Raw genomic sequence first — 126466 nt, 5'->3', positions numbered from 1 at the left:
CTAGATTCCTATTTCTTCAGATAAATGCTGGGATTCTCAGTACTGTAACAACTATGGAAGGCACTGATAAAGCCTTGCAGTGACTAAATAAAATTGGCTGTTTTGTATTAGCAGATCAGTATATATATCTAGCAATGCATGCAAGTTTCACTTTCCTATAAGCCTTACTACTGTACAACTTTCCTCCGAGATCTAAGACTATTGTCCTCTGCATTCTTGGGGTTAAATCAGTGAGACTTTACCACATTATAATGAAAACTAAGGTTAAAGCTACAATTCTATGCACATTTACCAGGAAATAAATCCTACTGAACTCAATGCGACTTTTGAGCAGACGGGTCTAGACCCATGCTGTATTATTATTATTATTATTATTATCATCATCATTATTGCTATTATCATTTATATACCACCCTATTCCTGAAGGTTTCAGGGCAGTTCACAGAAAAGATCACAACCCCCCCCCCCCCGAAAAGAGCCACATTTTTAAAGGGCATAGGATGTCAAACAGATCGACCAAAGGCCTGCTTAAAAAGGAACGTTTTTGCCTGGCGCCTAAAGGTGTCCAATGAAGGCGCCAGGTGAACTTTCCTGGGGAGAGCATCCCACAGATGGGGAGCCACTGCAAAAAAGGCCCGTTAAAATGTGAGAAATGGGACTCACAGCATTCTCCTGATCTACATTCCTAAACTGGTTTGGGCATTCACGACTCAAAGCTCAAGATGGATTCACTTTCCTAGGCATATCATTATGGGTATCCTGTGAAGAGAGTACTTGAATACTGTAGCCAGAATAGCACCCTTTGGATATTATAAGAATTCTCATCATCTCATTGAAAGAGATGGGTTTGCTTAGTGGGGAGAAAGGATGTTTAAAAGAGAAACGTCAAATTCCACATACTAATATTACTATGGAAGGAACATCAGCATGCTGAAGGGTTTTGTACCTTGGCTGTCCTTTGAAAGATGGGCCCTGGGAGGCAGGAAGGGGAGGAAGGCAATGCAAGATATCACCCTCTCCAGAGGGCATGCTTAATGCTCCCATGGCCAGTTATCATGTGCCTAAAAAGAATACCCTTTTCCAAGACGTGACATGTTAGTTTTCCTTTTCCTAAATTGTAAGCAGCATCCACAGTTACTTCCCTTCACTGTTACAAAACAGTGGGTGGAGTCATAACGATGCCGAGAAGGGCTGGCCGAAGCCTTTAAATTATTCCCAATCTTAATCTTTTAATTGTTCCCTAAGACTGTCATGGAGCATTACCAGCACAGAATGCAGAGGCTGATGAGCAAGTCTTCTTACCTCTCCATCCACTTTCTCTCTCACTCCCTGAATGATCAAACCAAAGGAGCTCGCTATGCCTCTAGAGCCCTAATGACCAAGGAGCCAGCAGAGGGAGGTGTCACAATGAAGGGCGTGTCACAAGGAACTCTGCAACCTAGCAACCACCAGCACTCAACTGACACTGCTCTCAACTGACACTACTAAGTTTCCTTATATAGCTTTTAATCCACGTTCAGCTTTTTACAAATATATAAAATGAAATTTATTGCTTTATAGTCTAGATTCTGTTGTTCCTGCACCTACTGAGCATTAGCTATCTAATCTACCTCTCTGCCTCTTTGGTCCTATACAGTGGTACCTTGGGTTAAGAACTTAATTCATTCTGGAGGTCCCTTCTTAACCTGAAACTGTTCTTAACCTGAAGCACCCCTTTAGCTAATGGGGCCTCCCGCTGCCACTGCACCACTGCTGTACAATTTCTGTTCTCATCCTGAAGCAAAGTTTTTAACCTGAGGTAATATTTCTGGGTTAGCAGAGTCTGTAACCTGAAGCGTATGTAACCCGAGGTACCACTGTATTGCTGAACAGTGGAAAACCAGAAATCACCCCTTTTGTATTTATTCATTTTATTGCCCTCCTTCACCAGCAGGTCCTAGGGCAAGTTACAACCATCCAAAATTATTATTGTTGCTATTAATTAAATATGTATACTGTCCTATACCCAGAGATTTCAGGGCAGTTCACAGGATAAGATCATAATATAAAAATACAAAATACATAATAAAAACAAAAACAGCCCAATAACACCCTCCAAAACAAAGGGCATTGGATGTCAACAGGGAGAGTCTTGAAAATACAACTCTGGTGTCAAAGACCAGGTAACAGACCCCCCAAGTACCCCCATTTCCCAGGGACCGTCCCAGATCTACAGAAGCTGTCCCAGTTTCTGATGTGATCCTGGAATGTCCTGCTTTTCCTCAGGACCTCCCTATTTTAAAGGTTCCCTAAGACTGTCATGGAGCATTATCAGCACAGAATGCAGATGCTGATCAGAAAGTCTACTTACATCTCCATCCACTTTCTCTCTCACTCACTGAATGATCAAACCAAAGGAGATCGCTATGCCTCTAGAGCCCCAGTGACCAAGGAGCCAGCAGAGGGAGGTGTCACAATGAAGGGCGTGTCACAAGGACCCCCGCAACCTAGCAACCACCAGCACTGAACTGACACAACTCTCAACTGAGACTACTAAGTTTGCTTAAAAGGTAAAGGTACCCCTGCCCGTACGGGCCAGTCTTGACAGACTCTAGGATTGTGCGCTCATCTCACCGGGAGCCAGCGCTGTCCGCAGACACTTCCAGGTCACGTGGCCACCATGACGAAGCTGCTCCGGCGAACCGGCACCAGAGCAGCAAACAGAACGCCGTTTACCTTCCCGCTAGAAAGCGGTACCTATTTATCTACTTGCACTTTGACATGCTTTCGAACTGCTAGGTGGGCAGGAGCTGGGACCGAACGACGGGAGCGCACCCCGCCGCGGGGATTCGAACCGCCGACCATGCGATCGGCAAGTCCTAGGCGCTGAGGTTTTACCCACAGCGCCACCCGCGTCCCTAAGTTTGCTTATATGGCTTTTAATCCATGTTTAGCCCCAACACATTTTAAAAGGGCATTGGATGTCAATCAGATCAACGGAAGGGCCTGGTTAAAAAGGAACCTCTTTCCCTGGCGCCTAAAGGTGTATAATGAAGGCGTCAGGCAAACTTCACTGGGGAGAGTATCCCACAGATGGGGACCCACTTCAGAGAAGGCCTGTTCTCATGTTGCCACCCTCTGGACCTCTCAAGGAGGAGGCACACAAAGAAGGACCACAGAAGATGATTTCAGGGTCTGGGTAGGTTCATATGGAGATAGGTGGTCCTTGAGGTATTGCGGTCCTGAGCTATTTAAGGCTGTATAGTGTCCTCGATCTGTTAGGAGTTGGTATGAAACTGCCTGTAGCTAGGAAAATGTCTACTGTGCTTAAACAAGTGAAACATGAAAGTTTGCGAAAACCTGAACTGTTGTAGATGTTACCTTTGATGTGCTGAAAGGCAACTTAGTTTAATATCCAGGTGCTAGACGGCTTTTCGCATTCCTTAGCAAATGATAAATATGTGGTAGCTATACTGCAGAAAATGTTTGTATGTTACAAAATCCATCATAAAAGGGATGTCTTTCCAGAAGAACCTTCCTTGGAAGGGGAAAAGAAGCAGAAATGTGGAGTATTTAAAAGTGCCACTAGACTTTAGGGGTTTTTGGGGGGCTGTACATAACTACTTTCTGGAAACTCCTTCCCAAACCTTGTTTCCCCAAGCAAGACTCTAGAATTAAATTCTTATCAAATCTAGATGACCTTTCTTTTTAACAGAAAGATTTATGGGTTTTTATATACATATATAGTGAATCAACACTCTCTTTGACACAAAGGGAGGCTGTGTTTAGAAACTAGCATAGAAAGCTGCACTGCACATTGAGACAGTGTTAGAAATAAGACGTGTTTTCCTTCCTGAAGGGCAAAGTGCTAAATCTACCACTGAGTTTTATTATTTCACCAGTAGCACTTAGCCTATAACAGATCTAGTAATATTGCTAACTGCGGCTTCCTTTCATCTGCTGATGTAAAATGGCAGAGCTTCGACACCTCCTTAGACATGAAAAGATTTTTACCTTGACTCGTGATAACAGCTCCCATTAATCTTTCTCACTGTGAGCTGTCTGCATTTTATCCTAAAAGTGCTAATGCTAAAGTTTTCAGAGAAGGCTTGGAGATAGGAAAGAGGAGCCGGTCAGAAAATTCTTTCTAAAAAGATTTAAAATTCTCTTTCAGTCAATAAATGTGGTTTTCATTTTCTGCTTCAGCAAAATGCAATCAACTCTTTCAAAAAAACCCAAGATTAATTATTGTTTCTTGGAGGTACGCAAGACAGCCTCCTGGTTACAGTAGCTTCCCTATTTATTTATGTTTTTGTAGGGGGAAATGTTTGTAAGATAGCTAATTAGTTGCTGATGGACCTTCTCTTCACGTTTGCCTCTGGGTGACAACATAGAGCTAAAGAAGAATACAATAGAATTGGTAAAGGTAAAGGACCCCTGGATGGTTAAGTCCAGTCAAAGGCGACTGTGGAGTTGCAGCACTCATCTCGCTTTCAGGGCAAGGGAGCCAGTGTTTGTCCACAGACAGCTTTTTGGGTCATGTGGCCAGCATGACTAAACTGCTTCTGGTGCAATGGAACACCGTGATGGAAAACAGAGTGCATAGAAACGTTGTTTACCTTCCCACCTCAGATATACTGTACCTATTTATCTACTTGCACTGGCATGCTTTCGTACTGCTAGGTTGGCAGGAGCTGGGACAGGGCAACGGGAGCTCAATCCGTCTCGCAGATTCGAACCGCCAACCTTCTGATCAGCACCACCCGCACCTCCTTACTCTGTCCCAGCTCCTGCCAACCTGGCAGTTCAAAAGCACACCAGTGCTTACACAGCCCACTGCTCCATGGATGGAAGGAATGCATGAGGGCCCACCAGCCCCACCAGTGGACTTCCCATTGGGTTTGATGCATAGGTAGAGCTGCTCCATATGAAGAGGAAGTCTGGTTGGGTCAGGTTCCTCCTTGCCTGGAGGAGATTGGCTGTAGGGCAGGGGGCTGATGGTCTATAGCTCCACTAGTAGTGCTTTGTCCACAGGAAGTCCCAAATTGAATCCCTCTCAGGAGAGCTAGGAAGGGTTCCTGCCTGAAACTCTGGAAAGATGGTACCATTGTTGGCAATGGATTGCATCTCCAGGGCTGAAGTCATCCAGCTATGTTAGCAGCAGCCAAGTGACCTCCCTAGGTAGTGTGTATGGAAGTCCTGGACTGCCCAGGCGGCCTCGCTGATGTGGTCCTGAGGAAAGGAAAGCAATATCTTTGGCAACAGTTGGGCTGCAGGAGTTGCCACAAGGATGCCTACAAGAGTCCACTCTGGATTTGTGTAGGGTTTACTCCTTTTTCTCTCCCAAATATACCCCACAAAGCGGCCGAGGTTTAGGATCAGAGTTTCCCTTCTGCTAGATGGGCTACTTTCCCAGGTGGACGAGCCCCATCTGCCCCTTCCTTCCCTCTACAACACAGGCAGAAACTGCCTTCTTGACCGCTGGACACACTACACTGCTCCCTCGGGTTACAAACACCTCAGGTTACTTTGGGTTACAGACTCCGCTAACCTGGAAGTATCATAGAATAGAATCATAGAATCATAGAGTTGGAAGAGACCACAAGGGCCATCGAGTCCAACCCCCTGCCAAGCAGGAAACACCATCAGAGCACTCCTGACATATGGTTGTCAAGCCTCTGCTTAAAGACCTCCAAAGTAGGAGACTCCACCACACTCCTTGGCAGCAAATTCCACTGTCGAACAGCTCTTACTGTCAGGAAGTTCTTCCTAATGTTTAGGTGGTACCTCGGGTAGTAGTACCTCGGGTAGTAGTACCTCGGGTAGTAGTACCTCGGGTTGTAGTACTTCGGGTTAAGAACTTTACCTCAGGATGAGAACAGAAATCATGTGGTGGCAGCGGGAGGCCCCATTAGCTAAGGTTAAGAACGGTTTCAGGTTAAGAACAGACCTCCGGAACGAATTACGTTCGTAACCAGAGGTACCACAGTATTGGTTTCGTCCACTAACTCTGACTCCATATAAGGCAGATTTTTAAGTTCCCAGGAATAGGAATTGAATAACGGCCTTTCCCACACAGGTGGCAGAGAAACATTTCCATGGCAGGGATGTTGGCACAACATTATAATCCCCCATGCGTTCTTTCAACACATGGGAGGGCTGCCAAATATTTCCTGGTAAAATCGACATATAATGTTAAGCTGATAGAAATATAGCAGAAACACTTTCCAGCTACCTATGAAATGCAAGTTATCACACACAGAAAGTTATATACATCAGGAGCAGCTAAAAATGCCAGATCAAAAATCTTCATGATGAGTCGATGCCTTTGGAGAAATATGGAATATGTCAAAGTATAAGAGACATATTTTCTTTGCTGCTTTATTTGCAGTGGTGGTTTCCCCTCAAGCCCCAGTCTCTCTTCAGCAACTTCACCATGAATGGATAGGTCACTTGACAAATTTAGGGAGAGATAATTCGGAATGATAGACTTTCATGCCATTGTCCAACTCAACTGGGGAGATAACAAATCTGAATAGGCGATAAATATGTTGTCTTTGGCCTTTTCTTTTCCATCAGTTCAACCTAATTGGAGCCTTTGACACTAAGGTGTCAATGCAGGAATTGCTCCTTCAACTTTGTGGCAGGTGATTTGCATTTCAGAGTTTGACACATTTATAGTCTTTGATCTTTTAACCACCATCCTGCATCCCTGTTTGGGTTTTTGTTTTTTAAAAAACAACAGGTGAAGTGATCAGCTCTTCTTAGGACCAACAAGGAAAACCTAGATCAACCTTCCATATCCAGATCCATATTTACCTGGAAATGTCATTCTTTGCTCAACAACACTTAATTATGTGAAGAGGATTGTAGGCTTTATACTACAACTGTATACTCGGAAGAAAGTCTCTGTATGTTAATGTTGCTTAAAGGTAAAGGGACCCCTGACCATTAGGTCCAGTTGTGGCCGACTCTGGGGTTGCGATGCTCATCTTGCTTTATAGGCCAAGGGAGCCGGCGTACAGCTTCCGGATCATGTGGCCAGCATGACGAACCGGATCATGTGGCCATCATGTGGCGAACCAGAACAGTGCACGGAAACACCGTTTACCTTCCTGCCAGAGCGGTGCCTATTTATCTACTTGCACTTTGACGTGCTTTGGAACTGTTAGGTGGGCAGGAGCTGGGACTGAGCAACAGGAGCTCACCCCGTCACGGGGATTCGAACTGTCGACCTTCTGATCGGCAAGCCCTAGGCTCTGTGGTTTAACCCACAGTGCCACCCTCATCCCATTAATGTTGCTTACTCTCAGGTAATAAGGCTGCAAGCTTAATCTTATTTATATCAAACAAAGCAGCTGATTAGTAGTGATGCCAATCATGCTTTTCCAAACCTGGTTGGACTACAACTCCATCATCCCTGACTATAAGCCATTCTGGTTGGGAGTAATGGGAGTTGTAGTCCAAAATTTTTGGACTGGCCCAGAAAACAAAACCACACGTTCTAACATTATGGTACTGTAGATATCTTTATTTTAAATAAAGTTCACAAAGGTTTAATACAACAACAAGGTACAAACCAAAGGTGTACACTGGTTCCTGTTGATTTTAACCCTCCAAGGGATTTAAAAAAAATATTTCCGAAAGATAGGTCCCATATGATTCACTTAGATTGCACAATTTGTTCTGCAATGTGTACAATGAGGCACAATTTATTTTGGTTTTCCTAAGCATGAGAAGGAGCTGTACAGGGCACAATACACTAGAACTGCTGTAGCTCAACATGGATGAGAGCATGAGGAAAAGGGGGCTATTGTCCTTCCTGCTGTAGTTCTCTGTTCTCCATACAGGACATTCAGAATGTCCTCTGGGTGACGGCTTTTGGGTAGTGCAGAGATTTGCAGGAGAAAGAGAAAGTTCCTGTCATTAGTCTGGTCATCTGGACAGGGACACAGGTGGAGCTGTGGTCTAAACCACTAAGCCTCTTGGGCTTCCCAATTGGAAAGTCAACAGTTTGAATCTGTGCTATGGGGTGAGCTCTCATTGCTCTGTCCTAGCTCCTGCCAACCTAGCAGTCTGAAAGCACATCAGTGCAAATAGATAAATAGGTACCTCTGCAGTGGGAAGGTAAACAGCATTTCCATGCGCTCTGGTTTCCATTACTGTGTTCCGTTGTACCAGAAGCGGTTTAGTCATGCTGGCCACATGACCCGGAAAGCTGTCTCTGGACAAACGCCAGCTCCCTCAGCCTGGAAGCAAGATGAGCGCCGCAACCCCATAGTCGCCTTTGACTGGACTCAACTGTCCAGTGGTCCTTTACCATCTGGGTTGTCCTGGGCTCTTGGCTTTGCTGATGTGGTCCAAAGGAAAACAGAGCAATACGTTTTGGACCAGCTGGACTGCAGGAGTTGCCAGAAGGAGGCATGCAAGATGCTATCTGACCGTCTTAGGGACTCCACTCCAGATTTCCATAGGGTTTGCTCCTTCTCCTGAAGCTATCCTGCAAGGCAGTGGAGGTTTACAGTCAGAGCTTTCCTTCTCCTAGACGGGCTACCTTTCCAGGTTGATGAGCCCCATCTGCCCCTCAAAAGAGGAAGACTGTAAAGTGTATTGGACCCCAACATCAAACTGCTGGTAATTTTATCCAGCCAGCCTTCTGGCTTCTGAGATCTCAGCCTGCATTGCCCACACATTTTCAAACATATCTTCAAAACCGTTCTAGACTAGAAACTGTTTCCCCCATAAATTAAGAGTAAGATTATCCAATATCTTCAGAACTGTGTCCTGGCACACAGTCCTGACAACCATGTTAGGTGCATAGAAAGTTGCCTTATGCCAGGGGTCAGCAAACTTTTTCAGCAGGGGGCCAGTCCACTGTCCCTCAGACCTTGTGGGGGGCCGGGCTATATTTTTTTTAATAAAATGAACAAATTCCCATGCTCCACAAATAACCCAGAGACGCATTTTAAACAAAAGTACACATTCCACTCATGTAAAAACACCAGGCAGGCCCCACAAATACCCCAGAGATGCATTTTAAATAAAAGGACACATTCTACTCATGTAAAAACACACTGATTCCTAGACCATCCACTGGCCGGATTTAGAAGGCGATTGGGCCGGATCCGGCCCCCGGGCCTTAGTTTGCCTACCCATGCCTTATGCTGAGTCTGCACAATGATCCTTCCAGATCAATACAGTGTTGTCTTCATGTACTGTCCGTGGTCCTGAAGGGTTTCAGACAGAGGTCTCTCCCACAACTCCACTAGAAGATTGCAAGGATCAAACATGGGGGCCTTTGGCATTCAAAGCAGAAAGACCTGTGGTCCTACTGCATCAATTTCTGGCCTATGTAGTCACACAGCACCCAAAGCTCCTTCACTTTTTAGCAGAAGTCCCTTCCAGTTCTGCCTCCAGGACATTACCACCACTAATTTTGATCTCCGGAAGACTGATGCATCTGTCTGTGTGGTTTCACTTCTAACCTTTTAGTGAATAAGAGAGCTATGATTGCCTGCCATGGTCTGATAAATATGTGCGGCAGAGGCTGGCAGATCAAGTCAAAGAAATTAGAGTTGAGCCAAGCTGTTTTTCATCTGCGTCTTCCCCCACAGCTGCCAATACTGGCATTAGTGAATTGCATTTCGCGGTGAATCTAGTTCCAGGTATATTAACAACAGAGCTGCCGATTTAAATGCAACTGCCTCGGGGTTCTCTACGAAGTGAGCAATTCGTGTGCAACCTCTAGGCATGAGACCAAAACTCAGGTATCAACCCAGATTTTGGCAGTATATTCAGACTCCTGCCTGACAAATGGAACCAGGATTACAGGAATCACAACAGCCTCTAGCATGGCAGATGGGTCAAGGATGTCACTGTTGTTGTTTTATGCATTTGAAGCTCCCATCTGATTTCAAAACCAATGCAGACATTGTAGGTTCTGCGTGTGGAAATCTCTCTTGCCACTCACTATTCTCTTCTATGAACTGACCTTGGAAATCCATCACCACAGAATCTTCTGAGAAGGATTCTGACAATGTTTTGACTGGGGCTATGCAGATGATACCCAGCTCTACCTCTCTTTTAAATCAGAACCAGTGAAGGCGGTGAAGGTCCTGTGTGAGTGTCTGGAGGCGGTTGGAGGATGGATGGCGGCTAACAGATTGAGGTTGAATCCTGACAAGACAGAAGTACTGTTTTGGGGGGACAGGAGGCGGGCAGGTGTGGAGGATTCCCTGGTCCTGAATGGGGTAACTGTGCCCCTGAATGACCAGGTGTGCAGTCTGGGAGTCATTTTGGACTCACAGCTGTCCATGGAGGCACAGGTCAAATCTGTATCCAGGGCAGCTTTTATCAGCTCCATCTGGTACGTAGGCTGAGACCCTATCTGCCTGCAGACTGTCTCGCCAGAGTGGTGCATGCTCTGGTTATCTCCCGCTTGGACTATTGCAATGCGCTCTACGTGGGGCTACCTTTGAAGGTGACCCGGAAACTACAACTAATCCAGAATGCGGCAGCTAGACTGGTGACTGGGAGCGGCCGCCGAGACCATATAACACCGGTCTTGAAAGACCTACATTGGCTCCCAGTATGTTTCCGAGCACAATTCAAAGTGTTGGTGCTGACCTTTAAAGCCCTAAATGGCCTCGGTCCAGTATATCTGAAGGAGCGTCTCCACGCCCATCGTTCAGCCCGGACACTGAGGTCCAGCTCCGAGGGCCTTCTGGCGGTTCCCTCACTGCGAGAGGCCAAGTTACAGGGAACCAGGCAGAGGGCCTTCTCGGTAGTGGCGCCCGCCCTGTGGAACACCCTCCCATCAGATGTCAAAGCGATAAACAACTACCTGACATTCAGAAGACATCTGAAGGCAGCCCTGTTCAGGGAAGTTTTTAATATGTGACATTTTAGTGTATTTTTCATCTTTGTTGGAAGCCGCCCAGAGTGGCTGGGGAAACCCAGCCAGATGGGCGGGGTACAAATAATAAATTATTATTATTATTATTATTATTATTATTATTATTATTATTATTAAATAATTTTAGCAGATCAATCTCTGGCTTATGAATGAACCAAGTTTGCATTTCTAACACCACAGATGCCCCTGTTGGAATGACAGTATATCATAAGGCAGCGTCATTTTAGGGGGCTGGGAGGGGGAGGAAATGTCCTAGATCATGCTTGGAAAATCCATTTTTAAAATAATTATCAGATCTGTTTTGGAAGGCTGATTCTTTCATTTTAAAAAGTTACGGATGGATTTGGGAAAGCTGCTTCTCTACAAAGCCCGAACGACTTGTCATGTAGCTTCCTCATCTGACAAGATTGCAGAAAGGAAAACAAATGGGAGACGATTGTTATTCTGAGCATACGCTTTATAAAACTGAAATGTCAGGGTAAAAAACTTTGATGGCAATAGGAGAGTACGTTTTGGAACACAAATTCCTCATTTATATGGCGGTAGCCGCCAGAGGCTGTGGGGAGAGTGGAGCTTGCATTTTGTTTGTTTTTTGGACACACTCATCAGCATAAAATAGTGGCCTTTTTTGCATTAGGGAGAACTGTGGAACACAGCAATATCGTATGCAAAGGCATCAGTCTATGCCTAAAAGACGAGAAGGAAGATCAGATTCCTACTCGTACTGCAACTTCCCACTATATTGTATATCAAGCACATTCAGCAGGGAAAACTTGCATGTATGGGGGCGTTTCTCATTAATCCAAGGGAAGCTTTGGCCCTCCAGATGTTGCTGAATGACCCCTCCCATTAGCTCCAGAAAACATGGCTGACAGCCAGGGATGATGAGAGTTGTAGTTCAGCAACATCGTTCAGCCCGGACACTGAGGTCTCCACCCCATCGTTCAGCCCGGACACTGAGATCCAGCACCGAGGGCCTTCTGGTGGTTCCCTCATTGCGAGAAGTGAGGTTACAGGGAACCAGGCAGAGGGCCTTCTCGGTAGTGACACCCGCCCTGTAGAACACCCTCCCTTCACATGTGAAGGAAATAAGCGGCTATCTTCTTTTTAAAAGACATCTGAAGGCAGCCCTGTTTAGGGAAGTTTTTAATATTTAATGCGGTATTGTTTTTAACACTTGATTGGAAGCTGCCCAGAGTGGCTGGGGAAACTCAGCCAGATGGGCGGGGTATAAATAATAAATTATTATTATTATTATTATTATTATTATTATTATTATTATTATTATTATTATTATCTGGAGGAACCAAAGCTCCCCCACACCGGCGATAATTCCTGCAAATTGCAGAGTGGATTTCAAGAACTGGCTCCCATGGGCATTCAAATCCTTTCTCACCATTTGGTCAAAAGGTAAACTGACTCCACTATAATGGAGCTGCATTTTAATGATATTTTATGCATTCATATCCATTCCCTTAAGGATTTGTTGTTACTTTTAATATTTAGATATCAATATCTGAGCCGCTGTCAACAAATTCCCTGCCCTTGCCCTATGGTTAATACATTGTATGTTATCTCATCCAGTCTCCCTAATGATGGCTTTCTTGGTTGTATTATGAATGTATTTTCCATAATATTACCAATTTCCTTAATCAGTCTAAAATGCCTGTTTTAGTTGTAATAAGAAAATTGGCTTTAATTTGCAGTTGTGTAAACCCTGTGGTCTAAACCACAGAGCCCAGGGCTTGCCGATCAGAAGGTCGGTGGTTCGAATCCCCACGATGGGGTGAGCTCCTGTTGCTCAGTCCCTGCTCCTGCCAACCTAGCAGTTCGGAAGCACGTCAAAGTGCAAGTAGATAAATAGGTACCATTCCGGCAGGAAGGTAAATGGTGTTTCCGTGCGCTGCTCTGGTTCACCAGAAGCGGCTTAGTCATGCTGGCTACATGACCCGGAAGCTGTACGCCGGCTCCCTTGGCCAATAAAGCGAGATGAGCGCTGCAACCCCAGAGTCGGCCATGACTGGACCTAATGGTCAGGGGTTCTTTTACCTTTACCTTTAAACCCTCTGCAAAGACCTTAATACAAACTAAGAATTGCTGTAGAATAATTATTATTAAATAAAAGCTGGAATGAAAAGCATGGACATTTGAGGTGACAAGGAGTGATATGAATCTTCTAGCTGGGGTGTTAGATCTCTGATGACACAGACATGCCAGTTAACAACTAAATGTTGCCATTACAAAATGGTAATGTGAACTAGATCTAAGCTGATCTGTATTGAGGTACCGGCATGGCCTTTAATTCCTATAACATTATCCTATTTACATTTGTGCAAAAATTGAAATGATAACTTACTTATCAAAAGACACCTATGCGTACCATTCATACCAAATAAAATTTCAGACTATTCATCAGCTCACTTTAGCAAGTATTCCAGTTATGTAAAGGCAAGTGAGGAGACAGGATTGCTAAATTTGAAACCCTATACAATACATACTGAACTCTGTGGGGCTTACTTCTGAGTGTGTGTTTCAAAGATCGGGGGAAACTGAAGCTATTTTGTGAAGCAATGAAAGCTGGTGATTAAGTGTTTATACTGAATTTACCGTAGGTCTTTAAATCAGAGACGCAATGTATCGTCTTTGGATTTCTTTGTTGAAATTGTGCTTGAAAAAAGTGTACATTTTGACAGGAAGGAAACCTCACTCTTCTCTGCTCAAATAATAACAAGCTTGCACTCTGTACTATTTCTGATCCTTTCCGTTTAAAACGAGAAGCAGACATTAAAGAAGACCAACCACACAGAGTCATCTCCTTTCAACTTCTGTTAACAGGGGCATTAAAAAGACCCTCCTCAATATCAGCTGGAAAATGCCAAGTCATAAAAGTTGTACTTAAAAGGTGAGTAGGTGTAAATTTGGCACATGAGACTGTTTTCATCTAGGAAGCCAGTTGATTAGAGGCCAGTTGTCTTAATGAATTGGGAAGTTGCTGTCACATCTCAGTCAGTTGAGATTGCCACTTCTGGGGGGATCAAATGTTCACATGGGAGGTTCTCAGATATGGCATATTGGCCCTGATCTTGCTAGTGTGTGGCCAGAGGACACCGCCTTTGTGAGACACCAGTGAGGTCAAGAAACCCAACCTGCATGATTCTGGGGCTGCTTCACACATGACCCTGAGACATTCATCGGTCCAAGGCAGAGGGTTTCAACCTTTTTGAGTCCACGGCTCCCTTGACCGGCTGAAGATTGAATGTTGCTTGGCTTGAAATTGCTGAATAAATTGTTGGAGTCATAAAAAAAACCAAAAACCTATCACTCAGGCAGGAAATCTTCTTGTTTTTTTATGGTGTCACCAAACGGCCTACGATATGAGCTCCATGGCTCGAAAACCTTTAACATTATGAGATTACTGAGTGACCGAAAAGGTCTTTCCCCTTCCTGCCCCAATTTTTATGAGGTGGAAGAAAATTTAGAGACCCCCAAATATGAATTCTACCTAGATATTATATATTTAAAACCCCTTTAGCCACAGGAAAACGGAATGAGTCTGTTTCTTGGTTCTTTCCTAACACCGACAGTGAAAAGAGAATGTTATGTTTTTATCGTGTGATAGTGACTTCAGTGGTGAGCTGTACAAAGGGCAAGAGTGATCCAAGTGGCATAATTTACAATGGCAAGTATTAGATCATTTTTCACAAGCACTTTTCTTTTCTTTTTCTTTTATATTTTACAAAGTAATAACCATAAATAAATAAGAATAAAAATGTGCGCCCCGCCACTGAGACCATTCCATTATAACTATCCAACCTCCCAAATTTTCAACACCTCTTGCAATGGTTTGACCACTTTCCGTTCTAACAGTACAAATTCTACAAACAACCTCCCTATTTCCTCAAAATAATTTATCCTGCGTATTCCCCATCTTACCTTAATGGCACATGTTAATTTATCATTAATAGCTATATCCCACACCTCTTTATACCATTCTTTCATTTTACAGTGTTACCTCGGGTTAAGAACTTAATTCGTTCCGGAGGTCCGTTCTTAACCTGAAACTGTTCTTAACCTGAAGCACCACTTTAGTTAATGGACTAAATTGCCGTGCCACCGCCGCGCAATTTCTGTTCTCATCCTGAAGCAAAGTTCTTAACCCAAGGTACTATTTCTGAGTTAGTGGAGTCTGTAACCTGAAGCACTTGTAACCTGAAGTGTCTGTAACCTGAGGTACCACTGTATATTCTGCTTGCCCCTTCCACTTCTTAGCTATAATAACTCGTGCAGCTGTCAATAAATTTGTGAGCAAGTGCTTTGTAGCCTGTGAACCTTCCACACCATCGTAAATTGATAATAATGCTACCTCTGGACTTTCAATGAGTTTCAACCCAGTGGTTTCTGTTACCTCCTTAAAAACCCTTTGCCAAAAAAAATGTACATGTTTACACCTCCACCACATATGAACATAATTGCCTGTTTCCTGGTATCCCCTCCAACATAACACCAAATATTCCTTGTTTATTTGATTTAATCTGACTGGTGTTAAATACTACCCCCAAATTAATTTATAATAATTTACTTCTTGGGAAGTATGAAACTGCCTCATACCAGGTTAGACTATTTGTGTCTCTAACCATCAGTGAAGGCGGGCCATTAGGGTGAATAGACAATGAACCACCAACCTCAGCTTGCCCTCAGCCAGCACCTAGTGCCATGCATTCACAGCAGAAAAAAAGGTATCAAGACAATTCCTCCGTGTGAGGTATTTTTTTTGGGGGGGGGGGGACGTTACAGGCTTCCACATTCTTCTGCTGGTTTTTCTATGTACATTTTGCTTCGTGTTCCACTAGGAAAGCCAAATGAGGCCTACAATTTCAGGAACGCTTTGTCTCTGCGTTCCTATAAAACGGCAATCAAAGTTTAATAACCACAACCCCAAATGCTCAGATTTTAATTAGTCCATCTATTTTGGCTTATAGCTTGCTATCACAATTCGAGAGGAGTTCTGAGAAGCCTGTGCCATTGAAATTAACTCTTGCCCTGCACTGCCTGCAGTCCAAGGGATACATGACCTCCAACATTTCTCCATTGAAAGTAGGAACATCTTATTCCATAATAATAAATAATAATAATTTTATTATTTACACCCACCGCCCCCCATCTTACTGGGTTGCCCCAGCAACTCTGGGTGGGGTGGCTTCCAAAATATTATTAAAAGCATAATAAAATATTAGATATTAAAAAGAAAACTTCTCTATACAGGGCTGCCTTCAGATGCCTTCTATTTTTTAAATAGAGATACCCTCCAAGTATCTCTATTTTACAGGGACAGTCCCAGATTTAGAGAAGCCGACCTTGTTTCTGATTTGATCCGAGAATGTCCCGCTTTTCCTTAGGACATCCCTATTTTCACTGGAGAACTATTGGAGGGTATGGAGTTATCCGACTCCCGAGCTGTCTGAAGGCAGCCCTGTATAGGGAAGGGTTTTTTTTTTTTAATGTTTTATTACATCTTAATGTATGCTGGAAGCTGCCCAGAGTGGCTGGGGCAACCCAGTCAGAAGGGTGGAGTATGAACAGTAAAATTATTATGGAACAGAGTGTCTCTGTTTTCGTTGTAGAAATGTTGGAGGGTATGTACTGGTACCTGCTCAGTATGAGAAGGGCAACACAGTCCCCCTCCCCAATCTCTCTCACTGCCAACAAAAACCAAGAAACGAATAGAAATAGAAACTACTTGCGTGACACTGACACACAAACCCTATACATACACTATGTAGAAGAATGAAAGTTAGCCACCATCCCCTTCTCTCCCCACACCTCTCGCCTCCCCAACTTTATACTGTCTATAATGTCTGCGTCTCATGCCGAATATGAAACGAATAGAAATAGAAGCTACTTGCGTGACACTGACACACAAACCCTATACATACACTATGTAGAAGAATGAAAGTTAGCCACCATCCCCTTCTCTCCCCACACCTCTCGCCTCCCCAACTTTATACTGTCTATAATGTCTGCGTCTCATGCCGAATATGAAACGAATAGAAATAGAAGCTACTTGCGTGACACTGACACACAAACCCTATACATACACTATGTAGAAGAATGAAAGTTAGCCACCATCCCCTTCTCTCCCCACACCTCTCGCCTCCCCAACTTTATACTGTCTATAATGTCTGCGTCTCATGCCGAATATGAAACGAATAGAAATAGAAACTACTTGCGTGACACTGACACACAAACCCTATACATACACTATGTAGAAGAATGAAAGTTAGCCACCATCCTCTTCTCTCCCCCCAGCTCTCGCCTCCCCAACTTTATATTGTCTATAATGTCTGCGTCTCATGCCGAATATGAACGATCTGTAGAAAGAAATCTATGAACTGAAAGCAGAGACGCTGTACAGACCTTTGTAACCCAAGAGAATATTTAATAATAACAATTTTTAAAAAATAATAGTGTTTTTTTAAAAAAGAGCAACATGGAGAGGAAAGACCACATGAAAATTATTATTGTTGTTGTTGTTGTTGTTGTTGGTAGTGATGGTGTTGATGATTATGATGATAACTCCGGCATTTCAGCTTGAGAGCTGCTTTTTGGTAAATGCCAGCAAAGGAAGGCTGCTTTCATAATCAGCTCGCTGAGTTCTGGCTGACCCCTTCCCTTACTTTTGAGGACTTTAGGTGGAACTGCTGCCTGGCTATGACACTAGGGAGGAGCAAGGATGAACACATTACTTTCCCCCAGAGAACCCAGGAATTGTGGTTGACCTCAGCATTCTGGGGATTCTTGGGTGCATGCTTTTAATGCATGGTGTGTATGGAGACAGCGTAATTTTTGTTCCTGTACAAGGTTTCATTTTGACAGCCTCTCAGGGCCCTAAAGCAGGGTAGAAGTATTCTAAATAAATGAATAATCTAAAATCCTTGCAGCAATTCCGGTAGGTAAGTTATTATTCTCATGCCCGCATTGCAGATGAGGGAGCTGTAAAAAAAAAAAAAAAAAGGTTAATGGAAGGCCTGAGTGAGCTCAGAGCAAAGACACAATTCCAACCAGAGACTTCCCAACCTGTAGTACAGAACTATGCACGTCTACTCAGAAGTAAGCTCCATTGAGTTCAGTGGCACTTACTCCCAGGTAAAAAGGATAGCGGCTGTAATCTCCTAAACCCTTATGCTACATCCGCTAGAAAGAGTCAGCCAAGCTCTGTCTAAATAATGTGACACTACTGTTCCTGCTAAAAGTAGATAATGGGATTGATTGAAATGGCTTCAGAAAGAATTCCATTATTTTACCAAGCCATCCAGACCAATATGAGAAAATTATTCCAAGTAGAACATCTGTACTATTCTGTGGTGGTGGGTAGGCAAAAGGCAATATTGCCTCTAAAAGCTAATATATTTGCATATTACGATATTGTTTTGTGCAAGGAGCTGTAAGCGCTGTATGGGGGTTATAATAATTTGGAAGGCTTCTGATGCTTTTTTTGGTGTGTGCTTTTAAAAGGAATGTTTATCATAATGGACGTTTAGAATGTTTAGATCTACAAAGAAGACAATGCGAACGTTAAAAATCTGAAATACATTTCTCCATCCCTCCATTTTGCTATATTTGGGGAGTAAAATGTAGGAAATCAATTCTGCGTTTGTGGGGTGTGTGTGTGTGAGTGTGTGTGTGTGTGTGTGTGTGTGTGTGTGTGTGACATAGTGGAACACATTTTATTGGAAGCAATTCCACGAGGAATAATTTATATATAGCATAGCATAATCTCCAACATTTCTCCAATGAAAATAGAGACATCCCATTCCACACTGGGCATCTTCCAACATATATAAAAACATAATAAAACAGTTTTAAAAAACCTTCCCTATACAGGACTGCCTTCAGATGGCTCAGGGGTCAGATGACTCCATGCCCTCCAACATTTCTCCAGTGAAAATAGGGACAGCCTAAGGAAAATGAAAGACGCGGGTGGCGCTGTGATCTAAACCACAGAGCCTAGGGCTTGCCGATCAGAAGGTCGGCGGTTCGAATCCCCGCGATGGGGTGAGCTCCAGTTGCTTGGTCCCTGCTCCTGCCAACCTAGCAGTTCGAAAGCACGTCAAAGTGCAAGTAGATAAATAGGAACTGCTCCGGTGGGAAGGTAAATGGCGTTTCTGTGCGCTGCCCTGGTTCGCCAGAAGCGGCGTAGCGATGCTGGCCACATGACCCAGAAGCTGTATGCCAGCTCCCTCGGCCATTAAAGCGAGATGAGCGCCGTAACCCCAGAGTCGTTCGCGACTGGACTTAACTGTCAGGGGTCCTTTACCCTTACCTTTTTAGCCCTACAAAATAAATTCCTAACACTGATTTATTCTTCATGAAGCACCATAGTCACTTTTAAAATATATATACTATTTTGTTAAAGTCCGCAACTGGACTTAACGGTCAGGGGTCCCTTTACCTTTACCTTTAAGGAAAAATGGGACGTTCTGGGATCAAATCAGAAACTGGGATGGCTTCTTTAAACCAGGAAATAGGAGCACTGGAAGGGTCTGTAATAGGAGTTTGTTGTTGTCGTGTCCATGTCAGCCAAATTACCACTTTAAATCCAATCCAGTCAAATAAAATTGAAACCTAGGTGTTGATCCTGCAGCCCTGTTTTCTATATTTCCTTTCCCACTGCCAGTTATTCCACAGGACACTGTTAAATGTAGATAAGAAGGCCTGATTGGTTTTGCTACAAGATGATAATCTCTCCCTCTCAACCACCACCACTTTTCTTTCTCACTATGGCCTGTTAGCTTAAATGGGTTTTAGCCAAAGGTTGATAATTATCATAGAGAGGAAAGTAACACCGCCAGGAGTTCATTTTCCATTTTGGCACTTGCCTTCCTTTGAATCCTCCCCACACCTTGGCCCCCTCCCCGTTTCCCATTTTGTCACTTCTTACGCCACCCCTCCCTCTATCATAAAAGGGTCTCCGCAGACAGGGGAGGCCCTGCTTGCAGCTTTGACAGGAAGTCATTCCTGCTTTTCCCCTTGCCACAAATCGGGCCAGGCTTTGGTGAGCATGGAAGGGAGCGCGGAGTCAGAGAACTCCTCCTACATCTCCTCATGGGACTGGAAGACTGGGCCTCTGGAGCTCAGCCAGAGCTCCTCTCCTCAGAGCATCTCTCCATCCCCTTCCTTCGAATCCTATGCATCCTCGCCTTGTTCCCTTGTGATGGAGATGCCCTGTGCCAGCAGCAGCGACAGCAGCAACAGGAGCTATAACCTGATGGACTTTCCTCCTGTCTATCTCCCAGGCCCTGGCCAGGGCAAAACCCTCTCCAAGGGCTCCAAAGTCAGGATGTCCGTTCAGCGCCGGAGAAAGGCCAGCGAAAGGGAGAAGCTGAGGATGAGGACCTTGGCCGAAGCGCTGCACACTCTTCGCAACTACCTGCCTCCCGTCTACAGCCAAAGGGGTCAGCCTCTGACCAAGATACAGACGCTGAAATATACCATCAAGTACATCAGCGAGCTCACAGACCTGCTGAACAGCGTCAAGCAAGTATAGAGAGGCCTGGGAGACACTGGGAAGGTTTCCTCACTGAGAAGGCAGGAGTCTTTTTCTTTCTTTCTTTAAGGAGTAACTTTCCATCGGGCAAGCGTGGACCTGTTCAGAAGCTGCTCTGCAAACAAGCTGATCTAAAGGGAGCTGCCCACAGTTGCGTGTTTGTATCGGACGCGGCGAAGGAGGACCAGATCTCAGTCAGGAACAATGGTGACAGTTGTGGTTTTGAAAGGATCATGATTCCACTGAACAATTTTTTTCAATTAATTATAGCTAACCAAATTTCTTCTGCTTAGGTATGCTTTTGAGTTGGTGATCTGTGGACTTCTTTCATATATTTTTTTTCTTTTTAAACCCTGTATGTTTGCTATCATGTCTCTTTGCAGTTTGTAGGCACTTTATATTAGCAGCAGGATAAATATGTGTATGATTATTTGGAGAAATGCTTCTTCGCTTATTTTCTACAGTAGCTTTGGTGGAGGAAAGGAAACAACAACTTTGAAATAAAAAGCTGCTTCCATATGGGTTTATTATATCCCTGAAAATGATTAGAGTTGGAATTCTAACCCGAGATTGTTTTTAGTTTTTACTATTTAGAAAATATTTTCCCCCTACTGTCAAATATTCCCAGGATGTTTATATTTCCAACACAGAGTACATTGCTATGGTTCATTTCAATCTAAAAGCATCTGCGCTTCTGCAAATGTAGAACTGCTGTCTATTGGACAGAGCTCAAAGCAAATGTATGGCAACCTGGAACAAAGGAAAGATGATTAGTCTATTGCATGGGTAGGCAAACTAAGGCCCGGGGGCCGGATCTGGCCCAATCGCCTTATAAATCCAGTCCGGGAATCAGCATGTCGTTACATGAGTAGAATGTGTCCTTTTATTTAAAATGCATCTCTGGGTTATTTGTGGAGCCTACCTGGTTTTTTTTACATGAGTAGAATGTGTGCTTTTATTTAAAATGCATCTCTGAGTTATTTGTGGGGCATAGGAATTCGTTATTCCCCTCCAAAAAATATAGTCCGGCCCCCCACAAGGTCTGAGGGACAGTGGACGGCCCGCTTCTGAAAAAGTTTGCTGACCCCTGGTCTATTGGTATCTAAACGAAAATAACTGATGCAGGAAGCATGTGTCCTCAGGGCGCATAAAGTAAGCTTAGTTCCAAGCAATGTACAAATTTCCTGGCAAGCAGTTCATGTCCTTTACAGTTGAGATGTGTGAGCTGTTAAAACAGGACAGGGCCCCTGTCTCAAAAGGGCTCCTGTGCAGACAGCATTGCGCAATCCATGTCTAGACCATCACATGTGGTGTGTGTGTGTGTGTGTGTGTGTGTGAATGTACACGTGTCCCCAGTGTGTGTTTATGCAGTGATATACATGTACACTCAGCAGCTGGCTCATGTGATTACCTGCACACTGCTTCCATGCTATTCCTGCATTTAGGCTGCAATCCTGCACACACTTGCCTGGATTCACAGGGTTGCCATATTTCAAAAGGTTGTTGAGCTTTTCTGGTGCAAAGTTCTTGCAAAATCCACACACACACCCCTGAATTTTTTAAAAACCATTTTTTAGGAAATCATTACTTATGATTTGGGTTGCCACATACCCAGGTTTCCCCAGGCATTTTTACTGATTTTTGGAAATTCCACCCGGACGCTACTTCTGACGGAAAAATACCAGATATATCCAGGAATTTTCCAATGTATGGCAGCCCTAGCCTGGAAGCCAGTCCCATTGAATTCAATGGGGTTGGCTTCTGAGTAGACTGGGCTGAGCTTAAAAGTCCTTTGTTGAGTAGCAACTGCATTGCATTTGAAGGAGAACTCACATACCTGGGTGACCAGGAACTCTTTAGTATTATAGTAGGATTTTAACTGCTGAGTGATAAAATATCCCCGACTGGGACAGCTGCACATTCCGGCATTTCAGGGGGTTGGACTAGATGATCCTCAGGACCCTTTCCAATTCTACAATCCCTTGGTGATCTGCTTGCACCATTAACAGCTTGTTGGACCAGTGATCTGTTCTTTGCAGATCACTCAATCTGCAGCTGGGAAGTAATGCCTTTTTGGGACCAACCAAGGGGTGGGGCAAGCTTTGTGTTCTCCTGAATTCTTGGATCAAGCAAGATGTTACACAAAGCAGGGCAACTAAATCTGCCTGTGTCTTTTTTTAAGTTGCTTCTTTCCTTTCTTGTTTTTTCGCCTCCTTCCCCCATCCTGTTTTGTGTAACACCTTGCCTGAAGAAACAGTCTGGGAAACTCGGAACCTTATCGCACTTTTGTGGTGGAATCTACACACATAAAAACCGTTCTGAAAATGTTTTTTTTAATTATTATTTTAAAAAGCGTTTTTAAAAATACACTGAATTTTCCATAAGACTCACCATCACCATCTATGTATCTGAAGAAGTGTGCATGCACACGAAAGCTCATACCAAGAACTAACTTAGTTGGTCTTTAAGGTGCTACTGGAAGGAATTTTTTTATTTTGACTATGGCAGACCAACACGGCTACCTATCTGTAACATCACCATCTAGTGTATCATACTTAAAACTCACTTGAAATGTTTTATTTGCAGCATTATAACTGAGTCCTCTGACATTTCCATGAGGGTATTGCCCAGCTGTGAGTTTTGACTTCCCAACTCCTTAGGGGTTAGTACAGCTACATTTGGTTTTATATAATCTTCTCTGGCTGCAATCCAGATTGTTTAGATGCCTGCCACTGCTGTGCTTTCCACTGACATCAAGGAGCTAGGGATCTCAGGACTGCATCCATAACAATCTTGTGATTGCTACCCAGAGTCCAGCTCAGGAAGGCAGGAGCCCAGTGCAGAGGTTCTCCAAAGTGCATGGCTTCCCTTTCCTTGCATGGGTTCCAATATAACAAATGTGAAGTGTCCCATCTTCCTCGGTGCTCTGTATTGTGATGGCTAGCATATGAGACACAGCTCTGTCACACAGTCAGTCATTCCACAGACCCAACCACAGAATCAGAATCAGAAGAATGTTTATTTTCATCAGCCACTAGCCATAGCAATAAAATAAAACACAACGTACAGTGGTACCTCGGGTTACATACGCTTCAGGTTACAGACTCCACTAACCCAGAAATAGTACCTCGGGTTAAGAACTTTGCTTCAGGATGAGAACAGAAATCGTGCTCTGGCGGCAGGGCGGCAGCGGGAGGCCCCATTAGCTAAAGTGGTGCTTCAAGTTAAGAACAGTTTCAGGTTAAGAATGGACCTCCGGAACGAATTAAGTACTTAACCTGAGGTACCACTGTACTGAAGATAGAGGCAAAAAATTAACTATACAAAATACATTTTGGAGGTTTACATCAATAATCAAATAATAGATCTTATTCTAATTGCCCCTGCTAATTTTTTTGCAGTTTTGGCTGTCACCTGATTATCTTGATCTGCTAGAATAAAGGACACAGTAGCAAATGGTTGAGCGACCTGGTCTGGATAGTAGCAGAGGGGTAATAACCTCACTCCTCAAATCATTATAAAGAGAGCAAGCCAAAAACACACGAGCTACTGATTCAATACTGCCATCTCCACATGGACATAAGCATTTTTCCAGCAGGATTTTTTGAAATCGACCCTCAAATACAACCAAAGACAGTATATTTAAGACCCAACCATACTGGGGTGAGAGGAAGGATTTATCAAGCAGGTCCATTTTGTGTTGTGGTAAAGTGCTTTTGGGGTAGCTCGCTTGGTAAAAGGTAAAGGGACCCCTGACCATTAGGTCCAGTCGTGGCCAACTCTGGGGTTGCGGCGCTCATCTCGCTTTATTGGCCAGGGAGCCAGCGTACAGCTTCCGGGTCATGTGGCCAGCATGACTAAGCCGCTTCTGGTGAACCAGAGCAGTGCACGGAAACGCCGTTTACCTTCCCGCCAGAGCCGTACCTATTTATCTACTTGTGCTTTGACGTGCTTTTGAACTGCTAGGTGGGCAGGAGCAGGGACCGAGCAACGGGAGCTCACCCCGTAGAGGGGATTCGAACCGCCGACCTTCTGATCGGCAAGTCCTAGGCTCTGTGGTTTAACCCACAGCGCCACCCGCGCCCTAGCTCACTTGGTAGGGCACTCTTAATCTGAGAGTGATGGGTTCGAGCCCCACATCAGGCAAACGATTCCTTCATTGCAGGGGGTTGAGCTAGATGACCCTCGCGGTCCCTTCCCACTCTCCAATTTTATGATTCTCTGGTTCTATGAAGGCTGGAATTCAAGACATCCCTACTTAGAATAAAGGCCCGTTTATTTCAGGAGCCCTTACTCCTAGGTAAGTGGGGTTATGATTGCAGTCTAATTCTTCAGTTGTACAAAGAGAATCAAAATTTAAGGGAAATTTACATACCTGCGAATAAATCTCCACCCAAGCATACTTTGAAATACTGGGATGTTCCTTTCTTATTTATTTTATTTATTGGTTTTGTTAAATAATTTCAGTTGCAAGCAATCTTTACATGTAGTAAGAACAGAAAAATGCAGGATGGCATTCAACGGGATTTTAAACAGAGTGGAGCCACTGAAATTAATGAGCACGATTAAGTCAGGTCCGTGGATTTCGATGCACCTACTCTGAGTAAAATTGAGTTGAATACCACCCACTGTCCTTTGAAATAAAGTGTGCTGTAACGTTTTAGTATCCATCCATCACTTCAAATTATAGCAGTGCTCAACACATCCCCCCCAAAGTGTAGTCAGAGCCTAGGAGGTCTCTCTAGCCTTTGACAATGTTGTTGTAAATTGCTCTTTTTATTTTCTCCCTAACCACCCACTATCACCCTGCAAGGAGCCTAGAAACCTCTGCATGCAAGTCTTAAGTTCCTGTTAACTTTAAGTTAATCAATGTCAAAGGCTGCATCAGGCTGCAAAGCGCAAAAGAAAACATTTGCATTGTCAATTTTGCTTGAAATTGATTTCGCCCGACCCTGTTCTGCCCTCTGAGAGCAGAACATGGGAAGGGGAACGAGAAGGATCTGTATAATGCTGCAATGCAGATACGAAGAGAAGGATGCCAGGAGTTCACCTTTCCTTTTGCCTGGGACATGGCACACAGGGACAGGTACACAGAATAGCTTTGAAATGCACACCGCACAGTGTGAAAGATAGGTTGGGAATGGTGCTAATGAAGACACAGTCTTGGATTGTCTGGTTTGCAAATAATAGCATGACTTAAAAAATCGGATCACTTGTTCCTCCACCATCAAGCCTTTTGTAAAAACATGTCAGTATATGGGCACAGAAATGCAATTGTCCCTTATTGTCTCAGCTCTAGAAATATTTACATGGAAGGAGCGTCTTTTAAATGGCATGGAGGTACGTTGAAAGCATGTGGCTCTTCCTTAGGTTATCAGCAACTGCTGTACAAAGAAATAACCCCCTCTTCCCAAACACTGTTAATAATGCACAACCTTTTTACACTTTAATGTTGGCTATATCTTAGAAATATCGCTTTTGGCGCTGATAACTAATGTGAATTTAGAATCCATACTAACAACAAACTCTATGTTCTGAGCGCCTAGTCTTATGAAGCCAAAACAGCACTATCCACAAGGGGGGCAGGAATGCGGGTGGTGCTGTGGTCTGAACCACTGAGCCTCTTGGGCTTGCCGATCAGAAGGTCAGCAGTTCAAATCCCTGCGACAGGGGAGCTCTGTCCCAGCTCCTGCCAACCTAGCAGTTCAAAAGCACACCAGTGCAAGTAGATAAATAGGTACCGCTGCAGTGGGAAGGTAAACGGCATTTCCATGGGCTCCGGTTTCCATCACAGTGTCCCGTTGCACCAGAAGCGGTTTAGTCATGCTGGCCAAATGACCCAGAAAGCTGTCTGCTCCCTTGGCCTGAAAGCGGAGATGAGCGCCTCACTCCATAGTCAAGTTTGACTGGACTTAACCTTCCAGGGATCCTTTACCTTTATTTTTTTACCTGCCCACAAGGGGGCAATGCTATCTGTCAGCAGGCTAGGGGAAAGGCAAAGTACAGGAAATCATTAGGGTCTTGGACACACCATCTGTTTGTTCAAAGCACATCTGAACCACATGACTTTCCCCCAAAGAATCCTGGGAATGGCAGTTGGTTAAGGGTGCTGGGAATTGTAGCTCTGTGGGAGGTGAACTACAGTTCCCATGATTCTTTGGGGGAAGGTATATGCTTTGGATGCATGCCATGGAGATGACCTAGTCCTAGGGGGAGAAAAGTGTGGGAATGTTGTGGATAGTAGGGGAGGATATATGGATTAAATACAGTGGTACCTTGGGTTACATACGCTTCAGGTTACATATGCTTCAGGTTACAGCCTCCACTCACCCAGAAATAGTACCTCGGGTTAAGAACTTTGCTTCAGGAGGAGAACAGAAATCGTGCTCCGGCGGCATGGCGGCAGCAGGAGGCCCCATTAGCTAAAGTGGTCCTTCAGGTTAAGAGCAGTTTCAGGTTAAGAACGGACCTCCGGAACGAATTAAGTACTTAACCCGAGGTTCCACTGTATTATCTTTCCTCACTCATGCTAGAGTGTCAGTAGCAGAGTACATACCCCAATATATTGCAGGAAGCTAGTTGGTAGACTCAACTGAATCTCTTTAAACAATCCAGTCTGGCTTGTCCAGATTGGATTATTCCTGGTAAATCCCCTTTGTTCCCTCTTAAAAAGAATGAAGACACAACAGTCTTTTCTTAAAAGTAATAAGAAGTTTACTTACATTCAGTTCACAGTAGGATCCTGAAGGCAGGCTTTAGCTTGTAGTTACAGATACAGAGAAAGGTGTGGAATCATCCTTTTGTGAGGGATGAGCCCATGTGCTGCTGACGGAGAGCCAGCACACAGCAAATGCATCAGTATTAGAAGAGAGCAGCAAAAGAAAAGAAGAGCAAGGGAAGAGGACTGTGTGACTGGCCCTTTTGCAAGGGTCTCACAGGGTCACACCCATCTACCTGGTCACATGCAGGAGGAGGATGCTCCAGACCAGGTGTGACAGGAAGTCCTGCTGGCTGGAGTAACATCCCCCTGTGTGTTCGGGTTCCGAAAGGTTCGGCAATGGAGATGTTCAAGAACCGAGGTACCACTGTATTTATTTGCAAATTTCCTTTAACCGCTTGCCAACGTCAAGACTTTCCTCAGGAGAAACCTTAACCAAAAACACACACAGAAAAACAAACAAACAAAAAACCCAAACAAATCCAAAATTAACTATATCGGTTGCTTTTGTAATCGGCGGTTGTTGTTTTGTTGTGCCTCGTTTGACATAATGTGAGGAGAATCAGGTGCTTTTACATTACTGGACATGCTGGGTTGCATTTCCAAGGACGCCCACCAGAGAGAGCACAAAATCTCTTGAAATTAGTGCGTCTAGCGCTGCTATAGAGAGGAATCTCCCGTTGTTTGCTTTTATACGAATCCCCTTCCCTACTAAGCCAAGCATCCCAGACAGAGCTTGCTTTAGCTTCTGCTTTAGCAATGCATCTCTCATTTTCTCTCTGGGTTGAACTTCCTCCCGCTCCCCCCCCCCCCGGTTCTTGGGACACCCCTCCAGACTATCACTGTCTCAGAAGTGATGCCAGCTGAATAATACATGAAAATAATTAATAATTCTCTTCAGACGGTTTACATTTAATTATTGAATAGTTCAACAGATCCATATCGACGATTGCATCCGAGGCATTTATTTATTGATGACTGCGCCGTCCGTTTGGAATGTAATGAATTGTTTTAATTTCCACATCCTTCTTCCGAGTCCCAGGGGTCGGTTGGGCGTGGGTGGCTGTGGTCCTGTACAGAGCTCATCTCGTGGGCTTAGTCTGAATGGGAAACTTAAGGCGCATCCACATTGCAGTTAAGCTCCGGTTCATGCGCAGAGGGCACCTTCGTGAACCAGAGTTGAGCAAGCTCAGGTGAAGGGAAACAAAACGGGCAACGCATGCCAGGGGAAGACATGCCCAGCCCCTCTCTGGTGTGGACAGTAAAATGCAAATGGGAGTTGGAGACAGCAGAGAGAAAAACAACCTTGCAGCATTTCAAGCCCGTAATATGTACATAGCCGATTTGGACGCTATGTGGTCTAAACCGCTGGGGTCTAAACCACTGAGCCTCTTGGGGTCGCCGATCAGAAGGTCGGTGGTTCGAATTCCCACAACGGAGTGAGCTCTCGTTGCTCTGTCCCAACACCTGCCAACCTAGCAGTTCGAAAGCATGCCAGTGCATGGGTAGGCAAACTAAGGCCCGGGGGCCGGATCCAGCCCAATCGCCTTCTCTATCCGGCCCGTGGACGGTCCGGGAATCAGCATGTTTAAATGAGTAGAATGTGTCCTTTATTAAAAATGCATCTCTGGGTTATTTGTGGGGCCTGCCTGGTGTTTTTACATGAGTAGAATGTGTGCTTTTATTTAAAATGAACCTCTGGGTTATTTGCGGGGCATAGGAATTCATTCATATTTTTTTTCAAAATATAGTTCAGCCCCCTGCAAGGTCTGAGGGACAGTGGACCGGCCCCCTGCTGAAAACGTTTGCTGACCCCTGTGCTAGCGCAAGTAGATAAATAGGTACTGCTGTGGTGGGAAGGTAAACAGCGTTTCCATGCGTTCTGGTTTCCATCACAGTGACCTGTTTCACCAGAAGCAGTTTAGTCATGCTGGCCACATGACCCAGAAAGCTGTCTGTGGACAAACATATAATATTATTATTATTGTTGTTATTAATTAAATTTGTATACCGCCCTATACTCACCGGTTTCAGGGCAGTTCACAGGATAAGATCACAATATAAAAATACAAAATACATAATAAAATTAAAAACAACCCAATAACCCCCCCAACACGTTTTAAAAGGGCATTGGGTATCAACAGGGCAAGTCTTGAAAATACAACTCTCTGGTGTCAAAGGCCAGGTAACAGACCCCCGAAGTGCCCCCATTTCTCAGGGACAGTCCCAGATTTACAGAAGCCGTCCCAGTTTCTGATTTGCTCCTGGAATGTCCTGCTGTTCTTTAGGACGTCCCTATTTTAAATGTTTCCTAAGACTGTCATGGAGCATTACCAGCACAGAATGCAGATGCTGATGAGAAAGTCTACTTACATCTCCATCCACTTTCTCTCTCACTTGCTGAATGATCAAACCAAAAGAGATCACTATGCCTCTGGAGCAGGGGTAGGCAAACTAAGGCCTGTGGGCCGGATGAGGCCCAATCGCCTTCTCAATCTGGCCCGCGGATGATCCAGGAATCAGCGTGTTTTTACATGAGTAGAATGTGTCCTTGTATTTAAAATGCATCTCTGGGTTATTTGTGAGGCTTGCCTGGTGTTTAGACATGAGTAGAATGTGCCCTTTTATTTAAAATCCACCTCTGTGTTATTTGTGGGGCATAGGAATTCCTTCATTTTTCTTTTAAAAATATAGTCTGCCCCCCCCCTGAAAAAGTTTGCTGACCCATACTCTAGAGTCCTAGTGACTTAAGGAGCCAGCAGAGGGAGGTGTCACAATGAAGGGCGTGTCACAAGGACCTCCGCAACCTAGCAACCTCCAACACTCAACTGACACTGCTCTCAACTGACACTACTAAGTTTCCTTATAGGGCTTTTAATCCATGTTCAGCTTTTTACAAATATGTAAAATGAAATCTGCATGTGCTGTAGAGGGAAGTGAGGAGCAGATGGGGCTGGTCCACCTTGGAAGGTAGTCCACTTAGGAGAAGGAAACCTCTGACCCTAAACTTCCACTGCCTTGCGGCTATACACATCTGTGAGAAAGGCTTCAGGAGGAAACTCCAAGGAGAAACCCATAGCTGCTGCCTTGTGGGACATCTTCAGGAGAAGGAAAAGCTAAGGAGTAAGCCCTACAGAATCTGGAGTCCCTAAGATGGCTGTATGCCTCCTTCTGACAACTCCTGCCGCAAAGCTGGTGCCAAATGTCTTGCCCTGCTTTCCTTTGGACCACATCAGTGAAACTGAGAGGGTGGTCTTGTTGCTAGGGCTTCCATATACTATGGCTAGGTGTGCTGTTCCTGGGGGGTTACCGTGTGGCATGGTCCGAGGCAGAAGTGGGGTCCAAGGGAGGGAGTCGGGCGTGGTCAGGAACTCTGGCAGAAGAGCAGGACAGGGTGCAGGCAGGAACAGGCTACCAACAATGTTGCTCCCGCAACCTGGGACTGGGCTGACTGGCCTTTAACTCCTCTGAGGCCTGGGGCGGTCTCGGCCCACAGGTGACTCGCCTCCCCTGGCCTTAAGGCGAGCACTACGCCTGAGAGAGCTTAGTTCCCTCCACCTCTCTGCCCTGAGCGTCTGCAGCTCAGGAGAGGCTGGAGGGTTACTGGACCCAGAGACAGCCTCACCTTCCCCTGACGGGGCTGGGAGAGGAGCACCTGCAGGCAATGGGTCCTCGCTCACCTCCGGAGCCAGAGCGGATTCAGCTGGTGTCTGCTCCTGAGGATCCAGCACAGGTGAGGGCCCTTCAGTTTCAAGCCCCTGCCCCAGCTCAGCCGGCCCTGGAGGTGGGGTCTCCTGTACAGGCTGGGATTCCTCCAGTTCAGCCTCTGAGTCCAAATCCCAGGCCATCACAGCAGGCTTGTGCCCGGGCCGGTCACTTTGGTGCTACTAATGTAAAGTTACCAGATTTTTTTCAAAGAATCGGGGGACTTTGAGGTCTCTTCCAAGTCTTACAGTTCTAGGACTTCAACAAAAACTTTTCCTCTGCACTTCTCCCATTTATTTGGGGATATATATATATTCTCACTACATACATCATTACTGCAACAGCCGGAGTACATCAGCGGAGACAAATTAGCTGAACGTAAGCAGCACTTAGATGAATAAAGTGACTGAGTGGCAATTAAGTCGAAAAACACACGGAGCCCATTAAGACAACATGCATATCTATTGCCAATAAGCATCCCTTCTGCTCGGCCTGAGCGGCAATCTTTGAGCGATTTTGCAGCCGTCTAATTTCTTTTGTCTAGTCATCACCGGCTTCGTTGGCTGGGAAGTATTAGGAAGTCTTCATGCCACATTTGGCGGCGTCTCATTATGGCGCATTGTAAACCAATCCGCAGAAAACGAAGGCTGAATCTCGTCGGTGATTGGGGTGGTTGTTTTCTCCCTCGCTCGTCTGTTCCTCATGATTTAAGTGCACCGTTGTAAAATTCCGCCTGGCGTCATTGCTTTTGTCGCCGTAAAGTTGCTTAATGCCCCATTGTAGAAGATGGCTCATGATCCTGACCGAGAGTGAACAGGCCAGAAGGACGGCCTATAAAGTCCTTGACGCAATGGTTTCGTAAACAGGTGGTTGTTGTTGAAAACGGAGACAATTGCCGTGCTTGCTCCCCACACACCATTGTCTGAGAGGCTCCTTCTATGCTATTACACTACCTCCCAGCCCCCTAGAGCAGGGGGAAGAAGAAGAAGAGTTTGGATTTGATATCCCGCTTTATCACTACCCGAAGGAGTCTCAAAGCGGCTAACATTCTCCTTTCCCTTCCTCCCCCACAACAAACACTGTGAGGTGAGCTGAGAGACTTCAAAGAAGTGTGACCAGCCCAAGGTCACCCAGCAGCTGCATGTGGAAGAGCGGGGAATCGAACCCGGTTCACCAGATTGCGAATCTACTGCTCTTAACCACCACACCACACTGGAACCGTTTGAGCCTGCTAGGCCAAGATACTTATCTCTGGCAGCCCCATGAACCACGTTTGACAGGAGGCAGGCATGCCAACTCCAGAGGGTCTTCAGCCTTCCTGGAATGCCCAGTGGCAACCTCAAAGGAACAGGGGGCCTTGCAGAAGAGGAGGAGATCCAGCGTGGCACAGTGGTTAGAGTGTCGGATTAGGACCTGGGATATCAGGGTTTGAATCCCTACACCTCCATGAAGCTCACTGGGTGACCTTGGGCCAGTTGCTGCCTCTCAGCCTAACCTACTCCACAGGGTTGGTGTAAAGGTTAAAAAGGACGCGGGTGGCACTGTGGATTAAACCACAGAGCCTAGGACTTGCCAATCAGAAGGTCGGCGGTTCGAATCCCCGCGACGGGGTGAGCTCCCGTTGCTTGGTCCCTGCTCCTGCCAACCTAGCAGTTCGAAAGCACGTCAAAGTGCAAGTAGATAAATAGGTACCGCTCCAGAGGGAAGGTAAACGGCGTTTCCATGCACTGCTCTGGTTCACCAGAAGTGGCTTAGTCCTGCTGGCCACATGACCCGGAAGCTGTACGCTGGCTCCCTTGGCCAATAAAGCGAGATGAGCACCGCAACCCCAGAGTCGGTCACGACCGGACCTAATGGCCAGGGGTCCCTTAAACCTTTACCTTTAACCTGCCCTGGGACCTGCTGATGAAGGAGGGTAATAAAATGAAAAAACACGCAAGGGGTGTTTTCTGGTTTTCAACTGTTCGGCAATATAGGACCAGAGAGGCAGAGAGGTAGATTAGACAGCTAATGCTAAGTAGGTGCAGGAACAACGGAAGCTTGGCTATAAAGGAATACATTTCATTTTACATACTTGTAAAAAGCTGAACATGGATTAAAAGCCATAAAAAGAAACTTAGTAGTGTCAGTTGAGAGTAGTGTCAGTTGAGTGCTGGTGGTTGCCTGGTTGCGGAGGTCCTTGTGACACGCCCTTCATTGTGACACCTCCCTCTGCTGGCTCCTTGGTCACTAGGGCTCTAGAGGCATAGTGATCTCCTTTGGTTAGATCATTCAGCGAGTGAGAGAGAAAGTGGATGGAGATGTAAGTAGACTTTCTCATCAGCATCCGCATTCTGTGCTGGTAATGCTCCCTGACAGTCTTAGGAAACATTTAAGAGATTAAGATCACAAATAATTTAAATACTTCATCCAGCCCTTCTGGGCTTCTGTATGACTCCACCCACTGTTCTGTAACAGTGAAGGGAAGTGACTGTGGATTCTGCTTACACTTTAGGAAAAGGAAAACTAATAAGATGTCACACCTAGGAAAGGGGCATTCTTTTTAGGCTAGTGACACAAGGTTCGCTTGATAACTTGCCATGGGAGCATTAAGCATGCGCTCTGGAAAGGGTAATATCTTGCATTGTCTTCCTCCCCTTCAATCAAAATTTATTTGATTGATATCCTATGCCCTTCTAAAATGTGTTTGGTGGGGGTTATCGGGTTGTTGTTTTATTTTGATTATATATTTTGTGGCTTTATATTCTGATTCTATTCTGTGTACCGCCCTGAGACCTCCGGTTGTAGGGCGGGATATAAATTCTAATAATAATAATAGTAATAGTACTTGTGAATCATTAGAATTGCCCAGCTCCCCATGTCTAATACAGATACTTGATCTTTACAGTGCGAGTTATAACTAAGTACAATATACAGCTGCAGAGTTTAAGTAAGTGGAAGGCCAACATATATTTTTTTAAGCAAAGGAGGCTTGCTCCTAAACAGCACTGTGCGTGCCTCATGAGATCAATCTAAGTGTTCTGTTTCCAGTGTTGTTTTATATGAATATCGCAACAGTTCCTAACCAGTCCCGGAACTGCTGACGCAGCACTTAAAGCTCGCCGTGCATCCCGAACATATTCCGAGCACGACCGCACGATTCCCAAAGCCACTCTTACAACAGTTGCGAGATGTCAGTGAATCCTGTATTGTTACAAAGAAGTCTGTTCTCAATTCCGCCGAGGTCTCTTTAGAGAACAGAACTTATTACAGCACCAATACCTTCCAGGAGAAAAAGCAGTACAAATACGAGGAAGATTGATTTTTTCCCCTTCTTCCCTTGAATGCCTTCTGCACTTCTGGGCTAAGAATCAGCCGCGTCAATTATTATTATTATTATTATTATTATTATTATTATTATTATTATTATTATTTTCTGATTAAGCAATGCTGCTTCAGTGCTCAGCGAGCTGCTTACTCATGAAATGGGCTCACAAGGAGAGGTGGTTTGCCTTTGTGGCATATTCTGGCCTTCCAGGTCACATCCGTGCCATACATTTAAACCAGGGGTTTTCAAACTCTTCAGCAGGGGGCCCGCCCACTGTCCCTCAGACCTTGTGAGGGGCGAGACTACATTTATTTGGGGGGGGGATGAGAAAGGGACGATGAGCTGCTTTAAATGGCGGCTGCTCAGGCACTCAGCCAGTGTGGTGTAGTGGTTAAGAGTGGTGGACTCGTAATCTGGTGAACCGGGTTTGCTTCCCCGCTCCTCCACATGCAGCTGCTGGGTGACCTTGGGCCAGTCACACTTCTCTGAAGTCTCACAGCCCCACTCACCTCACAGAGTGTTTGTTGTGGGGGAGGAAGGGAAAGGAGATTGTTAGCCGCTTTGAGACTCCTTCGGGTAGTGATAAAGCGGGATATCAAATCCAAACTCCTCCTCCTCCTCAGCCAACTGCGGCTCCTGTGTCTTGCGAGCGGCGGGAGTTGGCGGTGGTGGAGGAGGGACGATGAGCAGAGAGCGAAAGGGCACTGGAGAAGGGCTGGTACCAACAAAGCCCAGCTCCCTTTCTCCTCTAGGCAGGGTGGGGAGAAACCAGGAGGAGGGAGGGAGGAGGCGCTGCCGCGGCGTCAGGGAGAGGGACGGAGAGGGAAAGAACAAGTGCGCTGGCGATCCATGCGGCGATTCCCGGACCGTCCGCGGGCCAGATTTGGAAGGCAATCGGGGCTGATCCGGCCCACGGGCCTTAGTTTGCCAACCCATGATTTAAACTTTCCCCCAAGGAATCCTGGGAACTGTGGTTTCTTTGGGACCGTTCCAGTGCTATTCCCACTGCCCCCAGGAGGCTCACTCTAAATTCCTTCTTGCTCTCTCCTACCATATATTTTACACTGAAATAAGGGACAACGCTGTATGGGTTAACTCTGCCCCTGAAGGACCAGGTGTGCAGCCTGGGAGTCATTTTGGGCTCACAGCTGTCCATGGAGGCACAGGTCAATTCTGTGTCTAGGGCGGATGTCTACCAGCTCCATCTGGTACGCAGGCTGAGACCCTCCCTTCCCGCAGACTGTCTCGCCAGAGTGCTGCGTGCTCTGGCTATCTCCCGCTTGGACTACTGCAATGCACTCTACGTGGGGCTACCTTTGAAGGTGACCTGGAAACTACAACTAATTCAGAATGCAGCAACTAGACTGGTGACTGGCATTGGCTGCCAAGACCATATAACAGCGGTCCTGAAAGACCTACATTGGCTCCCAGGCATTTCGGAGCACAATTCAAAGTGTTGGTACTAACCTTTAAAGCCCTAAATGGCCTCAGCCCAGTATACCCGAAGGAGCGTCTCCACCCCCATTGTTCTGCCCGGACTCTGAGGTCCAGTGCCGAGGGCCTTCTGGCAGTTCCCTCACTGCGAGAAGTGAGGTTACAGGGAACCAGGCAGAGAGCCTTCTCAGTAGTGGCACCCACCCTGTGGAACGTCCTCCCAGCAGATGTCAAGGAAATAAACAACTACCTGACTTTTAGAAAACACCTGAAGGCAGCCCTGTTTAGGGAAGTTTTTAATGTTTGATGCTTATTGTGTTTTTCATATTCTGTTGGGAGCAGCCCAGAGTGGCTGGGGACGGCCAGCCAGGTGGGTGGGGGTATAAAAATTATTATTATTATTATTATTATTATTGATAGGTGGAAACCCTAGAAAGCAACCACTGCAAGATGACAACTCCTCAGATGTTTTCTGCCTGTGCATTGAATGGCTGCAAGGAATTGCGTCTTTGCCCGACAGCAGGAGTGTTTCACGTTGGGACCAAGTCCCAGGACTTTTCGTTTTAATTATTGCAGAACATTAAAGCGTTTTGTGGTTTGGCCACGCTTTCTTTCTCCATCACTGTGCTATTGTTTATGATGCCGTTTTACGGAGGTCGGTTTGATTGTTAGGTTTGCTCTTAATGCTGTTGCGCTTCATATGTTTCCTTGCAAGCCGACTTGATTTTTATCATAGGAAAGCGAGATCCGTCTGTCTAAAACAAACTTGTGTGACATAAACACACAAGATAGCAAAGATGATCTAAAGGAGCCATGTCCATCCTGTGTTGATTATGCTAAAGATGCTGTTGCTCTGGTTTTGCCCATCTGGGATGGGAATTAGGGGTTAAGAAAAGAGCCTTAAAGCTCCTTTAATGACTGTGTGGATATTTCCTCCTTTATTGTAAATAATTTTTATCAAAAGTTTTTCAAATAGCCATTTCCACAATTAAAATCTTTCAGTATACCAATGCATTCAACGACTTTCCTCCTTCCCCTTCCAAGGCTCCTTTATTTTAACCACAATTCTTGTATATCCATTTAATTCAACCCCCCCATTTTAACATCCCTTTTAAATATGCTGTGCTGTTGAATTTACCTTAATGCTGTCAGCGTTTTCGTCTGTGTGTGATTATTTTCTATATATTCGCCAACAAAATTCCACTCCTCTTTAAATACTTGTTCTTCTTGCTCTCTAAATCTGCTTGTTAACCCTCCTAGTTGTGCATATTCTAATGTCTTAAGCTGCCTATCCTCCTTATTAGTGACCTCACTCACTTTCCATTTTGGGGCTAACAGCATCCAGCTGCTGATGTCGCATACATAAATAGATTTTTTTCTGACTCCTGGGTACCTCTGTCTGAACCATTCCTAAAAGGAATGCCTCTGGGGTTTTTTTTTGGGGGGGGGATTGTTGATTTCAACATTTTTCTCATCTCATTGTAAAACATTTCTTAATACCCTTTAACTTTTTTGCATGCCCACCACATGTGGAAAAAAGTTCCTTCAGTTTCCTTACACGTATCTGATTCAGATTTATTCATCTTAGCTAATCTGCTTTATTTTCTTACAGCTGTACAGTGGCACCTCAGGTTAAGAACTTAATTCGTTCCGGAGGTCCGTTCTTAACCTGAAACTGTTCTTAACATGAAGCACCACTTTAGCTAATGGGGCCTCCTGCTGCTGCCGCGCCGCCGGAACACGATTTCTGTTCTCATCCTGAAGGAAAGTTATTAACCCGAGGTAATATTTCTGGGTTAGCGGAGTCTTGTAACCTGAAGCGTATGTAACCTGAAGTGTATGTAACCCGAGGTACCACTGTATAGGGAAGTTTTTAATGTTTGATGTTTTACTGTGCTTAATGTGTTTAATTTGTTGGGAGCTGCCCAGAGTGCAACCTAGTCACATTGTTGTTGATGTTGTTGTTGTTAAGAAAAAAGATGGCATAAGGGGGAGGACCTGATCAGGAATATGACAAAGGCAGATTTAGGGGAGTGTGACTGACCAGTTTGGTTGCACGAGGTGCAGAGCCTCAAGAGTACCACAACTCTGAGGTGGAAGGTGAGGGGTGAGGGGCCGCCAATTTTTGGCACCACACAGGACACAGTTGAAATTTGAGACCCCATGGTGTCATGGTGGTGGGTTTTAAAGCGGGTGGCACTGTGGTCTAAACTACTGAGCCTCTTGGGCTTCCCGATCGGAAAGTCAGTGGTTCGAATCCCCATGACCGGGTGAGCTCCCGTTGCTCTGTACCAGCTTCTGCCAACCTAGCAGTTCGAAAGCACACCAGTGCAAGTAGATAAATAGGTACCGCTGTGGCGGGAAGGTAAACAACATTTCTGTGTGCTCTGGCTTCTGTCACAATGTTCCGTTGCGCGAGAAACGGTTTTGTCATGCTGGCCACATGACCTGGAAAGCTGTCTGTGGACAAATGCCGGCTCCCTCGGCCTGAAGCGAGATGAGCTCCGCAACTGCATAGTCGCCTTTGACTGGACTTAAATGTCCAGGGGTCCTTTACTTTTCTCTCTCTTTTTGCCCTCACACGTCCCTTTTGCAATGGGAGGAAAGCATCCATTGGCACTGTTTAATATGGTTTTAAAAATAGGTGTGCAAGGGATAAAGGTGGGAATAGCAGTCATGCCCAGCTTGGCCCTTCGTCTAGAAAAACTGGGGTGCGGCACTTTAGCCGATTCCCAAAGCTGAGAATTTTGAGCCTGGCTGTGCCGTATAGGCATATATACTTGCCTTCATCGTCTGCCTCTTTATGCATTTGTTGACAGAGCGAACACTACAGAGATGTTGCGTAAGTTGCTGCATTGTTGTCGCGACCTGCTCCGGGACCTTATAGTGAAGGACGGATAATAAATCAAATTGACAACAACAATGCTGTCCCATCCAGAAGACAGCTTACACATGTCTCCTCAAAAGCAAGCCCCACAGAGTTCAGTGGGACTCAGACAAGTGTATCTGTAGGACATCTGCCTGAACTGGGTAATGCATCTTCTCCAGGGAAGTGGAGAGTCTGGAAGAGTTCGGCATTTTATGTGCACTCCCTCATCCAGATACAAAAGAAGGGGGAAGGAAATGTTTCCATTATTCATGAGAGCAGAGTGGGAATGTGACTAAACGCTCTCAATACACAAGGACTCTCATCTCTCTCTCTGATCAGCACCACTTGCCTGCACGGAATTATTGATTCCAGGTTTCCATCCTCCTGAAGCACTGCTAGGTAAATTTCCAGAGCTATTTCCCCCTGCGATGATGCCTCTAGTCTATAATCTTGCTCTGGCAAGCCGAGGAATCGCTCAGTGACAAGTGGCACATTGCTGCCTTACCCCCAATTTCCTTCATTGTCACTGAGCGGTTCCCCCAGCTTGCCAAAGCACGATTGTGGGCTATAGGTATTGTTACAGGGGAAAATAGCATCCCCAAAGGATGAAGGAAGTATGGCCTAAGGTAAAGGTAAAGTAAAGGTAAAGAGACCCCTGGCCATTAGGCCCAGTCGTAGCCGACTCTGGGGTTGTGGCGCTCATCTCGCTTTATTGGCCGAGGGAGCCAGCGTACAGCTTCCGGGTCATGTGGCCAGCATGACTAAGCCGCTTCTGGAGAACCAGAGCAGCACACAGAAACGCCGTTTACCTTCCCGCTGGAATGGTACCTATTTATCCACTTGCACTCTGACGTGCTTTTGAACTACTAGGTTGGCAGGAGCAGGGACCGAGCAATGGGAGCTCACCCCGTCGCGGGGATTCGAACCGCGACCTTCTGATTGGCAAGTCCTAGGCTCTGTGCTTTAACCCACAGTGCCACCCATGTCCCTTAACGTGGCCTAAGGTAGGGATGGGTGAAATCTGTGGTCCTCCACCAGGCGATGTGATGGGGACTCCAGCTCCCATCAACCACACACCCAGCTCAGCACAGCTGTTAGGGATGACAATGGGCACAGGGCAGGGGGGCCAACTTGAGTAGATTAGGGGGGGGAGCCCCGCTCCACATAATCAATCACAAGATGCACCACATATGCACAATTTGGATGGCAATGCTCATCAACTTGGGGGCGGGGGGCTTGGCCCCCTCAAGTAATTTACGGGGGACGGGACTTCAGCTCCTAGGAATTGGCTCCTATGCTGTAGGGTCCAACTTTGGTAATATGGTGCCTTGAACCAGGACCAAATCTCCCCCCCCCCCCAATTTTGAGTAGGTACCCATATAAATATAAGTTGCTGTTATTACTTAGGGCCCCATTGGCTCATCAGCCTCTGTGGGGGAACCCTAAATCCAGGGCAATAATCACACTACAGCCTATCCTCCCCCCCTCCCCAGGAATCGTGGGAACTGTAGTTTTTTAAGGGTGCTGGGAATTGTAGCATTGCGAAGGAGGAAACTGAAGTCCCTTTAAAAGAGAGAGAGAATGAGGAAGTCTCGTGCTCTAAACGTTCGGGATGCAGCTTAACTTCGGAGCGTTTGACTTCTGTGGGACTTGACTCCTGCGTGGTCACGATGCGCAGCGCGGCGCCTTACATTTTTGCCACCTCTCCTCTTTCTTTCTCTCCCTCTCTCTCCGGGCAAGCATCTCGCGTGGCCTTCCTCATCGGTCGGGGCGCCCGCAGCGAGCATCCCGGGCGCGCCTCCTTCCCCGCAATGTGGGGCTTGCAGGAGACGGTGGGGGGGGGGGAGCCGGGAGGCCGAAGGTCCGCCCTTCTTCTGTGTCTCCTCCTCCTGCCGCTGCTGCGGGGCTGCCGGCGAGCGCCTGCCAAAGCCGCGCTGCGTCCTGGGGACTCGCCACGCGCGCCGGGCGCCGCCAGCTGCTCCACGGAGCAGCTCCCTTTTCCCGCGCGCCACGCTTCCAGTGCCAGGTATTTCCCCTCGCCATCGCGGTGCAGAGGGTCAGGGAGGGGGGTCCCCCTTCTTCTCCGCCCCCTCCGGCTCCCATTTGCCTTCGTTTGGGTCCGCCTTTTCGCCGCAAACTTTCCCTGGGGTCGCCTCGCCTTGCCTCTCCAACCTTTGCTTCGTGCGCGCAAAAGAAACTTCGCTGTATCCTCTCCGCTTTTCTTTGCGCCTCCCAAGTTTTCAGTTCACGTTAAGGGGACTGGGAAGAACAATGTTTTCCCCCCTCAATGTTCCTCCCCTCTCCTCGGGCTCCCCCGCACCTTACTTCTTCTTCTTCTTCTTCTTCATCATCATCATCATCATCAAACTTGTAGAGCACCATCCCGCCCCCCACACCTTGCGTAAAACTGAGAGCCCCGCTCCGTTTCTTATTTGCAGCGCCAGAGGGTCCCAGAGGACACACTGTTGTGGAAACTCAGCCCTGCAGTTTAGGGGTTGTGTCGGGGCGAGCCGTGCTTCCTTTGAGAAAGGAAGGCACCCTGCACACGCTCAGAGGCAGTGACCTTGCCATCTAGGCTGCAGGTGGAGTGTGCAAGTACTGGCTAAGGCTGCAGTCTGAATTCAGTGGGGCTTGCTTCTGAGTAGACGTGGTTAGGATTGCAGCCTGGGTATCTCGCATGAAGCCTACGAACAGATTTCCAGGGCTGAGCTCTAGCTCAGCTTCTCATGCTCCGTGGCAGTGGTGTAGCGTAGGTTGTCAGCACCCGGGACAAGGCAAGTAATTTGCGCCCCCTAACCCGTGGATTTGCGTCCCCTAACTCTAACCCCCAGATGTTGCGCCCGGTGCGGCCGGCCCCCCCCTGCACCCCCCACGCTACGCCACTGCTCCGTGGATGTCCTTTCAGAAGAGTGAAGCCTCGTGGATTGTGTGTGTGTGTGTTTTAAGGGTGGGTGTTTTGCTGAGATTGACTTGGAATCGTTTCTCCCCTTTGAAATGGAGTGACTTTTTCTCTTTGAAATGTGAATGTTGTGTAATTCTATGGGGGACGTCTCAGATACAGAACTTGGTTTTCTACTTTAAAGTACTGTAGTAATTTTGGTCTTTTACTAGGGAATGTGTTGGTTTGTTTTAGCATGAAACTGCATCAGATTGGACTCTGTGTCTCTGTGTGCTTAGTAAGGGGAATGACAAACTCTTTGAGACTTAGAGAATGGTAGAGTTGGAAGGGTCCTCCACAGGTCATCTAGTCCAACCCCCTGCAATGCAGGAATCTTACTTCAAGCATCCATGGCAGATGGCCAGTCAAGCTCTTCTTAAAAACCACCAAGGAAGGAGAGTCTGTCACCTTCTGAGGGAGTCCATTCCTCTGTCGAACAGGTCTTAATGTCAGCAAGTTCTTTCTGATGTTTAGTCGGACTCTCCTTTCTTGTAACTTGAATCCATTGGTTCAGTTCCTGCCTTCCAGAGCAGGAGAAAACAGTTATGTTTTCAATACGGGTCACATTCTGCTGATCTTGGCAGTCCTGCAACTCAGGGTTTGCCATCTGCAAGGGAGATGTTCCTTAAAATGTGGGTGCTTCCAGGCTACTGCTATTTTAGGATGAGATGCAATCAATATATTGTTCAATTCAAGTTGGGCAATTAAATGTTGTCTTTATACTGTTGTCTAACACATCCCCCACTCCAAAGAAACAAACAAACCCCAGACTTTTTGTGGTAAGGAACGTGATTGGAAAAGGGACTCGAAAACGCTTGCTTTGACATAATGCCATCTGACTTCCTTTGCAAACAAATTGGGATGAATGCTTGATAAATAACTGGCGTTTTCTAAGCTCTCCCCAAACTTTGTGCAAACAAATCAGGACAAATGCTGAAATAATAATAAAAGAAACAACGGTCACCTGGAAGCCCATACTGCAGAGATCCACCCCGTCTTTCCAGAATACAGATTTTAATAGTAGTCTAGGTTCATTTTCTTTGAAGTATTAGTGTACTATGGTACATTGGATGGTAATGGTATTGCTGCACTCAAAATGGATTTATTTCTCAAAATCAAGGTGCATTAATTGTCTTTTTTGTAATGCCCTTCAATTTCCTAAGTGTGTTTTAAAGGGACAGTGGAAGCTGGCTCCTTCTTATCCCATTAGTGACCTGATCAGCCTTCTCCCTTCTCCTTTGTTTTTTCATCAGATATTACAAAAATATTTGGAAGCAACTCTTTAACTTGGCTTTGGTTATTTTTGGTCAGGCTTCACAACATTCTTGTTTAATCTTTCCTCCTAAAAAATATACAGTCATGCCTCGTGTTGCGTCCGCTTCATGTTGCGTCTTTTCGCGTTACACCCCGCGGCAACCCAGAAGTACCGCAACGGGCTACTTCCAGGTTTCACCACTCGTGTATGCGCAGAAGCTCCAAATTGCGTCACACGCCTGCGCAGACACAGTGCTTCGAGTTTTGGGCATTTCACATTACAGACGGGCCTCCGGAATGGATCCTGACTGTAACACGAGGTAAAAGGTAAAGGGACCCCTGACTATTAGGTCCAGTCGCGAATTACTCTGGGGTTGCGGCACTCATCTCGTTTTACTGGCCGAGGGAGCCGGTGTACAACTTCCGGGTCATGTGGCCAGCATGACTAAGCCACTTCTGACAAACCAGAGCAGTGCACGGAAATGCCGTTTACCTTCCCACCAGAGCGGTACCTATTTATCTACTTGCACTTTGATGTGCTTTCGAACTGCTAGGTTAGCAGGAGCAGGGACCGAGCAACGGGAGCTCACCCCGTCGCGGGGATTTGAACCACTGACCTTCTGATCGGCAAGCCCTAGGTTCTGTGGTTTAACCGACAGCGCCACCCACGTCCCTGTAACACGAGGTACCACTGTAATAATAATCCAGTTAAGCCGGAAATCATCTTCCAAAAGTTGAGCTGTGCAGCAGCACCCTGTAGAAGAGAATTGATGTGAACCCTCTTTCAGTTGGGATGCTTTAGGCATTGATGTCCTCAGCTAGTGCTTTCTCTTTATTTTTTGGGCTACCTTGATTGTTTCATGTATTATATTTCTAGGTTACACTTAAAACAAGAGAAGGGCTCCTCAGAGACCCAAGTGCATCCCACTGTCCACGTAGGAAATCCATAGCCACAGTATCTCTTGATAGGTAGCCTTCAGCATTTGCTTAAAAACCGCAATCAGGGCAGCCTGTTCCACAACTGAGAGGCTAATTCCATCAGGAAGTTATTTCTAGTGGTACAAACCTTTTGTTGCTTTACCTTACAATGCATTAAGGTAAAAGTATTTTGGAGGGATGTGGGTGGCGCTGTGGTCTAAACCACTGAGCCTCTTGGGCTTGCTGATCAGAAGGTCGGCAGTTCGAATCCCTACAACAGGGTGAGCTCCCATTGCTCTGTCCCAGCTCCTGCCAACCTAGCAGTTCAAAGCACACCAGTGCAAGTAGATAAATAGGTACCGCTGTGGTGGGAAGGTACATGGTGTTTCCGTGCACTCTGGTTTCCATCACAGTTTCCCGTTGTGCCAGAAGCGGTTTAGTCCTGCTGGGCACAGGACCCGGAAAGCTGTCTGCAGACAAATGCCGGCTCCCTTGACCTGAAAGCAAGATGAGCACTGCCACCCCATAGCTGCCTTTGACTGGACTTAACTGTCCAGGGGTCCTTCACCTTTACCTACAGTGTGGCGCTGTGGGTAAAAGCCTCAGCGCCTAGGGCTTGCCGATCGAAAGGTCGGCGGTTCGAATCCCCGCGGCGGGGTGCGCTCCCGCTGCTCGGTCCCAGCGCCTGCCAACCTAGCAGTTCGAAAGCACCCCCGGGTGCAAGTAGATAAATAGGTACCGCTTACCAGCGGAAAGGTAAACGGCGTTCCGTGTGCTGCGCTGGCTCGCCAGAGCAGCTTCGTCACGCTGGCCACGTGACCCGGAAGTGTCTCCGGACAGCGCTGGCCCCCGGCCTCTTGAGTGAGATGGGCGCACAAACCCCAGAGTCTGTCAAGACTGGCCCATTCGGGCAGGGGTACCTTTACCTTTACCTTTATTATGTAAAGACTGTGAACCTGGCAAATGGAAACATCAGTCTTGTGCCAAGAAGTGATTGGCTGTAGCTGTACAGTGACAAAAACTTGAGTTTGTAGCCTTCGGTTGGTTGCAGTGTGGATTGTGTTTGTATGAGTGATTGGGGATTGGATTGTTGAGTCAGATTAGCAACATTGATTTGTATGCTGGGGCGGGGGCGGGGGCGGAATAGGCCATTGTCTTGTTGTGCTGTGTGTGTGATAAAGGGGAGACCCACCATGGTGAAGGAGGAGAAGATGGTGAAATGCAAACAGGGGACACAGAAAGGGCTGAACTACTCAATGCCTTCTTTGCCTCAGTCTTCTCCGATAAAGAAAACAATGCCCGACCTGAAGAATTTGGAGCAAATGATTCAGCAAAGGAAACACAGCCCAGAATAACTAAGGAGATAGTACAAGAATATTTGGCTAGTTTAGATGTATTCAAGTCTCCAGGGCCAGATGAACTGCATCCAAGAGTATTAAAAGAACTGGCAGATGTGATCTCAGAACCACTGGCAGTCATCTTTGAGAATTCCTGGAGAACAGGCGAAGTCCCGGCAGACTGGAGGAGGGCAAATGTTGTCCCTATTTTCAAAAAGGGGAAAAGAGAGGACCCAAATAATTACCGCCCAGTCAGTCTGACATCAATAGCAGGGAAGATTCTGGAGCAGATCATTAAGCAAACAGTCTGTGAGCACCTAGAAAGGAATGCTGTGATCACCAATAGTCAGCATGGATTTCTGAAAAATAGGTCATGTCAGACTAACCTGATCTCGTTTTTTGACAGAATTACAAGCCTGGTAGATGAAGGGAACGCAGTGGATGTAGCCTACCTTGATTTCAGCAAGGCATTTGACAAGGTGCCCCATGATATTCTTGTAAAGAAGCTGGTAAAATGCGGTCTTGACTATGCTACCACTCAGTGGATTTGTAACTGGCTGACTGACCGAACCCAAAGGGTGCTCATCAATGGTTCCTCTTCATCCTGGAGAAGAGTGACTAGTGGGGTGCCACAGGGTTCTGTCTTGGGCCCGGTCTTATTCAACATCTTTATCAACGACTTGGATGATGGACTCAAGGGCATCCTGATCAAATTTGCAGATGACACCAAACTGGGAGGGGTGGCTAACACCCCAGAGGACAGGATCACACTTCAAAACGACCTTGACAGATTAGAGAACTGGGCAAAAATAAGCAAGATGAATTTTAACAGGGAGAAATGTAAAGTATTGCACTTGGGCAAAAAAAATGAGAGGCACAAATACAAGATGGGGGACACCTGGCTTGAGAGCAGTACATGTGAAAAGGATCTAGGAGTCTTGGTTGACCACAAACTTGACATGAGCCAACAGTGTGACGCGGCAGCTAAAAAAGCCAATGCAATTCTGGGCTGCATCAATAGGAGTATAGCATCTAGATCAAGGGAAGTAATAGTGCCACTGTATTCTGCTCTGGTCAGACCACACCTGGAGTACTGTGTCCAGTTCTGGGCACCACAATTCAAGAAGGACACTGACAAACTGGAACGTGTCCAGAGGAGGGCAACCAAAATGGTCAAAGGCCTGGAAACGATGCCTTATGAGGAACGGCTAAGGGAGCTGGGCATGTTTAGCCTGGAGAAGAGGAGGTTAAGGGGTGATATGATAGCCATGTTCAAATATATAAAAGGATGTCACATAGAGGAGGGAGAAAGGTTGTTTTCTGCTGCTCCGGAGAAGCGGACACGGAGCAATGGATCCAAACTACAAGAAAGAAGATTCCACCTAAACATTAGGAAGAACTTCCTGGCAGTAAGAGCTGTTCGACAGTGGAATTTGCTGCCAAGGAGTGTGGTGGAGTCTCCTACTTTGGAGGTCTTTAAGCAGAGGCTTGACAACCATATGTCAGGAGTGCTCTGATGGTGTTTCCTGCTTGGCAGGGGGTTGGACTCGATGGCCCTTGTGGTCTCTTCCAACTCTATGATTCTATGATTCTATGATTCTATTCTATGAAGGCATCCTCCTTTGTTTGCCCCAAGTTTGTTGGTTAACTTTATTAGTAGGGCAGTTTCCCATACGTTTTGGAACCGGTGGGCTATATTCACTCCTGGTATCTCCTTCTCTCCCCTCTCTTTTCCCTCAGTCACCTGATGTCTATGACAATAGTGTCTCATACCAAACATAAATGAACTGTGAAAAAGATTCAGAGAATAGAAAGTAGAGACCCTATATGCAGTGCTTTTTTCTGGGGGGACGCAGGGGTATGCATACCCCTAAACATTTGTGAATCAAAATTTGGCCTCATTGAGGGGCAGTATTTCAATATGAGTCGGAAAATGCGGGAGGCAGTGGAAGACAGGAGTGCCTGGCGTGCTCTGGTCCATGGGGTCACGAAGAGTTGGACACGACTAAACGACTAAACAACAACAAGGAAAATGAGAGTGCACCTAAACATTTTTTTAAAGAAAAAAAGCACTGCCTATATGTACTTTTCCTGGTTTATTTGGCTGTTTTGTAACACTATAAAATCTTTAATAAAAACCAAGAACTGAGTTTGTAGTGAAGCAAACCCACAACTTGATTTAAGTGTGCACATTCAACAGTAATTGCCATTAACAGACTCCCCCCTCCATGTACAACCACACACCGTATGTGTAGACAGGAACCGTTTTCAAGCGTCCTTGTGGGGGATGGATTCTAAATCCAAGAGGGGTTTTCTAGACTTCTTTTGCAGAGAGCAAGGGTGTGAACGCGTTTCTTAAGAACAGGAGAGGGGAAGAGAACCAGAGAAGTTCGCCACTGGGGGTTTTGTCTTCATTAATTCCACCCCCACCCCGGCTGTGGAATTTTTACTGTATTACAGTAACCCATTAGTGTGAAATCATCTCTTTCTCCAGCCCTTGGCTAGCGTTCACGCAGAGCAGGATTGGCAAGGAGCGATGCTGGGTTGCACTACTTTGCTGAGAATGTGGTCCGGTTTGTCAGCAAAAGTGTCGGAGAGTAATTAATTGCACAAAGAAGTTTCGCTGGGAAAATAGATTCTCGCTAGTCCTAGTGTTGGAAGGAGCCGAGGGGCCTGCAAGAGGAAAACAGCCAGGTTGGCTTAGTTGTGTGTGTGTGTTTGTGTGTGTGTGTTTGCAGACATTCTTGGTGCAAGCACATTCTTTAATGTTAAAAAAAGCTGGCATGGTGTCTGTGTGTGTGTGTGTTTGCTTGGGGGGGGGAGAATCTGGAGCAATCTTGCAGCGAGTACATTTTCAGAAAACAAATAGTATCTTGGTGGGGTGTGTGATTTAATGGGAAAACGTCACGGATGGAATGATCTCTCCCGTTCGCTCACTCCCTTGCACACTGTGGTTGCTTTTAGTTAGAAACGATCGTTCCTGGGCAAAATACATTAGGAGAAAGGCATCGTTAACGTAGGAATGACCCTAAGAAAGTTTGTTTTGGGTGGGAGTACTTGCCGCATGTCTCCCTCTTGGATTCGATGGGTACCCAGGCCAATTCTCTTGCAAAATTCCAGAGCTTAGAAGATTTTAGCGGTGCCCTTTATGAAGAGCAAAGGACTTCAAAGTGAGGGTCTGATGGACAGAGATTGCCAAATGTCCAGTGGATAACTCTGAATGCGCTGCGGTATTTTACATTTATAATCCACTTTTCCTCCAAGCAGCTGATGGTGGCGTGAACTCCTTCTTCCGCTACCCAATTTGTCCTCACAACAACTCTGTGAGGTGGGGAAGGCTGAGAGGCTGTTCCAAAGCCATCCAGTAAACTTCATGACTGGGTGGGGATTCGAACCCTGCTCTCCCAGATCTGAGCCCAACAGTTGGACCATACTGGGTCTCTTGATAGGATTTCATGATATCTTGTGATTTGCCTTCCAGGCATTTGTGGCGAGATACAGTCCAGTCCTGGGTGTATTTACTCAAAAGTTCTCAAAGGAAATGGGCTGAAGCTACATTCTGGCTAGACGTCACCGCTCAAGATGCCATGTGACAAGGGCTGGTGGACTTAACAGCTAGAAGGCTGTGTGTGGGGTTTACTCCTTAGCCTGTTCTTCTCCTGAACATATCCCACAAGGCAGCTGAGGTTTAGTATCAGAGTTTTCCTTCGCCTGGTTGGGCTGCCTTCCCAGGTGGACCAGCCCCATCTGCCCCTATCTTATCTCTCCAGCACATGCAGAAACCTTCTCCTTGATCTTTGGACCCACTGTTGGTCTCGTCCGGTCAATCCGCCAGAGCCTGTCTTTGCATGCAGGGGAAGTTCCTAACTCACCAAGGGTTTGAGGCCAACTGGCTACCCTCACCTGGTTTTGACTTGTACATATGGGAATAATAAAAGATGATGACCTGGCATTGTGAATCAATAGATCTTGCTGAAATCGTTCCTGTTGCTGGGCATGTGAAATTTATGACTGATAAGGTTTTTTTTTATAAAGTGAGGTTATGTGTAAGGAAGTATTTTTGCTGAATCAGACAAACTTCCATGCATCTCAGTATTGTTTACACCAGTGTTTCCCAAACTTGGGTCTTCAGCTGTTTTTGGACTACAACTCCCATCATCCCTAGCTAGCAGGACCAGTGGTCAGGGATGATGGGAATCATTGTCCAAAAGCAGATGGAGACCCAAGTTTCGGAAACCCCTATTTGCACAGATGGAGAGCAGCTCTCTAGCTTTCAGACACAGCGTCTTTCACTATTTGAGGTTGAACCTGAAACCTTCTGATTCCAAGGCAGATGCTCCAACCACTGAGCTATATAGCCTCTTCTTCCTTTCTCCTTTTCTTGCTATATCCATAGTTGTCTAAATAGGGTACAGCGCTACTTCGGGTTACATACGCTTCAGGTTACAGACTCCACTAACCCAGAAATAGTACCTCGGGTTAAGAACTTTGTTTCAGGATGAGAACAGAAATTGTGTGGCGGTGCCACGGCAGCAGCGGGAGGCCCCATTAGCTAAAGTGGTGCTTCAGGTTAAGAACAGTTTCAGGTTAAGAACGGACTCCGGAACGAATTAAGTACTTAACTTGAAGTACCACTGTATCTGTAACCATTAGCAATAAGCAACAAAGAGGCTTCCAGTCTGCAAAACCAGGGCTTCCCCTCAAGACAGTAGGAAAGCTTAAGAAATGAGAATGCCTGGTTAAAATTAAAAGTAATTCTCTGGAGGCAAATTTATAAACCAGAGGTCAGAATTTGTCCTGCCTTGACCCTGTGGAGAGGCAAAGTGGTCCTATATCAGGGAACATTCCCACACAGACTGTTCCAAGGACATGTCAACATGGAAGAAGGAAAAGCACATTTGGAAGACCCGGCGAATAATTGGCACACGGCCCTCAAGGTAATCCTAATTATTGAACTAAATCTTCCAGAGCAGTGAAAAGTAATAACGGCCAATTCAATGTCACTTAGGAAGTGGCGTAATATGGGATCGGTCAGTTTCCTGGCAGTGATCCAGACCTCATAGAAAACAGCGAATAAGACAAGAGAGCTTCACACATTTCTGCTTCTGCCGAGCACGGTAACCGATGATATGATGGCTCCTCAAAACGGAAATCGATGTTTGAAACCTTCCCCCCTCCCCCCGACATCTTTATTTAAAAAGTACATAATTATATGTGCACTAAATATGGTGAGATGTAAATAAAAGAGAGAAAAAGAGAAACACCACCCATATACTGTGGTACCTCGGGTTACATAAGCTTCAGGTTACAGACTCCGCTAACCCAGAAATAGTGCTTCAGGTTAAGAACTTTGCTTCAGGATAAGAACAGAAATCGTGCTCTGGCAGCGCGGCAGCAGCAGGAGGCCCCATTAGCTAAAGTGGTGCTTCAGGTTAAGAACAGTTTCAGGTTAAGAATGGACCTCCGGAACGAATTAAGTACTTATCCTGAGGTACCACTGTAGAATGGAAAGTAAAGGGGAGGAGGGGAAACACCCAAAACTGTGTACTTTACAAAGTTGTTACAAAGATCTTAACCTATTACAGTATTTGAAAGAATGGATTCCAAACGTAGTTGAATTTGTCCATGACAAGTCTTCGTTTATATGCAAGTTGTTCATATGTTGCAAGTTTGTATAAGTCTTCAATCCAATAGTAGAAGGAAGCCGCATTTTTATTTTTCCAATTCATCAGTATCAGTCTTTTTGCTGTGGTAAGGGCATGGAGAGTCCAGTCGTATTGTCCTTTTGTAAGGTTCCATGTGCTGGGTATGTAATTCAAGAGGATATTTTGCTCTGCAAATGTAAGGTTGTTCTGCACAGTTCTGCCGATAGTTTCAGTTTGTTGTTGTTGTTTAGTCGTTTAGTCGTGTCCGACTCTTTGTGACCCCATGGACCAGAGCACGCCAGGCACTCCTGTCTTCCACTGCCTCCCGCAGTTTGGTCAAACTCATGTTGGTAGCTTCGAGAACACTGTCCAACCATCTCGTCCTCTGTCGTCCCCTTCTCCTTGTGCCCTCCATCTTTCCCAGCATCAGGGTCTTTTCCAGGGAGTCTTCTCTTCTCATGAGGTGGCCAAAGTATTAGAGTCTCAGCTTCACAATCTGTCCTTCCAGTGAGCACTCCGGGCTGATTTCCTTCAGAATGGATCGGTTTGTTCTTCTTGCAGTCAATGGGACTCTCAAGAGTCTCCTCCAGCACCATAATTTAGTTACCTTCTGCCAAAAAATCTTTCAATATAGGACAATGAAAAAAACATGTTTTAGAGAAGCAGTATCCCTATTGCATCTCCATCAGTTAGGTACCTTAGGTAGCCCCTTTTAAACAAACGTTATGGGGTCCAGTATATTCTAAATATTATTTTTTGTTGCATGAGCCTCAGTTTAAGGTCCAGAGATGCCCTTCTTATAGCACTTAGAAAAGTTTCCTCACTCTGTGGTCAAAACTGAGATCTCTAATTCTTTATTCTATTCCACCCCCAATACCTGTATATCAAATTGGTTTGCTAGTAACAAAGATTTATATATGTTGATGGCTGGTGTTTTGTTTTCTTGTTGCGTAAGTATTAATCAGCCGCTTCAATATCTCTGGGGTCTCTGAGGCTGTAAAAGCTGCTGTTCTGTAGATGGTGGTTAAAGGTAAAGGTAAAGGGACCCCTGACCGTTAGGTCCAGTCGCGGACAACTCTGGGGTTGCGGCGCTCATCTCGCTTTATTGGCCGAGGGAGCCGGCCTACAGCATCCGGGTCATGTGGCCAGCATGACTAAGTCGCTTCTGATGAACCAGAGCAGCACATGGAAATGCCGTTTACCTTCCCGCTGGAGCGGTACCTATTTATCTACTTGCACTTTGACGTGTTTTCAAACTGCTAGGTTGGCAGGAGCAGGGACCGAGCAACGGGAGCTCACCCCGTTGCGGGGATTCGAACCGCCGACCTTCTGATTGGCAAGCCCTAGGCTCTATGGTTTAACCCACAGCGCCACCCGCGTCCCGTAGATCAGTGTTTCCCAACCGGTGTTCCGCGGCACACTACTGTGCCGTGAGACATTGGCTGGTGTGCCGTGGGAGGGAGGCGGGCGAGTCGGGCGGTGAGAGGCGGCGGCAGCGAGGATCCGCGTCGAGCCGGGGGCGGCTCCGCGGTGGTGGTGCCGAGCGGCGGGGCAGCGCGTGCAAAAGGGAGGAGCGCGAGACAGCAGAGGAGGAGGAGGCCGGCATGTCCGGGCAGCAGCAGCAACAGCAGCAGCAGCAACTCCCGGCGACGGCTCCTCAAGCCCCGCCGCCGCCCCCTCCTCCGCCCGCTATCGCCGCCACCACCACAACAGCCGCCGCCGCCCCAGTTGCCGTCGTCCCTCAGTCCCTCGCTCTGCTGCCTCCTCCCACCCCCAAAGCTTGGAGGTTCCCCGGCAAGGGGGAGGGAAAAAACTTTCACTTCCGTGCGTCCCTCCCGGCGTGACGCTGCACGCTGACGTCACGGGGCTGTGCCGCGGTGGTGTGCCGCGAGATTTTTTTCCTTAAACAGGTGTGCCGTTGCCCAAAAAAGTTTGGGAAACACTGCCGTAGATGGTGGTTAGCAACTGTTTTCTTTGGAGAGATTGCCACTGAGCATTTGTAGGTAATCTGTATTTGTCTCTTAAAACAGAATATGTATAAAATTCATCCTCTTCGTTTCTCAGGTGGTCTAATGATAATATACCCAAATTCACCCACTTTTTCCATATGACCATTTGTTTCCTGATTTTTAAAGACGGGTTTCCCCACAAAGCCATTTTGTCATTGGAGAAAAGATCATATATATATATATATATATATATATATATATATATATATATGGACATGTGGTGCCATATTGTTCAAACAGATGCTGTTGTTTCAATAGCATCTTGAGTATTAATGTATTTAGACCCAAGTGCTGCCCATTTTTCTAGAGGTGCTAGATAGGAATATTCCAAAGCAGTCCAATTTGTGTGGTGGAGTGACCTTCTCTGTCCCTGCCTTCAACAAAGGGGCATCTCTGTTGTTTTTGCAGTCTGTGCTGTTTAAATCTCACTATCCCAGAAGGGCCTATTGAAGGTTTGTGTGCTCAGCAACATTGCGACATCAGTCTTCTGGAATGCATCAGCTAGCCAGGCCAGGAGGTGATGCTGACAAAAGGTACAGATATTCCCAGTTGCTCTATAACTGTTGAGCATCTTGCCGCACTAGCTTCACCTCAGCCATTGCTTCTGCTTCTGGCTGCAGTTTTTGAGAATATTTTTCTTCCCTCTGTGGGACCGAGCCATTGTGGTGCAGTTGGTTAGCGTGTCAGACAAGGACTGGGGAGACCCAGGTTCAAAACCCCACCTAGCCATGAAATTTGCTGGGTAGCCTGGTGTCTGTCAGAGTCTCTCAGCTTAACTTACCTCATAGGGTTGTGGTGAGGAGAGTCATGGATGCCACCTGGAGATTCGTGGAGGAAAGGTGGAACTCAATTGGAATGAATCAATAAAGCTGTGAAAAATACTAGATAGATTCAAAACCTGAAATTCAAATTTTGCTTTGGGAGACTTGCAAGCGAAACAGGAAAGACAGAAGTTACATTTTAAAACAACAACGTATATTTATTGGAATCTTACATACAGAGGAAGTTGACATAGATGGCAATAGGCCATCGAAAGAGGAATGAAATGTATGAAAATAATATGCAACATATGTATATACACAAAACCATTTTCTATGGAATGAGTTGCTATTTTTGTTGTGGCTGTATTTCCCCCTTAATTGTTTTGTAACTGAACTCCATATCTAGGCTACTATATGATATTGTGATTTTTCAAAGCGCACGCACACCATGATTCGCAATATATTGCCAGGTCAAAAATTATGACGCTGATATCACGGTATGGACTTCAAACTGGTTTTGAACGATAGATCACCCAGCCCTATTGTTTTCCTCCCTTTGTTTCCTTTGAGGTCTGTCAGATTCTTCTCCTTGCTTTCTACTGTTCCTTCCTCTTTTGTATCTGCATTTTCTCTTACCTCTCATGCTTCACTTTCCTGCCCTCTAAATGCTGGGAGCGTTGGAAGCAACTTGTCTTTGCAGAACCTACAATGGTTCTGTACAGTATATTTTGGGGGCAAGCTCAGGGGAAGGGCCAGAGGTGTCAAACAGCGAGAGAAATTCTGCCACATCGCTTGCATGTGCCAAACGCAGTATCCTTTCCCCCAGTACTCCCATTTGTGGGTCTTACATGATGTTGTTGTTGTTTAGTCGTCTTAGTTGTCTTTGACTCTCCATGACCCCATGAACCAGAGCATGCCTTGGAAACTATCACTTTCTTCTCAAAGCTGCTCCTTTTTTTATGTCCATGGAGTTTTCTTGGCAAACTTGGTACCTCGGGTTAAGAACTTAATTTGTTCTGGAGGTCCGTTCTCAACCTGAAACTGTTCTTAACCTGAGGTACCACTTTAGCTCAGCCGCAGCCACGCGATTTCTGTTCTCATCCTGAAGCAAAGTTCTTAACCCGAGGTAATATTTCTGGATTAGCGGAGTCTGTAACCTGAAGGGTCTGTAACCTGAAGCGTCTGTAACCTGAGGTACCACTGTACTGGAGTGGATTGCCAGTTCCTTCTCCAGGTGGATCACATTTAGTCTACACCATGGGTAGGCAAACTAAGGCTTGGAGGCTGGATCTGGCCCAATAGCCTTCTAAATCCGGCTCACAGACGGTCCAGGAATCAGCGTTTTTTTACATGAGTAGAATGTGTCCTTTTATTTAAAATTAATCTGTGGGTTATTTGTGGGGCCTGCCTGGTGTTTTTACATGAGTAGAATGTGTCCTTTTATTTAAAATGCATCTCTGGGTTATTTGTGGGGCATAGAAACTCATTCATACATATCTTTTCAAAATATCGTCCGGCCCCCCCACAAGGTCTGAGGGACAGTGGACCGGCCCCTGCTGAAAAAGTTTGCTGACCCCTGGTCTACACTCTCACCTATGACCTGTCTGTCTTGGGTGGCCCTGCACGGCATAGCTCATAACTTCTTGGAGTTATTCAAGTCTCTTCACCGCGACAAGGCAGTGATCCATGAAGGGGATCTTACATGATAGTAGGGCGTTAAAGGGCATGGAAACAAGTGACTCTGGTTTGCTTAGTTTTAGTTAGCTCTAGAGAGGATTGCATCTTGGTGCAAAAAGATTCCTGTTAATGGGCCACTTGACCTGCGGATCCGACAGCTTATTGCAAAGTCCATTATCAGCCTTATTGATATTGTGCCAGGTTTTATCTTCACTGGGAAAACACACACACACCTTCTCACCACCCCACCCTGGCTAAACCCTATTAAAACGTCCTGAGTTCTCTGTACCGTTCACTGCCGTCACTTCAACATGGTACCAGACTATTACATGATGTATCCATTGCGGTGGTTTATTATTATTATTATTATTTCCAAATCCATGACAGCATGCCGTAAGGCACCCACGCAATTGTGTGGCTCCTGAATCTAGCTGAGTAGACCTTTGCTTCCTGGTTCCTGCGGTTTGGCCTTTTTAAGAAAGAAAGAAAAAACCCGAGCACCATACCATTAACACTCAGTTATGCAACCGTGATGCGGTATGTGGATTGCAAAGGCTGCTTGCCCATCAGCATTCGGCTGGTGTAGAACCAACCTATGCTTTTGTGCTGCTGCCGACTGGCTGTAGGCAGAACATGCAATGTCAGAGTACAAGGTGCTGTTATTCTGCATTGGCAGAGGGGGTGAGGCTGGGCGGAGCGCTCTCACTGAATCAAAAGGGGGAAGAGATATACCCAAAGCACCAGGTATTAAAGGAGTCTCCTTCAGTTCAGTTCATTTCATTTATTGAATTTATATACAGTGGTGCCCTGCAAGACGAATGCCTCGCAAGATGGAAAACCCACTAGACGAAAGGGTTTTCTGTTTTGGAGGTGCTTCGCAAAAGGAATTTCCTATGGGCTTGCATCGCAAGATGAAAATGTCTTGCGAGTTCCTGCGGGTTTTTTTTCCTTCCCCCCCTTTTTCCCAAGCCGCTAAGCCGCTTATCAGCTGATCCTAAGCCGCTAAGCCGCTTATCAGCTGATCCGCTAAGCCGCTTTACAGCTGATCCGCTAAGCCGCTTATCAGCTGATCCACTAAGCCGCTTATCAGCTGATCCGCTAAGCCGCTTAACAGCTGATCCGCTAATCCGCTTATCAGCTGATCCGCTAAGCCGCTAAACCACTTATCAGCTGATCCGCTAAGCCCGCTAAGCCGCTAATAACGCTAATCCGCTAAGCCGCTAATGGACTTGCTTCGCAAGACGAAAAAACCGCAAGACGAAGAGACTCGCGGAACGGATTCTTTTCGTCTTGCGAGGCACCACTGTACCACCCTATACCCGGAGATCTCAGGGCGGTTCACAAAAAAACCCACAATATATAAAATAAAAATAAAAATCTAATAATACCCCCCCCAAAAGAGCCAAATTTTAAAGGGTGTAGGATACTGATTAGGTCAGCCAAAGGCCTGGTTAAAAAGGAACGTTTTTGCCTGGCGCCTAAAGGTGTATAATGAAGGTACCAGGCGAATTCCCCTGGGGAGAGCATTCCACAGACAGGGAGCCACTGCAGAGAAGGCTCCGTTCTCGTGTTGCCACCTTCTGGACCTCTCGAGGAGGAAGCACATGAAGGAGGGCCTCAGAAGATGATCTCAGGGTCTAGGTAGGGTCATATGTTTTGTTTACTGAAGCTTATGGGTTGCTAGTGTTTTAAATGAGTAGTCCTCTGCTAATCACCCTCACATCCTATAATATGGAGGGGAGTGACCTATACCAGACATACCTCTTTCAGGGGTGGTGGTGCCATAGATTCATGTCATATCAAGCAGTATTTGAAATTTGCCAGGTGCAAGGTGCATTTTGCACCTGGCTATCGGCCAGTTGCAACCAAGTGAAGATGCCCGGTTGTCAGGATGACGCCTGACGTCTCCACCATTCGGAGGTGCTATGCCTGGGGATCACTGGATGTTGACTGTTTTCACACACTAGCAACACATCCTGTAGAATTCTCCCTGTGATATTTTATCTTGCACAACCAGAATGAATTTCAGGAACCAGAAAGTCGTATGGAACAACGCAACTTTTGAGCTGTTACAGTCACCAAACAGAATGCCTAATTGCCATTTTGGGGCTCTAATTTTCAAATGATGGATTGACCGTGATTGATTCTCAGTTAAACATCTGGCTGGTTCAGATGACAACCTTGAGCTAGGTTAAGAGGCTTGAGAACTTAAAGAAGAAAAATCACCTGACCCAGGGACAGTCCACATAGATATTGGCCTATTCCGACCTCTCTTTTTCTTAATGGTGACACAGACCATTCATAAGAATATCCTTTACAAATGTGAGCAGGGCAGTGTGTGTGTGTGTGTGGGGGGGTAAGTGAAGACGAGTGATGGCAATTCACTATAGCATCATTCACCGCTCGTACTCAGGCTGCACAGAAAAAGCATTTTGGTTCCTGAAATTCATGCCAATGGTTCAGATGAAGTATAACTGATAGAATTATACAGGATATGCTGCTAGTATGTGAAAACGGTCAAGATCCAATGTTCTGCAGGCATGCCCCTCCAGATGATGGAGATATCAGGCATCCTCATTTGGTCACTGCCAGTTGATGTCAGGTGCAAAATGTGCCTGGTGCCTGGCTAAATTTGAATTCCGGCTGTAACATGAAAAGGTGGTTAGTTTTCAGAGTTGTTCCACTGTGGAGGGGAGAAAATCATATATATATATATTAACTTACCAAAAACTGGTTGTGGCGACACATTAACAGCAGTGAGAAGCAAAAAAGGTTTTTTGTTTTTTTAAAAAAATGGTAGAAATCTCACAGAGGTTTGAAAAGGGGGTGGGGTGGGGATTGAGGCTCTGCCTGGGTTTCTCAACACTGTGCTGGATCTCCTCAGCCTTATAGTTTGATCCTCTGACTTTCAAGCCCAACTGACAATTAATTGCACATGGAGCCTTATTGCTATGACCGGGGGGGGGGGGGAATAGGCTAAAACATACCCTATTTATTTTGGCTTTTAGTTTGTTTTTTTAAATTGGCTTCGGTGTATCCTGAGTGAAACTAAACAGGATTATAAATTGGGCTTGGACTATGAAAATGGCCACTCTAATAATTGGCTTTCCTAGCACCATAAAATATATAGCGCACACAATATATAGCGCTTTCAGTTTTAACTATAGGGGTTGCTTTTTGGAGTGTGTGTGTATGGAGGGCAGTTAATTGCACATAAACTGCTGCTGGGTTTATTGATTCTTCAGAAGCTAATTATAGGGTGAAACCCCCTAAATTTGCTGCATCGGTGACAGAAGTGTTGGCGGAATGACGTCGTCTAACGGCATATTTGATGTGGAAGAGAGTGACGGTTGCAGTTGTGCAGAACGATTCTCAAAAGTTAGCAATCACAGCCTTCTAAACAACACACATGGCTGTTTTGTGCAAAGTAGCTCTTGGGAGCTGTTCAGGAGATGGTTTTGTAACATAAAGTCTGTGCACAGTGAGATCACAAGCATGTCTTAGATTCCCCTGCACCACTCCCCTCGCAGAACTACAGTTCCCAGAGAGTGGTTTAGCAACCAACCCCTCTTTGTAGGGGGAACTCCAGAAACTTTGCTTCTGTGAGGGAAATCAAGGTCTCCTAGCAGCTCTCAGCACCCTCAACAAATTACAGTTCCCAGAATTCTTTGGGGGAAGCCATGACTGTTTAAAGGGATATCATAGCGAATGTCCCATGTGAGTGTTTAGAGGTAGTTGGAGGATGGATGGCTGTTAACAGATTGAGGTTGAATCCTGACAACACAAAGTACAGTGGTACCTCAAGTTACAGGCGCTTCATGTTACAGATGCTTCAGGTTACAGACTCCACTAACCCAGAAATAGTACCTCAGGTTAAGAACTTTGCTTCAGGATGAGAACAGGAAATCGCGCATTGGTGGCACGGCGGCAGCGGGAGGCGCCATTAGCTAAAGTGGTACCTCAGGTTAAGAACGGTTTCAGGTTAAGAACAGACCTCCCGAATGAATTAAGTTCTCAACCCAAGGTACCACTGTACTGTTTTGGGGGCACGGCGAGTGGACAGGTGTGGGGGACTCCCTGGTCCTGAATGGGCTAACTGTGCCCCTGAAGGACCAGGTGCGCAGCCTGGGAGTCATTTTGGACTCACAGCCGTCCATGGAGGCACAGGTCAATTCTGTGTCCAGGGCAGCTGTTTATCAGCTCCATCTGGTACAGTAGCTGAGACCCTACCTGCCCACAGACTGTCTCGCCAGAGTGGTACGTGCTCTGGTTGTCTCCTGCTTGGACTACTGCAATGCTCTCTACGTGGGGCTACCTTTGAAGGTGACTCGGAAACTACAAATTATCCAGAATGCAGCAGCTAGACTGGTGACTGGGAATGGCCGCCAGGACCATATAACACCGGTCCTAAAGGATCTACGCTGGTCCCCAGTACGTTTCCGAGCACAATTCAAACTGTTGCTAGCAAAATGCATCCTTAGGATGTTCTGTTCCTTGCTGTTAGTGGGAACAGCTGCTCCTTCAAATTCCATTGCCCTGAGTGTAATTTGGTAAATAAATCTTAGCAAAAGCACCCTAAGCTTGGTACTCTTTTCTCAGGAAGTGATCAGATGTTCCAGGGAAAGTTTTGCATGAATCCTAGAATCATAGAATCACAGAGTTGGAATAGACCACAAGGGCCATCGAGTCCAACCCCCTGCCAAGCAGGAAACACCATCAGAGCACTCCTGACATATGGTTGTCAAGCCTCTGCTTAAAGACCTCCAAAGTAGGAGACTCCACCACACTCCTTGGCAGCAAATTCCACTGTTGAACAGCTCTTACTGTCAGGAAGTTCTTCCTAATGTTTAGGTGGAATATTCTTTCTTGTAGTTTGGATCCATTGCTCCATGTCCGCTTCTCTGGAGCAGCAGAAAACAACCTTTCTCCCTCCTCTATATGACATCCTTTTATATATTTGAACATGGCTATCATATCACCCCTTAACCTCCTCTTCTCCAGGCTAAACATGCCCAGCTCCCTTAGCCGTTCCTCATAAGGCATCGTTTCCAGGCCTTGGACCATTTTGGTTGTCCTCCTCTGGACACGTTCCAGATTGACAGTGTCCTGAAAATCACCCTGTGAAGCTTTTCAGTGGAATCTCTCTCCAAATGGTTAAAGCAGAAGCAAAACAAGCAAACAAACAATAACCAGACCCTGTCGAAAAACTGCAGTTGATGTATGTAAAGGAATACCTCATTGTTCGTTTGTTTTAAGCCAGCCTTGGTGGGATAAGTAAGCACACAGCCCATTCCTTGGAGGCAGAAAGTTTGCCGGCTCTTAATTGAAACGGCTTGTTCAATAAAAGGTTATCACATCTCCTCTCTCCGCAACAAAATAAAATCAATCCAATAATGACAAGTGTTGCAGAACGAACGTGAGCGAATGCTGCTTGACTTTAGCCCATGAGGAACCTGGGTGCAAATCTGTTGTAGATGAAGCAGGGACATTTAGCATTTCACTATGGTACTACTTGCAGTCTTCAGCAATTAATCAGCCCAAATGGACGTATATTGACGGGGATGCTTAAATCTTGTGATGGGTTATTATGGCAATAAAGCTGTAAACTAGGACTTGCTGGTCTTCCAGGTATTGTTGGACTCCAATTCCCATCAGCCATCTCTTTGTCTTTAGCAGCTTGTGTCAAACAAGAACATGAAGCCATTCCACCACTCCTTTAAATTGTCCTCAGTGAGGGCTGAATGTGACTTTTTAAGTACCCGGAAGCCATCAATTCAAGCCCTGCTTCGTGTAAGTTGTGTTCCTGAACTATTTACTCTTCATCCCATTGGCTTCAATGGGAGCAGTTTAAATGAGTGGCTTTAACAGCCCGATCCTGTTAATGTTTACTTGGGAGTAAACCCCATGGGGACCATTGGCCATAGCTGTCAACGTTTCCCTTTTTTTAAAAGGGAAATTCCCTTATTCCAAATAGGATTCCTCGCAAGAAAAGGGAAAAGTTGACAGCTATGCCATTGGCGCTTACTCTGACATGAACAGAGGTCAGACTGGGCTACAAGTCTCCCACTGAACTTAAAGGCATTTAAAATGCTTAATTCATTCAGTTTTATGTCACCGATGGTGATGATGTTGTTCTCTTTCTCCATGCAGCAAGCATTCAAAATGAAACTAGATATGGGTTTTTCAAGAAGGAAGATATTAAGGATTGCTTTAAAAAAGAAGCCCTATCTTCTTAATTCTTAACATTTCATTTTTAAACAAAATTTAGGAAAAAATATATGAGGAGTTATGTGGTGTATGCATTTATTAAACAAATCCGGCATCATTTATTTTTCATCGTTGTGTGCTAGGTAATAATCATATTATTATTATTTAAATATATTTGCCCTCTTTCTCAGCAGCAACCCAAGGTTGTAATTTTAAGCATTGGGCTGGGGGGGTTTGGAGGGGGGGTTTGGAAGCCGAGAGCATTTTGTATGCTCAAAGCATAAGGGGATGTTTAGATATAAGCAGCAGAAAAATCGTTGCAGCTGTCCCTTATACCAACAGCAAACTCGTTCTCAAAGTGTGGATCCTTATGTAGCCAAAACATCACCATCCCTACACAACAGGGAGTATCGGCAGGCTTGAGGGGATCCCAAGGTTTGCAGAAGTACAAAAGTGGGGAGATTAAAAAATGAGGAATGAAAAATCCCATCTCCCCCCCCCCTCAAAAAAAATCCCATGCAGCCCAGTAGTGGACTGAGCTTACTCATTGACAAGGGAATCCTTGCAGTTGGAGAAGGGATGGAAAACTGGGTGATAGAATGGTGATTGGATGGAATATTCTGGAAGAAGGCTTAGCTAGCTGGCTGGAACCCTGAATGGGAGCACCGCGCAATGCAACAATTTGTCGCAGTTCTCCCTTGTTTATGGTTTCTGTTGCAGGCCTTTGGAAGAAATGCTATCCCACATGCAGTCAGTTAAAAAGGACCCTGAAAAACAAATTCTGTATTTTATCCATTTTCGGTAATTTCCTTTCAGAGGAGAGCTTACAGATGTAACGTAGGCTGATGAGGGTTGAGGTCTTATGGATGTAACATGGATTAATTCTGAGATATGCTCTCAGGAAGGTAATTTACGTCAAGTGGGCTGGTGTCATCTCTGGGATTTTGAAGCACCTGAGAGGGAAACATAATCAACTCATATAATTCCTCATAGGGTTGGGCTTGGTTTTTGCAGAAATCTGAGGGGGTTCGGTCGCCATTTTAGAAAACCAAAGCTTTGCAAATGCCTGCACATTTTCTCACAGACCTGTGACACGTTGGCTCTCACTATAATGAACTCATAAAATAAATGACTTTGCTTATACCAAATGACTTAAAGCCATTTCTCCCATCGGTTAAATTCTCCTTTGTTGACTTCAAGATATAAAAGCTGTTGTTTATGTGAATGCATCTTAGACATTTTAAGAATCACAAATATATTAGTTTATGGCATTTTTCAATATACGCTTGTTTTTTAAACCTGCAGGCATGCACTTTCCAAATTCAAACACTTTCAATTTTATGGCACCAATCTTTCTCTCTTGGGGGGGAAATTAAAGCTAATGGCCCATATATAAACGCAATGAACAGTGTTATGCAGGCTATTCTATCCTACATTTTCCCCTGTCTATTTTACTGCTTACCAATCCATTAACCTTCAGTTATGTTATGGTACATGGAAGGCAAACAAACCTTGCCTTGCCAACCTAAGGCTTTTCACATTTCCTTTTGTAATGATGAAGTCGTCGTGTGATTTTACAATTCCTACGTTCTTCTGAATGTCCCCCCTTCATGATGAAACAAGACATTTACTATAGGACGCTTAACTATGAGACACTAATTTTTACTCAAGAGTAGACCCACTAACTGGATCTACTCTGAACAAAAGTTCCTAGAGTATCCCAGAGATCCCTCAAAAATGAAAATTCAGATACTGGAGAAGTGGAGGTGGAGGCATTAATGAAGTACAGTGAGCCCTCAATGGAGGAGAGGGTGACATTCCAGGGATTGTGACTGATGCCAAAATTGCGTACGGTGAAAACTCATTGGGTTCAATGGCGGGTGAGATTGCCAAGTTGAATGTGCACGAGTTAAATGTGCATACGTTGCTGTATCGTTCTCTGCTTGGAAATGACACAAAGAAAACCTACCTAGTACAGTCATACCTCAGGTTACAGACGCTTCAGGTTGCGCGTTTTTGGGTTACGGATGCGCTGAAACCCGGAAGTACCGGAACGGGTTACTTCCGGGTTTCGGCGCTCGCGCATGCACAGAAGCACTAAATCGTGCTTTGCGCATGCGCAGAAGCGCCAAATCGCAACCCGCGCATGCGCAGACACAGTACTGTGGGTTGCGGATGCTGCGGGTTGCGAACGTGCCTTCCACACGGATCACGCAACCCGAGCATCCACTGTACTGGGATGACTTAATTGTAGCTTCAGATGAATACATCTGGCCAAAATTCTAAAAGGAAAGGAGAGTCACACTTCATGAGGTAAAAAAATCTGTCTCCTTTAAGGTTGACATCTGGGACAGAGATTATTCCACTGACCACAAACTTCTGGCTCCAGTCTAGCTTCTCTGCCCGCATCCCACTGCCAGATGCAAAGAAAATTCTACCACTTCCAGTCTTAGGACCCACCCTTTCTCTTGCCCTGGAAGCTGACTTCACTTCCACCATATTAAGAGAGGGTGGCTTCAGACAGCCATGTGTCTCTAGGCGAGCCCTGCACTTTTGCATGTGTTGCAAGTTTGATGTGCAGCCCTTAAATCACACAGAGTTGGGGGTGGCTGTTGCATTGCCAAGCTAATCATTTCTATACTCCCAGTTTTGTATCACCACATAGTTCAAAATTTCCAGTGTGGCTTATGATTGATGCAGTGGTGGACCTACATTCTGGGGGGCCCTGAAGCCTGAATGTTAAGGGGCCCCCTTCACAACCAGCAGTGAGGTCTGTGTAACCACTGTCATCATCTTCAGTGAGGTTGTCTGCAACACCTGTGCTACTGACTCTCAAACTTTGGGATTGTTGAAATATATAAAAGAAAAAATAAATTGATTTGAGTCTACTAGCCCCATTTTTTAAAAAAACAAACCAATGTGGATTAAAGTCACTTCTGGGGCCCCTATGGAATTAGGGGGGCCTAAAGCTTAAGCTTCATCTGTTTCATAGCAGATGAATCCTTGGGGAGATGAGTTTATGGAAAGCATCAGATAGTTTTGATAAGATTTTCAACTTGCTTAGGTTCTAGAATGGCATGTAAATACCGTATTTTTTGCTCTATAAGACCATCCTGAAACCATTTTGACTCCCCAACTGACCAAATGTTTTCTCTGCAAGGAGGGAGGGGGGTGAGGGAACCTTCCCATTGTCTCAGGAATTGGGTAATCACCATCTCAAAGGAATGGCCAGACTACCAGGGAAGGCAATCAGATAAGGCATTATCAGATAACCTGGCAGCCAGGAAAAACAACATTCAAGTTTCTGTTGTAGACCGCCTTTTCTGTGATATAGGTATGATGTTTGTGGGGGGTGGTCTTGGGTTACACCCCTTCTTTGATGTATGTATGATGTATGGAGGGGTGGTCTTGAGCTCCAGGAAAGGCAATTAAAAATGTCTATATAAGGGTGGGCACACCTTTGTTCTGGGTCCTCCTCCTTTTTTCTGCTTGTGAGAGGAGCACCCTGTTTCAACAGTTCCATAAAGATCAGGCTTACTAGCTGCTTTGCTTCTCAATATTCTCTGGTTGGCCTCTGTTATTTTCTCCTTCTGATGGAGAACCTACAAAGGACTCTGTAAGGGCTCTTGTGTCCCCCATAAGGGAATAAGGGCAGATCTTGTATATAACAACAGACAATTCTGCAGTGTTGGTATTGTTCTCACAGGTAATAAAATATACGGAAAAGAAATACATATATTGGATTAAGATCACAGCCAGCTTCTTATTAAGCTGTCTTGATAGCTATTATTATTGTAGTAACTCAACCCATTCATCTGTCAACATCTAAATAATGTACGTTAGTGGACTGCAGACACTCACTTTGTTATTTGTATGTATCTGTTTAAGGAATTTTCACAGACCCCCAAATCCTTTATGGTGTATGAAATGGACTCTCTGTCGCAGTGAAGTAATATTGCTCATGAACATCAGTGAGGAGGAGCCCCGCCTGGTTGGACACAGAGGAGTGATGGGAGGAAACTACTGGGGAACCTCCTTGGGAAGGAGGCTCAGAACCCGGGGAGTGGTGGTGGGGTCAGAGCGAGAAGACTGGGAGGAGGAGGTGTCAGAAACTGAAGGGGCAACAGGACTTAGTGAGCTGGGAGAGTCTGTGGCAGAGAGGCAGAAGCTGAAGTAGGAGTACTGGAGGAGAGAGGTCAAGAGACAGAGATGAGTCAGGCTGGTGAAGAGTCATGGGTGCCACCCTCTCCTGCTGCGATGAGGTCCCCTCCACTCTTGTCCCCCAGAACCAGAAGAAGCATGAAGTGGGAGGAACAAAGGTAGGCACGCAGGTGCAGTCTGCAGGAGGAGACATAGACGGCTGTGGGGAGACAGGGACCTTCAGTCCCGGCAACTGCTTCATGGGGGCCAGACCTGCGTGAAGATCCTGTTTTTGCTAATAAAGAGTTAACTCCAACTTGCTCGGTGTGGATTCCTGCTAGCTCAGCCTGGCTGGCAGCAGAGACATTGCGACTTAGCCAGAGCGGAGAGGACCAGTCAATGGGGATATCAGCACTGTGTAGGTTCAATCTAATATTGCCCACCACCTCATCCCTGCCCCTCTCCCACTAAGCTAGTAACTCCCTGTTGCATACCTCATTCATCACTACAGATGATGCCGAACTAGTCCATTGATTTTAATGGGTCTATTCTGGGTATTCTGAGTTTTGAGTATGAGTTCTCCATTAGTATGTAGTATTTTGTTACAGAAAGCCCAGCTATATCTGGTCTCTGGTCATGTAACCTTCAGAATAAAGGTTTGCACAAGAAAATAAGTAGAGGCCTGCTTGATCTGGCCAGTGGACAGTCTAGACCAGCCTCCTATTCCCACAGTAACCTAGATGCCTATTAAAAGGTAAAGGTAAAGGTACCCCTGCCCGTACGGGCCAGTCTTGACAGACTCTGGGGTTGTGCGCCCATCTCACTTAAGAGGCCGGGGGCCAGCGCTGTCCGGAGACACTTCCGGGTCACGTGGCCAGCGTGACATCGCTGCTCTGGCGAGCCTGCACCAGCGCAGCACACGGAAACGCCGTTTACCTTCCCGCTAGTAAGCGGTCCCTATTTATCTACTTGCACCCGAGGGTGCTTTCGAACTGCTAGGTTGGCAGGCGCTGGGACCGAACAACGGGAGCGCACCCCGCTGCAGGGATTCAAACCGCCGACCTTTCGATCGGCAAGCCCTAGGCGCTGAGGCTTTTACCCACAGCGCCACCCGCGTCCCATAGATGCCTATTGGTAGCTAGCAAAGTAGTGCAACAGCCATCTCTGATTCCCACCCACTGGTTTTCAGGGGTCTGCTTCTTCTGACAGTGGAGGTAATGCCTAGCTATCATGGCTAGTAGCTGCCTTCTCTTCCTTTAATTGAGTTGCTGCCATTGAACAGCAATGAAAATTGAAAAACCTTTGGACAAAGAGATGGATACAGGCCACCATCTTGGATAATGTTTTCTTGATAAAGTTGGCTTGGGATGCTTTTGGAATCAAAAGAACGTGCCACGTTGCCTAAACCTGTGTCTGTTAATTAACTGAATGGATGCGTCGCACTAGGTAATCACAGTGAGTAATGGGTGGTATTAATGTAATCCGAGCAGTGAATCATAGCCTAGTACTGTGGAGGATTGCTGAGCCCTGATTTTTTCCCCCCTGAAGTGAAATTGGCTTTAACAAGGTGCATGCAGATTTCTCTGTTGCTACAAACCTAGTGCACAACCCCTTTTAATTCCATTTTGATTAAATAAGAAACAGGAGGCTTAATGCTCTTTGACCAGTCTACTGTCAATTTTGGTTCTGTTTGTACCTGCCCTTTCCCTAAAGTAGGGATGGAGAACATTTGGTTCTTGAGATGTTGGGCTACAACTCCCCCTGACCACTGGGCATGCTGGCTAGGGGTAACGGGGGTTGGAGTCCAACGGTATCTGAAGAACTACGTATTCCTCATCCTGGTTATACACAAGTCTTAGCCTAATGGAGTTTGTGACATCTGAACTGAGCCATTCTGCTGGAACCTCATATTCTCCCTACTTTTCTCCTGTACATGGATTCCCTCATTTCCATGATTTTCAATATCCGTAGTTTGCTGCGGAATTCAAATGGCACAAACTGTAGCACACACAAACCAGAAAGCCGCAGCCTGACAGCAAACCGGCTTCAAACCATAGCTTTGAATCTCCCTTCACCCAAAACCTAAATCTTCCACAACATCTTAAATCGCTTGATTGCCTATCAATCTCCCGCTTAATTTCTTCCCTCCTGCCGTGCTCAGGGCTGGCCCTCCCGCCCGCGAAAAGTGGCGAGGCAGTTGCCGCATGGTGGCAGGCTCTTAGTAGTGCCACTGGACATTTGCTGCCAGGCACCCACCGCCTGGCACTTGCCACTGGTGGGCGCTGGCTGTTGCTGGGTGTTTGCTGCTGCCTCTTGCTCAGCTTCAGCAGTGAGAGAGCCCCCTGCCCCCACAACCATCCCCTGCAGCTGCCGTGGCCCATCTGCCGCTGTGTCTCCTCTGCCGCCACCTGGAGGCAAGCTGCAATGGGTGCCACAGGGTGAGTGGCCACAGGGGGTTACAGTAGTGGGGTGTGTGGCCACGGTGGGACATTGAAGAAGAAGAAGAGTTTGGATTTGATAGCCCGCTTAGCGGGTGGCGCTGTAGGTTAAACCACAGAGCCTAGGGCTTGCTGATCAGAAGGTTGGCGGTTCGAATCCCCGCGACGGGGTGAGCTCCCCTTGCTCGGTCCCTGCTCCTGCCAACCTAGCAGTTCGAAAGCACATCAAAGTGCAAGTAGATAAATAGGTACCACTCCGGCGGGAAGGTAAACGGCATTTCTGTGCGTTGCTCTTGTTCATCGGAAGCGGCTTAGTCATGCTGGCCACATGACCCAGAAGCTCCCTCGGCCAATAAAGCGAGATGAGCACTGCAACCCCAGAGTCGGCCAATGGTCAGGGGTCCCTTTACCTTTTAAGGAGTCTCAAAGTGGCTAACAATCTCCTTTCCCTTCCTCCCCCACAACAAACACTCTGTGAGGTGAATGAGGCTGAGAGACTTCAGAGAAGTGTGACTAGCCCAAGGTCACCCAGCAGCTGCATGTGGAAGAATCGAACCCGGTTCACCAGATTACAAGTCCACCGCTCTTAACCACTACACCACACTGGGCCAGCAATGCCTATGCTCCTAGCCTACTTTTATTGGAATATGTGTAGATGACAAAATGGTCAATGCCTTTTCTTTCTTTCCTACAGGTATCCTCTCATTTTGCCGAACGTGAAACTTTCTGGCCTTTGCCTAAACCAGGAAAGTTGTTTCGGTCCTCTCTTGTATGCAGTACCGCCATGCTTGTAAACGCAAACTGCTGCAACAGGAAATGCTTCTGGAACTGACAAGTACCCTAAGAGAGGCTTCAGATCACTTCTGGTAAGTAGCAAAATCAGACAAGTTCAAATATCCCCCCCCCCCCCAGGCACCCATCTGTAAGGATGGCTAGGAGAGGAAAATGAAGTCAACTTCCCTCTGGTGTCCCAGAACCAGAAGAGGCATGAAAAGGGCAGGAGAGAGACTAGCAATGTGCAGACGTAGTCTGTGATATCTTGGGAAAACCCCTGGAGAGGAGGCAGCTGTTGGAAAGTGGAGACCTTCAGTCTCAGCAACTGCTTCATGGGGTAAAACCTACCAGAAATGAGTTGCTGTGCTTATTGTGCTGTGCACAATTAGTTTTGGCTAACAAGGAGTTAACTCCAACTTTCACAGTGTGATTTACTGACCAGCTTACTCTGTGACACACAGGTTCCCCGTCCTTGGGATCCATGGCCATCATCATCATTATGATCACAGAAAAGATCACAACATATATACTCAGAATAAAAACAACAACCTAACAACCCCCCCAAAAAGAGCCACATTTTAAAAGGGTATAGGATGTCAAACAGGTCAACCAAAGGCCTGGTTAAAAAGGATCCTTTTTGCCTGGTGCCTAAAGGTTCATAATGAAGGTGCCAGATGAACTTCCCAAGGGGGAGCATCCCACAGACGGGGAGCCACTGCAGAAAAGGCAGTGAGAAATGGGACTCACAGTACTCTCCTGATCTACATCCCGAAACTGGTTTGGACATTCACGACTCAAAGCTCAAGATGTATTCACTTTCCTAGGCATATCATAATGGGTATCCTGTGAGGAGTGTGCTTGAATACTGTAGCCAGAATAGCACCCTCTGGGTATTATAAGACAATTCTCATCATCTCATTGAAAGAGGTGGGTTTGCTTAGTGTGCAGAAGGGATGTTTAAAAGAGAAACATCAAATACCACATACTAATATTACTATGGAAGGAACATCAGCATGCTGAAGGGTTTTGTACCCTGGCTGTCCTTTGAAAGATGGGCCCTGGGAGGCAGGAAGGGGAGGAAGATAGATATTACCCTCTCCAGAGGACATGCTTAATGCTCCCATGGCGAGTTATCAAGTGACTCTTTTGTCACTAGCCCAAAATGAGCGCCCTTTTCCAAGGCGTGACATCTTATTAGTTTCCTTTTCCGCAAGTGTAGGCAGAATCCATAGTTACTTCCCTTCACTGTTACAAAACAGCGGGTGGAGTCATAAAGATGCCCAGAAGGGCTGGCTGAAGCCTTTAAATTATTCCCAATCTTAATCTTTTAAATGTTCCCTAAGACTCTCATGGAGAGTTATCAGCACAGTATGCAGATGCTGATGAGAAGGTCTACTTACATCTCCATCCACTTTCTCTCTCACTCGCTGAATGATCAAACCAAAGGAGATTGCTATGCCTCTAGAGCCCTAGTGACCAAGGAGCCAGCAGAGGGAGGTGTCACAATGAAGGGCGTGTCACAAGGACCTCCGCAACCTAGCAACCACCAGCACTCAACTGACACTACTCTCAACTGACACTACTAAGTTTCCTTATATGGCTTTTAATCCATGTTCAGCTTTTTACAAATGAAATTTCCCCCTTTATATTCAAGCTTCTGTTGTTCCTGCACCTATTGAGCATTAGCTATCTAATCTACCTCTCTGCCTCTGTTTAAAAGGCCTGGTTAAAAAGGAACCTTTTTGCCTGGCACCTAAAGGTGTATAATGAAGGCGCCAGGCAAACTTCCCTGGGGAGAGCTTTCCACAGATGGGGAGCCACTGCAGAGAAGGCCCCGTTCTTGTGTTGCCACCCTCCAGACCTCTTGAGGAGGAGGCACACAAAGCAGGGCCTCAGAAGATGATCTGGGTGTCCGGGTAGGTTCATGATGCCTTGAACAATTATTTCACCTTAGAAAATACAGTGGTACCTCAGGTTACAGATGCTTCAGTTACAGACTCCACTAACCCAGAAATATTACCTCGGGTTAAGAACTTTACCTCAGGATGAGAACAGAAATCGCACGCCAGCGGCGCAGCGGCAGCAGGAGGCCCCATTAGCTAAAGTGGTACCTCAGGTTAAGAACAGTTTCAGGTTAAGAACGGACCTCCAGAACGAATTAAGTTCTTAACCAGAGGTACCACTGTATATGAATCAAACACAAAAATTTTCTCGTTGCAGATTAATGGGAAGTGTGTGGTGGAGGTGTGGGGCGGGGTACCCACTCACTCTTTCCCCGTAGGAAGGGGTCTTGGTAACCTGGTAATTGCAAAGACACAGCCATGCATGTATAAACAGGGGAAAATGTATTACAGACTTAAATATTGTTTTCTTGTGAGATTCATTATAGTTAAGCCTACCAGAGATACGCTTTAATTCTTGGAAGGATGAACATTAATTTAAATATGGTTCAGCTACAGGACAGGACAAGCTTAATGAATTAACCATCTTTTCTCCACAGCAGGGTGTTTATCGGGGGCGGGGGGAGGTAGTGCTAACCAGACTTTATTTTAATCAAGCTTTATAACTCTGACTTAATAAACCTTGTAAGTAATTTAATTTTGCCTCGCTGAATTGTTTAGTGCTGCATGTGAGATTTTTATTTCTTCCCCGTTTCCTTTAATATAACTACTCGCAGTAAGCAGAGATGAGAAGCGTTTGCATTGAGAACAAAACAAGATTGAATTACCTAAGTGTACCTTGTGTTGCTTTTTAGGTGCGATGTAATATTATGTGCCTTGCCGGCCGGCCACAACACTTACAGCATTCAAAATGGTGTACGGCGAATTCTTCCACAGGCCGGGACAAGATGAGGAGCTTGTCAACTTGAATGTGGGTGGCTTTAAGCAGTCCATTGGCCAAAGCACATTGCTCAGATTTCCCCATACGAGACTCGGGAAACTGCTCAAATGCCATTCAGAAGAAGCTATTCTGGAACTGTGCGACGACTACAGCGTTGCAGAGAAGGAGTACTACTTTGACCGGAACCCTTCCTTGTTCCGCTACGTGCTGAATTTTTATTACACAGGGAAACTCCACGTCATGGAAGAGCTCTGCGTCTTCTCCTTCTGCCAGGAAATAGAGTACTGGGGAATCAACGAGCTCTTCCTTGACTCTTGCTGCAGCAACAGGTACCAAGAAAGGAAAGAAGAGGGACTTGATAAGGAGTGGGACCAGAAAAGCAATGCCGGAAGCCTGGATTCTTCTGACGACGAGTCGTCCATCTTTGAGAAGGAGCTCGAGAAGTTTGATAAGCAATGGTTGGGGGAGTTGCGCAAGAACATATGGGTCAGAATGGAGAACCCTGCCTCTTGCTTGTCCGCCAAGTTGATTGCCGTTTCCTCCTTGAGCGTGGTCCTAGCATCCATCGTCACCATGTGCATCCATAGCATGCCAGAATTTCAGAAGCTGGATGCCAACGAAAGGGAGATAGAAGACCCTATCCTGGAAATAGTGGAGATCATATGCATCATCTGGTTCACCTCTGAGCTTATGATCAGGTTGGCTGCTGCTCCCAGTCAGAAAAAGTTCTGGAAGAACCCACTGAACATCATAGACTTTGTCTCCATCATTCCGTTCTACGCCACTTTGGCCGTGGACACCAAAGAGGAGGAAAGCGAAGACATCGAGAACATGGGGAAAGTGGTCCAGATCCTGCGTTTGATGAGGATCTTCCGTATCCTGAAGCTGGCTAGGCACTCTGTTGGGCTGCGGTCATTGGGTGCCACTTTGAGGCACAGCTACCACGAAGTTGGACTTCTGCTTTTGTTCCTGGCCGTTGGGATTTCCATTTTCTCCGTCCTGGTCTACTCTGTGGAAAAAGATGATGACACATCAGAGTTGCAGAGCATCCCAATTTGCTGGTGGTGGGCCACCATTAGCATGACCACCGTTGGCTATGGAGACACCTACCCGGTCACTCTTGCAGGGAAGATCATTGGCACAACGTGCATCATCTGTGGAATATTAGTGGTAGCTCTTCCCATCACCATCATTTTCAACAAGTTTTCCAAATACTACCAGAAGCAGAAGGATATTGACGTGGACCAGTGCAACAACGACCCCAAGGAGAAGACAAACGAGCTCCCTTATTTTAATATTAGGGATATTTATGCAAAAAGGATGCACTCCTTTATTTCTAGCCTTTCTTCAGTAGGATTTGTAGCCAACGATCAAGATTCAACCGACGCCTCAAGCATCCAAGATCTTGACGATGTTTATAACACAACATCTTTGCAGAATGGTACAGGAAAATGAGTTGAATCTCTTTTCTTTACTGTTTCCTTCTAATATTAGCACAGCTTTGACAAAGAGCACTTAAATTCTCAGGGTATCTTAACTCTCTGCCATATTAGGGCATTCTTGGCTCTGATGATGTTGCACATTCTTTACGGTTTAGATGGGGCTTAAGGATAGATAGACTGTGTGTGGTGGATTAGTTTTTTGTTTTCTTCACATGGCTTCAGAAAGTGGTATCGAGTGTGCTTGGTCCGGCAACCAAGTCTGATAACCTTTTAAAGGTTTGAATGGATTGTGCGTTGGGAAATAGTGGGTTACTAGCACACGGGAAATGTGCTGGGACAAATGTAATTTTTTATTTGGGTGATTATACCTGAGAATGAACAGAAGTGCATATGAAACCATATTTGCTAAGAAACCAAATAGTCCTAAACTAAGCCAGGGGGCCTGTTAGCATCTGAGGTTAAAATTCAATATTATATAGGGCTAGGGAAAGGCTTTGCTCCTCAACCATAGTTCACCCAGGTCTTCTTTGGTGTTATGGGTGGGTGCAATTCACTTGTGCTCCCTGTAGCTTGCATACAGCCCTCAGCCTAATTCCATGCCAGTGGAGGAAGCCTGGTGGGAGGGAGGAAGGGAGTGGAATGGAAACTAATGGAGTGACAGAGAAGAAATTGAAAGCCCCTTGCAAGCAATTTACAGTACAGTGGTAGCTCTGGTTGCGAACAGGATCCGTTCCGGAGGCCCATTCACAACATGAAAAGAGTGCAACCTGAAGTGGTGTATCTGCGCAGGTGCGCGGTGCAATTTGGCGCTTGTGCACATGCGTGAAGTGTGATTTAGCGCTGGTGTGCATGCGCGAGCTGCGAAACCCGGAAGTAACACTTTCCAGTACTTCCGGGTCGCTGTGGGACGTAACCTGAAAGAACGTAACATGAAGCAAACGTAACATGAGGTATGACTGTAGTGTAAACATCTGGCGAGTGGGATCTGTCCTTTCTCCAGCAGCCTGCTGGGCTGGGAGAAAGAGGAAGGGGAACAGGGAGTGTGATTGGTCCTGGCTGGTTTTGGGTGTAACCCCATCCAAACCCAGTTTAACCTTGCCCACCCCTGGCTTTCCCTACCTGCCAGATCCAGGGAGAGAACTCCCACCTTTTGATGTGCAAAATGTCGGCACTTTATTTTGTTTTGCAGGCACAGGCACCTGTTTCAGATGCATGTCTTGCTTAGCTGCCTGATCTCAGGAAAGATGTGCTCATTGCCACTTGATGTGCCAGCCATTCACCCTTCATTTCTCACCGCAGGGTTGGGCAACCTTTTTTTTAACCTCCCTACTTGTCTACACACACAAACACGCACACAGGCAAGCAAGAAGCATTATTCAAGGGCACCTTCCAATTGGCAGAAGCACTTAAGGTGTTGAACAAGCCTGGTGTGAGATGTGGTCCACTGAGAAGACTGTGGGTCACTAAGAGAAGCCGGGGAAAGGGGCTGTGTTCAGGCCTCAGGCCTGAGTTCCTCCATCTTTGATTTAGTGTCTGAACCTACCCTTAAGCCATAGATCAACATGGTGGATGGCAGGGTCAGGCAATGAGTCAGCCATATTATTCCTTCCAACTCACTCGGTTCAGTTCGCTTTTTAAATGGACGCATAACAGAGCTGGAAGGAACCCAGAAGCCATATTATATATTTCCTTGGCCCTAGCATAAAATTAAGCTGCCAACTTCCACAAGTCCGAATAATATCATTCCCCTGGTCAGAGAAAAGGTACACCCCATAATAGTGTTGGCCAAGCATACACCCCATAATAGTGTTGGCCAAGCAGTTGACTTGAAGCAATTTGTACAAATTTGGAAGTATACTTCTGTCTTAATTTCTGGATCCTGGGACTTCTTAAGTGAAGCCATCCTCGCACATAGAAACACATTTTTCTCTTTCCAATTAATTTCTAGTTTGGGGGAGGCAGAGTGCTCCCGCAACTTGCAGTGTGACGGACTATGTCAAGCTGACCACGAAACCAGTCTAAATGTCAAGTCTTGCCCCTGTTTATGGGCTCAGGGTTTTATATCCTCTGTGTACTTCCTTTGTTTTGGTGATGGTGACAGCAGGACGCATGACAAAGCAGTGAAGCATTTGCTTGGTTCTCCGCTGATTGCAGTAGGAGGAATTCATCAAGGCTGACTATAAATGGAATAGGGGTGCTATCATATTTGTACATGAGATTGCAAGTCGAAATTCTGATAGCCACCCGGCCACTAAAGCCCACAGAGATCCTTGTAATCACCTGGAGGAGGCTAAATTATCTCATATGAAATCACACATTGTATACACACAGCAGGAGCTTCCCAGAGCTGCAGAACCTACTACTGCAAGGGAGATTTGCTGGTGCACTCCATTTTTGGTCTTCACAGCAGAATGGCCGAGCCCCCATACCTCCATTTAAGGCAGCCAAATTGCTCAGCCGACACTAAAAAGCTTAACTTAAGCAGCCTTCTCTTGTCAATCATTCTCACAAACCAGCCTGGCGGTGTTTAAAACAGAGAGACCAATGATTCAGATACTGTTAAGAGTGGTGATGAGGAAAACTGTAATATCAGCTGAGAGGAGAAGCTGAAGCCTCTTTTTATGCTGTCTGAGTATTTTTTATTATTCTGACGCTCGTCTGCTGTTGAGGGGTACCTGCCAAAAATGTTCTGAAGTCTTGTGAATCTACTTCGTTTTTTGTTAGAGCTCTGAGATCCACCAAGCAGAATCAGGTGGAAAAGACGTACAATTCAAGGATTAAATAACCCCGAATCCAGGAATTTGTGTTGAGTACCTGAACTGAACTTTCTGCACTTCCACACAGAATCCATGATTCCGTGTACTCAAGCTTTCTTCATTGCAGCAGTATAATAGTATTTGGGGGGGGGGGGGGATATGTGCCATTTTATTATTCCCACTGTCAAATGACTGGAAGTCAAAAGTCCTTTCTGATCTGCTTTGGGTTACCCAGAGGTGTACTTGTAGCTGCAGATTGGCTGTCTGCCAACCCCTTCTTTAAAAGTCATAGGAACTAGGAGAAGCAAAACATGGGGCTTTCTGACTTAGATATATAGGGGCTAGTAGACAGCTTTCAGTGAAAAGACTGGTTTGGGGACAGGGATTTGCTGGAATTCTGGAGGATGGGGTGGTAGGTTTGCAGCTTAATAGCTTCTGGTTTAATACAGAGGTAGTAGTGGGGACGCAGGTGGCGCTGTGGGACGCGGGTGGCACTGTGGGCTAAACCACAGAGCCTAGGGCTTGCCGATCAGAAGGTCGGTGGTTCGAATCCCCGTAACGGGGTGAGCTCCCGTTGTTCGGTCCCAGCTCCTGCCCACATAGCAGTTTGAAAGCACTTCAAGTGCAAGTAGATAAAAAGTACCACTCCAGCGGGAAGGTAAATAGTGTTTCCGTGCGCTGCTCTGGTTTGCCAGAAGCGGCTTAGTCATGCTGACCACATGACCCGGAAGCTGTCTGCGGACAAACGCCGGCTCCCTCGGCCACTAAAGCAAGATGAGCGCTGCAACCCCAGAGTCGTCCGCGACTGGACCTAATGGTCAGGGGTACCTTTACCTTCACCTTTAGCTACCAGTGGGCTAGACACTTCTAGCTGAATTTGTGTAAGCAACTCAAGTTTTCCCCAGTGGCTAAGAAGGGGTCTTTGAGGGAGAAGCACAGGCATAAACAGTGGACATTAAATTGATAGCACTGACTAGGGCTGGGGGATATCTGGTTTTCAATATCATGATATATAACCAGCTAAACATTGCGATATACCGATATGCCATGATGTCTGAAGTGAGGATGGTACTATGCAGAGGCATTGACTGGCCTCACAGTTTCCCCCGCATCATAGTTTTCGCCGGCGGTGCTCTTGTGATTTGCTGCACACCCTCCCGGAGGCAGAGGAGAACTGAGTTGGCGGAGTTAACAGGGGCTGCAGCAATCAAGAGAAGCATTGGCCGGCTTCATGGTTTCCCCTGCGTTGTGATTTTTGCATAACACACACACACACACACACACACACACACACACACCATGATTCAAGTAAAAAATGGACTTCAAACTGGTTTTGGATCATATTTCGCTCAGCCCCAACACACACCATGATTTGTGATTTATTGCCAGGTCAAAAGTTATGAAGCCGAATATTGCAATATGGACTTCAAAATGGGTTTGGATGATATATTGATATATTGCCCAGCCCTGGCTAGCTGGTGGTGGGGTGGGCAAGGCAGACATATGACTTTGCTGTTCTTTGCTGTTTCATGTACCAGCACAAACATTATCTTGGCTGAAAGCAAGTGAAGCGTTGGGTTTGCTGCATGCAACAGTTTTCTTGGAATACCGGGCAAGGCTGTTGTGCAGAGATGCACCCTGGAAGACATGAATGGCTAGAAGCATCATTAGTTACCAGGTTCTTCTTGGTTCAGCTGGTATATGCAGTCATGAGTATAGCAAGTCCCTTCTAAACCACTCCTTTTAAACAGTTTTTGTGAGTTTTGAAGGACAATGTCAGTGCAGTAAGTTCAGCCTCCACAAGCGCAGCCGGCTTACAGCATGCTGACTCATCCCGCCTGTGCCTGAGTCCCTTATTCTTTGTGAAATGACCAAGATCTGCTAAAAGTCTGGATAAAGTTCTTTTAATGCACTCAGATTAATCAATAGCTCTTATAAACCCATTACAACTTTTCAGTGCGCTGAGCACCTCTCTGTCTCTGTTTTTTATTATTACTTTTTAAAGCTCCAAAGAACCACATCCTGCAATTTGTGTGGCACACTGATAAGCGCTCAGAAATATTGCTGTGACTGATGCTACAGAGCGCACGCTTCCTACCCTTTCCGAATCTTTCAGTCTCGATGCCCTGCAAATCCTTTATAAAAAGTTGCCTGTTTTCTGTAGTGCTGTTTTCCTTTCCTAAGATCTTCTCTGCTTGTGTGCTTTTGTCTGCAGAAAGACACAGAGGACGGGAAAGTCTATGGGAAGCCAAGGCTTCAGAGTAGCCCTAGTCCAAACAACAAACCCATCTCAGTGGCTTTTATTGTTAACTTGAGAAATCCCTGTGCCACTTCACAGGAGAGATGAGTGTTTTGGGAGAGCTGGGCACCTAGCCTTTCTCCTTTCCTCTACTGTGCTTCACTTTAGACCCTGACTATTTCCATATTGGGATGCGGGTGGCGCTGTGGGTTAAACCACAGAGCCTAGGACTTGCCGATCAGAAGGTCAGTGGTTCGAATCCCCACGACGGGGTGAGCTCCCATTGCTCGGTCCCAGCTCCTGCCAACCTAGCAGTTTGAAAGCACATCAAAGTACAAGTAGATAAATAGGTACCGCTATGGCGGGAAGGTAAACGGCATTTCCGTGCACTGCTCTGGTGCGCCAGAAGCGGCTTAGTCATGCTGGCCACATGACCCGGAAGCTGTATGCCAGCTCTCTCGGCCAGTAAAGCGAGATGAGTGCCGCAACCCCAGAGTCGGCCACGACTGGACCTAGTGGTCAGGGGTCCCTTTACCTTACTCTTTCCATATTGGCAAGATTGCCCCTACTGTTAGCCAGAGTGAGGCAACTGCCTCAGGCGGCTGGTTTCGGGTATCATGAAAGGCCGAGAAAGACCAACATGGTTCCTCCCATCGGCCCCAGCCAACATGGCTGAAAGGTCAGGAATGATGGGAGTTGTAGTTTCTGCAAGACGTCACATTGTCTACCCCTGGAACAGAATAAGAGAGAGTAGCCGACCAAATGAGTTTTGTAGTTGAGCAGGGATTTAAGCCCAGTCCTAGTCAGACGCTCTACTCCAGAATTGGGGAACCTCAGGCCCATGGGTCTAATCAGACTTCCCCATTTACTCTCAAGGTTGAGGCCATTTTGGCCAAGCTTTGCCCACCTGATCTTCACCTGGTGTCAAACTGGTTCTTTATTGTTCAAGTCTACCTAAAGGGAGCTGGCTTGCTTTTGAATATGAAATTGCTAAGTTTTGCAAAACGTTCAAGTTTTCCCTGGTGCTGTGGATTGGGACTGCGATTTTGGATGTAACAACTGGCTGTGAGCCTGAAAGACTGCAAGCGTATATAATGTTGGATTGTATCCAAGAAAGAGTGATATGTTTTTCTTGCTTTAACCAATCATGAAGCAATAGCTGCGGGAGTTCATATGACTTGAGTAAAAATTATCATTTCACTTGGTGCAAAATTGCATCTTGACTCCAGCCGCTTCCAGATCATAATACATTAGGCAAAATATTTGGGGTGGATGAATTTTGGCAGGAACCGATAACCTTATCTGAAATTATTTCTACTCTCCTGATCTTTCTAGAGCACGCTAATCTTTGCAATGTAAAAGTAGAAAGAGTATCAAGTTTCTGTTTGTGGTGGAAACTCAAGAAAGCAAAACTTTATTCCCTGGAGTAAAGTTAGAGAGTCTTACTCAGAGCTTCATGTAACCTGGGTCAAGAATGTATACATGGCATAACAAAAGCTGGATTGAGTGACTAACAAATTGTCAAAAATAAGGAAAGGTGCATATTCTGCATAGTTTGGATAATTCCTGTTTTGTTTTTTTGTAGCCTGACTAAGAGGTAAGGACCTATGCAGGGCACAGGAGACCCTGCATGCTATCCACAAACACTTAAGCCTTGTCTTTATAAGCTTGCAAGTGCAGAAATTCAAGCTAATGACAGGCTATACCAATCAGTACTGTGGGTGAGATTCTATTCCCAGTTCCCATTGAGAAAGTTGGAGTCGTACGCCTAAAATTTAGTTTCTTGCCATCGGACTTCATTTGCAACCTTTGTTTTGTTCATAAATATGCCTTATTATTTGGTGAGTCATTGTTAAGTTCTCTCCTTTAATCATTACACATGCTTTATAAACTTTTTTTAAAAAAAGTTCTCCCAAGCAGTTGCACAAAATGTTCTAGCTTTATCTACTAGATTGTAGTAGTGGCCAGCTGTGGCCCAGGGGCCGTAAAGGAGGCAGTGGTGAAGTTTTGCACTACTAGTTCTGGGCATAAGAATTCATAGCCGTGGTGACAGCAAATTGTTAAGGGAAGCATGTTGGTGTTCAATCAGGTTGGTGTTCAAGCACTGTGATGTCCTTTCTCAGGCAGGCTAGAGACAAAAAATCACACTATGGCACAGGAGAGGGGGCATGTTTTCATTTATTTATTTTGAGCATCTCTGCCCTTCTCTTCATTGTAACGTAACAACCCAACTGCACTGGCTACCAGTTAGTTTCCAGGCCAATTCAAAGTGCTGGTTTTGACCTATAAAGCCTTAAACGGCTCAGGACCGCAATACCTCAAGGACCACCTATCTCCATATGAACTCACCCAGACCCTGAGATCATCTTCTTAGGCCCTCCTTCGTGCGCCCCCTCCTCGAGAGGTCCAGAGGGTGGCAACACAAGAACGGGGCCTTCTCTGCAGTGGCTCCCCGTCTGTGGGATGCTCTCCCCAGGGAAGTTCGCCTGGCGCCTTCATTATACACCTTTAGGCACCACGCAAAAACATTCCTTTTTAACCAGGCCTTCGGCCGATCTGATTGACATCCAATGCTCTTTTAAAATGTGTTGGGAGTGGGGTTATTGGGCTTTTGTTCTTATTATGTATTTTGTGATCTTATCCTGTGAACTGCCCTGACACCTGTGGGCATAGGGTGGTATACAAATTTAATTAATAACAACAATGATAATATTTTTAGATGGTTGTAACTTGCCCTGGGACCTGCTAGTGAAGGAGAGTAATAAAATGAATAAACACGCAAGGGGTGATCTCTAATTTTCCACTGTTCGGCAATATAGGATGACACTGAAAAGAAAGAGAGGGTTGCTGTGCATAGCTGTCAACTTTTCCCTTTTCTTGTGTGGAATCCTATTCGGAATAAGGGAATTTCCCTTTAAAAAAGGGAAATGTTGACAGCTATGCTGCTGTGGAGCTACAATGAATCATTTTGTGAATTGTTGAAGACACAGGGCCCTTTCCATACCATTTTGGTGTGTGACAGTTGCACCAGAGAGGTAGATTAGATAGCTAATGCTCAGTAGGTGCAGGAACAACAGAAGCTTGAATATAAAGGGAAATTTTTCATTTTACATATTTGTAAAAAGCTGGACATGGATTAAAAGCCATATAAGAAAACTTAGTAGTGTCAGTTGAGAGTAGAGTCAGTTGAGTGCTGGTGGTTGCTAGGTTGCGGAGGTCCTTGTGACACGCCCTTCATTGTGACACCTCCCTCTGCTGGCTCCTTGGTCACTAGGGCTCTAGAGACATAGCCATCTCCTTTGGTTTGATCATTCAGCGAGTGAGAGAGAAAGTGGATGGAGATGTAAGTAGGCTTTCTCATCGGCCTCTGTATTCTGTGCTGGTAACGCTCCATGAGAAGGAACATTTAAAAGATTAAGATTGGGAATGATTTAAAGGCTTCAGCCAGCCCTTCTGGGCTTCTGTATGACTCCACCCACTGTTTTGTAACAGTGAAGGGAAGTGAGTGTGGATTCTGCTTACACTTTATGAAAAGGAAAACTAAAAAGATGTCACGCCTTGGAAAAGGGCGCTCATTTTGGGCTAGTGACACAAGAGTCGCTTGATAACTTGCCATGGGAGCATTTAGCATGCCCTCTAGAGAGGGTGATATCTTGCATTGTCTTCCTCCCCTTCCTGCCTCCCAGGGCCCATCTTTCAAAGGACAGCCAAGGTACAAAACCCTTCAGCATGCTGATGTTTCTTCTCTAGTAATATTAGTATGTGGAATTTGAAGTTTCTCTTTTAAACATCATTTCTCCCCACTAAGCAAACCCATCTCTTTAAATGAGATGGTGAGAATTGTCTTATAATATCCAGAGGGTGCTATTCTGGCTACAGTATTCAAGCACTCTCTTCACAGGATACCCTAAGGAAGTGAATCCATGTTGAGCTTTGAGTCGTGAATGTTCAAATCAGTTTAGGAATGTAGATCAGGAGAATGCTGTGAGTCCCATTTCTCCCATTTGAACAGGGCCTTCTCTGCAGTGACTCCCCGTCTGTGGAATGCTCTCCCCAGGGAAGTTTGCCTGGTGCCTTCATTGTACACCTTTAGATGCCAGGCAAAAACATTCCTTTTTAACCAGGCCTTTGGTTGACCAGATTGACATCCTAAACCCTTTTAAAATGTGGCTCTTTTTTGGGGGAGGTATTGGGTTGTTGTTTCTATTTTGATTATATATTTTGTGGCTTTATATTCTGATTTTGTTCTGTGAGCTGCCCTGAAACCTCCAGGTATAGGGCAGTATAAAAATTCAACAAATAACAACAACAACACCAGTGTAAGTTATAGTATAATATACTGTTGGAGTTTGGTATGTGTAGCAGCAGAGTAAAGATATAGTTTGGTGAGACTGCTGGTTGTAGGAATATTTCTTTTAAAAAACTCCTGGCAAGCAAAGGCATTCTGAATTCATGTTTACAGGATCCTTTAAGGATTCCTCTCCAGGCAGGGATGGGAATGACTGAGGTCTGAAATCCTGTAGGGCCGCATCCAGTCATTGCAGACAGTATTGATCTAGGTGAGCCAATGGTCTGGCTCAGTGCTATTTTTCTAGAAAAAGAGGTGCCAAAACTCTCCATGAACACCTCCCTTGTTCTCTTACACACGGGATGCAGATGACACTGTGGTCTAAACCACTGAGCCTCTTGGGCTTGCTGATCAGAAGGTTGGCGGTTCGAATCCCCTCAACAGAGTGATCTCCCATTGCTCTGTCCCAGCTTCTGCCAACCAAGCAAATAGGCAAGTAGATAAATAGGCACCACTGCGGCGGGAAGTTAAACAGCATTTCCGTGCACTCTGGTTTCTGTCATGGTGTTCTTTTGTGCCAGAAGCGGTTTAGTCCTGCTGGCCACATAACCCGGAAAGCTGTCTGTGGACAAACGCCAGCTCCCTCGGCTTGAAAGCGAGATGAGCTCGGCAAACCCATAGTCGCTTTTGACTGGACTTAACTGTCCAGGGCTCCTTTATCTGTTCTCTTATAATGGCAGAGGGGCTGAGAGGTGGCAGAACTGAGTTTCAGCCCTGGGTATAGTGTACTTTCCTATCTTCCCTTGGCTGCCAAGACAAATAGCTGTAAGCTTTAGGATTGGATGACTGTCTCCGGCACAGACAGAAAGCCCACGAATGTGGGAAATGAAATCACCTATGATTCATTGTGTGATAAACTAACTTCCTTAAGTGAGCGTGTGGCCTGTAGTGTAGGTTTGTTCCGACTCATCATCCCCTCACCTGGAGGGCTCCCCCCCTTCCCAATGAAATGCTAATACGTGCAAGGTTGCCTAATAGATTGCTACACATGCTGGCTGGCTACCTGTCAAAACATTGCTGCATTTCCTTAAGAAAGGTTGGCACAAAGCTAATCGCTGCTAATGTGCGGTGTGCTGAACTGCGTCCAGGGCTTTGCTGCATTACAGGAATGTGCGGCTTATGCAGAGTGCTCTTGTGAGAAAACAGTGCTTGCTGCTGCTGCTGGAATCCCTTGGGCCAAATCCTGAAAACTTAATAGTTTTTTGGGGGGGGGTTGTTGTGTGTGCGTGTTCATTAGTCGTCTGTGCAAAGCAGTACCTGCGACTCTGCAAGAAACGGTGCAGTTAGCATTAACTGCAAAGGGGAAAAAACCTTTGAGGTTGCTGCTTTGCTGTTCTTCTATCCTTTGTTGTTGTTTTTTGTTCTTCGATTATTGCATTTGTGGTTTAATTGTTTTAGACTGCAGTCTTAATCCTCTGCCCACTTTGCTTGCAGTAAGTCCTCTTGAACTCAGTGGAGTTCATTTCTGAATCAACATGCACAGGACATCGCGAAGATATTTTTCTGAGCTGCCTTGGGAAAATTAGTTTTATTCTATGTTCTCCCTGGGGGGCTCTTGGGTGGGTGCCACCAGCCATTCTTGCTCATCCTGACAGTTCAGATGCTTGAAATGTCTCTACAGGGAGCTAGCTGCCTATGAACCATAATGTCTTAGTTGTCTACACAGTTGCATAGGGTTGCCATATGCCTGGGAAATCCAGGGCATGTCCTCTTTTGAGGTGCCTACATATGCATCTGGGGAGATTTTTACAATTTTAAGCAAATTGGGCTTTTGGAGGGTTTAAAAAAATTGTGTGTGTATGTGACTGGCTCGGGTTCAGGCACAGGTGCGGGCAACCTGGGGTCTGGCTGTTCTTGGGCTCTGGTGTGGACCGATTGCCCGGGGGGCAAGTGGGTGATTGTTTTAAAAAAAGCTCAACATTTTTCTTCTTTAAAATATTTTTTTAATTAATTTTCAATTACAAAAGTCCAATATATGGCACATTGTATCAATACCAAATTACCATTCTAATTCAAATTCCAATCAGTTAAAAAGCCAATTACACATTTTAGATGTACTAGATTTCAAGGTACGATAATTTTGTTTAATTCTGCTTCCAGAGTCTTATTTAATCCAATTACATTTCAGTCTTCATCGTAATCCAACAGCTACAGTATTTTTAACTTCCGTTCGTATTAACACATTTAATAATTTGTATTCCCGCAACTTTTTTTGTTCATGTTTTTACCTCAGGAAATATGGCAACCCTACAGTTGCATAAATGCTATTCCCTCCCCCCTAACAAAACAAAAAAACCCACACTGATTTAGGGCTGTTTACGCGTTATTATTTACTATGGCACCATCACAAGACTGCTGTTGGTGTTTGAAACCATGTACATAGATCGTTTGCTGCAATATGTATCTATCCTATAGTTTCTTGAGAAATGCTGCTATTTGATGCATTTCCCGCCTTGTTTGAAAATGTAAGCCTCGTTCACTTCACAGTTAAGCTGAGGTGTGTACAGTAGAGACAGCCATTGCACGTGTGCACAGACTGCATCTTCATAAAGAGGAGTTAGGAGGAGCTTCCAGGGAGACCAAGCAGGTAATGCACATTGCATGAGGACATCTCTGCCACCCCTCTGTTTTCCAGTGGTTTTCCTGTGGTGAAAAAACAACCTCTCTGCATTTTTAGCTGCAAATGCGTACATGGTCTTCATTTTGCCAAGGCTTTGTTGAGGACAGAGAGAGAAGGCAGGGCCTAGCATATTATACCTCTCATGTAGGTTTTTCTGCTGATGCAGAAACTGCTGATAGAATTGCATTTTCTGCTGATCTTCAGAGGTGGTCATTTTGGAACCTACCCTCATTTCACATCCTGCCAAAATGGCCATTAGTACTTTTTCTCCTTTCATCATTTCGGAAACGCGGCCAAGCTTTTGCCTGCCACTAAAAAAGATCCTTGCGGTTATTTACTTGAATTTTCAAACTCTTTAAGTCATGTTATTATAATGTTTGTCTACAGTGGATCATCAAAGAAAATGCTGTCTGGGTTGCAGCTTAAAAAAACACACACACAACATCAAACAGCTCTTAATTCTTTTCTGGGAGCAGCTACAAGTATCGTGATTTCATATAAACAATGAAAATCACACTAAATCAAATTGCAACCTTTCCCCCTGTTCAACATTCAGAGGGAGGATCTGAAAGTCTTTGCATGAAGGCTGTTCCAAGCAGTAAGAAGTTCTAGGGCTGCAGTTCTTACCTGGGTTTGTCTTCCTTTGGAAGGAGGTCATTGGAGGCTTATGGTGTCTTGGAATATCTGAGTTTTCTTACAAATATTACAAGAAATGCAGCTTAAGAACTCCAACCACAAGGCAGATCCAGTGCCTCGGCCCAGTATACCAGTTCAGCCTGACCACTGAGGTCCAGCACTGAGGGCCTTCTGGCGGTTCCCTCACTGCGAGAAGTGAGGTTACAGGGAACCAGGCAGAGGGCCTTCTCGGTAGTGGCACCCGCCCTGTGGAACGTCCTCCCAGCAGATGTCAAGGAAATAAACAACTATCTTGACTTTTAGAAGACATCTGAAGGCAGCTCTGTTTGGGGAAGTTTTTAATGTTTGATGTTTTATTGTGTATTAAATTCTCTTGGGAGCCACCCAGAGTGGCTGGCGAAACCCAACCAGATGGGCAGGATATAAATAAATTATTATTATTATTATTATTATTAGCGCTCTGGCGACATCCAACCAAGTCATACTCAGGGTATGACCCACTGAAATAAGTAGACTTTGATACCACTCTCTGTATCTTTTGAGTCTTGGACTCAAATCACAGTTTAGGTTGTTTCTTTTCACACAGAGGCATAGATGGCATCTTCCTCTGCATGTGTGTCTGTTTGTAGAACCCAAGGAAGGCATGTATCAAGATTCCTATCAGCCACAGCCATTACAGCAATAGTTAGAATCGTGGAATTGCTGAGTTACAAGGGACCACCAGAATCATCTAGTCCAGCGGTTCTCAACCTGTGGGTCCCCAGATGTTGTTGGACTACAACTGCCATCACCCCTGAGCTCTGGCCTTGCTAGCTAGGGGTGATGGGAGTTGTAGTGCAACAACATCTGGGGACCCACAGGTTGAGAAAGGCTGATCTAGTCAAACCTCCTGCAATGTAGGAATCTTTTGCCCAATCTGTTTACCTTCCTTGCCTCCCGATTCAATCATTCCTACCCGTCTCGCCAAAGTAAAGAGAAGGTCTATGGGCAGACAGATTCACGGAGGAGTGGGACATTATTATAGATTTCACAATGACTTGGCTATTTTTGGACAGAGACTATGAATATAGAAAGGGAACGTTCTCATTCTAATGAGGCCTTTTTGAATATACGTTTTAAGTAGCCATACATATCGACACCATCACCATTTCATTTCATCTTTTCAGAGGGAGCCTAGGCAGTGAGAGGGAGGAATCTAAGAATAAAACATGCTTGCTTTATTTTAAAGTTTCCGTTTGTATGCACACGCATGCTTTTGGTTTGCACGGAAGATAAAAAGTCATTACAGTTATTGCCAGTGAATCTCTCTTTATGTCTAGTAGTTGCCTTCCCTCCCTGGCTTCTTTTAAATGAGCAGGCAAGGGAAAGCTCACTCAGAGCTTGGCACACAATTGCCCCTTAATCGTGAAACTAAGCCCCATCCTCTAAAACCTTTTCAGTTTCAACACCCAGTGCTCTTCAGCCCTCTATGGGGTTTAAACAGTAGAAGCAAGGGTGAGTATAAATGAATGAAAAGAAATTGGTTGGAAATAAATGCATCCAAGAAGATTCAGCTCCTTTGGAAATCTTGGGCAGTGTTAGAAAAAATGGAATGTCTACTTTCCATTTAGGGGCAAGACTGCTCTCAAGTCTTATTTTTCAAAGGATGGACTGACTGTGATCGATCCTCAGTGAAACATCTGGCTAGTTCAGAGGGCAACCTCGAGCTGGGTTAGGAGCTTTGAAAACCGAAAGGCTGTGCAGAAAAAGCACTTTGGTTCCTGAAATATACTCGGAGTCAAGTGTGAATTTCATGCTCTTTATTCAGCTCATAGTAGCAATGAATGAAACTTTCCCCAAAACGTCTAGCTATATATACATTATTTACACAATGGGCCCCGCGTGATTGGCTAATTCCGGGCTGCTCCTGTAGGCCAATCAGGTTGCAGATTCACTTCATCCAGGAGCCTGATTGGCTGCTCCTGCAGGCCAATCAGGTTGCAGATTCACTTCATCCAGGAGCTTGATTGGCTAGTCCTGCAGGCCAATTAGGTCACTGATTCACTTCCACCTGGAGTTGGATTGGGTGGCTCCCGCGGGCCAATCAGACTGCTGCATTCTGGATCCTATTGTTCTAGAATTCAGCTCAGCACATAACAGTTCCTGAAATTCATTCCGATTGTGCAGATAGGATATAACTGATAGAATTCTACAGGATGGGTTATTAGTGTGTGAAAACAGTCCAGGTCCAATGATCCCCACATGGTGGAGATGCAGCTGTCATCCTGGCACCCAAACATCTTCAGTTGGTCGCAAGTAGTTGGAGAGTTCGGGTAAAGATGCATAAAGTTTTGCTGCAAAATTGGGTTAAATAGAGATGATAGAGGTAAAAAATAGGTGCCTGGGTATGACAAGGCTATGTAAAAACGGAATGCAATTTCTGGTGTTTCAAAAAAGCTTTAGACACAGACTGTCCAATGCTTCACTTTTTATTTGAAGGGAAATATATCTGGAAGAAAACATTAGGACTCACATGATGCTGAAAATGTGGTTAGATTTGGGGTTGCAATGGATAATGTCATGTGGTTAAGTGTGCAAATGCAACGTATTTTTAATATTTTTTATATCTACTTTTAGGTTAGGTATTTGGTGTGTAAAGAAGATGAATACAGCTATCACTCAGTTTATTAAAAAAAAAGTTACTAGCAAGTTGGGGGAGGGCGGATCTGGATTACGACCCAGGTAGGAAGTAAGGGGCTTAAACCCTTTGTCTCCCACTGTATTCATCAGCCAGATTAGGGCCCCTGCAGCTTTTTGCTTAGGAAAATGTGCTCCCATTCCTACCAGTTGAAGCTTTCCTTCAGATTCAAACAAGTGTGCCTCCCTCCTTGATCTGGAACATGGTTAAAGCCCCCTGCCTCTCCATTTCAAGGGCCCTTTCACCTGCTATTTACTTTGTAAACATTATTTTTAAAAATGCTAAATTTGTGAATTGCATTCATTTCATCTCGTTTGGCCTTTAAACCAAGGGATTTGTGGATCCCTCTTGCATTAACTTGATGGATTTGTGTCACTGTTCCAATGACCTGTATGAAACCAGTATTCAGGGTGCTTCCGACTTCACAAAATGAACGTTGGCAGCTATCCTCCTGAATTCCAGTTGCTGGCAACCACAGGAGGGGAGAGCGCTCTTGGCAGTTTCCAAAGGCATCTATCTGGCCACAGTGAGAAAAGGCTTCTGTCTGACTCAGCAGGCTCTTCTTAGGCTCATATGTAATAATAATAATAATAATAATAATAATAATAATAATAATAATAATAATAATAATAATAATTTTATTTATACCCCACCCTTCTGGCTGGGCTTCCCTAAACAGGGCTGCCTTCAGATGTCTTCTAAAAGTTTGGTAGTTATTTTTCTCTTTGACATCTGGTGGGAGGGCATTCCACAAGGCAGGTGCCACTACCGAGAAGGCCCTTGCCTGGTTCCCTGTAACTTGGCTTCTCGCAGCAAGGGAACCGCCAGAAGGCCCTCGGCGCTGGACCTCAGTGTCCGGGCAGAACGATGGAGATGGAGACGCTCCTTCAGCTATACTGGACCGAGGCCATTTAGGGCTTTAAAGGTCAGCACCAACACTTTGAATTGTGCTGGGAAACGTACTGCGAGCCAGTGTAGGTCTTTCAAGACCGGTGTTATATGGTCTCGGGGGCCGCTCCCAGTATATTAACGTAGTTCTCGTTGTTTCCTGCAAACCTTGGGAGACTGTCTCTCTGCTCCCCTCTGCACTGTTCTCACACAGCTGCATTTACAGACAGTAGCTGTGCCAATAAGTTGCATGATGCTTATATCCTGATAGGCATCTTGGCCATGCATTTCCTGGTCTGCTCAGGCTGGCAGTGCGGATGTGTGTTGGTTACTAGGCACGCAAACAGATCTGATAGGAGGCCGAGGATTAGTGTAGCTGCTGCTGATGTCACAGAGAAACTGATTGTGAATCAAAAGGGGAAGCGGTGTTACTGTCCAAGGCAGTTCTGATGGGGAATGTGTTTTGGGAGTCTCCCTTGGATGCAAGGTTACCCAAACACAGTCTGTTTTCCCCCTCTGCTGACTTCCCATTCTCAGACACCTTCAGTATCACTCCTGCCAATGCTGGCAAGCGCAGACAGAGAAACTGGCAGCCACGCAGAACATCAAAAGAGACACTGGTGCACTTTCTCAGTCACCAGTAAGCAAGTTCTAGACATCAGCACTGAGCCTTCTGGGTTGACCTCAGAATGAAACTACATTTTAAGGCTAAACATGACGCTCCTCACCCTGTGTTGGCCTCGTGGTGCTAATGTGGACATGCATTTGCAGAGGGAAATCTGTGATTACAGGTTGGGGCACATAACCCTTCTCACCACATCTATCTTGGGGTTTTTTGTTTGTCTCTGCAAAATTCCTCACCCACTTCCCAGTATGTTTTTTGTGTTGGCTTTCTTCCTGTTGGGCTTCAAGACCGCAAGTCCCAGCTGTAGGGAAAAACATTTTTTCAGGGATAGCTTCATGTTTTCAGAGAGATATTAAGCCCCCATCTCCATCTCGCCTGTTCACATGTGTTTGTAAAAGGTGTTAGACTGCATTGTGCGTAGCTCGGATCTCTGGAAGGGAAGCCGGGAATTAGGTCGGCATTGATTATAGCAAGTCGTAAGAAGCGATGCACTTTATTGCATTCAGACAAAGGTCCTCAGTATATTCATACTGCAAATGAACACTTACCAGATTAAAATTCGCAATTGATAATGTTAATAAAAGCTGTCATGTCAGCGGCAGAGGCTGCTCCGTTAGGGTGAATGGGCACTGTCCCAGCAGCTTCAGTTTGACTCCCACCAGCCCCTCACCTGCCTGCCTTCTTAAAAAGGTAAAGGGACGATGACCATTAGGTCCAGTCGCAGATGACTCTGGGGTTGCGGCACTCATCTCGCTTTATTGGCCGAGGGAGCCGGCATACAGCCTACGGCATACAGGTCATGTGGCCAGCATGACTAAGCCGCTTCTGGTGAACCAGAGCAGCACACAGAAATGCTCTTTGCCTTCCCGCCACAGTGGTACCTATTTATCTGCTTGCACTTTGACAGGTTGGCAGGAGCAGGGACCGAGCAACGGGAGCTCACCCCATTGCGTGGATTCGAACCACCGACTGTCCCATTGGCAAGCCCAAGAGGCTCAGTGGTTTAGACCACAGTGCCACCTGCTCCCATATATCCAATCCTTGAGTCCCTGCTAGCATCTTCCATACACCTATGTACCCTTAGCCTAGGTACTTTGACCTGGATACTTAGAGCACATGAAATGGATCCTGCCTCTGGAAAACACACCAGAGTCTAACCTTTCATGTGTGTTTTTCCACTGCATCATTAGCAGATAAGAAATAAGTACATGGATCTGAAGAAAAGGGTGGTGGGTGTCTAAGAACATGTTTTTTAATTACAGGAGGACCATAGGAGTCAAGTCCTAGGGGCCAAGGTCCTTCGCCCTCCTCCTATACAATATTTGAGGGGGCTGGCCCTCCCCAAAAAAGTTGATGGGCATTGCCATTCAATTGGTGTATGTGTGCCACATCTTGTGATCGATTATGCGGGGCAGGGCTTACCTGGGCGCCCCCGTAATTTTATTCAAATTGGTGCCCCTGAGTAGGACAGTCTAGGATGTCTCATCAATTGGTTCAGTACTTGTGTGTATGAGGTTAAGCACTTTCAAGTCCCATTGATTTCTGTGGGAGACATTTAAGCACGTTCCCCCGCTGAGATGAATGGCATTTAGATTACTTTTGGGCTGTGCACAGTAGATTGCAAATTGCAAATTCAAACTCAGGGATAAAACTCTGGATTTATTTATTTTTGTCTAAACGCAATGGGCACGCCACAGTCCATTGTAAGAGTGTACCGCTGCTGTGCAGTGTGTAGGGTCCAGCTTACCCCTTCTGCGCATGCAAACAAGACTGCATGGGCAGGCAATGCAAGAGGCCATCAGGGTGATTTGGAGGAACATTCATGCCTCTTAGATCCCTATCCAGTTCTCCCCTTCCACTTGGTGCAGGTCACTTGTGCCACGGAGCCCAAGTGACTTGTATAAAGCAGAGCTGCCTGATGAACTCATGAGGCTGAGCTTTCATCTCCCCCAGCTGCTCATACATGATAGGGAGGAGGGTGGGGGAAACCCAAGGGCATTCTCTGCACATGGGCACTGTATGGAGTGGATTATGCTGAATAGTAAGAGTAATATTGAGTTTTATCATTGTAATGTTGTTGTGATGATTATATACACCAGTGTTCTTGACAAGTGTTGAGGAGGGCTGCACTGAGGAGGAATGGTAGGAGCCTCCCCCTCCTCCTGATCCTGATCCCGAATCTTCCCAGGAGCAGGAGGATGGTATAGACTTGGAACAGTGGTTTGCAGAGGGGCATAGTTCAGAAGGCAGAAGCTGGGAAATACTGGATGGGGAACAGCTAGGAGAAGAAACACTGGGAAAGAGAGGCTTAAGAGATTCACCATCTCTGGACAGCATTCACACACACCCTTCTCCAAAGTCATGGAGATCTCTGAAAGTGTTAAAATGGTACAAGCTCAGATTACAAGACGTAGAAGTGACGTAGATTAATAGGGTCGGAAGGGGGTGTGATCCTTAATTGGGAGCACTGCCATTTCTAGGAGATGAGTTCTTTGTTCTCTTACTGTGATTATTAAAGTTTATAAGACTCATTTTCCTTTGTTCTGCTTCTCTGCTGCCACGGGGGGGGGGGGGATTCCCCGAAGCCTGACAACCAGACAGAGAAATGCAATTCAATTTCACCCTTGTTTGCTTTTTTTTGGTGTGTGTGTGTGTGTGTATATATATATAAAATTTGGTGTGTGTGTGTATATATATATAATCAAGAAATGTTCCACTGATATTCCGTGCCTGAAATTTCCCATGGATGTAGTTTGGAATTCATTGTGCTGTGGGAGGGCAGGGCAGGGGCAGGGGGCCAGAAGAACAACCACATCACGGTGACACGCTAGGGCTCGGCGATATATCATCCAAAACCGTTTTGAAGTCCATATTGTGATGTCGGTTTCATTATTTTCAACCTGGCAATATATTGCGAATCATGGTGTGTGTGCGTGCACGCTATGCTATGCAAAAATCACAATGTGGGGAAAACTGGAGCCAGCCGATGCCTCGTGATGTTCAGCTGGTGATATATCACGATGTTGAAAACCAGATATCGCTCAGCCTTAGTGAGATCATCCATAGGTTATATAACCTTTCTCAGTGCCTAAAGGTTTTGAAAGTTGTGTTATAGCAGGATTGAGGAATCTCCACTTGGATTCCAGCTCCAAGCAGCATGGTCCAACAATGGTGGTAGATGTACAGTGGTGCCCCGCAAGACAAATGCCTCGCAAGACGAAAAACTCGCTAGACGAAAGGGTTTTTCGGTTTTTGCGTTGCTTCGCTAGACGAATTTCCCTATGGGCTTGCTTCGCAAGACGAAAACGTCATGCCCTTTTTTTAAAGCTGCTTGAAGATGCGCAGTTGCGACGGACCGTGCTTCGCAAGACAAAAAACATCGCAAGACGAAAAGACTCGCGGAACGAATTCTTTTCGTCTTGGGAGGCACCACTGTAGTTTGACATCTGCAGCTTCCCCACCTGCAATAATACAGCTTGTCCACAGGAAAATGGCAGGGGAGGAATTCATGTGCAGCTTGAAAAGCACAGGTCTTTGGGGTAGGGAGTAAACAACTTTTGAATGTGGTGTGTGTGTGTGTTTATACAGAGAGGTGTGCTCTTGTTCCCGTCTTCCGACGCTGTTGGTGCTAACTTAATTCTCAGTACGAATAGATTAAAAGCCCCATCGCCATGCTAGTTTCCATGATTTCCAGGCACGTCGTGGAACCGGCCGTGTCTTGAGTTGCTTTTTGAAGAAACCCGGGGCTCGGCATTAAAAGAAAATATGTTTGTCTCCTTCATATAGAGCGTGCATCTTTAGTCTCTTCGAAGACCCACCTGTGACGGGACCTGTAATCTGCTGGTTACCCTCTGACACTAAGCACAGCCAAATGAAATCCATGCACAGTGAAGAGAGACTTCAGCACCCAACTAATCAGAATGGTGAAAGGGAGCTCTCTTACACAGCACTAGGGGAGATAATCAGAAGCAGTAAGTGGCAAACACGAGGCCGTACGCTGACAGGATTTTGCTACAGCTTATTGTGCATTTGCTGCTACAGCTTCGCACCAGTCCCCCATCCCACTAAGAATAAGCCATACATGCCATTGATAGCCTCATTTTATACTTTCGGCCAGCAGGAGAGTTTCTGTAGAATCACCTAACCCCCATATGACCTAATAATGTCCATTTGTTTGTGTGTCCCTTCCCTCTCCCCTACATGAATTAACAAAGCATCGGTCCTCGGGGGGCTGCCTAACTCTGCCAAATGCTTCCTCTCATGACGATTGCCGCCATTTCCTTCCGCTGCCGAACGATGACGATAATAACCATGTATTGTGACTTATACTTGATACTGCTTGCTCTTCCTTTGCTTGTTCTTGTTAAGAAATGTCCATTTTAAAGAAGAAGAAGGAGAAGAAGAAGAAGAAAAACTTCCAATAGGTCAACTGGGCAAATATCCCGGTAAACCACTTCACGATATGGCGGGCTACCTCAACACCAATAAAATTTTGTCATGACCACCAGTGTCCTTTTGTTGGTGTGTGTGTGTGCTTGTATACGCAGCAGCAATAGTTAAAACCAAACCCGCTTAAAAACACACACACACAAACCCAGCCTAATAACATCTCTCAGTTCTCAGTCCTTGGTTCCTCAGCAGACCATTCACTTCAAGTGAAGTGCCAAGAGTTCAATCCTTGGCATCTCCAGCTAGGGTGGCCTAAAATCCTGGAGGCCTGCCACCCGTCAGTGTTGACAATAACTCAACAAGATGGACCAATGGTTTGACTCAGTATGAAACTGGTATGATGTTTCCCCAGCCACTGACAGCACATGTACCTCACGCCTGCCTGCCTGGGCTGGTGGCAGTTGTGATGTACTGCCAGCTCAAATTGCCTCGATTAGCTGGGAGGCGGGCGGCTTAAGGAAGGACGCTTCTTGGCTGATCAAGCCAAAGGCGAGGGGACAGCTTTCTTAAAGTGCCTGCGCCTCAGCAGAACAGTTTAACAAAGCTCCTGTACAGCTCCTGCTCATGGGAGCCTGAGTGGTAGGGGGCTTGTTCATCTCGGCGAACTGGGCAAGCCCCCATATCACTCTGGCTCCCGTGAGCAGGAGCGATATGGGGAGGGATGGGCAATTTCAGACCTTGTGACATATCAGCACGTCACAATATTTCGTGGTTCTGTGATCTGCCTTCTAATGTCATTGGGACGTCCAAACTCTCCAAAATGGCATTCACGTTGTAGTAGGGTGAGGAGGAACTATTGAATATGTGCGTGCAAACAAGACCGGAAGCACCCTTCCTCCTCAGCTGTCCCAGATTTGGCTGCTTATTCCAGCTTAGTAATGCAATTCCTCACGTCGAGTCCTTGGCCATGTTTCTCCCTTCTCGGAACCGAAGCAAGAAAGGGAGAGCTGTAAACTGAAAGCTATACACTTCAAATTCACCCCCTTTTGTGCATGCAAGCGATGAATGTATAGGTGGCCCAAAAACAATTTCTGCAACAACAAAAAAGGGGGGGATGTCGCAGGAAGTCCATTGACTCTAGCATTTGAAATTGATGAAGACCCATTTGGTGAAGATCTCTATGTTGTATAACACGGTGTGTCCAGTTTCTGTCAATTTTAGAAGGAAATTCAGAACATGAAAAGGGGAACAAGGACACAGGAGATCCATATCTTCAGGGTTGTCAGTTTAATAAGCATTGGCCTTTGCTGAGCCAGTTATATTATGTGTATAGCTGTGATAAATGTGAGTGATGGGTCTTTCAGGAAGTCTGACGCTTCATACCTGGCCATTCTTGTCTCATTTTTACCACTGGGTTGGTGAATTAAAGACAGGAGACACGCAATATGTCCAGGGCAGCCACAACTCCCACGATCCCTGACTGTTAGCCATGCTAGTTGAAGCTGATGGGAACTGGGAGTCCCCCAATTTCTGGAAAGAACTACATTGGCTGCCCCTGCAGAATGTCAAAGCAGTATATTTTATCTGTCAACATGAAACTAAATTCTCTGGGATGTCTCAGGTAATAAAGTTCAATGTGCCTGCCCTTTATGTAGTCATTACAAAATCCCTGTTTGCCCATACTAATAGCATTCAACGCGTCTAATTTTATTGATTTCCACAGTGCAGTCCCATTGAACCCAACCCTCCTTCCCCGTGATCTCTTTTCATGCCATAGAAACGGCCAAGTATTGTATTTTATTGATGATGATTATTAATATCCCACCGTTTCTCCAAAGGATCTCGAGGTGGCATGTATTCTTTGTCTCCTGCCAGTTTATCATCACAACAAGGCTGGTCTAAGAGACTGCGCCTGGTCTGAGCTTCATGGCTGTTTGGGCATTTGAATCTTGGGGAAGAATTCAGTGTTGCAGTGTTAACCATCATTCCATCTGTTTGTTGGAATGATCTCCCACTCTCATGTATGCCGTTCTGGGGGTTCTTCCAATCTCCCACCAGAGCTGATTGTGGGGGCGCCAGAGGTTGGAGAATAGGAAGCCTAATAATAATAATAATAATAATAATAATAATAATAATAATAATAAAATAGTAATAATAATTTATTTATTTATTTCTACCCCACCCATCTGCCTAGGTTTCCCCGGCCACTCTGGGCGGCTTTCAACAGAACATTAAAAACAGAATAAAACTTCAAACATTAAAAACTTCCCTAAACAGGGCTGCCTTCAGATGTCTTCTAAAAGTTGGATAGTTGTTTATTTCCTTGACATCTGATGGGAGGGCGTTCCACAGGGCAGGTGCCACTACCGAGAAGGCCCTCTGCCTGGTTCCCTGTAATGTCACTTCTCGCAGTGAGGGAACCGCTAGAAGGCCCTCGGAGCTGGACCTCAGTTTCCGGGCTGAACAATGGGGGTGGAGACGCTCCCATTGCACTAGCAAGACTTGTGGTGGCTCCAACTAGCACAGCTATTCAGTTGAATCTGGCCCCTGGTCTCACAGGTCCTTTTTTAAAATTCTTTTTTAATAAAGCTTGAAAAACAAAGGAAAAATATACAGAAGTTAACATCAAATACCAAGCATTTTTTTTAATATAGGGAAAGGGAAAGAAGTATTTTGATTCTCTGTCAGCTTTACAAACTTACACAAAACTCTTACTCCTTAATATCCAACTCTTCTACTTTACATAAACAAACCATTTTCTCAGTCTTCAAACCCGGATCCTAGTCCAAATTTTAAATCAGAAATGGGCAACATTTCCCCCTCCAATTTCTGTTAGCTCCTAGGGGCATCTTACCCATAGAGGCTAGTGGCATGGGGCGCCAGGGTGCCAGGTTCTGGAGGGCACCAGGGAAGAGGCAGAGGCTGGATGCAGCACCTCCTGGCATCAGCTCGCTGCCCTCACCCACCTCTGCCATGCCGCGCCGAAGCAGCGCCATGCCTGGAGCCTCTGTCTGCTGCGGCCACCGCGGCACGAAGTGGCTGGCTGAGCCGGGAGGCGTCAGGCCTCTTCCCCGCCAGAGGAACTACCCTCCAGCCACTGCCCGCCACCTCCAGCCCCACCGGCAGTGCCGTCCTCCCTAAAAAAACTCTGGGAAACCAAAAGACCAGAAGCATTTCTGCTAGGTCTAGTGGGAAGAGAGATTAAAATAAAAGATCAGAATTTGTTTATGTATGCCACAGCCGCCGCAAGAACTCTATTGGCCCCAAAATGGAAAACACAAGACTTACCAACCATCCAGGAGTGGCAGGTGAAGAGGACAGATTTTGCGGAACTTGCCAAATTGACAAGGAGGATCCGGGACCAAGAGGACCAGAGATACAATAACAACATTAATAACAAAATTTATTGAATATTTAAAGGAGAACTTTAAAAGTTTAAAGACACTATCAGGACTGGAATAATACCTTCAATATAACATAGTAGAGATATGAGAATAATATATACGATAAGAATGTGATGTATATACCAGCTGCGGGGAGGGAAGGAGGTCAAGACTCGGCAGAGTCAAAGGGATTATATTGTGATAATAAGGATTGTTAGGAAAAGATTATATGAAGAAAATAATAAAAAATTATCTGGAAAAAAACCCACACTCTTGGAAATGGGGGGGGGGGCAGAGGGATCTTTGTACCATGGCGCTGGATATGCTTCAGATAAGGTTACCAGATTTTTTTTCAATGAATCCGGGCACACTTTTCAACTTCAGTGGATTTTGCATGGGGACTGATTTGTAAATCTGGGGACTGTCCCCGGGAAACGGGGACGTCTGGTAACCTTAGCTTAAGATGGCCCTGTCAGCTACACTCAAAAGTGAGTAGGTCACCTGCTTCCCCACTCTTTCTCCGACCCCTTTTTCTCTGGGGCACTCTCCTTTCTCTCTCTTTTCTATGCCTCCTTCTCCAGTGGCGTAGCGTGGGGGGTGCCAGGGGTGCCGGCTGCACCGGGCGCAACATTGGGGGGCGCGCGTTTGGCCGGCCCTTAGCAAGACAAAAGTCCATAGGGAAATCTCCGGGACAGCGGGGAAGCGCAGCGCGTCTTCCCCACTGTCCTCGGACCTCCTCCAAAGCCTGGCGGTGGGGCAGAGAGACCTCCTCCCGCCGCCAGGCTTCGGAAGGAGGGCTCTCCGCCCCACCGCCAGCCTTCGGAAGGCTGCTCCGAAGCCTGGCGGTGGGGCGGAGAGACCTTCTCCCCACGCCAGCCTTCGGATGGCTGTCCTGAAGACTTGTGGTGGGAGCAGTGGCGTAGTGTGGGGGGTGCAGAGGGGGCCTGCCGCACCTGGCGCAACATCTGGGGGGGCGCGGAAGAGACTCGAGTGCTAAAATCCACGGGTTAGAGGGCGCAAATTACTTGCCTTGCCCTGGGTGCTGAAAACCCACGCTACACCACTGTCCTTCTCTCCCGCCCAGCAGGGACAGATCATTCTTGCTAGAGGTCTCAAACTGAGTACTTGCAGAAGGCTTTAGGAATGAGGATGAGGACCAGCTGCAGTTCAAACAGAAATGATCAAAGTCCCCAAGCCACATATACATCCACACCAACATGTCACCAAGATTGGGGCGATTTCCCCCATGGTATTTCGCAGCAGGAGGCTCACATTCTTTCCCCTTCTTATTCTCGATAATGATTAGAGTTTTTATTTTCGCATTAGTCTTGTAGCAGCATGGGTCATAAACAGCAGGCAAGCAACTTTTCTACGTGATTGATTACGAAACATGGCCATGGGTAAGTGTTGCATGACCAGCTAATTGAAAGTTGCCTTCCATATCTGAATTTGCATGATGCTGGCTCATGATGAATAATCACAGCATCTGATATATATGCATATACAGCTCCAGTTCCCTCCTTAAATATTTTCCTTTACTGATGCTTTACCCTCTAGTTTCTAAGTTATTTTGACTCCTAGGAGCTGAAAAAAACAAGGCTCGTTTTGCAAAGGATGTGATCCCTGTTTTCTTCCAGCTTAAGAAATATCTAATGGCTCTTTTATAGCTTTACCACAAAAGTGAAGAGCTTTTGTAGACTTTTTTTGCGGAGAAAGCAAAGGGACTACAATCAGCTATACCTTTAGGTTGGAATAAACCCACCCCCCTTTCTGATATTTGGGGTTACCAAAGCCTAGACATCCCAGCCCGATATTTCTCTTACCTTGCTGATGTTGCCTATTCTTTTCTGTATCCTCCTGCAAAAATGATGGATCTCTGTTGTAGAGCAGAATTGGTTCTGTGCTCACCGGAAAGAAAATTCTGCTCAGGAACTGGCAAGCTCATTGGCTGCCGCTGAATCACAGGTTCATGTTTCTTAAGGGATGTTCATACATTACATTCAATGAGTGTCCAGTCTTTGTACCTGTCTATTATGGTTATGGTTATGATTATGGTGGTGATGCTGCTGATTAGCGCCTCAGGGTGGTTCCCAGGATAAAATCACACTATAAAAACACAGAATACATAAGCAAAATAAAAACAGCAACAGCCCAGTAACCCCCCCAACCCCCCCACATTTTAAAAGGGCATTGGATGTCAGTCAACCCAAGACCTGGTTAAAGAGGAATGTTTTTGTCTGCTGTAAAGGTAAAGGTAAAGTGACCCCTGACCATTAGGTCCAGTCGTGACCGACTCTGGGGTTGCAGCGCTCATCTCGCTTTATAGGCCGAGGGAGCCGGCGTACAGCTTCCGGGTCATGTGGCCAGCATGACTAAGTCGCTTCTGGCGAACCAGAGCAGCGCACGGAAACGCCGTTTACCTTCCCACCAGAGCGGTACCTATTTATCTACTTGCACTTTGACGTGCTTTCGAACTGCTAGGTTGGCAGGAGCAGGGACCGAGCAACGGGAGCTCACACCATCGCAGGGATTCGAACCACTGACCTTCCGATCAACAAGTCCTAGGCTCTGTGGTTTAACCCACAGCGCCACCCGTGTCCCTTTTGCCTGCTGTAGGGCTGCCATATTTCAAAAAGTAAAAACCAGGACACCCTGAATGTTGTTGAAAGTTCCCCCCAGACGTCAATTCTGCCTTTGAAATCTACAAATACGTGTACATGAGTAGAGACAACTTGTATTTGTGAAACATTTAATGCTTTTGTTATTATTGTGAACCACTTGGATCTCAGCATGGAAAAGCAGAATACAAATATTAAGTCAAATCAGTGTGTGAATTGATGCTCTAGGTTACATCTTTCCACGGTGAGAGAAACATTTAGCTTCCTTTTAAAGATATGTGGCCATGTAGGCTTATCTCAATGACATGTTTTGCAGTCAAGTAATAGAGGTTTTAAAACCACAATAAATCCTGTTTAACTTTGAAACAACAGCAGCATATTTTTAACCAATGCTGTCAGTCCTTGTTCTTCTCCTGCAAAAAAATAAAAAAGATAAAGCCCAGTTTTCTGGGCCATCTATGAGTAATGTCCTAGGGTTAAAAAAAAGAACCCATCTGAATGAACTGAGCTGAGATGAAAAATCATTATCATTTACATAATAATTTATACTTATCTTGTTTATGCAAACACAAGACGACTTTATCTGCCTATATGTTGTTTTCCTTTCCCCCGTTTTCATCTTGTGAAGGGAATGCATTATGTTCTTCATGGAGATTTATAATCCCTGCCATCTGAATTTATACCGCTGGCTATATTTCAGAAAACAGAACACCTCAGAATCCAGAGCTTTAAGCTTCTCCGGGAAGAAAATTTATTTCTCTGTCTGCAGAAAAATGAGATGAGAAGCAGAAGATGTAATGATAAGAGAATGCAGGCACGTAAAGGGAACTGGTACCTGGAATCCCCTGAATGGAATAATATCCTCTTATGAGCATATGGAATTAGCATTACCTTGGAACGAATGTTTTGAATTCATATATATATATATATGACAGGCAAAGAATCAGAAGCCTCCCGTTTTCTCCTTTTTCTTCTGTTGTTTTTGTATTTATTTAGATTAGTTTTTTAATCTTTTTAATCTTTTTGTATTCTAAAAAGACACTCAGTTTTTTATAACTATGTATATATATAAAACTCAGTTTTTGATAACTATATATATATCAAAAACTGAGTGTCTTTTTAGAATACAAAAAGATTAAAAAACTATATATATAATCTTTTAAGCTTTAATAAATCTATTGGGGGATGAACATATGGAATTATGTTCTCCCCCCCCCAAAAAGATTTATTAACGCTTTAAAGTTATGAAAGCTTAAAAAACAACAGCAACTCTCTTTTTTTTGAACTAATATACACATTAATAGACTAGCCTGGGTCACCATGTTCATGAGAACATTGTTGGGACTCCAACTCCCATCAACTCCATTCGATGGTCAGAAGAGTTATAGTCAAAAAGCTGTATTGTCTGTGAACAGAATCAATTCAGATCTTTATTTTCAGTTTTCCCCCCATGATCTTCAGTTCTCACTAGCTTCTAGCCTCCAATACACCTCAACCCACTGTGTGCAATTTCTCCTTCTGTCTACTTCATGTATCTGGTGAAGCAGCCAGTGGTCTAGGAAGGTGAGGCAGCCCATCTGCAAGTCAGGAGATGGGTGTTGAGCTGCGTTCTCAATGTGGAGCCCTGCAGATGGTCAACTGTGGAGGGTGATGGGAGTTACACTATGCAGTATGCATATATATATATATATATATATATATATATATATATATATATATAATGTGGAGGGCACCAGGTTGGGGAAGTTTGGTATAGAGCACATATTGTGCAAGCCCAAAGTCCCAGGTTTGCTGGGAAATATCCCTGTGTGAGTGTGAGACCCCCTGGGTATAATGAATGCATTGGCAACTATTATGACCCAGGTAGGCAGCTTCTAGATAGCTGACTCAGAGGTTTGGTCTGGCTTGAGGGTTTGGTTGAATTCTATTGAATTCAACTCAGTTCTACTCAATATTGGTCCAGAGTAGATTCCAACGTATAGTTAGCAGAGTAAAAACTTAAACACGTTGCAGGATTCCCCCCAAAATAGACCAGAGGCAATTGTAGTTCATCCAGCAGAGCTTTACTGCTGCTGAAGGCAAACTGAGCTTAATGGTCACAAATCCAATACAGTCGTACCTCAGAAGTCGAAGAGAATCTGTTCCGGAAGTCCTTTTGACTTCCAAAGTGTGGCTTCTGATTGGCTGCAGGAAGCTCCTGCAGCCAATCCGAAGCCCCGGAAACCCCATCGGATGTTTGGCTTCCGAAAGTGCATTCGAAAACCAGAACAATCACTTCTGGTTTTTGTAAAAAAATTCCTTCCAGCAGCACTTTAAAGACCAACTAAGTTAGTTCTTGGTATGAGCTTTCGTGTGCATGCACACTTCTTCAGATACACTGAAACAGAAGTTGCCAGAATCTCATTATACATGACTAAGCCATTTCTCACCTTCTCACCCCTTGCCTTTTCCTGTAAGACCTATTACAGTCGTTAAGAGTCGTCAACAGGCTCATCTCAGCTATCTGCCAATCTCCCATTCCCACCACCCTTCTGAGTAATACCCCTCCCCACCTTCTCACTATATAGAAGGATCTGGCAACTTCTGTTTCATTGTATCTGAAGAAGTGTGCATGCACATGAAAGCTCATACCAAGAACTAACTTAGTTGGTCTTTAAGGTGCTACTGGAAGGAATTTTTTTATTTTGACTATGGCAGACCAACACAGCTACCTATCTGTATTCTGGTTTTTGATCAGGAGCCGGAACGTTCAACTCTCAAGGTGTTCAGGAGCAGAGGTAGGACTGTACATTCAGGATTGGCACTGCCCATAAGAAATCCAGTTGCAGCAGACTTAACTTAAACTTACAATAATTTACAATAGGTCTAAACCCTTAGCACTAACCATACTATGTACAGAACACCACACCAGAAGGAAAAGACATAGAAAGAGAAACCCAAGCTCCTTCTGGCTTTATTATTATTATTATTATTTTTAAGATTTTTTTTATTTTCAATGCAGAGAAGCGGACACGGAGCAATGGATCCAAACTACAAGAAAGAAGATTCCACCTAAACATTAGGAAGAACTTCCTGACAGTAAGAGCTGTTCGACAGTGGAATTTGCTGCCAAGGAGTGTGGTGGAGTCTCCTACTTTGGAGGTCTTTAAGCAGAGGCTTGACAACCATATGTCAGGAGTGCTCTGATGGTGTTTCCTGCTTGGCAGGGGGTTGGACTCGATGGCCCTTGTGGTCTCTTCCAACTCTAGGATTCTATGATTCTATGATTCTATGATTCTATGAATCATAACAAAAATTACAAACATTGAATCCAAAATAATACTGTACAAACAAAAATCCCCGGAACATATAGAAAAAAAAAAAAAACAGAAAAGGGAAAGGGGGAAAAAAACAAAGGAAACAAAACTAAACTAAACAAAAACGAAAAAGCACACATCTACAGAAGAAAACCATATCATTACGTACATAAACACAAATTGACTTCCTTCCTTTGTTCTAAGACCTCAGAAAATTTACTCTTACTGTATTGTTGTGTCTAATTAGATTACTTCCACCTTGGTACTTTTTATTTTTTTTACACCATTTTTCTTTTTCTTTAACCCTGTAAAGCATCATTCATTACATACCAATATACTAACTCCAGAACAATGTTTTTTCATATACTCTTTGGCACAACCCCATTCTTTTAATAATTTCTGGTCCGATTGTCCCCTTATGTAAGCTGTGAGTCTTGCCAGATTTATGTATCCTTCTGGCTTTATTATTATTATTATTATGGTTATCATGACCTTGACAGAAAGAGATAAGAGAACCAGTTTAAGCCAGCTGTACTCTGCTTCTCTGAAGAAATACCCCAAATATAGTGAAGTTTTTTCCTAGTCTGAAGCAGACTAGGAAATATCTCTACACATCAGATGAATACTTTCTGCACCAAGAAATGCAAACTGACAGTTACAACTCTATGCAGGCTCCCAGGCCTCATCCAGAGCAAAGTTGACTTAGCCAAAGACTCAGTTTGTGGAGAGCGATACACAAACAGCTTAAGACAACCCATTGGAGAGCCATCGCCAGTCAGCCTGAGCTCAATGGGCCAATGGGCTGCCTGACTCAATATAAGAATAAAACAATTAACAGGGTGGTGATACAATAACTCCTGCAATCGACACAAGATAATATCACCAAGGCAATGATCTGTAAACAGACAATAGTAAAGGTAAAGGGACCCCTGATCATTAGGTCCAGTCGTGGCCGACTCTGGGGTTGCGGCGCTCATCTCGCTTTATTGGCCGAGGGAGCCGGCGTACAGCTTCCGGGTCATGTGGCCAGCATGACTAAACCACTTCTGGCAAACCAGAGCAGCGCACGGAAACGCCGTTTACCTTCCCGCCAGAGCGGTACCTATTTATCTACTTGCACTTTGACGTGCTTTCGAACTGCTAGGTTGGCAGGAGCAGGGACCGAGCAACAGGAGCTCACCCCGCCGCGGGGATTCGAACCGCCGACCTTCCGATCGGCAAGTCCTAGGCTCTGTGGTTTAACCCACAGCGCCACCCGCATCCCAAACAGACAATAAACATCCATAAAATGGCAAAGATAGTCTCTTTCCCAAATTGGTTTTATCTTAAACAATAGCAAACACAGTAAATAAAGAGTCCCCTTGTGATATATTCTTCTCTTTCCAAAATAGATTTTATGTTGAACAATTGCAAACGCTAAAGAGCTTAGTCATTTGAGCTTTGTAAACTCGATGACTAAGCTCTTTAGCAACGAAACGTCGGATTACCGGAACGAATCCAAGCACTGAACCACTGGTATATCACAAGTGGACTCTTTATTACTGCGTTTGCGATTGTTCAACATAAAATCTGTTTTGGAAAGAGAAGAAACAAGCACTGAACCACTGATATATTACAAGTGACCTCTTTATTTACTGTGTTTGCTATTGTTTAAGATAAAACCTATTTGGGAAAGAAACTACTTTTGCCATTTTTATGGACATTTATTGTTTGTTTACAGATCGTTTCCTTGGTGATATTATTTTGTGACTCAATATAAGGCCAGCTCTTCATATTCCTAAAACACAGCTATTTGGCTGCTTCCAGATCACCTGTTTATTCAGCATTCATTATGTTCTGTTTGCAGGGAGGTGAGATGATGTTGCATGATGGAAACGCCATTCTATGCTTACCGGTGTATTTTCACGACATTTTCCTTTTTACAAACACTTCAGTTTTGGGAGGGAAGCCTGCTTATTAAGAAGGCGTTCTAAATCAGCTTCAACTGCACAACTGGAATTTGCCAGTAGTGATTGTCTCCCACCCCCAAAATAGAAACAGCCTCAAAGTCCCCTTTTCCTAACATTGCCCCACTTCTTTTATTCAGATGGAGAAGGCTTTGGAACAGATATTTGAAAAAGGCATTGCCAAAGGCACCCTCGCCTTTCAACAATGAGGTATTCCAAAACTGCTCATCATTCTATACATATTTTGATCGTATCATATGCCAGCATTGTACCAAATTCTTTCGGCACATAGCTTAATTAAATCACGCAGCACGGCTGTGCTGGATTATGCACTCAGTCTGAGAAGCATCAAAGAGGCAGCGTATATTCAGTATTCAAACAAAGCTCGCTAGGAAATGAATTGTCATGCATTGCGTTTGTTGGGAATAGTTTCATCGGGGGTTATTTTTAAGGAGAGATGAATATTTGCTTACATAAATCAGAAGAAAGGACAACATGTAGCTTGGTGATGCTCTGAATTAAATATCCTACCTCTTGTTCATTTCTGTAAAATTCCCCCTGTATTTTGCCAAAATTATTTTTTTTGGTAGGGTGGCTAGTTGTGTATTGCCAAAAAAGAGGCCAACATATTGCATAAGATTTGCAGATGGCTCCTTACCTGTAAACCAGACTTGGACTGGGCAGCCCTCAGATAGAGGACACATTCAAAGACAACTGTCCCTTCAAACCAGAGGATTGCTCACTGTGAAACAGGACACATGGCTAGCCTAGGTATCTGACAAGCAGTATAATCTCCAGGGTGTTCCACGCCTTCTTGAAAAAATGCCTTTAGGCCTATGTAATCTTCTTTTATTAATGTCATAAGTAATATCCACAAACTCTCCTAAAAAATCTGGCAGGCTAATCTAAAACCAACTTGAGTTCTTGGTTTGTTGTTGATTTCAGTTCCCAAGTTCCAGCTCTCATCCAAATGCTCAGCAAATCCTTTCATCCTACAAAAAATATTATCTTACTATGTATTTTAATCACGGCTAGCTGTATTTCCCCCCCATAACTGGTTGTTGTTGTTTAGTCGTTTAGTCATGTCCAACTCTTCGTGACCCCATGGACCAGAGCACGCCAGGCACTCCTGTCTTCCACTGCCTCCAGCAGCTTGGTCAAACTCACGCTGGTAGCTTTGAGAACACTGTCCAACCATCTCGTCCTCTGTTGTCCCCTTCTCCTTGTGCCCTTCATCTTTCCCAACATCAGGGTCTTTTCCAGGGAGTCTTCTCTTCTCATGAGGTGGCCAAAGTATTGGAGCTCAGCTTCAGGATCTGTCCTTCCAGTGAGCACTCAGGGCTGATTTCCTTAAGAATGGATAGGTTTGATCATCTTGCAGTCCATGGGACTCTCAAGAGTCTCCTCCAGCACCATAATTCAAAAGCATCAATTCTTCTGCCAGCAGCCTTCTTTATGGTCCAGCTCTCACTTCCATACATCACTACTGGGAAAACCATAGCTTTAACTATACAGACCTTTGTCGGCAAGGTGATGTCTCTGCTTTTTAAGATGCTGTCTAGGTTTGCCATCGCCTTTCTCCCAAGAAGCAGGTGTCTTTTAATTTAGTGACTGCTGTCACCATCTGCAGTGATTATGGAACCCAAGAAAGTAAAATCTCTCACTGCCTCAATTTCTTCCCCTTCTGTTTGCCAGGAGGTGATGGGCCCAGTGGCCATGATCTTAGTTTTTTTGATGTTGAGCTTCAGACCATATTTTGCGCTCTCCTCTTTCACCATCTTTAAAAGGTTATTTAATTCCTCCTCACTTTCTGCCATCAAGGTTGTGTCATCTGCATATCTGAGGTTGTTGATATTTCTTAATTCTGGCTTGGTATTCATCCAGCCCAGCCTTTCACACGATGAATTCTGCATATAAGTTAAATAAGCAGGGAGACAATATACAGCCTTGTCATACTCCTTTCCCAATTTTGAACCAATCAGTTGTTCCATATCCAGTTCTAACTGTAGCTTCTTGTCCCACGTAGAGATTTCTCAGGAAACAGATGAGGTGATCAGGCACTCCCATTTCTTTAAGAACTTGCCATAGTTTGCCGTGGTCGACACAGTCAAAGGCTTTTGCATAGTCAATGAAGCAGAAGTAGATGTTTTTCTGGAAATCTCTAGCTTTCTCCATAATCCAGCACATGTTTGCAATTTGGTCTCTGGTTCCTCTGCCTCTTCTAAATCCAGCTTGCACTTCAAAACTGGTTGCATACTTCTTATTTTGCTGCTGGCTTTTACTTGTGAACCACTTTGGTATTCTTGAAAGTCAGTACAGTGGTACCTCGGTTTTTGAATGTCTCCATTGATGAACCTTTCGATTTTCGAATGCTGTAAACATGGAAGTAAATGCTTCTGTTTTTTTAACGCACCCACAAAGTCAAACACGAAACAAGGCTTTTCTATTGAGTTTTCCATATTGAATTTTCCGTTTTGAGGCTTCCGTACTGAGTTTTTGGTTTTGGAACGTTTTGGAACTCGAATGGTTATCTGGAATGGATTACGTTTGAAAACCGAGGTACCACTGTTTATAAATGCTATTATTATTGTTATCAACGCCTAGCATTTCAGTTTATAAGTTTCATCTGTTGTATTATCATTATCATTAGCAATTTTTTTTAAAAAAATATTTATTATTATTTTTTAAACATATTAATTGTCATACATACCACATAACCTCACATCTTATACAATCTTTTTGGACTTCCAACAGCACCTCTGATGATCCCCCATTTTTATCATTTCTTCTGCATTTCTTAAATTCATATTGCCTTTAATTATCTTAACTATCATCCTCCTCTTTATCCAATTATGCAATAATTCAAATTATTCACCTCACAAAACTTCTTGCAAACAAACGTAATCTGATCATCACAATTACTTTTCAAATAGTCCGTAAATTTACACCAGTCTTCTGTGAATCTCTGGTCCCGCTGGTTTCAAATTCTTCCTGTTACTTTGTCTAATTCTGCATAGCCCATCAATTTCATCCTCCAATCTTCTTTCGTCGGTAATTCTTCTTGCTTCCATTTTTGTGCCAATAATATTCTTGCTGCCGTCACTGCATATAAGAACAATTTACAATCCTCTCTATTTATATCATCTCCTACAATGCCCAGTAAAAATGCTTCTGGTTTCTTAATAAATGTATATTTCAACATTTTTTTCATCTCATTATATATCATTTCCCAGACGTTTTTCACCTTTTTACATTCCCACCACATATGATAAAATGTTCCTTCTTTTTCTTTACATTTCCAACATTTATTGCTTACCTTATACATTTTAGCCAATTTAACGGGTGTAATATACCATCTATACATCATTTTCACCACATTTTCTTTTAAAGCATTGCATGCAGTAAATTTTAAACCTTCTTTCCATAATTTTTTCCAATCATTCAGCTGTATATTATACCCAATATCTTTAGCCCAATGAATCATAGCATTTTATTGCTACCATAATGTAAGCTGTTGTTGGAAGCTGCCTTGAGCATTTTAAACACGAGGGTGGGGGCAAAAATATTTTAAGGGAATTGGGTAAATTCTGCATGAGAGAATGATTGATTCTTAGCCATGCTAGTCCAACCTGCTGCAAAGCAGGAATCTTTCACCCAATGTGAGGCTCAAACCCACAACCCACCGGCAGCCAAAAGAAAACTCCATTTAGTTGGCTGACATTAACTTCCTAGTCATGGGTTTCAAATATGTGAGAGTTATCGTGATTAGTGACAATGACACAAACTGGTCCCGAGTGCTGGAGAATCCATGCGCTTTAAGAAGAGAGCTTCTCCTTGTCGGTTCTGTCAGGGGCGTGACAACTGCATCTGCAGAGTTAATTGGTGATGTCAAACTATATGCAAGCCCCATCGGGCTCCAGGTACAGGCAGGGAATTGGTGTTCCCAAAGCACATAATGACAATCTAAGGCTTGTCATTCTAAGTTATGCCATTGGTTTGGGTTAAACGTTTCCTGATGGTGGAGCAAAGAGGGAAAAAAGACAAGAAAACACCGAAAGAAGTTTATAGTTGGCAAGCAATAGTTTTCAGTATTTGCCCAATATTCCAAAGTCTTCTGAAAGATCCACAGCTGCAGTTCCCAGATTCCCTAAGAGATGATAGCTTTATGGATGGGGAAACAGTGGCCCATCAGAGGCGGCTGGACTCCCAACGCCCATCAGCCCATGCCACCATGGCCAATTGGGAATATGGAAATTGTAGTCCATAAATATCTGGAGGGTCACAAGATCCTCGCTCCATCTTTTATACTTTAAAATTGTGATGTAGAGATGCCTCAGTCTCAGAACACTTCTAATAATACCATTTTACATGCAGAGGGTTTCAGCTCTTAAAAGCAGGGCTGGTGAAAATCAGGGCCCATAGACCAAATGTGGCCCTCAATGCCTGTGTATTTGGCCCTTGACACTTTACATAGGCCCCCTCCCCTTTGCTTGTCCCATCATGCATGGACTCCTTCATTGCTTCTGCATGTCTGGAATGCTGGTTATTTATTTACTCATGAAAATATTTGCATATTGGTCTATTATTTGAAAAGAAAAGAAAAAGGAAGTGGAACACAGCATTAAAAAAATAAAAATAAATTGCAGGCCGCCACTTGGATGAGGTGGATGTTATGTGGACACTAATAATAATAATAATATTAATAATAATAATGGTACAAGCAGTTTCAAATCCATAGTAAACTGCAGTGTGTGATGGACTGCTCATGTTTCCTCACTAGGAAACATGGTGCTCTTAACATATTATGTACCTCCATGGTGACATAGCCTCCAACATTTCTCTGATGAAAATAGGGACATCCTATTCCATAATAATAATAATTTTATTATTTTTACCACTTCTAAAAGTTGTATAGTTACTTATCACCATGACTCGGGGGGGGGGGTCACATAACTCCACACCCTTCAACATTTCTCCAATGAAAATAGGGATGTCCTACGGAATAGCGGGGAGACGTGGGTGGCGCCGTGGGTTAAACCACAGAGCCTAGGACTTGCCGATCAGAAGGTCGGCAGTTCGAATCCCCATGACGGGGTGAGCTCCTGTTGCTCGGTCCCTACTCCTGCCCACCTAGCAGTTCGAAAGCACGTCAAACTGCAAGTAGATAAATAGGTACCACTCTGGCAGGAAGGTAAACGGCGTTTCCGTGCGCTGCTCTGGTTTGCCAAAAGCGGGTTAGTCATGCTGGCCACATGACCCGGAAGCTGTACGCCAGCTCCCTCAGCCAGTAAAGCTAGATGAGCACCACAACCCCAGAGTCGGCCACGACTGGACCTAATGGTCAGGGGTCCCTTTACCTTTACTTTAAGGAATAGCGGGACATTCCGGGATCAAATCAGAAACTGGGGCGGCTTCTGTAAATCCAGGACTGTCCCTGGAAAATAGGGACACTTGGAGGGTCTGTGGTGAGTCAAATCAAGGTGAATATCTGTAAGCAGCATGGTTTAGGAGATGATAATACCATTTGGCAGAGTGAAAAGGGTGTTTCAGGCAGCTGATTTGAGATATCATGAAGGAGAAGCAGAATGCTAGTCATTTAGTTGATTATTACTGCATTGTGACTCCCAGGAAGAGATGCATGTGGGTTTTTCTGCCTTAGGCGCCAAAATAACTTGACCATCCTTGAGTAATATGTAACTTGGCTTTGATAACTGAGGTGGGAACGGAGTGCTTTGCTGTTTTGCTTCAGGAAGCAAAATGCTTTGGGCCAGCCCTGACCGTGGGCGAACTTGATGAAGAGGATCAGAATATTAAAAAGAGGAGAAAGGCACCCATGAATATTTGCTTGTGCAGAGCAGAAAGCGTTTTGTTTTCAGCGCTACAAAAACAATTGAGCTCAGACAAGAGAGAAGAATCATTTTTGCTCATTCACCAGAGCATTAGCTGCAACTGTTCCTTGTGCGAAGCTTCTGAAGCAGCCCTGTCATTTAACAAAGCCTTTCAGATTGATTTTGCTTGTTCGCAGCGAGCTTTGGGGAGGATTTCTAATCTGGCAGAAGTATGGGGGAGCATTTAAATGCCAGGACAAATGGGCGTCCGAGGCAGCTTTTCAACAGGCTCTGTAATATGTCAAAGGTGTTCAAATAAATTAGACTTGGCCCCAGCGTAGCTGAATGAGGGCACCTGAGGACGGCCAGCTTGAATCGATGTAGACGAGGAAGGTGTGAAGAAAAAAGATTGCTTGGTTGGATTCAATGGGAGCAGAAGGCTAGAGTTTGGCCACCTTCCCAAATTCTTCTCTTTTTTACACTGAAGTTCTGGCTTGAACCTGACATCATGTTTTGCGTTTTGAGCTAATGGACACCTCTAAGAATGGAAGCATAGGTGCCAGCTCCCTGGGTGCCTGAACAGCCACAAAATTCCCCATGAAGGGGCCAGGCAGGTACCCACAAATTTTGGCTCCAGGCCGCAGTGACCCACGGTTGCAGGGCCAAGCTGGCACTCCTGACTGGAAGTGTGTGTTTGTATATGTGGAAGCTTGTGTATGGGGCGGAGAAGAGGCGATTTTGCAGATTGCTCCTTCCCTCTGGAGCTTCTGTGACTTCCTAAAAACAACAACCGTCTCCCATGACCGAGTATACTCATTCGCTAAATAATGCTGAAGGAAATCAGCCCCGAGTGCTCACTGGAAGGACAGATCGTGAAGCTGAGGCTCCAATACTTTGGCCACCTCATGAGAAGAGAAGACTCCCTGGAAAAGACCCTGGTGTTGGGAAAGATGGAGGGCACAAGGAGAAGGGGACGACAGAGGATGAGATGGTTGGACAGTGTTCTTGAAGCTACCAGCATGAGCCTGACCAAACTGCGGGAGGCAGTGGAAGACAGGAGTGCCTGGCGTGCTCTGGTCCATGGGGTCACGAAGAGTCGGACACGACTAAATGACTAAACAACAACAACAAATAATGCTGAGTGACCATTGGGGGGGGGGGGAGGAAAACAGTAACCAGGGGGAATGGAGTATGCCGGAATTAGGTATGGCTGACTGGAGTCTTGAATAGGAGCACTTCTATAAGGAGGTGATATAATAATAATTTATTACTTATACCCCGCCGATCTGCCTGGGTTTCCCCAGCCACTCTGGGTGGCTCCCCAGAATATTAAAAAACACGATAAAACATCAGACATTAAAAACTTCCCTAAACAGGGATGCCTTCAGGTGAGATAGGCCACTTTTTTTCATAGTTTCTATTTGTAATCCCCTATCACTGGCTGGATCTACATTGATCTTATAGAACATTGTTTTAATAATGTTTGGAAGGCTTAATGGCAGTTTTCCATTGCTCTGCAGCACCCCCTGGTGTCCCATTTCAAGAATGCATTTTAACATTATAAATGATGACTATAGATCCAGCCACTGTGTATTTATTTCATGGGTGGGGAATCTCTGGTCTGGGAACCAAGTGCAACTTCTGCGAACACTTTTGTCTAGTTCTCAGGAGCCTTTCAAGGGCATATTTCTTCTTGGCCGTGACTTCCACCTTCCTGAGGTGCTTTTGCCTGGTTGGAATCTGTCCTTGAACTTTGATCTTGAAGGAGGATGCATTTGCAGAAACCTCAGTATTTTGCATTGCTGGAACCTAGCCTACCATGCAAAGGTTAGTTTAGAGTCATAGAATCATAGAATTGTAGAGTTGGCAGGGACCCCAAGGGTCATCTAGTCTAACTCCCTGCAATATAGGAGTCACAGCTGTTTCTCCATTCATTTTTTACAACAGGCACACATCTCTTGAAATTGAAATTAATAAGATTTTGGAATGCAGAAATAAAGAAAATAATCAAACCATCAATTCTAGCACATCAATTCTAGGCCACCTAAATTATATAATTCAGTATTTGAATGATTAAGATTAGTAATTGTCTTATAATTTGGTATTGTTATAATGAGGTTATTATGGGATGGTAATTGAAAATTAATAAAAATTATATATATATATATATATATATATATATATATATATATATAGAGAGAGAGAGAGAGAGAGAGAGAGAGAGAGATTTACATGTCACTGAGTTTCACAGCGTGGTTCTCCAACCACATATGTACAAATGTTTATATTGCTGGAAAGTGAGCCTGAAAATGCAAATATTAGTGAAGATTTGAAATGCAATAAATACATATAACAGGGGAAATTGCATTAAAAATGTGCATAGTCTGATAAATTTGTACTAAAATGCCAACAATTTTTTAAAAAAGTATTCAAATTATTATTGAACCAGAGAGACAAGTAAGCAAGAACAATAACAAAAATTCAATGATATATTCTGACTAAAGGCAGGGCATGCAAAGCCTAAACAGATGAAATAAAAAGACCCAGTCCAAAATGATGACAACCGTATTTCTCTATACAGTGAGGGGCGAAATACCTGTAAATCTGAAACTCAGCTATATGAAATAAAATCCCACCGTACTGGCTTGAAATTATCAGGATCTTCCTGTCCCTTAGAAACTCATATGTTATTTTTTTCTACATTTATTACACTCCAGAGATTTTTATACCATTCTGACTGGTTTTTTTTAATTGGAGATGTGTGAAGAATTGAACTTAAGAACGGAAAAATGAAAAACTGAGAGAAACCAATACCCACCGATTCATCCTACCTACAGCTTTTTTCCCACACAGAAGGAAAACAGAGCTGTGTCTAGAGAATTCCTTACATTTGTGGAAACTCCTTCACACCGCTAGTTTTTTTGGGTTTTTTTACACCTGACAACAGGGTCCGAATCTCTGCATGTGGATTGTACGAATGGTAGGTTTTCTTTCACCCATGGCCTTGTGGATTGCCCAGAGGTAATAGGGCATGACATTCTGCCGATGATTAATGCCGCACCACAATGCCCACCGCGATATTTATGTGCATCCCGCTTCTGCACAAATGTAATGAAGATGATGCATGATGCAACTCGCCCGAGAGGATTAAGCAATTTTCTGAGCTGGCACCTGGTTGTTCATGGGTTCATTGCTCTCCGTCTCAGTTCCACCATTTGAAACGAGGGTAATAAACTGTCTCTGCAGACGGGTTGTCAATGAAAAGCCAGGTGTCAGATGATGGAGTGGGAACAGTGGCGTAGTGTGGGTTCTCAGCACCCGGGGCAAGGCAAGTAATTTGCGCCCCCTAACCCGTGGATTTTAGCACTCGAGTCTCTTCCGCGCCCCCCCAGATGTTGCGCCAGGTGCGGCAGGCCCCCCCTGCACCCCCCACGCTACGCCACTGCTCCCACCACAAGTCTTCAGGACAGCCATCCGAAGGCTGGCGCGGGGAGAAGGTCTCTCCGCCCCACCGCCAGGCTTCAGAGCAGCCATCCGAAGGCTGGCGCGGGGAGAAGGTCTCTCCGCCCCACCGCCAGGCTTAGGAGCAGCCTTCCGAAGGCTGGTGCGGGGAGAAGGTCTCTCCGCCCCACCGCCAGGCTTCGGAGCAGCCTTCCGAAGGCTGGCGGCGGGAGGAGGTCTCTCCGCCCCACCGCCAGGCTTCGGAGCAGCCTTCCGAAGGCTGGCGGCGGGAGGAGGTCTCTCCGCCCCACCGCCAGGCTTCGGAGCAGCCTTCCGAAGGCTGGCGGTGGGAGGAGGTCTCTCCGTCCCACCGCCAGGCTTCGGAGCAGCCTTCCGAAGGCTGGTGCGGGGAGAAGATCTCTCCGCCCCACCGCCAGGCTTCGGAGCATCCTTCCGAAGGCTGGCGGCAGGAGGAGGTCTCTCTGCCCCACTGCCAGCCTTCGGAGGAGGTTCGAGGACAGTGGGGTTCCTGCTTCCTCGAGGAGGGCCGGCCAAACGCCCCCCCAAAAATGTTGCGCCCGGTGCGGCCGGCACCCCTGGCACCCCCCACGCTATGCCACTGAGTGGGAAGAAGACAGGGGTGGCTCCTGGAGAACCGAATTTAAGTGGCGGCAAAGCAGGAACACGGCTCTAGAGCCTGTGTTGTTCGTGCTTTGGAGCAACCCTAGACATGAGTAAAAATCATAAATATGGCCTCCCTCCTGCCCAGTGTGCAAAACTCCCATAGTTCTAGAACAGGCTTCCTCTTTTTTTTAAAAAAAAATAACTTTTTTATTCAAAATTAAAACAAAACATATTATCCAGAAACATATCATCCTTATACCCCCATTTTCCTCCCTCGCCTCCCCCCCCACAGAATCCCCCCATCCCACCCCCCGACTTCTCTCAGTTCCAGTCTTCGATTTCTCTAAAAATGCTGTTTTCTGCATGTTACATAGTTGTATAGATCCTCAAACTATTTAGCTGATTATTATCAATAAAAAGTTTGTGAATGTTTATTCAAAGCCAGCCAAGGAGTCCAGTTCGCTTTGTTGCGTCTTCAAATGCTTTGTAAAGGGTTCCCAATCATCTTTAAAGTCACAGTTATCCTTGTCCCGTACCTTGCATTGTAGCACCCTGCTTGTGGTTAACGCTTAGCTGGAATGAAATATTCAACGCAGCAATAGAGAAATTAAAATAATAATTTATTTGTCAGACAAATAAATGATAGGCACAGTGGTATATGGTTACCAAAAGCTCTGCCCACTCCAGGCCTGATGGCCAGCACATATTTCCTCAGCCCAGCCCCCTTGCTCCTCCTTTGGCTGCCTCTGTCCAATCAGCCTGGTTGAAATTCCTATTGGCTGTTTGCTAGAACCAATCATAAAAGATACACCCATTTCCTATTACCTTTTATGGGAGACAAAGAGCTATATTTCCTTCTATCCATAAATGGCAGACAAGTAGCTATATATCTTACATTTGCCTTGACAGGGCACCTTAATTACCAGATCACCTTTGCCCTATTGCCCTATTGCCCTATTCACTCCAAAACAGATGGCTAAAACAGATGGGTCATGGTAACAGAGATCTTGGGTTCACATTCTCACACACCATCAATGAAATAAGAATCTAACATAAGAATCTAACATTTCTTACTTTCTAAATCCTTTGCATAATTACATTTAAGCCAATAAATTTCATACATTAACATATATAGCTTTTTAGAAGAAAAGGAACTTAGTAAAAACAGTTTCAAAAAAAAAGCCTCTTCAGTTTACACCCCCCTTTCCCAGCCAGCTGCTGTTCCTATTAGCTCTTGCCCTTTAACCTTATGAAAATATGGCTCGAGTCTTCTGTTAAACAATAAATCTTACTATTTACCAACTCTTAATTAGTGTTTTTGCAGCTTGATTGTATTCTGTAATATGTATGGTCAGTATGACCTTTGCTCCCAGCCTGTAATTCCTTTTTACAACTTTGAGGTACTGCTATAAATCAGGGGGGGGCCTGTTCAAGAGGATAAACAGCTGCCAAAGTACTTAGCCAGCTGCTTTTCTGCCTGGCATGAAAGATACAAACATTTGCAAATATATCTTTTAAGCTCATTTTAAAATACAGGCCTTGATCAGATGCCTCAGTATGTCAGTTTTGCCAGTTCTGTATAGTCCATCAATTTTTCTTGCCATGATTCTTTAGTTGGAACAGGCTTTCTCAACCTTGGCCCTCCAGATGTTTTTGGCCTACAACTCCCATGATCCTTTTTCTGGGAAGAATGTCAAGAGCTGAACAAAGTTCTGGGAGCCTGCATGCTTGCTCATTGACACTAAACCATGGTTTGGCTTATGGTTCCCAAGGACAATGATATGCAGCAAGTTTGCTAAGTAAAAATGTCTTCGCCTGCCCCTTGAGAGCAGATTTTGCTGCAACAGTGGGGAAGTGGTGACAGAAAAGTACCGCCCATAGCAACTCTGAGAAATCCCCTTGCGGAAGTTGTTGTTAAACATTCATAAAGCACAAAAGCACTGCACATTTTGCGGTCTAGCAGAGAAGCTATAAAAGGAAAATGCAATGGGGAGGGCAGAGGAAAGCAAACATGGAAGCAGCTGTACATTTGCTGTCCAATGCATAGGCCCAGATTGGTTTCCCCATTACCATGATGTTCTTTCTCTCAGGGGCCCTAGGTGGCCTTGCTGGTGACTGAGGTCACAGTGAGTTTCCTTTTAACTCCGCAGTCTCAGGTAAATTGTAGTTGGAGCAAAGTGTCCTTTTAAGGATGGAGGTGGGATGTATAGATGGTATACGACACCAGTGCAGTTAGGGAAAATGTACAAATCTAGCTCAAACACGTGTTGGAAGTGTAAAGAAAAGGAGGGGACATTTTATCATATGTGGTGGGATTGTAACGAAATTAAAATTTTTTGGGAAATGATATACAATGAATTGAAGAAAATGTTCCATCTAACATTTGTTAAGAAACCTGAAGCATTTCTGTTAGGGATTGTAGGAAAAGACCTGCCAAGGAAGTTGAAAAATATCTTCATGTATGCGACAACGGCGGTGAGAGTCTTAATAGGACAAGGATGGAAGAATGAAGAAACCCCGACTAAAGAATTATGGCAAGAGAAACTGATGGACTATGCGGAATTGGCACAATTGACACATAAACTACAGGACAAGAATAACTGTGACTTTAAAGATGAATGGGAACCTTTTACAAAGTATTTAAAGAAGCAACAAAGTGAACTGGACTCCTTGGCAGGTTTTGAATAAACACTCACAAACTTTTTATTGATAATAATCCGTTAGATAAATTAAGGATTTATACAATTTTGTAACATGCAGAGAATAGCATCTACAGAGAAACCAGAGATGGGAACTGAGGGAAGTCAGGGGGAGGGGGGAATGGGGGGGAATTAAGGATGATATGTTGTAAGATAATATGCTTTGTTTAAATTCCTAATAAAAAATATTTTATTTTTATTTTTTTAAAAAAGATGGAGGTGGGAAGCAAGGTCCTTCTCTGGGGTAGGGTTGGCCTCTCTCTTGCCATGATGTTCTTATTGCGCTGCAAGAGGTGGAGGCTGCAATTGTCCCCAAGGATAGCAAAGGCCAGAGTGCCTTTCTAGAGACAAGATCTACCCACTTTGGAAGAATGGCAGATGAAGGTGATGGACTATATGGAATTGGCAGAAATGACTGGCAGAATCCGAGACCAGGGAGAAGAGTCGGTGGAAGAAGGCTGGAAGAAATTTAAAGACTATCTACAGAAATATTGTAAAATTAATGAATGATAGAATGATGTTGGATAGTAACTAAGGGGTTTCCAGCTGTAATTATTTAAGAGAATATGAAAAAAGGGTTATAAATGGGTTAAAATCTAATGGTAAGGATTTGCTGAACCAATAAATTGAAGTGGAATACAAAAAAGGAAGGTATGAGGAGGTCCGGGAAATAAGCTAAAAGAAAATAAGTAAAAGAAAAAATGTATGTTTTTAACTGTTTTTATTTTGTATTTTTCTTTTTTCTTTTTCATTTTTACTGTTATATTTCAAAAAAAAAAAGAATAAATATTTTATAAAAAAACAAAACAGAGTGCCTTTCTTAAGACCCAAAGAGCTGTAGGATACTTCTCTGCAGAATGAAATGCTGGATGCATAACAGAGAGAAGTTGCATGATGTTGACTTTTCCGCATCGGACATGAACACATGACTCGGTTTTGAGATAGTCCCGCCTTTGAGACAAGAAGGAAGATGCAACACAGTTTGGGTGTGCATCGTATGTCTGGCTGCAGAGCACTGCAAACTTAACTGCACCGTGCATGGAAAGTTTGACTGGGTGTTCATGTAGAATCTGAAGCCAAGCTCGTGAAAGGAAGAATTTCTAAATATTCATTATGGTTCACTGGATTGCAGTGGTGCCATCAAGGTTATGCAGTATTAAATATTCATAAAATGAAGTCCTGGGAAAAGAAGAAATCCAATTGCAAACAATAGCAATAGAGGTGGATTGCATTATTTATGATTCCATTTGTTAAAATAAGACAATGAGACTTGATGAAAGGCATTAAGTGGACTAAAATTAAAGTAATTTGAGCATAAAGCAATGTTTTTTAAAAGGGGGTCCTTTTTCTTAACAATTGGAGCCTTTTAAGTTAATTGAAGGTCATCAAAAGGCAGAAGAGGTCTGCTATTTAGCTAGTGTTGAATCTGCTTTAGTTGTCCATTAGTCCATATAACAGCAAGGCTTCTGGGGGGGAAAAAAGATCATCTGTGGCACATCACGTGATGTGATGTTCAAAAGCAGATGGTGGAAACGTAAGAGGGAACATGGGCTACGCTTTCACAGATCATTAAACTAATCCAGTAATTTGGCAGGGCTAGGGTCAGCAGCATTTGAACACGGCTTCATAATATCAGCCAAGGGTATAGTCAGACAGCCAGGAGCCATGCCGTCGTTGCTTAAAAGTTATCTCTGTAACCGTGCAGAGAGGAGACCAGTGTCTTCAACTTCTGAGGCTCGTACTGCTCAAGGGCTTCTATAGAGGTAGCAGCACTGTATTTCACCGCAAATCTACAGCTGTTTGGTTTTATGCTTACAGAGGCTAGTCAGAGGCTAGTTTTCTTTGTAAGGTAACGGATAATTTAGCTGTTCCCCCTTTTTTTAAAAAAAAAAGTTGAGAAGAGCTATCTCTTTTCTGCTACCAAACACAATTCATAAGCTGGTGGCTTGTCGAAGCAGAGTCTCTCAGCCTAACCTACCTTAGGGGTTGAGTTCGGCTAGATGCTTGCTTAACTTTCCACAGTATCTTTGCAAGAGAAGATGGGGATCAAAGAAGTATACAGTCATACCTCTTTGTGCATGCACACAAGCGCCAAATCGCACCGTGCACATGCACAGATTTGGCACTTCAGGTTGTGGGCTTTTCATGTTGCGAACAGGACTCTGGAACGGATTCCATTCGCAACCGGAGGTACAGTCATACTTCAGGTTGAATATGCTTCATGTTGAGCGTGTTCGAATTGTGCTCTGCGGCACCCCAGAAGTAACGGAGCGCATTACTTCCAGATTTCACCGCTCACGCATGCGCAGAAGCTCAAAATGACGTCACGCGCATGTGCAGAAGCACCGAAAAGCGACACGTGCGTGCGCAGACGTGCCGTCGCTAGGTACATTTGCTTCTGGATGCGAACGGGGCTCCGGAATGGATCCCATTCGTATCCAGAGGTACCACTGTACATTGGTCCCACCTACAATGACCCCTTTAGCAGATGCTGGGATCTTTCTTTTTTTGATAATAATTTTTATTAAGTTTCCAATTCCCAAATAAACATTTTACAAACTTTAAAATATCCACTGACTTCCCTTCTTCTCCTTCCATGGCTCATTTTACATATCACACATCCCTGCATATTTTACTGTAACTGTTCAAATCAGTTTTCCGCTTTTACATCCATCAAAAATTTTACTCTGTTGAATTTATCTTAGCGCTGCCAGCATTTTCAGCTGTATACAGTTATCTTCCATATACTCAATAAATGTTCTCCACTCTTCTTTAAACATGTGTTCTTCTTGCTCTCTTATTCTATGTGTTAAATCTGCAAGCTCTGCATATTCTATCAACCTGTTGCCATTCCTCTTTAGTTTGGGGACCTCGCTCACTTTCCATTTGGGAGCTAATGGGTGGGGCAATGATCGGAGCCACCTGCAACTTCAGAACATTTTCCAGGGTATCCCCAGCTTCCAACAAGCTGTTCCTCTAGCTTAACTTCAAAATATGTTGAATGCAGAATAGAGGAAAGTTCTGTTGGTATTATTTCTTTCTTGCCTGCTTGCTTGCTTGCTTATCAGTGAATTTCTAAAACAAAAACTTTGGGCTCTGTAACTGTCTGGCTTTCCATACAATGTTAAGAAGATCTCTGAACTTCTAATTTGTGCATGTGTTGCTAAAGAAAGTGAGTTTATCTGGGCTTCATGCTGTCTCTGATCATGACCATTCCCACCCCAAGCAATTAAGAATACTTCAGGACTCAATCGTGCCATCTAATGGCCCCCTAACAGCATGGCACGCAAAGGAAATTACTCACTGGTTGTTCCTTTCTATATTTATGTCACGGTAGGGTTGTCATATTTCAAAAAGTAAAGCTCTTTTAAGCTCTTTGAGCTCTTTTAAGAAATACCCCATCATTGTTGGTCTTTTTTGAGGGAAGGAACCACTGAATTTTGGTAAAATCTACAAGAGTTTCTGAGCTTTTTAAAAGGCATTTTCAGCATGATTTAACCTTGTTGCCGGTTTTCAGGGACATTTGTCCAATTTTCAAAAAATAGTCCAGGATGTCATTTTCTGAGGCGAAAATAAGAATGTAAGGCAGCTCTATGTCACGGTGGGAAAAGAACCATGCTTGGCAGATTGATAAGTAATGCATGCTTTCAACATACTGATAGTTAGATATATATGCAAATAGAGAATCGGAAGCTCCTCTTCTTCTCTTTCTTTTTTTGTTTAGCTATTTTCATTTTATTCTCTTATGATTTTTAATCTGTAGAAGTCCCCTATTTTGGAGTGACGAAGATATACACAGGAAGGTTACGGAGCGGTGGTGAGGGACTCTGTGTGAAAAGTCTACTTTTCTGTGCATGAAAAAAGGGATTTGATAGAATTGTGATGGAGATCTTTTTTTCTCCTTCCTTTCTCCTGTCTCCCTATTTCTTTACTTTTCTCTCTTTTTTTATTTAGGTTGTCTTTTATTCCTTTTCTTTAGGTTAGCTTGGCTTTTATTGTATGCCGTGTTGAAAACTTTTGATAAAAATATTTACCACAGAAAGAGTACTGCCTACACTGTCTGAAAGTAGCTCTCCAGCATTTCAGATGGGCATTCCTGGGAGGTGCTGAAAATTGAACCCAGAGCCTTTTTCTTGCAAGGGAAACACTCTGATACTGAGCCCTTCCTGATTTGAAGTCTCACTGCCATCCAAGGTTCAGCACAACCTTCCAAGACAGGACATTGTCAGTGGCGAGAACCAAGTTTGGAACGCAACTTAAAGCAATACATTGGCAACAGATTTAATGCTTCCTTCAGTTCTGCTTCCTAAAACACCTGCAGATAGGAAAGAAAATGAATTTTATAGGGCACACCAAAATTATCTGCCAAAAACTGTACCTAAGAGAGAAGTATTCCCAAAAGTAAGGGGGAGGCTGCTCCCTCTGCCATCCTCCGTGTAAATCAAGCAGTAGGTACAGACTTAAAAATAATAATAATAAAAACATAAAATGCTATTGGAACAAGTTTTCTAAAAATGGCTTGTATTCGTGATTCTGTTGAAGAGTTACGTATTTTCCTCACCCACAAATATCAGTGCTAACCACACAAGGAAACAGCGAAGTGTGATCTTTCTTTTTTAAAAAAATTTTTTTATTAACAATTTCAACGTAACAATATATCAAAACATATCATATTCATTATTTCCCGCCCTTTTCCCCATTCCCCATCAAACCCTCCCTCCCCCCTGAGACTTCTCTCGGCTCCTCTCTCTGATTTCTCAGCACATGTTATTATCTGAATATTATAAAATAATTTCAATCCTTATATTATCTATCTACCATGTTATCAATCACTAAATTTGGGTATGTTTATTCAAAACTTGCCAAGGAGTCCAGTTCATTTTGTTGTCTTTTTAAGTACTTTGTGAAAAGTTCCCATTCTTCTTTGAAGTCACAGTTGACCTTATCTCCTAGTTTGTATGTCAGTTTAGCCAATTCTGCATAGTTCATCAATTTTTCTTGCCACTGTTCCTTTGTCGGGGTTTCCTCATTCTTCCAGCCTTGTGCTATCAAGACTCTTGCCGCTGTTGTAGCGTACATAAATAAGTTCTTTGCTTTCCTTGGCAGGACACGTCCTACAATCCCTAACAAAAATGCTTCTGGTTTTTTTTACGAATGTCATTTTAAACATTTTCTTCAATTCATTATATATATATATCATTTCCCAATTTTTTAAAAAAATTCCCTACATTCCCACCACATATGATAAAAGGTCCCTTCCTTTTCTTTACATTTCCAACATATATTCGACCCGGTTTTGTACATTTTTGCTATCTGTACTGGTGCTATATACCATCTATACATCATTTTCATATAGTTTTCTTTCAAAAGAGAACAGTCTGTAAATTTTAAATCTGTTTTCCACAGTTCTTCCCAATCTTCAAATTGTATGTTATGTCCACGAAGTGTGATCTTTCAGCCTCTGTAAACAAAATGACAATAACATATTCCTATCCGATTTAAATTGCCAGTGTTAATAAAACCAGCAAATTGTGGGGGAGAGATGGTATTTGCGTTGGAGGCATAAAAAAAGCCCTGAGCTCATCCTCTAGGTTTTTGAATTTCAAGGACCATTAAGTTGCAACCAGATGTACGGTGGCACCTCTCTTGACATCTGACTTCTCATATCCTTCTCTAATGGTCAAAGAAATCAAATGTCAGATCTGCAGGCACTTGCAACCTCCCTCTTCAATGAACAAACCCCCAATGTATCCATTGCAAGGTTCTCAGGGGCAGGGAAGGAGAGAAAACTCTCAGTTCTTTTTCTCTTCCTCACTGTCGTCTTCTCCCACCAGAGGATTATTTATTTATTTCAGAAGCTGACTCTGCAGAAGTCATTTTTATGACTGCGAAATGAATATTTGCATGGAAGAAGCCAAATAGTTTTAAACGTTTGGGTAAACACATGCCAAGACTGGGAAGCATAGCAGAGATGCCAGGGCCCTCTGATGTTAACAACTCCTTGTGACCGGAATCTACGATCAGCAATAATTTTCACAACATTGATTTGATTTGCTCTGCAAAGTTAATAACCCAGGTAAGGCGGTAAAAAGAAACCCCTTAAGCAAAGTCAAGTTAAATGTGCTGCTGCAGCCAACTCATAATGGCTCTTTCAGGAATCCAGTGGGGGAAAAACTGAGTGATGGATGTTACCTTGGAGGTACCAACAGCACTTGACCTCAGAGTATGAACAGTAAAGAATCAGCTGTTCAGATTGTCAATGTATTCTGTGTCAAGAGGCCTTAGTAGATTGACATACATCTTCAGTATAAAACTAGATTGATGGGAATGGATCCAGCACTGCTTGGATCCAGCACTGCTTGGATCAGAAATGGCTTGATGATGAAGAAGATGAAGAATATGATGATGATAATGATAATGATAATGATAATGATAATGATGATAATAATAATAATAATAATAATAATAATAATAATAATAATAATTTATTTGTATCCCACCCATCTGACTGGGTTGCCCCAGCCGCTCTTGGCGGCTTCCAGCATATATAAAACCCTAAGGTAAAGGTAAAGGACCCCTGACCATTAGGTCCAGTCGTGGCTGACTCTGGGGTTGTGGCGCTCATCTTGCTTTGTTGGGCGAGGGAGCCGGCGTACAGCTTCCGGGTCATGTGGCCAGCATGACTAAGCCGCTTCTGGCGAACCAGAGCAGTGCATGGAAACGCTGTTTACCTTCCTGCCGGAGTGGTACCTATTTATCTACTTGCACTTTGATATGCCTTTGAACTGCTATGGGAGCTCCCCCCCCTCCCCTGCTGTGGGGATTCGAACCGCGACCTTCTGAATGGCAAGTCCTAGGCTCTGTGGTTTAACCCACAGCGCCCCCTGCGTCCCTAATAAAACATTAAACCTTAAAAAACTTCCCTATACAGGGCTGCCTTCAGATGTCTTCTAAAGGTTACATAGTTAGCCATCTCCTTGACATCTGATGGGAGGGTATTCCACAGGTTGGGTGCCACTACCAAGAAGGCCCTCTGCTGGTTCCCTGTGGCTTCAATTCTCAGTGTCCGGGCTGAACGATGGGGGTGGAGACGCTCCTTCAGGTATACTGGACCAAGGCCGCTTAGGGCTTTAAAGGTCAGCACCAACACTTTGAATTGTGCTCAGAAACGTAGTGGGAACCAATTTAGGTCTTTCAGGACTGGTGTTACATGGTCTCGGTGGCTGCTCCCAGTCTCCAGTCTAGCTGCGGCATTCTGGATTAGTTGTAGTTTTCATAGTTAAACCGTAGTTGTCCCTGGTGCACTTTGCCATTGCAGAAAACCTATAGCCCCTCTGTAGGTTTTTCAGAATAGGGTGGTACCTCAGGTTAAGTACTTAATTCGTTCCGGAGGTCCGTTCTTAACCTGAAACTGTTCTTAACCTGAAGCACCACCTTAGCTAATGGGGCCTCCTGCTGCTGCCACGCCGCCAGAGCACGATTTCTGTTCTCGTCCTGAAGCAAAGTTCTTAACCCGAGGTACTATTTCTGGGTTAGCAGAGTCTGTAACCTGAAGCGTATGTAACCTGAAGCATATGTAACTGTACTGCATTTGCAAAATAGAAGACAATATGTGGGAGGATATTTACAGCCCTTCCAGGCTGATGTGGCACGATAGCACTTGCAACCTGAATCCAACAAATGGGATCATTGACTTGCATGAACGGCACAAACAGCTCAGTTAGTTAGAATGTAGTGCTGATAATGCCAAGGTTGCAGGTTTGATTCCCGTATAAGACAGCTGCATATTCCTGCATAGCAGGGGGTTGGACTAGATGACGCTCTAGTCATCTGCAAGGTTATGATTCTATGATAACAGCCAGGCTGAGATAAGCTAAGATACCGGGCTGTGCAGTGGAAGTATTGCAATATTCTCCAACAGACAAATACATGGACCAATCAATACCTGGATATGAGCCCTTTGCAGCAAAATGTTGGCTTTAAAAGTCAAATCTGTGAGCCATCTGTGGGAATGTTCAGGGAGGCAGGAGAGGATATATTGTTTAATAATATCCTTCCTAACTTGTGTTAACAAGTCCCTTTACTTAGCAGAGTGCATTCCCCTTTTAAACACACAGCGGGTAGCTGGTTGCAAGCTTTTTAAAGCTTTTCAGTATAGATTCCTGGTAAGATCCCTTATTTCCTTCTTAAAAGAATGAACACACGAGAATCTTATTTAAAGACATAAAAGTAGTTTACTCACAGCATCATCAGTTCACAGATGGATCCCTGAAGGCAGACTTAGTTATAGATACATATATATACATACAGTGGTACCTCGGATTAGGAGCTTAATTCGTTCTGGAGATCCGTTCTTAATCTGAAACTGTTCTTAACCTGAGGTACCACTTTAGCTAATGGGGCCTCCCACTGATGCTGCGCAATTTCTGTTCTCATCCTGAAGCAAAGTTCTTAACCCGAGGTACTATTTCTGGGTTAGTAGAGTCTGTAACCTGAAGCATCTGTAACCTGAAGCGTCTGTAACCCAAGGTACCACTGTATACACACACACACACACGAGTCTATCCCATGTGGAGATAGTCTCTTTATCTTCTGTTGGCT

At 45.0% G+C, this 126466-nt stretch overlaps 2 protein-coding genes across 7 annotated transcripts; both read left to right on the top strand.

Moving 5' to 3' along the window:
* The first annotated feature begins 19330 nt into the window (after positions 1-19330).
* MSGN1 (mesogenin 1) lies at positions 19331-20857 on the top strand. The gene has a single exon (XM_082216207.1). The coding sequence runs from the start codon at positions 19689-19691 to the stop codon at positions 20436-20438; it is 750 nt and encodes a 249-aa protein (XP_082072333.1). The 5' UTR covers positions 19331-19688; the 3' UTR covers positions 20439-20857.
* Positions 20858-40416: 19559 nt separating this feature from the next.
* On the top strand, positions 40417-94145 carry KCNS3 (potassium voltage-gated channel modifier subfamily S member 3). Of its 6 annotated transcripts, none has more exons than XM_082215579.1 (4): positions 40417-40497; positions 68490-68661; positions 71325-72851; positions 93428-94145. In XM_082215579.1, the coding sequence occupies exons 3-4, from the start codon at positions 71381-71383 to the stop codon at positions 93463-93465; spliced, it is 1509 nt and encodes a 502-aa protein (XP_082071705.1). In that variant the 5' UTR covers positions 40417-40497; positions 68490-68661; positions 71325-71380; the 3' UTR covers positions 93466-94145. The 6 variants fall into 6 exon arrangements, 3 of the variants coding, with proteins under 3 accessions (XP_082071705.1, XP_082071704.1, XP_082071706.1); XM_082215578.1 differs by lacking the exon at positions 93428-94145 and adding an exon at positions 74801-75670; XR_014217589.1 differs by lacking the exon at positions 71325-72851.
* The last annotated feature ends 32321 nt before the right edge of the window (positions 94146-126466 follow it).

The sequence above is a fragment of the Podarcis vaucheri genome (assembly GCF_965113315.1).
Source record: "Podarcis vaucheri genome assembly, chromosome: 3".
Lineage (NCBI taxonomy): Eukaryota > Metazoa > Chordata > Lepidosauria > Squamata > Lacertidae > Podarcis > Podarcis vaucheri.
This window is presented reverse-complemented; position numbering and strand designations above follow the sequence as displayed.

Coding starts and splice junctions, on each gene's coding strand:
- KCNS3 (XM_082215578.1), top strand. CDS start 71,381: ATGGTGTACGGCGAATTCTTCCACAGGCCGGGACAAGATGAGGAGCTT. Junction 72,852..74,800: donor CACAACATCTTTGCAGAATG/GTACAGGAAAAT, acceptor ATTAATTTCTAG/TTTGGGGGAGGCAGAGTGCT.
- MSGN1 (XM_082216207.1), top strand. CDS start 19,689: ATGGGTTTTAGCCAAAGGTTGATAATTATCATAGAGAGGAAAGTAACA.